Here is a 144,179-nt window from a genome sequence, read left to right as displayed (position 1 = left end):
TTTGGCTGTGCGTGAAGACAGGGCGCCACTGAGCTCGAAATAACTTCGCTTGAGGAACATGGACACCTCCAGAAGAAGAGTTTTTCTAATGTCTGACCGCTCTCCTTGGTGACCGCAGTATCGTGATTCTGTCTGACTCCGTATTGAGCTGTGGGTCAAGAAGATGAAAGTAGCTTTGTATCCATTTGACTGCTGGTAACCTCCACTGCCGCTCCGTCATCCCCTCTCCCCCTCGCTGTGACGCTTTCACTGAGGTTGCTCTCATTAATGTCAGGGAGTGATGGAGGAGAGCTCCATCAATCTCTCTTTAGGACCACCAGGGCTGAAAGCTCAGTGTGAGAGTGTGAAGCCTCTGGAGGAGATAAATGCTCCTGTTGCAGTCCGACTTCTGTTCAGGGTCTCTGTATCTCCAGGGTGCTGGTGGCAGAAGTAGAGCCTGATTTATACGTTTACGCTGAATGGACACAGATCGTAATCTGGAGCCTATGTGAGAGGCCTCCTTTGTTTACAGCCATGATACTTGTGCAATGGTGGGTCTGTATTTCTTGGTAATTACACCGACAAAGCATAAGCTTAAAGTGAGGTTGGTATGTTCCCCTGGGGCTGTATGATAATTGGAAAAAATGATGTTGCAATTTTTTTTATTATACTGCAGAAATAAAAGCTGTCATTTAAATCAGATAATGCAGTGTTTTGATGTAATTATTAAAATTTAGAAATACAACTGTACTCCCTGTCAGTTGTTTTTATGAGTATTTTCTTCAAAATAAAAACTTCACTTCTTTCACATTGTGCAAAGAAAACTTAATGGTTAATCATATAATTATTTTTGGCGCTAAAGCCTGTCTGTGTCTCCTGTGGCCTTTCTTTTGTCGTCTGTGTTATTAAATTGTTCTATCTGTATAAAAATCATGATGCTGGAACAGCGGTGCCTTGACTTATGAGTTTAATTCATTCTGTGACTCAGCTCCTAGCTCAAATGACTCATATGTCAAAAGAATTTTCCCCATTGAAATAAATTGAAATTATGTTAATCCGTTCTGGACTTCAGAAAACACTTCAAATTTCGTCTGTTAAAAGTTTTGAATAAGAAAAATGTACTTATAATAATGGCTATTGTATGAGAAACACAATATAACAGAATGCACTGCAGTAAACTGGTTTTATGAAGTAAAGTGTTCAGCATTTACTTTGAAGATCAGGCAACTTTAAGATGCTGAAGGAGATGGTTTTTGCCCTTTTCACCACACTTCCCTCACTTTCACCTGCCGGTGTTTTTGATTTAAACTTGTCATTACACCTCACCTCTGCCATCACACACTAAGTTGCAACTTTTCTTTCTTTTATACAGAGTCAGAAAGTCCTGCAAATTAGGTGCGAGCACAAATGTGAACACAACACTGATGCTCCCACTGAAAGCTAAGTGCTTAAAGTCAACAAAGCTGAGGCACCAGATGCTGGGTGGCTGTTGCGGCATTCACTGTAGCATTCGCTGTGCCACATGTGGGATAACTCAAGCTTGCTCATAACCCAAAATTTAGCTCTCAACTTGAAGCAAAGCAACTTTAGACTCTAGAATAACTCGTTAGTTGGGACACTTGTAAGTCAAAGTACCACTGCATACAGTAGCTGTAACAGGATTATTTCTTGTTTTTGCTGCTTGTTTTGCTGGATCTCTGACCTTTCTCCTTTGCCAATCAATTAATGTTGGACTAATGCAAGTGTTCAGGGAATATTGCGTTAATAATTATCCCATTTGTTGTATTTTATGTGCTTTACCTGCCATTATTGCATTCTATGTTGTGCTCTTCCCAAAGCTTTGTATACTTACTGTATCTAGGTTGTTGATTGGTATGTGCCTATTTTGATGAAATAAATTAATACAATTTAAAAACTAAAGATGTGGACACTGAGAGTAAAACCTCAGTTAACAAACACTGGGACTGGTGGGAGAACAAATCTGTCTCACAGAGTGTTTACTGAGGTAGCAGCATGAGTTCATGTTTACGTTTCAAAGTCACACACAGACTGAATACACAGCGGTCAGGTTCATTGTATACACAGAAACAAGAAAGCAGTGATTGGATGAAATGATCCAGGTCATACACCTGACATCACACACCCTGTGGTGTGACTATCAGACATGCAAAGATCACAAAAGATGGAGAGCGATGATCAAATGATAGATCGTTTGCCCTACTGAATATCATTTTTACCATTTCCACACAACTAGAGAATGATGGCATATCCAGTGCTGTCAGGCGATTAAATCTAATTAATTACAGGATTTGTAATTAATTAATTAATTGAATTAATCACATTTCAATCTGATATCTGCCTAAGATCCCCAAACAATGAATTTTAATTCTAGGACATTACAAACTGTAGAACATGACAAATCAAACAAATATACAAAGAAGAGACGATTTGTTAATTCACATTTTTTTCATCTGGCCAAAATTAAAATGTCTGTGTTTGCTGCCATTGACGTTTATAGACATCAATTTGATAGCAACGACTTACTGCGTCTATAGAAGTAAATCATGTTTTTCAGCAGGCCGCAGCGAGGTCTGGTGGAGCTTGTCAATGAAATTCATGCTCGTAAACTACTGTGGGTGAGAGTGGTGTGCTGTTTGGATGAGAGCTCAGCATGCATATGAGGAGAAGATGTGAGATGACAGAGGCACAGTGAGATGCTGCAAGTCAGAAAAGTTTAGGCTCACACTCAAACTGAGGATGTGTCGTAGTTTAGAGAGAAAGAGTGGCATGATCATGAGAAAAGACGACAGAGAGTATCAAAGAATGGAGCCCCCGAAACCAACGCAGTACAAAAAAGTTTGTTTTGTCTGTTTTGTTGATCAAAAACAGGTAAAGAGACATAAAAGAAGACAGTCCACTCTTCTTGGGTAGTTTTGGTGTTTACATGGTTGATTTATATAACGCATTAATCTGTGGTGTAACTAATTAATCTTAAGTCTAAAGTTACTTTAAGCTTAAAGCAGAAAGACATCATATCCTCTAGCTCCTGACAACAACTAGCTACCCTTTTATTTGCAATAAAGGCAAAGATGCCCAAAACATAACTTATAGAAAGATAAAAACAGAGTTTGAAGTTGACCACATTGTACCAGTATGCACCGACAACCGATCATTGGAGGTTTTTGTTTCTTGCAGAAAACAATGAGAGTGAATGTAGCAGCTTTCAGTAGCTTCAGTGTGGCTGAAAGAACGGTTTGGTGCAAAGCTTCAATAACAGACAATCCTGATTGCTGCTTCAAGTTCGAGCAATAATTAGGAGCATGTCAGGGTACAGCATTTCTAAAAAGTAATTAAGGCGGCAAGCAAAGACCAACGCAGAGGTATAAAGTTGGATTAAGACTGCAGGAGTGCAGAGGACGGGCTGAAGCTGTAGCAGAGGAGTCAGAGTTTTTTGCATCGATCCAGATATTTTAAAGCACAAAAAGTTCAAGTGATGGTGTGTGATTACCTCTGAAACAAAATGTAATGACAAACAAAAACCTGTGCAGTGTGTTTTACAATCAATTCTTGGCCTGTGCAGAAACCAAACACCCTCACTGAGCCAAGCTGGGCTGCTTTGAAAAGGCAGAACAATGTGCCATCACTCTGTTCTAATCCACAGCTGTTGTGTAACAGACCTGGACAAAGTGTTAAAGAGACCAGGCTCTGACTGCAGGGAAAAGGTTGTGAGCTCAAATTATGTCAAGGTCAAGAACTCAGAGTGTTCACTGCTCTAACTTTGAAGAGTCTTTTCTGTGAAGTAAGCTGATGATTGCACAGGACTGATGTAATGTTAAAGCTAATCCCCCAAAGGAGATTTTTAGCCAATCTGACTGGCACAATGATCAATATGTGCTGAAAGCTCTGACTACAAAGTTGGGCTTAAGAGAGTGGATTTGTTTTTTTTTTGTTTTGGCTCAAAACGACTGTCTAAAGGAGCCTGCAGATTTGGCGCCAGATCAGTCAGGAACTGAAGTTTGCAGGTCGGACTCCTTCCTGTGAACGCTGCAGGCTGGAGCCTGAAAGGAGGTGCTGAAGGTTTAAGTGCCTTGGGGCTCTCTGTCATTTGTAAAGAGGAGGGTTACTGGGAAATCTATTGAGCTGACGGACAGACAGAGGGTTAAAGAAACCAGCTCAACCAGATTATTCACCTAAGCCTGACAGTGAGCTCACACATGGAAACACACACACATACACACACTCTCTGTCTCTCCATGACCCTATTAACATACACCAAATCAAAGGCAAACATTGACTGGAAGGAGGCAGCGCTGTGTGGCAGATGCCCCGAGCAGATAAAGGGTGTTTATACAGACTTTGTAGAAAAACATTCAAATTTGTTGGTGCACACGTTGATGCAGATACAAAGAGCTCGGAGGGTTTGTTTTGTCAAAGGTTAACCAGTCAGCAGGCTGTGTGGTGTAATGTGATCTCTGATAACCAATATTCTGCCAGTCAGCCCTCTGCAAACAAACTAAATCTACCTGTGACTTTCTCCAGCAGCACAGCCTGAAGAAAGTATCAAACACATACTCCTTCAAAAGCTACGCTAAGTTTTTAAAAGATCTCCTCTGCAAATTATTTAATGTCATGATTCAGTTAAGCAGCAGACACACCAGAACAAGTAATGACAAGCAAACTGTTGCGTCACCTCATGTTGCTGTTGTCTAAACCAAGAAGTTGCACGTGAACAAACCAGGAAAACCAACAAAACTAGAAACGTCCTACACGTGTGTGACATGACTTTACTCTACCACAAGACCTTTGAACACTTCATTTGCTTCCTACCGGCTCATAACTGGATGTAGTGTGTCTACAGACTGCACTAAATAAATTATTATAATAGCCACTAGAGGTGGAATGGTACATGTATCCGTGCCAAACCGCTCCATAAGGCCGTTCGGTTCGGTACAGTGCTGTATTCGAACGAGAACTGTAAGTTTACGTTAGCCGCTGCACATAGCTCTTTAATATTCATGTGAGTACTCGTCTATGATTGGCTGAGCCGGGAAGGCGTTTCAATATTCATGAGGAAAGTGGTCTGTGATTCGTGCTTTGCGATCATGTGCATATCATGTGGACGTGAAGTCTCACGGTGAGCCAATCAGAAGATGAATATCAAAGAGCTTCCGTAGTCACAGGAGCTTATGTCTGAATTGTGCATCATGGCTGCTGCTAACGACCAAATGATCAGCTCGTCATCAAGCTCTGCTCGAGCCTGATAACGAGCCATTCATTTGAATCAGGTGTGCTGGAGTGGGGTAACATCTAAAACATGCAGGGCAGGGGTCCTCCAGGACCAGGGTTCAGAAACACTGGCCTAGAGTATGTGCTGCTAGTATCTGCAGCATTCTCGAGTACCAAAACCTTGAAAAAAGGCTGGTATCGGCCGGATACCGATACCTGGTCAGTGTTTCCCCCAGGATTTTAGGAGACTGTGGTGGGAGAGTCTCTGACCCTCGGCGGTTTTAATGTGTACCAGGGCATGTATCGCTCTTATCATACATGCAGTTTGGGATCATGGACATGAACATACGTTGATAAATAAGAACTTACAAAGGCATATCAGAAATATTTTAAATTTGATTCAGAAACAAAACCAAAAACTCACTCACTCACAACATTTTGAACAATTTACTGAACAACATTTCAACAACAGGTTGTTTACACTATTTCCCGTGATCTGTGATCCGTTATCAGGCTACTGAGTGGCGAGCTCTTTGGTGGTGTGATTTATCACAGGGAATAGTGTGCAGCCATGTGTACATAGAGTTTGATAGATCTGTGGCGAGCCGCCACAGTCTCATTAATTAACGGGAAACACTGCTGGTACCTGGTATCTGGCCATCCCTAGTAATCATATCTAAACTTCACAACAAATATAAGCAAAAAGAAACTTATGTGTAAGGGGCTGTGAGGAGTTTGAAAATGATCTTGAAAAATTATTCATTCTAGTTAAATACCGGATTGTAATCCACACTTTAAAATGAGATTATTGGTGCCAATATGGTGGTTGAGGCTTACATGCCACCTACAATGGTAGGCGGTAGGGCTGCACGATTATCGCAATTGCTATCGCAATGTCAGCACATGCAATTCAGATTTTTCTCCGCAAGCACAATCACAATCGCAATATTGTCCACCTAATCGCAAATCGCACCTTTTCCCCAAATCGTGCAGCACTAGTAGGCGGCATGTAAGCCTGATGCTGATCACCACATCTATTGACGCCATAGCAGAGCGACACAGTGTACCTACCTAATAAATCCAACGAAGAAGAAAAATGCGACACAGTAGACAAAAAGCAACGATGTGGAACATTCAGCATTTGGTCTTCTTTGTGACTGACATGTGGCTCTTTGTTACTGTTAACAATGTTTCAACAACAGAGCACAATCAAGCGTTGCTTGAGAGAAGACTGTGTGCCGTAAGGTGAAGTACAGCAGATGCTTTTGCACGGTAAGTGACGATTCTTTTAACCAATCAACGGTCTGCAGTGTTATGCCTGGTTTAGTTTGACACCCCTATGGAAGGGTCCCAAGAAGGGGGACAGCTCATCTTGGTTATTTGGGGATTTGTCCCAGGATTAGTCAGTGGAAATGCTATAAAATGCATGCCAAGAAGAACCGAACTGAACCGCTTGGTGAAAATGCTTTTTAGGTTTAATTACCTTTACAGACAGCAGCTCCTTGAGCTTTGAGTCATTCTGAGGGTGGAGAGTACCCAAAAGCCCTTTTCCCAATTTCTGCCCAAGCATTTGGGACTGAGAGCCTGAAGAATACTGTCCATTACTTCTCTGCATGATTAAAAACATAGATCCTATCCATATTCCAATAGATACATTAAGCATTTATAAAATCCCTTCACCTCTCAGTTTAAATCATTTACTCTCTTATTTGTGAAAACAATTTAAAATCACTTACAGAAGCTTCATTTACATTCCTTGACTCAAAGACCGCTGAATCAGCAGATATGATTCTGCTCTCCATCTTTTCGCCACATGTGTTGAGATGTGAGGATCTATTTGCAGGAGGCAGATTCTATTTGCAGGCTGTCTCCTGCCCTCAGTAATTACTGATCCCTAATCACAGGGTGTGAGATGGTTGGCCTGTCAGGGACAGCTCAGCATCCTGGCAGCCTCTGAAAACAGACGAGCCAAAACCCATCTGCTATCAATGTACTCGAACTTTTACTCTAAGAGCTACAGAAGAAACACCCACGAGTACTTTTGACATCTTGAAACAAGTTAGGAGCCTCTTAAAGTTATTCCCCTGAGGACAGTTTGTTTAAAAAGTGTTTAGAAATGACATAAAGTTTGGTCCAAGGATAAAACCAGGGTGTGAAATCTGAGCTGAAAGTTACATCTGTAATAATCCTGTTTGGAGGACAAACACATGAACACGCTGTGACCCTGATTCCACATTCAAACCGTTCCCATGTCCCTCAGTCGCACTTCCTCAGTCTGCGCTGAATGACCCAATTTCATGGTCCAAGCTACAACTAATCAAACCACAACATGTTCTGTGAACAGAAAAAACGTCTGGGCAGGAAATTACTCTGCACAGATACATCCACAACTTTACATATTCATCAGTCAAAGTCCCCGGGCAAAAGCTCGAAAACAGATCAACACAGTTTAAGACTCAGGCAGAAAAACAGCAGCACATGGAAAATTGAAACTTGTAGTAATTCAGTCCTTTCATGAGCTAACATCGTAGCGCTTTGGGAGGATGGTGCAATGATTTGTCTTGATGATAAAAAAGACAGAATTCTAAGATTGTTTGATAGAAAAGAGAAAGCAGGCTATGTGCTGTTTTCTCTTTCCACTTTCAATCATATAGCATAAAATCATGACATCATCAATCAAACATTAAATCTCTAATAGTATAATCTGTCCAAGCATCAAAACAGGCAGAAACCATATATTATCTTGAGAGGAGGCGTCCTTGCAGCAGAGTCTAAGTGTCTCCTTGTAAGGTGTCCATACCTCAAAAAACAACCATTCATCATGTTGTTCCTCTCCGTGGTACATGTCAGTTCAAATCAGAGGCACCTCAGTCAACATGACGAAAAGACTGAGTCATCCTTAAATTATTTTCTCAAGAAGAACTTAGTAGCCTTGGGCTGCAATCACTTTATTGTCCTGCCTGAATAGTAATGAAGGAATTCACTTTCTGCAGAGACCAAGAGCCAGCAGCCAAGGTCACACAGCAGCGCTTAACCCAGAGGAGCCTCGTGTTGTAACCACAAGGTGCACATTAATATGGGCTGCAGGGTGGAGCATTTCCATCTCATTACTTTCTTTATGTTTTAAAGAGAACCACAAGATCAAATGTAGGATTTCCTTTAACTAAAATCAATGTTTCATCCATGCAGAGAGCTGAAAATCTGCTTTTTGACTCCAAGATCTGCCAAAACACATCCCAGCAACACCAGGCATAAAACTGCGTGTTCATTTTGCAAAAGATGAGACCTCAGCTGATAGTTTCACAACTCAGAAAAGTGGAGATGATCTTAATGTTAAAACAAGCTTAGCAACAAGAAATAATACGGCAGGATCTGAGTTTGAAGCTTGCTTTTACCTCAGCGTATCACAAGGTCTGTTTTAGTTTTTGGGAAATGTTTCTGCTGATTTTGATTCATGCAAAAGCTTTTCAATAAACGCACACAGAAAGGTCAGGGTTCGCACACAAAAGGTCACTTAAGCTTTGTTTCCACCAAGCAGTTCAGTCTGGTTTGTATTGGCCCGGCACAAATTTTCCGGCATTTCCAAAGACGAATCCCAGAACAGATCCGTCCCACCTTTTAGGACCCTTCCATATGTAGGGATGGGTATCTTTCACATTTGAAACTATACGGTCCCGATTCCCCGTTCCTGGGAATTGGTATCGCTACTCAGCGGTACCAATTTTTGGTACTTTTATGTGTTTATATGGAAAAAATATCAATTTGTTTAATAATAAAATGTAAAGTATTTTCAATTTAATATATTCATTCTTTAATATATAACCCTTTAATGCTGTGTTCATGTCCAGAGTGAAAAAATTAACCCATTCTTCCTCTCCCTCACAGTCACAAGGATGCATTTAGGTACCTAAACATGGTACCTTTTGATTTTTCCCTGAATCAGTACCCGATACTTTGACAGAATTCGGTCGGTACCAATGAAAGTACCTTCTTCAGTACCCATCCCTATCCATAGGGGTATCAGACTAAACCGATATGATTCCAGAAGGTGGAGCTACAACACTGCAGTCCGCTGATTGGTCAAAGCAATCATCACTTACCAACAGCAGCTGTGTCCCCCTTGCGGCACACAGCCTGCGCTTTGTAACAAAAAAGCCACATGCCAATCACAACCAAGAAAAATTGCTGGATCACTTCCATCACTGCTCTTTGTTGACTGTGTCATGTTTTTCTTCTTTGTTGGATTTAGTGGGTACACTGGTCACGACACTATGGCATCACATTATTATCAAACTGACGCAACTATTGGCATCTGGCTAAAACGCCCCCTACTACAAGGGGACATGGCTGGTTGTGGAAACGTAAACAGGACCAGGCTTAACCAAGCCCACCTGTACCAAACCGTACTGATCTAAAATGGACTGCTTGGTGGAAACTGAATTGATGATTGATGATTAAAATCATGAAGGAACTTTCTGAAGAGAACCAGCACAATTCTGCATTATTGCTGATCTGTGTGAGGGATTGTCAGCTGAAGACATCATTCATATTTAACAGACCTGCTGGATAGGGATGCACGATATTATCGGCACAATATCGGTATCGGCTGATAAAAGCTTAAAAACACGTTTATCGGTATCGGCAGATATGAAAATTTCTGCCGATATGCACAGCCGATAAGGTGCTATTCAGTTAGGATTATTATTATTTTCCATCTGAAAAATAAGCTCCTTATTAAAATGTAGCACTTCATTTATTTGCACTGCAGAGCTCTGTATCTGTCACCAGGTTGTTACAGTAGCTCTAAAACAATCAAACGCAACTTGGTTATGTTTAAAAATACTTTGTACATTTAAAGTTCATGCGATCTAAAGACATTATTTTTCTGTATTTCAATACTGAATGTCTTGAGTTTGAAAAAATAATACATTTCTTATTTATGGTAAAATCAAATGTTTTTTGTCTTGTTTTATGTGTGTTTCTTAAACTAATAAGACCGTCACAATTAGAGTAACATATAAATTCCAGTACAGGATAGACTTAGCTTTCTTTACAGTGAAAAAAACAAACAAACTTGTGATTATCGGTATCAGTATCAGCCAAAAGGGGTTTCGATATATCGGCATATAGGATATCGGCAAAAATCCAACATCGTGCATCTCTACTGCTGGATGGGAAACTGCTAAAACAGCCAACTTCAGGTCCAACAACAAGTGATAATAACCTTGATCTAAAAGATCATTCACAAAGTTAAGCCACACCGCCTGAACTCTGACGACTTTGGGATATTTGCACAACAGAAACTCTGGAGTCTGCACCCTGAGAACAGACAACAATGAGCTCCCAGCAAGGGAAGTCCTAACTTTGATTTTAAATACTTTAAGCTCCAGAGCACAAAACCTGCCAAAACCTCCTCTCCAGAGTTTATTAACTTCACAAAGAGAGGAATCCACTCCACTAAACTTTTTCCTATCACCCTGCTCAAACTGCCCTGCTTGGTTCAAAATAAATCTGTCCAAATGACTGCAATATCCCACAGTCCAGCCAACGTCTAAGCCCTTCAAACATCGAGGATTTACCGTTCTCCTGGAGCTCTGAGCATGCCAGGTCCATTTCACAGCTCCGTCTGGATGTTTGAGAGTGTGTCTCGTAGGGCAAGTGTTGAAAAAATTAACAGACAAATCAAATCGAACAGGGTAAAGGTGGCTCCAATTTGTTAACAAAACTATTTATGAGATCTAATAAGAGAAACAAGTGGCAGGTTGTAATTAAGGGATTAGTCGGCTGTTTGAGTGACAGCCTGCATCTTTGATCAAGAACTTAACGGTACTTTTCAGTAAGATAACAAAAATTCCTGGTTCATAGGGGTTCCCTATTTGTGAATGTGTTACAGCGTACACACAAACAAGGTTCAGGCTGACTATTAATCACAGGGAAGAGAAATCATTCAGTTATTTGGCAGAGGAGTGCACTCAGCTCCACAGAATAATAATGATTTAATTTGACATCATAATAGATTCTAGACCAGGAGGGAGCAGCTCGTGAAAACAATTACATCTGATCAATAGATGTGTGGTTCAGTCCTCTATTTTTTGGCACCTGGTAAGATAATCAGGCTGAACTGCATCCAGGAGGGAGCTGTATCAACAGCATGAAAAATTCAGCTCACACCGATAATGAACTCTGAATAATGAATGTCTCAAAGTCCTGGAGCCAAACCTGCTTTAAAAACTCAAACTGAGGTTGAACAACATCTCACTGCTGAATTTTAGCTTGTGATTATTCAACCCAAACTACTTTCATGAAACCTTAAAGAAAAACAGGTTGAGCAGGTGTTTAGTGAAAGCAAAAATGCAGCTACTGACTGTTCACTGCTCTGTTTATTTACTTTTTTCATGGGAAGAAAAGGCTGTGTATGTTGTGCTCCAGTGCTGAAAGGCCCAGAGTGCATTAATGGAATCAAAAGCTAATAACTGGCAGCACCACAGGAACGCTTTCAAGCCGTACATAAATCTTTCTCCAACTCTCACACGGTTCAATCAAATGTCCACTGTTTACACAACGAGCTGCAGAGCTCAATAACAATCAATTATCAGTTAATATTAGTAACTGCATCACCTAGCCTGTCTCTAAATGACTCTCACTGTGCCAGAGAGTTATTACTCAATTTATATTTACATCACACTGTCTTCTGAGCACTATTGGCCGAGGAGCTGACTGTTGAAAGTTGTGCTGTTGGAAAGTGAAGCATGTTTACAACATCCTAAGCTCTATTCAGACAGGACTCATCAGTTACCTCAATTCTTTTGTAATTTCATCTGTCAGAGTCTGGTAATGTCTATATTTTTTACATAAAAAAAGTAAAAATCTACCATAAGGTCCTTTAAGTGTCTTGAAATTAAAATCATAACAGTGTTTAAGGCCAGGTCTTTTTTTATCTCTTTATTTGGGAAGTTTTTTTGTGTAAGAAATGTTATCAGCTTTAAATGTTCAACAAAATAATCAAACTCATTCACATAATCTTACTCAAGTTAATAAATATTTCTTTCTAACGTTTGAGAACTAGACCATCATGAGGCGAACAGTGTGAGGGACTTCGCTGTTTTTGATGGTCTCTCACTCCTCTCCAACACATCTGTCCAATACAAACAGATGAAAAGAGATGTGTACAGTGATTTTCTGCAATGATTTAGAGAGACAAATTACTTGGTAAATACATTTTTGGTGTTTTCTTTCTATAGAAGTGAAAAGTTATGCAAAGAAGGAAAAAAGTGTAGAAGGAGAAAAATCTTAAACCGAGAGAAAAAATATCAACCAGCGTCAAGAGCAGACAAAAATGTGTGATGTGGGTCAAATACAAAATACATCTTCAAAATTTGTCAATGGTTATTGTGGGTTACTGTACAACATGCAGTATGCTCCAAAAGGAGGCCTCTGCTGCAGACAGGAGAAGATGATCAAACTCTCAGCTGACATTGAGAGGACCTAATGGGGCAACTGCAGCGCATCTGACTCCAGATCAGAGAGTTGTGAGTTCAACTCACGTCAGGGTCAGAGGTTTATCAAGACCGAAACATCAAATTCTAAGATGGTTTGTCTGGAACTGTCACTAAGCTGAGAACAACAACATTTTTCGGTGATGTAAAAACTTGCTGTTCTGCTTGGGACTGGTTATTAGTGGGGTGATGAAGTCCTTTTGATGTGTTAGGACCTGCATCCACACAGTGTTGTTGATGATGAAGGCTATAAGATCACATGATCTATGCTGCATGATACTAGGGACAAATAAGGATTGGTATCAAAAAAATGAAATAAGTAATTTATTATCAAATATCATCTCAAAGTATAGTAAAAATATTTCATTTCTAAACTTGATAATATGGGTTCTGTTGTACTAAACAAGTCAGTGTGCAGTAGATATCAATGTTTTCTCTCTATTTTTAGGTCATGTGGTTTAAATTCACTTTAGTTTCATCTTTACAGAAAAACATAATGCTGAAATCATATCCACACTAACTTTTTTGAACAATAACAGATTTTTTTTATGAGGAACACTGGTCACACCACTTGACATGTATCAGTTTCACCAGCTGACCACCAACACAACAAAACACGTCAGAAGTCATTTTTCCAAATGTTAACGCAGAGACAAAGGAGGAAGTCGTCCAGTCCTTAAAGTCAACAAAGAGAGCAGCATTTATTAGTGACAGACAGACCCTTGTATTAATGTCCACGCAAGAGCAGACTACTTAACTGTTTTATTCTATGTTTATAAAATATAAATATAGTTCAAGAGTGAGCTTGATAACTACAGAAGGGAAGAAGGAGGCAAACACTTGGTGACCTACTGCAGAAAGTCTTTTAATTCAGCAGAGAAAATGACCAGTTCAGTTTAGTTTACCAGGAGTCAGGTAACATCAGATTTAGGGATGGGTTCCAGTAATCAAGTACTCGCCTTTGACCTCATCTTATTCAAGTAACTTTTTTTTTTAATTCAAGGACATGCAAGTGCTGCTCATGGGGACATAACTTGAACACATATAGCGTTACATGCGTTATGGTAACTGAAGATGTGCTCCCTTTAAGTTTTGTGGAAGCTGAAGTTTTCAGAGAGCTGATGGTGTTTGTCGAGCGAGAGTACAAGCCACTGCCACGGAGAACAACATCTACGAGTGGAAAAGATGTATGTAAAGACTTTAAATATGGTCCAGGAGGTCCGTATCCAATAGACCCTTTTTTGGTGAGGATGAAAACAAAAATAATCTGTGAGTGTTTGTACAATAGAAATTTAGAGTAATCAAATATAGGAATTACTGAAAATTCTCATCCCTTATCAGATTAGGAGCCAAGTTCAATTTTTTTCTCCAAAACTTGCAGATATTGCTCTTTAATTCTGCTTTCAGTGGAAACAGGGAGCACTGAACAAGCTGCGAGGTGGAGAAAGTTGATGAGCTGGTGGAGTAACAGAATAATGTCAAGACAAAAGAGCTTAAACATGAGGAAATGTCAAATATCCATCAGTTGACATTAAATTACTCAAACACAGTGTACTAACTAGAGCTGAAACGATTCCTCGAATTATTCGAGGTACTCGATTAAAAAAAATACTTGAGTAATTATCTCCGCCTCGAGGAATCGTTTAATTTTAAAAAAGATCAAAGAGTGGTATTTCAAATAGAGCTGAGGCCATATTAAGAGAGTTTTCAGACCCCTCAAGCTACCTCTTATACAAAATAGCAACTAGCAACAAATCTAGCTTCTTTTCTGGAGTTTGGAGACTAATGGGTCATTCTACGAAACGGGTGCCATTTGGGGCCGCAACATTTGATGAGATGTACAAGGCACAAAAAATGTGTCAAAGTGTGTTTACAAATTTTGGAGCTACCAAAGCAAGTGCTCTTATTGACATGCTGTATCAGAAAATTCTATTTCTTAAAGAGAAAATTTTCATTTGAAAAATAACTGCTCTTTAACTAAACAAAAATGTATTTCATCCGATTACTTGATTAATTGATGGGATTTTCAGTAGAATACTCGAATTCTAAAATATTCGATAGCTGCAGCCCTCGTACTAACCTGGTGGAATAACACATTTTGAGGGCTAACCCTGTCTTTCAGCTCTTTTAAAGTCTGATTTACACCTACACTGCTTTACTCTTTCATTAAAAGTTACAACAAAAGAATCCAAGGCAGGACAACATCTGGGTGGGCTTGTTGTGAACCTGTTATTGTGAGTGCTTACTGTCATGACTTAATGATACCTTAAAATGAACAGACACATCATTAAAGGTGATTAGTTCCACCTTTGCTCTGCTTGAGCCTGAATATCTGTGATTAAAAAAAGTCTTTAGAATCTTTTGAACAAAACACAGAGGGACTTTTTTAGCTCTGAACTTCTTCCTTGTTAGTTTGCTCTGTGTTTTTGTTTTAATCCATTTTGCTTTTCATATATTTGATGTAACCTTTTTTCAGGGTGTCAGTGATTTGGACAGGTAAAGCCACAGCATTAAGAATAATTTAAGGATTAAAGCAACATCAAATAGATAATTGTGTACCTGTGCTTTAGACCACATATCCCAGCTACAGGACAGGATCTTTGAGGAACACCTGTAGCATCAGTCATCCGTACATGATGAGAAAATAACCTTAAAGGTCCTCCCTCTGAAAGACACTAATTCAAGGGTCTTGTTAGTAATTCCTCAACAAACAAACCTTCCCTGAGCTCCAATAACTGTCTGTTCTGTTGCTGCAATCCTTGCCGCAGATATAGGCTGTTGACAAAACAGTGGATCACACCCAAGAGGGCCTGGCGTGGCCTGCATGTCGAAACACCGCAAACCACATAGTTGGCCTTTGCTACAACTTGCTCACAGTTGGCTCCAGCTGGAGGCGAGAGTTGTCATCTCACGGAGATATGGGAGGAGAAAAACAAGGGAAACAACTCCAAGCACTTGAGGAGCTACTGTACTCCAAACAACACCACCATGCTTTGGTTCAGTCCCATCCAAATGGCTGCATCTACAGATCTTGGAGGAGCAGGAGAGCAAGTATCCTGCTCTGCAAACCAGAGCTGCTGGGCTGTTAATGGAGACTTGACCTGGGTCGGCTTTGTGGTCAACTTTGACTTGAGTCTGTTCCATCAACCAGTGAAATGGCCAGTCAAGCATATCATATGAACCGTTAACCATTGCCCCACAGCTCGGAAACAAGAGTGCTGTGGAGTTTTGGTTTTGCAAATGGGCGAGCGGTTCTGAGGGCAAAAATTATCCCTGTGGTCGAGCTGGATGTTGATGTGTAGAGTCAATTAGATGTTCTTTCTTAAAGGTTTGCAGAAGGAGCAAAAGAGCAAGAAGCTAAAATCAAAAATCCTTCTTCTGCTATCCAATCACGCACACTAACTTTTACCTTCATTACGCAAAACAATCGATCCAGTTGGTACCTTGTCTGTGACCACTGAAGTGTAAGTAAGTTTGATTATTCTGCCTCTGGAGCAGCTCAGCCTCTGAGAAATGGTTGTGTAACCATAACTGGAATCTATAAAACTCAGAGACAAGCTTTTCCTCCTCACGGAGCCTTCTCCTTCATAAAAAGAAGAGCAACAGAATGGAAAATATTACCTGTGTGTGTTTTAAAGCAGGAGACAGGATCCTTCATGGTGAGACGTGTGAGGTGTGGGCAGTGGAAGCTGTCAGAGGAGTCTTTACTGTTAAAACATGTTGGGAGGGTTGGAATGGCTTTTCCATCTCAGCAGCATTAGCAAACATAATATTTTTCCTCTCTGCGTGAAATATGTTTAAGTAAACAGCTTGTCACTGTCTTTAAATGATCTGTTCTACCAGGTCCAAAAACAGGTCATGTGGTCCACACTCGACCCATCGGACACCAGCAGGAGCTGAACAGTGTTCATTTTGCAGAGTATGTTGACAGAACAGAGAGAAACTGATTTATTTTTTCTCCACCATCAACCATCAAACCTGCAGAGACCTGCAGATTGAAAAAAAATGGAAACGATAAAATCTTTGAATGCAGCAGAGAGGATGCCAAACGAAAAATCATTTAAAGCCTGATACATAACATACAGTGATAATAACTGCTTTAATGAGAAGCTTCTCTAAAACCATGATATGAACTGGACCACCCATTAAATGTTAACTAATGTTTGAAAATGTTTTAGACAGCTGTTCTATCTTTTCAGTTAAATATCTGCACATAGTTTGACTACAAGATTTTCCTGACTTCTAATAATTTGCATAAATGTTAAACTTAAAACATTAAAGAAATAATGATTTGTGACTTCACAAACGTGTGACCTCGTGGCGCAATGGTAGCGCGTCTGACTCCAGATCAGAAGGTTGCGTGTTCAAATCACGTCGAGGTCAAATCTTTGGAAGACCATTCCTTACAAAGGAAATTAAAGAGGGCCAAGGGTATGATGGCTATTTGTGGTGTCTATGACACTTGCTATAATACTTGTTGTGTTTGATAAAGTTGCATGAATTGACATGAGCAAGTGTCTGCAACCTGCAGCCCTCTGACTCCTTTGCAGTGGATCCTTGTAGCTTTAAAAAAATATTATTGATGTAAAGAATTTTTATGATTGACATTAAAGACACTGACGCAAAATAAAATCATGCTTCAACATTTTGTTGAACTGAATATGCATCACATTCTGCAATAAAGCCTGCAACCACTATACTTCTCCTCCTACAACATCAACAGCACACCCTCTTTCAATGCACCTGTGGCTAACAACAAGTGATAGACCTCTGAATACATAATTTAAAAAATTTGGAAATGTATTAAAAAATGTATAAAATTTCTCTTTTTTTTTAGTTTTTTTTTTTTTTTTTACTTTTTGAAATGTTTAAAATCTTGACTTTTTTGAAAATTAATTAAACTTATTTTTTAGTTGTTGTTTTTTACCTTTTGAAATGTTTAAAATTTTCCCTTTTTTGCAAATTAAACTTTTTTTTCACAAATTTTTGAAAGTTCAAAATCTTTTGATTATTTTCGATTTTTTGATTTTAAAAACATTTAAACATTTGCAGAAAGTTTCAAATTTCAGTTTTTTAAATCTTTGCACATTTATGAAAAATAATTTAAAAAAAACCCTTAGATATCACGTGTACATTTTATAAATTCAAAAAATCTTCTTGTTCAAGTTTTATTTACTAGATTTTAATGATAAAATGAATTTTTGACACTTTGCCTTTTTTATCAGGATAAAGTAGATTTGGTGGCTCTGGAGGGACTTTAATCCAGGTGAGCTGAGGCAAAAAGGGACGAAGTTCCATTTAATGTTGAAGTAAAAGAGGACCCTGTGGCGCAACGGTAGCGCGTCTGACTCCAGATCAGAAGGTTGCGTGTTCAAATCACGTCAGGGTCGGAGGTTTTAGGCTGCACCGTACTTCAATGGTTACTGCTCCTGCAAGATTGTTTGTGGTTTAATTCCCTGGCCAGTTATGTGCATTTCTGTGTGAAGAATGTAGGTTAATCTCAAGCATGACATGGTTCTCTTTGGGTTTCCATACACAGTCCAAAAATATGATCATCAGGTTGATTGGTCACTCTGAATTTCCTGTGAGTATGCGAATGAATATTTGTCATAATCAGGTGACCTGTTCAGGTGTACCAAGCCTTGGGCCTAATACCAGCTGGGATAGGCTCCAACCCCCCCAACGACTCCTGAAGGAAATAAAGTAAAGGTAATAATTGATGGGTGAATCTGCAGAGCTCCTATTTCCACCAATTCACAGCACAACATTTTCTCATGCTGGCATCTGATGTCTGCAAAAAGTTTCCCAAGGTTACAGGAATGAGTACAGGACAAGGTCAAACACTCAGCTGACATCAGGTAGGAAGAGGACCTTGTGGCGCAACGGTAGCGCGTCTGACTCCAGATCAGAAGGTTGCGTGTTCAAATCACGTCAGGGTCAGAGGTTGTTTTAAGATGGGAAATTCAAAATTGAGAAGTAGCTGAGTTAGGCTAAATAAGAGCGAAAGTCAGTTGTGTTGTGCCAAAGGCTTATGGAGGTGTAGCATGACTGTTTCCAACAAGTAAAAAAAAACGCCTCCTTTTATTCAGCACTCCTTCTATAAGGGAACTTGGGATGACCGAATTAGAGCTACAATTTTAATCTACAAGAAGGTAAAAGCAGCAGGTAGGGCTGTCAAGAAAGACTCTACAACTTTAAGCTAATGTGAAGATACATTTTGAGTTTGGGTATAAAAAAAGCACCACAAAGACAAAGCATGACGGTCACAAACAAATGCAGTTTCCAAACTCAATTGTCTGCAAATCTTTAAACTGTCACTTCTGTTTCCTGGTCAGTTTACAAAAGCCATGAGGACAACAAGAAAGAGGGGATGACAGAAGTAGGAGCTGTAACCTGGTGGGAATCAGACCTTGTGGCGCAACGGTAGCGCGTCTGACTCCAGATCAGAAGGTTGCGTGTTCAAATCACGTCAGGGTCAAACATTTTAAAGACTTCACGTGTAGAAAATGTCAAGGGGAACAAGCCAACACAATTAGCTCTGATAGAGCTACCACATCGTCCACTTCTCAATCAGATGATAGCGTGTTCAAGTCTATCACGATAAAAGATTTTAACCCACATACAAATAAAAATAACAAATCTGCAGTCATGAGTCAGAAAGACATTTATAAACAAGATGCAATCACTACTATAACTGTTCTTGGTTATATCTGCTGCCAGACTTTGACAGCACACACTCATGTGTTAACTTTCCCCACTGAACAATGACATCAGAGCATTTCTGAGGATCTTTCTGCTATCTCTGAGGTCTGACATTCCTGAGGAGAGGCCTTCCAGCACTAAAGCATGTCCAAGTTATGCCAGATCAAGTGTGGTGCATTGCTTCTATTGTCCTGCTCCTAACGGTTCAGGCTAATGATTAGCTGGATTATCTGACCCAGTGAGCTAAGATAACAAAGCAGTTCCAACATCACAGGGTTTCGAAGAGTGGAAGGAAATTTTATTCTGCTCATATTGATCTTTACCAGATTGGCCAAACTGAGCTCAGTCTGGAGGGAGATGCAAACATGCCTACATGGAAAACTAGTCCTTGCATGCAACAGCACACACCCGCATATTCTTCAAGTCCCACCAAAACTTTGAATAATTTTACAACCAAAAGAATTTCTGTTATTTGGCTTCAGGGGCAGGTGATAAATATAGGAAAGCTTAAAAAACAGGTTAAATTTCTAAGACCACATCAGCATTCACCACTGAGAATGACCCAAACTCTGAATGCATGAAGCCAGAAAAGCAGTCACGCAAAGGTTTGGCCTGGTTTTGGCCCCTTCAGGCTTTGGCAGTGACCAACGTGGCATCGAGCCCTCGTACATTTCTGCGTTTAGCTGCTCCTGCCAGAAACTCACCCAGCTCCGTCTTTAACATTCAGAATCTGTGTTTTCATCAGAATCCAGAGCAGCTATGGTCACAAGTCTTTGCATGCATATCTTTCATCAGCACCTGTGTGTTCACCTGGGATGCATGCTCAGAGGAGAAGCCCTGAAGTTGCTTTTGCACAACCCTAATGTTGGACACTGTTTGGGAGAGATAAGAGACTCAGAGTGGTGTCATTGAACTCTGTGCAGTCCATGTGGGCAGGAAAGCTCGCCAGACATTCGTTGGGTCAGTCAGCGGGTCAGACAAGTACTTTCAGAAGCCACACAGACATAGACCAGAGGCTGGCTGGTTCCCTATATAAACACGCCCTTGCATGGAAAAATTGTATGTGTTGGACATTGAGGTAAAACTGCTGACTTTGAGCCTCATCCTGAGTGGATTTGTGCAAGATTAGCATCTTCTTTTCTATCATCCAATGCATCTGAACATCATGAGTGTCTGTTTTTTTCTGCCATCTCTTTGCAGTGCTAGTTCTCACCTTACAGAAATAAGACACTTAGCTTCTGTCAGTCCCTTACTTCAGACCAGCGTCAAGTGGTGCTTGTCTCCCATTGTGGCCGGATCAATTAGATGTGAAATGTGAGATGTGAAATGTGCTGTTAGCAGCCTGTAGCATGTCAATGCTAAATGGTGCAAGGCCAGATGTTTCCCCACAAGGTGAGGAGAAGGAGGTGAGGACGACGTGCTGGTTCTCAGGTGTAGGCTAAGAAGTGACGACATGGAACTGTCCTTCCATCCATCGTTATTGGGAACGTAAGATCTATCTCCAATAAGATAAACGAGCTAGCCGTGCTAACCTAGCAACAGAGGGAATACCAGAAGAGAAAGTAGCATCATGCTATTCACAGAAATGGATAACGGAGCTAACAACAGACACCAAAGCCACATTGGAAGAGCTTCACCTGCTGTGAGCAGACAGGATCCAGGAGACAGAGACTGAACAGACTGCTGAAGACGCTCAGTCCTGGAAGTGGAGGCTGTACTGGAGAATGATGGACAAGCTGTCATCATCTATTTTCTTACGAACATTTTTGCATTTCTATACACTTTTTTACTTTTGTTTTCTTGATTGCTGCTGTTACTCCTCGTGGTTTTATCATTATTTATTATTCTTGATATCCTCTGGCTTCATAGGAAGTCCCAAAAGACTGGCTTTAGCCCCATGGACTATATCAAAAAGGAGGGTTCTTTGACAATGAGGGCTGTGGTTCACTCTCCAGAAGCTCTGCACTGGTCATCTACCGTGAGACTGTGTAGGCTGAGTATATTTTCCTTGACGGACTGAACCAAACCTACACTGACGTAGTTCTGCACACAGTATTTAACTACCAGTCTTCTGCTCCCTTTATTGTCACCATCATACACCACAACAAACATGTTGTTCCCGGGCCTCTATGTAAAATTACAGGCTGCTCCGCACTGTGCAATCTGTTTTCTACTCTGTGTTCATTATTTCTTGCAGATTTTTGACATTGCATGAAACACCTGTTGGGTTTCCTCTAATAAAAAGAACTAAAACAGAAATATTGAGTAAATCTCTGTCTAATGCTTCAGCAGGGGGACAATGGAGTGCAGAGCAGGATAGGGGTGCTGAGCATCTTTTCTGGACGCTTGGGCAAATTTAAACTCGTGACTTTTAGAGCAGCGGGTGTGCGATGTTTTACTCAAAGGCTTGCAGGCAACAATTCCCCTGGAAGGAGTTAGCACGAAAGTGAGGAAGCTGCTCAGTCGGCTGGAAGATGACACCGAGTCAACCAGCTGGAGAGGACAGAAAGAAAAGAAAGAAAGAAAAGAAGAGAGAAGAAAGTTCATAGTGAGATGAAAGAAAAGGAAACTGTAGAAAAGAGGGAAATGTAGGAGGAGAGGTTGTTGAGTTTCTCCTCATGGTGGAGATGAATTCTACAACGTTTCTGCTGCTTGACCACAGTTGAACCTTTGATCTATTCTTAACATCAATCACATCTCATCCCATCATCCTACGGGGCCTCCGCAGCTCGGCCTCCTACAATCCCCTCACATAATAATCCCCCAATTATCTTCCACTACAGTTATATTCCTGCTCACATACAGCAGCTCCTCTCTGTTACATAAGCAGAGACGCTGAGTGTAGTGAGCTAATGAGCACTGACAACCCTTCCACTTCCACTTCCTTCTTTCTCTTTGTGCTGTTTTTCTGAACGTGTTGCCTTCACTGGCTGTTTGCTCCTCACCTGAGGATTGAGAGGACTGTTTGTTCTTGCAGAGGAGGCTGATGGTTCCCAGAGCAGACAGGTGGGGTTAGAAGTTAAACTGTTGACAGGAGTTTGGATGCAAAACAAGCAGCTAAGTCTTTCTAAATAGCAGAGGTGGTAGTTTATTTTTTGAAGACATCGAGAAAGAAACAAATAGCGCTAAGAGGGAGCCTTCTTCAACTTTTCTGACAAAACATCAATTTGGGACTTGAAACATTGCGCACAAACAGATGCTAACTTGCCTGACTTTGCCCTGAAGCAGAACACCTTGAGTCTTCTGTCACCGGCTTTCCCACAGTGTTTTAGTTTCTCATCAGACAGGAGTTACTCAACAGAAAATCTGCTTCAAACTGACAGCTGAGGTGACTTGGAGCTCTGTGATAAGAGTCAGTAAGGAGCAGCAGGACAGGTTTTATACTGAAATAATAAACACATTGCCTTATCTAAGGTGTAAGACATTCTTTGCTACCAACAGCTTTGAGTCACAGCTGATGTTACTGCTCCTCTGACATGAAGGCTGTTGACACAGATTAACCAAAGAAATCTCGAAATGAAAGTAAAACCATCCACAGGTGTTTGTGGGCCACACCAGGGCTGGAGCTTGTAGCAGGGTACACCTTGGAATGGTCACCAGCCCATCACACGGCTTACATTAAGGCCCCATTTACATGACCCTGAAAACGGTCAATTCCGCATACATTTCGTTGCGTTTGGGCCTTCCGTTTAGATGAGACCACGTTGCGTTTTCAGTGAAAACTTCCCAAAGTGGAAAGATTTGAATCCACTCCTCCATCTAGCCTCGTGTAAACATAGAGCAGAGCGTTTCAGGGTGAAACACTGACATCACTGCATGCGCACTCGCAGTTTCAGGTGAAGGCTGCACGCGCAGCCACATTTCCAGTTGAGCCATTCTGGTCCAGTTGGTGGCGGTAATGCGCGTCATGGTTGGATTGCCGACTGTCTCACACAACAAAACGGCAGTAAAAGAAAGAACAACCACAACAATGAAGGCAGATTTCTGGATTACAGCGCCACTTCAGTACAATCCACATTGCCAACTACTGGCCTGGCATGGCCACTACATCGTTGTGACTTGTCCTCCTGGAATTGTATGAATGCGGATTGTTTTCACTCCATCCTCATGTAAAGGCAGGTGGCTTTTGGAAACGCAAAGGAAGAATCTTGGCGGGAGTCTCCGTGTAAACGGGGCCTAAGACGTATGTAGCACATACACAAATAGATGGGCAGTTCAGCTTAATCAACTTGACAAACATTACACTACACCTAGAATTGTGCAAAACCTGAATATTGGAATTAAAAAATAGCAATAGAAACACCAAAATTTTAAAAAAAAAACACTCTCAAACTTTAATAAAAGTTTTTTTCACTCTGGTGAGGTAGTTTTTCAGAAGTTTAGATCTCAAAGTTTATCACAAAAGTGCAACTGAAAAAAAAAATTGTTCCTCTACCAGAAGTTCCCAGACGTGGGTCAATAGCCTTGTTTACATGAGTAGTTTTCCTCAATCTGATTGAAATCGATCAGATAAAGTGAATATGATATGATCTGTATACGTGAAGTTTAAGTAAAGAGATCCACGTTAGATCTGCGTGTACATGGCCCCGGCTGAATCCGATTGTTTTGTTTTTTTTGACCTGCACATTATGTCCCACTGCCACTACCTGTAAATGAGTAAGAGAAGAAGAGGTGCACTTCCTGCTCCCTGTTTACCTCTGGGAAGATGGATCCACGTCCTGTTTTGTTGGGGACGCTTGTGTTAAGTTTTGTGTCAAGTTTTTCTGTTTGTTCCAAATCTTTGTTTTTGTTTGGCTGCCTGTTGCTCTGCGTACATCACTTAAGTGCCTCTTACAATCCTCTCTATCAACCCAATCTGCTCCACTCAGCCGTTTACATGGGGCATGGAGCGGATTTAGACTACCTTTTACAATCTGACCTGAAATACAATAAGATCCAGGGGAATCAGATTGGCTAAGGTGTTTACATGAGACTTTTTAAGTCTGATTGACCTTTCAATCGGATTGTAAATAGGATTTTTGGACCCATGTAAACGGGGCCACTGCCACACAATTGGACTCTGGTGTTCGTATTGTAACAGCTCTGCTGTTAGTTATGTGTTCTGTTCAGATGTTAGTGTTTTTAACAGTTAGTGAAGGCATCAGTAAGGCTGTGGGTGGGTCAGAGTGCAACAGGAGGGAGGGATAGAGGTGTGTGTGTGTGTGTGTGTGTGTGTGTGTGTGTGTGTGTGTGTGTGTGTGTGTGTGTGTGTGTGTGTGTGTGTGTGTGAGTGAGAGAGTAGGTGAGCTAGAGATGATTTGCATTCAATGTGCAGGATAAGATTTTACTCAACTTTTGCACAATTCTAGTCGTCACCAAAACACCAACCAGGTGTAATTTTACTTTATCAATCTTCAGAAATATGGCTTTTATTTCATCAAAAAGTGACAAGGCTTTGTTAGCAGTGTGTGACAGTGTTGATATTATTTGACAGGAATACTAAAATGCAACAAGGTAAATGTTGAATTATTTTCATGCAAGGACAGTGAAGAGGTCCGCACATCCATCTGATCACAGTTTCCATGCATAAAAATGTAAAACTATTATTTTAGCATCACGTTATACTGTGGCTATCACAGCATGAGACGGATGTCCCGTCCCACCTCCTATGAAGTCCCCCTTTGGTAGGTCTAGGAGCTGTTGACACAATGGTGTCAAGGAGAAACGCAAAAGTATTGTTGGGTTTTGACCTAGCATTTACATGGAAATTGAGTTGTAGCCGACCTAAAATGCAAACTTCTGAAAACGGCCAGAGGGGAATATTTCTGAAACACTGCTGCTACCGTTCCCCTGTAAACAGAAGACAGAATTTTCCATGGAAATGCTGACGTCAAGCACCGCTGACAAATATGCATCTGTTACTCCACTTCTGCTCTTAGCATTTAACAATACACCAGATGATCGGCCCAACTCTACTTCGGTGGAGATCTCTTTTGGACAAGACAGTTATAGCACTAATTAAAAGCCTGGCATGCTTACTACAGCGTTTTCAGTCCTTTAGCATATCTGTGGAAACGCAGATTTTTTTCTCTGCATTTTAGCGTTTCTGGCTGAATCGTCGTGTGAACGAGGTGTTACAGGGAGGACCTTATGCCATCAGAAACATCTGAGAACACACAACTCTATGGGGCAGAGCTCCAAGATACAACTTAAACATATTAAAGATGCATGTGTGAAAGAGGCATCACTGATGTGGTCTACCAGAGAAGGACGTTTATAATAGAGCTGAAACGATTCCTCGAATGATTCGAGGTACTCGATTACAAAAAATACTCGAGTGATTTTCTCCGCCTCGAGGAATCGTTTAATTTTAAAAAAGATCAAAGAGTGGTATTTCAAATAGAGCTGAGGACATATTAAGAGAGTTTTCAGACCCCTCAAGCTACCTCTTATACAAAATAGCAACTAGCAACAAATCTAGTTTCTCTTCTGGAGTTTGGAGACTAATGGGTCATTCTACGAAACGGGTGCCATTTGGGTCTGCAACATTTGATGAGATGTACAAGGCACAAAAATGTGTCAAAGTCTGTTTACAAATTTTGGAGCTACCAAAGCAAGTGCTCTTACTGACATGCTGTATCAGAAAACTCTATTTCTTAAAGAGAAAATTTTTCATTTGAAAAATAACTGCTCTTTAACTAAACAAAAATGTATTTTATCCGATTACTCGATTAATTGATGGGATTTTCAGTAGAATACCCGAATACTAAAATATTCGATAGCTGCAGCCCTTATTATAACAAAACTTCGCTTCAATACTTAATTTTACAAGTTTCCGAGAAAAAAGATAACTTAACCTGAACACGCTACAAGTACGTCTCTAATGCTTATTATTCAATGAGCCATGTTTTGTTCATTTTTCCTGAATGCAGAAACGAAAATGTTTCACTCTTGTTTTGAAGGTCTATTGAGCAATAAGTCAGCTGTGGGCATTTTTTTATCATTGTGGTGCACATCTGTAGTTTTTAAGATAGACCATTACATCCTGAGCTTTCAGGCATCCTGGGACCAGGGAGCATGTGCTCATTATAAGCAGCTACCTATCTTTGATGACGTTCTTGTCTACAGATATCGGTTGTTCAACAACCTGGCTTTGCTGTGAGTGTCTCCAAGTTGTTAGCTGTGGAATGTTAAGAGGAAAAGCTTTCATTATGGGCTTTAAACTAAAAACTGCTCTTGGCTAGAGAAGCTTTGGGAACGTAGGAGATGGAGGAATCTGGTGTTGAAACTTTTCACACAGTTCAAGACATCTTGTAGCATTTATATGTCTTTACAGACTGAATTGTAAGATGATGAGTGAACATCCTGGTCACGTCCATGGATCACAAGAGCCACAAAATAACCTCTGCATGATGTGACTAACGTGTGGTGAACACTCAGATATAACTTGAGCGGCTAAGTGCTAAAGAAAACACGCTTGACAGCAGGAAGACAGGATGTGAGGCTTAATCCTTCATGACTGTGAATACTGTGCACCAGATTGACTCTGGAGTTAATGACACTTGAGTGGGTGATTGATGTGTTCTTCTTGGTCCCACAGAGACTGTAACAAACCTCTCAAGAGTCCCCAGAGAAGATCAGGTAGACCAGAGCAGATTGGGACTGACCGTGAAGGGGCTCAGCTGATTCAAAGGAGAGCAGGTCTGATTTTTTACATCACCAACACATCAGGCAGCGAGAGCAAGATACATCACAGAATCGTCAGAGTGATTAATTTGTTACAAACCAACTAAAGATGGTTCATGTATAATTAAGAGGAAGATCAAAAGTGAATCAGACAGAGTGCAGGCGGAGGCGAGCTCAGCTTTAAGTATAGAGGAGGAAGGAGAAGAGGTGGACGTGATTTAGCTGCTAAAGAAGTTTCAGCTCCTGCAGAAAGTGCAGAGAGAGACTCTTACAAACTCAGTCCATCTGTTTATGTATTAAAAACTACTCAAAAAAAGAAGATGTAACTTTTCCACAGATAAAAAGCAGAGGTGTAAGGATGAATTAATCAAAATTTGATGCTGATTTTAACATTTGAATCACACAAGTCTCAAGTTATAAAAACAAGAAGATATCACCTAAGATATGATGCATTTATCCTCCTGTATCAGATGAATTCAATGGTAAAAAACACTCTTTTTATTACATTATCTTGGTCCACTTTTCTCCACTTACAAAAAAGCCACAAAGTCCATCTTCTCACAACACAAAACTAAGAAACAACAACAACAAAAAACTATTTAATACCCAGCCCTCAAAATCGTGAAGAAAGTAAAAGTCTTCAAACTGCTTATGGAGGTCAGACCAGGGAAAGAGTGAAGTAGAAACTGTGATGCTGTGGGAATCAGACCTTGTGGCGCAACGGTAGCGCGTCTGACTCCAGATCAGAAGGTTGCGTGTTCAAATCACGTCAGGGTCAAAGGTTTTCAGGGATAAAATGAACACAAAAAAAAGAGTGTTGCAGTATCCCAAATGGTATACTTCCATTACTACATTTACACAGTGTACTTCCTGTACACATTATTGTCTCAAACCAAACAGACCACCTTCACACTCTCTGGAAATTGTGATCTGTTTTACAGCCATTCACAGGTGTTCTTCTGTTATTTATTAAATGCAACCGTCATCCATAACTGCTCCACCCCCTTTCTCCTTGGCTAAATAGCCAAGCTGGCAACACTTGAGGATGAGAAGTGTCCACCGTTTCACACTCAACTTTTTGATTGTTTTGAGTGTGTCAGCTGAGGAATCACAGTGCACTGTGTTTTTCAAAACCAGTGTTAACATAAACTCAAATTAGGAAGTGCAGGTACAGAAGTACAAATTTGAAGTAGTAAGAGTGTGAAGTTGATATCTCAAAGATCAGATAAAAAAGAAGCATCTTATTTCCTTGAAGACAAAGAAAGTTGGTGGATCTGCTCTCTGTATTCTGATGAGCATACAAGAAGTCATGACAACAAATTCACCTGCCTTCAAAACTCTAAGTTGCTACATTATTTTTTTCAGTCTACCCAGTCCTGACCAAATGCAACAGCCTTTAGGTAACAGGCTCATCACCTGTGAGCGCAGACAGTTGGGGACAAACTGTTGCATAATTCTGTGTATATCCTACTCCCATATAAATCCAGAGTACCACCTCTTTGTTTTGAGGCACGCCTCAGTTGCACAATGTTTCTCTGCATATTTTGGTCCCCTGAACTGTTGCAAACGTATCTCTCAGCTTTATTTTGTTTTTGTTTTTTTTGTTTTGTTTTGTTCTTCATGCTAAAGCATTACTTTATGTGATGTTAAGTGTGTGCATAAAAGTACTTTCCTATGATATATGACATAGATGTTACAGCTCAAGAAACTGTATCTTTCATTTCACAATCTATCATTTCAAACTTTCATTCATTTATTCATTTTCTGAACCACTTCTCCTGTTCAGGGTCGCGGGTGGCTGGAGCCTATCTCAGCTGTCATTGGGCGAGAGGCGGGGTACACCCTGAACAGGTCGCCAGTCAGTCACAGGGCTGACACATAGAGACAGACAAGACAACCTTTTACACACATACAGACAACTTAGGGCAGTGTTACCCAATCCTGGTCCTGGGGACCCCCTGCCCTGCATGTTTTAGATGTTAACCCACTCCAGCACACCTGATTCAAATGAATGGCTCGTTATCAGGCTCGAGCAGAGCTTGATAACGAGCTGATCATTTGAATCAGGTGTGCTGGAGTTGGGAACATAACAGACATGCAGGGCAGGCAGTACCCCAGGACCAGGGTTGGGTAACACTGACTTAGAGTGATCACTTAACCTGATGAGCATGTTTTTGGACTTTGGGAGGTGGGAAAGCTAGGAATTGAACTGGTGACCTTCTTGCTGTGAGGCTGCAGTGCTAACCATTGCACCACCGTGGACCCTTCAGGTTTCATAGAAACTACATATTCCTGTTCTAGGAAAACTGTTGTATCATCTGATCTGGTCACCCAGCCAGAACAGTGGGATCTGCATCTGCTTCAATCACATTATCTGTAATATCTAACACCACTGCAACACTTCATGTGTGGAGCCTGAACAAAGAAGATACCACTATCAACATCAGGGGTGTCCTGATTCATACACTGATTTGTACTGGCGTCCAATGTGGCTATTTTTTGAGGACTGGATAGCATCCAATTTCTTTACGGGATTGATCTAGTTTTCACATTGTCATCACTGTCACGCTTTACGGCTGCTGTGAATCAAACAAAGTTGCCAACAAGTCCGCTGTGTGGGACTACTTCTCTTTGGAAAGCAATGGTGGTACAGCATCTTGCAACATTTGTATTGTACCTCAAGGAGGTACCAACAGGGCTCACTTTACTACAGCAAATATGATTCATCATTTACAAGAGAATTACCATCGGGGTACAGTAGAGCTGAAACGATTCCTCGAATTATTCGAGGTACTCGGTTCCAAAAATTACTCGAGTAATTTTCTCCGCCTCGAGGAATCGTTTAATTTTAAAAAAGATCAAAGAGTGGTATTTCAAATAAAGCTGAGGACATTTTCAGACCCATCAAGCTACCTCTTATACAAAATAGCAACTAGCAACAAATCTAGCTTCTTTTCTGGAGTTTGGAGACTAATGGGTCGTTCTACGAAACGGGTGCCATTTGGGTCCGCAACATTTGATGAGATGTACAAAGCACAAAAAATGTGTCAAAGTGTGTTTACAAATTTTGGAGCTACCAAAGCAAGTGCTCTTACTGACATGCTGTATCAGAAAACTCTATTTCTTAAAGAGAAAATTTTTCATTTGAAAAATAACTGCTCTTTAACTAAACAAAAATGTATTTTATCCGATTACTCGATTAATTGATGGGATTTTCAGTAGAATACTCAAATACTAAAATATTCGATTGCTGCAGCCGTAGAGTACAGGATTTGTTAATCAGATTGGCAAAACGTAAAAAAATTGGATTGGATCAGAATCTGTTTTGGAACATACCTAATCAACACCACAGTAGTCTTTGCATGTTAACTATTACATTTTCTGCATCAACATAGTAAACTATGTACATTTTCTGAAATCCTTGATAAATAATGTAACTTTTCATGATGCCACAATGCTTTTACACATGCCTGTTTTGTGTCTGAGGTAAACTCATGACTGTTGTAACAGAAGTGTCATTAAACTCTGTGACCTGTACGCGCTCACGTCTCCCTGCAGTCCAAAGGTCCCGCCTGCTTCGGTCATACAGTTAGCTTTGATTCAGAGCCAGGTGCTCTCTACAGGGAAAGCCACACTTCTACATTTACAGAGCCACTGCAGGGATCAATGGAGCAGTCGCCTGCGTTCTGCTGAAGAGGTGAAAAGCAGCCAGCGCCGGTAAACAGAGGAGAGAATGAGTGTGGGCATGTGAGTGTGTATCTAAGGAGGAAGTGCTCTTCAGGAATGAGTGTTCATGTTGACCCACTTCGTCACTGTTTACCTGCACAGATAAAAACTACTACTGAGGTGCAGCTGAATATGGTCATCTTTAACAGAAAGCTGAGAGAGTTTCTGAGTCACTGTGGGGCTGAGACTGCAGGTCTCTGAAGGAAACTTTTATTTTGTTGTGTAAAACTTGCATCTGAAACCACAGTGAGCTCACCAGAGCTCAGAGAAACCTGTCTGCAGCTCCCTGTAGGCCCTCTCAGAGAAATATGTCTTTATTGAGGTATTCCAAATTCCTTGAAGAGAAGCAGCAGCTCAAACGTGACTCGGATGGTAAAACCACCCACTGGCACACAGGAGAAAGTTCTTTCTCCTGCCATAGCAACTGCACCAAACTTTAATTCATTCCTTGGCCATTTAATGGGCCTTAAAGCGCAGCCACGAGAAACCCACAAAGGGAAAAGCAATCTGTGTCCTGGTCTGGTCGGGCCTGGCTTACATTTGGCTCGGAGGTTTCACACAGTCATGTGTTCCGTCGGTTCACAGATGGAACTTGGATGAACTTGAAAACTTTTTGGTGAGGGTGTAATTGCATAAGTGCAATGAGTTCAGAGCAGGGTTCCCCCTTCAGAGGAAATAAATAGCTTTTTATGGGCCTCCTTCCACTTTTGCATGTAACCAGTGAAATTTGTTGGGCTTCAGAAACATGCACAACAACTTAACATGCCTAACAGTGAACTTACAGCAGAGCAAACAGCATTTCAAACTCATGAAGAGTGTGTGATATGTACAGTGAAGCCTGTTTAATGTATGTTTTTAGTTTTGTGGCAGAAATGCTTGAACTGTGACTTGTTAACCTGCTGTGTTGGCACTCTCAGTATCACATTTACATACACAAGCAAACAAACACAGTGGCGGTTATTTCGTCCTCTTTATCCCACTACTGCTCCACACACTCATGCACACTTTTCTGTAGACTCATTAACACTTTAAGATTAATTTTCAACAGCTTGTTATCGTGCACAGTCTCTGAGAAAATACTTCCCAACTTCACAAACTCGTGAAAGAAACCCACAACACTCTCTTGAATGGATCATTCAGGACTACTGTGAATAAAAATGAAGAGCCCACTCAACCAGAGGTCCCCCAGGGGTCCCCGCTGGCTGCGGATCTCCTGGCTCTCCTCTGCCCACTCTCTCCCTGTCTCAGCCCGGGAGGAGCGCCATGTTGAGGCGCCAGAGTGGGTGCAGGCAGCGCGCAGCTGCTGCGGAGCGACACGTTACAAAAAGCACGCCGTGGCACAGCTTCTTACCTTTGCAATAGCCTTCCTGTACCTCATGGCCGCTTGTTCGATGAGGTCCTGCACTTTTAAATTCCCATCTCCACACGGAACGACCACCCGGGTCCTCCCGAAGCACACCGTCACTTTCATGTCTCCTACGCCGCGTTAATCCCAGAGAGGAAAAAGCCGCGTGAAAACCACGATAACCATCCCCGGTGTGCGAGGGCCAGAAAATAAATCCACTTTCGTCTCAGAGAAGTCGAAGAAGAGTTGTCTCTGTGTCCTGAGTCCTCAGAGAGAGTCCCAGCCTCAGTTCCAGCGGCGGGGCTGGGTGGCGTCCTCCCTGCTCCGTGTTGACTCACTTACTGAAACTTCCCAACTGAAAGCTCCTCCAGCGCGAGCGCACAACTGGAGTGACAGCGCGAGCGCGCCCACATGTCAGAGCAGGCAGGAGGAATGTTTCACACACCGAGCAACAACACGGAGCAGGTTAGAGCCAGGAGACGACCCATACAGCTCACCATACCTCCCCAAGCTGCCTTATCATTGGAGGTTGTGTAACCTCTGGATTTGCTCTATTGTAGCACCGTTTAGTCACAGGTATGAAGTCATGGAAAACTTCACAAAGACAGAGCTTCTGGATGGATTAATGTTGTTCTAAGGTTTATATGATGCATTATCAGAAATAAACCTTAAATCCTCCTTTTATTTTTAGCTAAACCTCTTTGTTTTCATGTTCCTTACTATCCAGGTTTTGCTCTCACTCAGGGAGACAGAGTGACCTGGCTGCAGGTTTTCTTTATACTGTACACAAAAGAGGGTCAGAAACCTAGACCAAGTGTTTTCATGTTAAACTAACCTGTTTTCCACTGCAGGTGGGATACTCATGTCTCTGAAAATCAGGGTCAGGGTTAATAAAGATTTCATAACACAAATACTTTAAAAACATGAACATATCTCAGAATAAGAGCTTGTAAATGCTGTAATCTGTGACCTCTAGAGTTCTTAAAATGATGTGTTCAGGATCAGAGGATCACAAGAGGGTCCCCGAGCTGAACCAAACTGCAGGCCTGATCAAACCTTTACTCAAGTCTATTCTGTTGAAAGCCCTAAAACCAGCTAGTCTTTTTATACTTGCTTCTACTCATTATTTATTTATTTATGTATTTTTAAGTTATTTTCGGTCTTTTCATGCCTTTAAAGAGAGGAAAGGACAGAGGACAGAGTAGGAGGGGCAAGAGGGGGGAGCAACATGTGAGAAACAGGCCATAGACTGGACCTGAACCCAGGCCACCTGCTAAAGGGCGAACCTCATGGGGCGCAACCTAAACTGTTAGGCCATCTGCACCCCAAGTAAGACACTTTTGTAATGAGCCAAACAGGCTGACTGACAGGAATGGTCAACATGCTGTCAGATTTTTGCTTTGATATGAATATTTGCACCATGACTGTTCAGCTGAATGGAGAAAAGACACAAAACTTTAGTCCAACCAAGCTGTGTTGCTTCACTTTGACTGAAAAAAATTCTGGGATAGAATTAAAAAATTGGTTGTGACTTTTACTCACGTTTCAATATAAGCTATTAATAATTTCATTGTGTCACACAGATAGACGGATCATTATTTTTGATAGTTCAAAACTTTTTTTTCCATTTTAATTTTGGTGAACGAGAGCAAAAAGTTGAAAGTACATGTTTATTTTTCACTCAGGGAGCTGAGGTGAGTGTTATGTTTGTGTGTGGTGTGTGACAGCAAATAATGATGTGTGTCTGCTTGATGATGTCGTGATTTTTTGTGTCTGCCAGCCAATAAGAAAGGCAGAATCAGTTAGGGCTCATTGAAACTGTAGCTGCTGTTAGGTCACACTCTGAGCTGTCCAGGCAGTGATAGGTCTTACTACTGTGGACTGAGAATCATATCTATGGGAACAGTAGCACAGAACTTGAATGATCAATTCTAAACAAAAAAATAAACCAGCTTCATTTATTTTCTATTTTTATTTTTTACTGTTTTCTTGAGCCAGTAGTCAAAAACACAGGCCTCAGGCACTACTCTGGGCTTTCCTTTATTCTTTCATCCATTTAGCTCCTGTGGGATAGTGGCTGTCGCAGGCTCACCACTGATATTTGTCCCCTCATGGGAGATCCAGGTCAAATGATGTAAAAAAAAAAAAAATAATAATAATAATAAAAAGAATTTCTCCTGTTATCTCTAAATCTACCACTTGAGTTGGTACTTTCCACCTTTTGATGCAAAGACATAATGGCTCTACTTCTGACCCTGTTTCCAAGGCTGGACTTAACCACCCTTCAGAGGAAACCCCCCATTCCTTCAGTCAGGGTTGGAATGAATAGATCAACTAATGAATTAAAAGCCGATGGACATATTTAAAATTAACTTCCTTATTTTCTCCCTTTTCTGTGACACTTTGAGTCTGTGTTGATTTTGGCGCCCTCTGTGGTCACAGCTGTGCATCTTCTCTCTTTGTTTATCCTGTGTGGATGAAAGTTTTCTACTAAAAAATCGAACCTTGCTTTACTTCCAAGTGGAGTTTATTGACAATTTGTTTTTTCATTATGTTTGAAGAAAAAAATAAAACTTGTTAGTGCACTAAAGTACATAATCATGCCAGTATTGAAGAAATATAGTACAGGCAGCATACTTAAACATCAGCTAACATACTTTAATACTTGAAATATTCAGTTTTCATGTAGATGCACAATTTTTGATTCTAGTCATTTCGTTTCCTCTAAAAACTCCTCACAGGATCTCATAGGTAACCTGTTTATTTATTAAAACACACATGTAGACACAGACTTATTTTGAGTTGATAGGAATAAATGCACTTTTCACTCTATCTTTCTTAAACATGTTGCAGATATTTCTGCAGGAATTTTCCAGATCATCTGTGAGTTTTATTATAGTGGTAGTTATGGTGATGTCAGACTAACTCCTGATCCGTTGCCAAGTTTGTTCCTGCAGGTGCACAGCAGCCAATATCAGACATGTTAGCACTCCTGTATTGACAGCCTGGAAAATTCAGCTCATGGTTCATGTAAACAGACGAGGAATCCGATCATGAATGCATGAGTCAGACTGAAGGAGATGAACTCAGTGCGAGTTGTAAGAGTCACACACATACACGTAAGAGCTACTGAGAGGAAACTACAGCATGATCTCTGTTTGATCTCTGCACTACACGTTTCAAAGCTCATATTAATGTTATGTGTACAGGACTGAATTATTGAACTGCAGCGTAGAATGAAAACTTTGCCTCCAGCTGGATCTTCACTTTGACCCAATTTTCTAATAAAAGCTGCAACCTTTCTGTGGAGCTCCTCTCCCTGCCTGCAGCTCTTCGTCTTTATGATCGAATGTAGTGCAAATGAGTGAACATGAGTGAAAGATAAGGAGTCAGTGAGAGATCTCAGTCAGGTCCTAGCTAACAGCATTAAGAAATGAGTGTCTTACATGTTGAAGCACGGCCTAGATATTCTCCCCAAACCTTTAGGGGTGTGTTTGTTTTCTGCTATAATTGAACTCCAATTTCACTCAGTGAAAACATGAATTTAAAGGAAAGTTCAGTTTCTTGACGTCATGAATGCTGCCCGTGAGGTGCAGGGTTAGAGCGTCTGACTCCTGATGAGGAGTCTGCATGTTCAGACCACATCAGGGGGATTTAATCTGACTTATACTGAAGTTAGATACATTGCTGTTAAAGCTGCAACACACTTGTACAATTTTACACAACTGATACTCCCCCTAGAGGTGAGAACAAGAAGCTACACTTTCCCAAAAAGCAATCAAAGGACAATTTGTGATGCTTTTTATCTCATTCAGCCTTTAGCTCAATTGTATCACTTATCATCACCTCTAAATATAATTTTTTGGTCAGATTGAACACTAAGACTGCAAAATGAGCTTAGGAGGATTTTTTTTCATTTATTTGCAGTTGGTATGTTCAATATTCTTTATTTTGATATGTGTTTGTATCTGAATGCAGTCTAAACTAGCTTCAGAGCACATTACAGAGATGCTAATCCTTTCACAGAGAAAGCAGGTCACTTATTAAACTCTGTCCCGCTGCAGTAAGATGAGCTCTCAGCATGAATAGTCGTATATGTTTTCAATGCACAGCAGGAATGCAGAGAGGAGGCAAAGAAGGAGGGGGGCACTGAAGGAGATGTGTGTGGGCTGTGTGGTACACTAAAGTTCAAGAAAAGTGCAATTACAGCTTAAGTTAAAAGTGAGTCCATTTTTATCTCCAGCTCTGCTTTGCTCTGATGAACGTAAATTACATCTGCATCCAGAAATAACAGCACCCTGCTGAGGAACAGACGTTCACACCATCAAACATGCAGTAAAGAATATATCAGATCCTTTAGAGTTACTCCACAGAGCAATGAAAATGATGTAATTATACACCTGGAAAATGTCAGGTTTTGATGTTTTTTTGTTTTGATTTTTTTTTTTTTCCCCAAAATGCCCAAAAGCTCCTCAAAAAGTAAATGGTTTGACCCCTTGTATTGAGTAATTTGTTACTTCACTTAAAATAAAAGTCTTTTTTATTTTATTCCTGTTTTTTGACCTTCAGAATACCTGTTGGAATTAGCCTCTTTGATGTGTTTCCCCCCAAAGTCTTCCAAAGTTTCCAGTTCAGACAGTGCTGCATGTAAACAGACCAATGAGTAGATATCTTCTTTGTTCTTATCTAGAAGAGGTTTTCCTTCATCCTCCCACCCCCTCTTACAGGTCTTTAAGGGCTTGCAGGATAAAGACCCAATGGCCAACAAATGTATAAGTCAGGAAAAGTTCCAGCGGTTTGCATTCACACATGGAGCCAACTCTCAAAACTATACAGAGTTGTTTTTTTTGTTTTTTTTTTTTTTGTTCAAGGCATATGAGAGATTCAGGATGAAGGTTACATATATCTTAGTACACTGGTTTAGTAGCAAGACAATATCACCCACTTTGACATCCATTTAGAACTGAAGCATAATGTGAAACAGCACGGAATGAAAAACAAAACTATGAAAACAGACTTTTTTTTTCTTTTTTAAAAAAGCAATCAGATTTCCACCAATTAAGGAGACATATGTAAAAGACATATAAATAAAACAGCTTTTGAACGGACATAAAAGAAAGTTACTGAGGAAAAAAATACTGAAAAACATACTTAAACTAAGACTCTCCTAATCTCTTCATTCTCTCAACCCTCACCTGCATCCTCTCTTAACCTTACCCATCAGCCCATCATTATAATCTCTGCAATACATATTGCACATTTACCTGTTTTAAATGTACCATATTGATCTTTGCAAATAAACACACACACACACACACACACACACACACACACACACACACACACACACACACACACACACACACACACTGACTTATTCTGCCATTTAAAGATCTCAAACTCAGACTTCTTTTCTTCATGACAATAATACATGAATCGTGAACATACAACATTCTGTGTAGAGTAGAAAATCAGGTCAACCATCATTTGTTTACCAAAACAGACAGAAAACAGAAACACAGCGATGAACCATGATACATTTCCTGCACCTCCTCCTTCATGAGCTGCAGGACCTGGCCTTTTGTGGGCAGATATATTAAACCAACAAGTGAAAGAGAGCATGCACTGAAACACAACATGCAGGATGAAATGAATTGGTCTCTGATGTCGTTTTTTTCCCCCTTCCTCATGAATCCTGGGAGCCTTGCACAGTGTGTTCAGAAGGGGTGTGATAGAACAAATGTGTTAAACTGTCAAAATGTCACTTTACCTGCAACTACAGTTAAGCAAGCAAAGAAAGAAGACCTGAAGTCACAAAGAGGGACTGCTGACTTTTGAAACATTTTAGCTTTACTCTAAAGAGAAATAAAAAGTCTGAAGCTGTTTTGTTGGCTTAGTTTGTATCCATGCTGTACTTCTTTAAGAGTTTGGCCCCATGCAGCAACTTTGACATCAGGTCTGTTTATACAGTATTTATGTCTACAACCTGTAGAGTTTGACTGATCATCACTGCTGCTCCCCAGTGTTTCTGACAGCATCAGGGCTCCATCCACAGGCCTCTAGAAGCACTGCAGCTCTCTCCAGGAATGAACAGGATTAAACTCAGAGCCTTTAATTGCTGTGTTTGAAGGGATTGGGCTCAGTGTACACTCTGAAACTGAAAACGGTTTTACTGCAGCTTTGGTGCTCTGATTTCATGGATTTACAAAAACTGAGCTGCTGTCTCACAAAAACTTTCTGTGCTGCAAAGTTTAAGTGTTTGTGAAGTCCTGCTACAGCGTATGTTGTAAGGAACAAAGGATCATGTATTCCTTTCCAAAGAGTAGAAGAAAAAAGATATACACCTCCATTTCTGCCAAACTCTGCAGTAGACATGTGCTGTTTCATCTATTTCTCTCCTCAAAATCCTTGTTAGCATTTTTAAAGATCTGGAAGGAAACTACAACTCTATCATGGATCAAACACAGGAAAAGGCCTCACCTGACACAAGATATGACCTGGAAATAGACAGACCTGTAGATATGGAAATACCAGTCTGGAGAAAAGAAAACATTTTTTTCTGAGGATATTGGACTGATATGTTTCAGCTGACTTCACATCATGACAAGGTTTCAATGCAAGTGTGAAATCACATTAGTGGCTGAATGGGTGCCATTCATTATGGGCGTGGTGTTATTTTGGTAGAAACAAGGTTGCCGGTGGTCTGAAAAGGTTTGACCCCGACGTGATTTGAACACGCAACCTTCTGATCTGGAGTCAGACGCGCTACCGTTGCGCCACGAGGTCCTGCGTACCCACCTGAAAAATCTTAGAATAAGATAATCTCTACAAGAGAGCTTGAGTGTTTATGTGCGCTTGATCTGCACGTGTCACCATCTGTATCGATACATATAAAACAATTTGCAAGAATAAAGGTTTTTCTTCCTGCTTCCGGATCCTTATGAACACGGATCAGGTGTAGGGTGTGACCACCGTGCTACGCTACATCCTACGGTTGCATCGGATTCCGTGTTTATGTCTGAGTCAGCACCATGGACAGCTGTCAGCATCACAGCTGGTTTACTGGCTCGCCTCGCGCTGTTGTGGTTCTACATTCTGCGCACCGAATGCGCATGTGCACAGCAAACGGCTCAGTTTGTCAGCGAGTATGAGACTTTATTGGTGCTCTCGTTGGGGGTTTTATTATTTGTTTTCGGAAGAAAGGGGGACAGTTAAGGTCAAACTGTCTTCACAATGTCTTCAAAGCGTTTCAAAGCACATCTATGTCTATATCTTCTTCACTCGCGAGATTTTCGTTCATGATGACTTTTAAAGTCCCACTGTATTTGCCTTTTCCACAGCTGACTGGGTTCAGTGTACTGGATGTTTTTGGTACTTGAAAACTGGAGAGTTGTCTGCAGCTACCCGCAAGATTTAAATAAAATCAAATGAAAACACTGATGCAGTATAATTGCTGCAATTGTAGGAAACCCTGCTGAGAGCGTTTTGAGACTCAAAATATGTAGATTGACCTTGTGAAACCCATGATAAATACACTAAACACATATGTAAACACTTACACACATGAAAATACATAAATACAAACATACACAAATGCAGTCTTAAGCAAAGACTAGACCTAATACACATACAGATACGTGCACACAGATGAATACATACATACATACATACATACATACATACATACATACATACATACATACATACATACATACAAAGCTCAATCAAAGTTTAGTGTTTCAGTTTCCAAGCTATTTTATTTTATTTTTTTTTAGATTTGATGATGTTCTGGAAGAGGGAGGGTTAACAAGCAACAGCTGTAAAAAGCTAAATTTTAGATGGTAAATAGTAAAGACATAATAGTAAATATATCTTTTATTCCCCTTTTAAAATTGTAGAAAAGATAACAGCCAAAAAAGAAGTTAAGTACAAGCACTGCAAATCCGAGAAGGTAAACTTAATAACCTGGGAGTAAAATTAAACACTGCTCTGGCGTTAATATGGGAATCCCTGAAAAAGTGTTAAATTAACTGTTGAAATCATGTCTATATCTCCCTGCCACCTCCCTGTGGAGCCACATGCGCACACACACACGCGCGCGCGCGCACACACAAACACACACACACACACACACACACACACACACACACACACACACACACACACACACGCACACACACACACACACGCACACACACACACACACACACACCTGGATTTGCTGTGTGGAAGTCCCGCTGTTTTCAGCAAAGGACATTACTTCCAAACTTCCTCCCTCCAGCCATTAGTCTTTATAACTCTCTAACCAATAGGAAATGAGCCAACATAAAAACATGTAGCTCTGCAAACGTTTCACCTTTACTTTATTGCTTTTAGGAGACAAAGTGAAAAGGCGACTAGTGTCTTGTTTCTGATGAACTCATTCACTTTGGTTTTAACTTCCTTACTTTCAGTATTTAACAGAGCAGACTGTGCTGATGTCATGACACAACTGACTCAGACATGAGTTCCAGTAATTTGTTAGTCTCATTGCACACAGTAAATCATAGGCTGTTTTACAAACCGCCTACTACATACAACATGTGAATATAGTTTGTAGTAGGCACTACATACTACCTACTGATTTTGCTTGTAGCATGTAGTATGACTGATCTGTTGGGTCTGTTTTGTAGTATACTACTCTGATTTCCAGTTTCAGAAGCGCAGCTACAGATGATGTTTTTTTGCCTTTATTATAAATGTACAAAACAATCTATGGGCAGATCTCAGCCTAGATATTTATCTATATTCTATATAATCCACTTGTGGTTTAAAAAGTGAATTAGTAGTTTATATGGGCTGATGAATTTGTAGAAGTAAACACCTCTTTTACGACTGGAAGCGACAGGATTTACTGGTGTTTCTTCATTATTTCTCTTCTATCGCACAGACCGTCTAACATTAGTGTTGTGTAGTAGTTATATTGATGACTCATTCCAGTAGATGGCGGTAATTCACCAAAACCTGTCTCACGCATAGACAAACAGCGTTAGAGCCATGCATTGTGGGAAACAGTATGCCAGATAGACTGGCCTGTATCAGTAGGGCCGATCCAAAGATTTTAGTAAACTGCAGGTTTCGTAAGTTTTCACTTACTGACTTCTACATACTGAATTTCAACCAAAATAGTAGGTACTGCTAATGTAGTAGACGGTTTGGAAAACAGCCAGGGTCATTGTGATTCTCTGGTTTCATTATGCTCCCAAGTTTAGTTTCTGTTCCTGGTTTGCATTTCTCAAATCAGTCCCAGTGTTTCTCTTTGGGGTGCTGGAGAGATCAGTTTCTTGAATTTGCTGCATTCATAGATGAATCACTTACTGTGCTTACATCAGAATCGAAACCATCAGTGTTTCCAATAATTATACGCTTCCTTTTTAAAACTCGAGCCTGGTTTTGGTGTTATTTCACTTTGGTTTCAGTTTTCTTGCACCCAGCTGTGACTGACACTTCAGACTTGCTATTCTGTAAGTGTCAGCTCGACTAGTAACAACAATAGCTTTGTGATGAAAGGGAAGAAAATAATAATACAGATTTTAGAATTGTTCAGTTTACTGTTCTGACTTATAGTTGACAGAAATAAGAGAAGTCCAGCCAAATGTTTACATAAAACCTTTCAGTGTTTTTATTTATTTATTTGACAAGCAGCAGGATCATGTTTGTCACCTCATTTTTCTTTACATTTGAAAGTAGATACAATAGTCAGTATACCAGTTTTATTACAATATTTTTCCTAACTTCAGAACATTTAACAAAGAAAGAAAAATAAACACACGACAACTGCAAACGTGAGAAAAGAAAGCATGTTTTTAATGTGTATCCACCAATGTGTCATTGATGTCACCACGGATCTCTCCCCAGGTTTCTTATTTTTTCTTATTTCGTCTCGGCTTCAATGTTTATCGGCTCTTTCCTCTCCAACGGCTATAGGCATTTTCTTTTTGTCGTTTGACGCACAGGTGCGTGGCACTGGTGATGTTGTAAACAGCTCAAAAATCAGAAAGTGGGTGGGGTCGGGGGGAAGGTCTTGTGTGTGGAGGTGTTAGCTGGCCGTCTGACGTGACATTATGACCTTGTTTTGTTTTCAGAGATGGAGGCACCAGTCCTGCTTTGAGTCACCGCAGAAAATCTCAGCAGACAGCTACAGTCCAAAACCAAAATGGATGAATGAGTCTGTTTTGTTATTTCTTTTAAACCTGCTTCTGCCGGTCAGTCTCACAGGCGAGTGTTTGAGTGTGAGCGCTCCCTCGCTCGGCTCTCCTGCCTACGCCACGTAGCTGTACTCGTCCGCAGAGGTCTGACTCCGCTCAATGTACTGCTTGTCGATGAGCACCTCGATGCACTTCTTGATCATGCTGATACTTGGGTTGAACCTGGCTTTGGATTGATTGATGACCTGCAGAGAGGGATGTTTGAGACACAGTGGTTAGAGAGTTAATACAGAGTAACCGACAGTAATGCTTCTGAAACAGTTTGTGCACAATGCTCATCACAATGTTCTTTAGATAGCCTCTTTTTTTCGAGCTCAATAACAGCCTCTTCCAATAGTGATACTGCCATCAACATGCATTCTCTCTGATGGCCAGCAGGGGGCAACTCTTGTGCAAATCAACTGTCCATGTCTAGCTTATCCAATGAATTATCCATCTCCAAAATGAAGGGTGTGCTTCAAGCTTGAGTGTGGCAACATGCTGCCATCACAGCCACCTTCCAACAAAAAAAAAGGTGACACCTGAGTCCCAAAACATCAAGATAATAATGACAAGAACACAAAATGTTTGCAGTCTCAGGCTGGGAACAGAAAGGGTGTCTCCTAATACGACCCTCATGCATGTTACAGCTCATCTAAACGGATATTATGATACAGCAGTTCTTTGATTTTTGGTTAAACTGCAAGATTATCATACAATGATGCACCATTCTGTAAAATGCCCCTAAAATGAAAAAAAAAATTGTTAACATTAACCAAGTTTCTTATCAAATACTTCCTTTATTCATATCAATACTGCCATATTTAACTGATTGATACCACTACAAGGAGCTGGTGGCCATGAGATGAGTTTTTGTTTTTCGTCACAGCAGCCTTTTTACATCATAACAGCATGAGTGAGTCACCTGCAGCTAATCTCTGACTTCACTGATAAGCAAGTCTTTTAAAGTTAGGAATACAAAAAAATCGATGCGTTTTTCTTGTCATACATTATCCAGAGTGGAGCAAACAAACTTAAATCAGGCATTTGACTGATGAATTGCATGTTTTTGTTGGACTTCCACCCACCTCCTGGATGAGGGCGTTGTGTCGCAGCACCTTGCGGGCCTTCATGATTCTCACTATAGCAGCTTGTAAATACATTTTGCGGTCCTCGTCTACTGCGCTCCTCGTCTGCTCCATCTCCTACGGATCAGATTGACATGTGAAAGTGTTAAGATTGTTTAGATGTAAGAACAGAGAGATAAGGGTTTTAATAAGATGACAGCAGTTTTCCTGACCTGTGGTGTGTCTTTCTGCATCGATGTTGTGATCTTGAACTTTGTCCTTTTACTGGTGAAAGTCATATTTAGTGAAAACGTGGACTCCACTTCAATGTCCTCCTGAGAGCAGAGAGAAACACGTCAGACATTTAAATAACTGTGATTGCTTCAAACAAGACGACTGGCAGTGGGTGCAGAGGAGAGGCTACAGTCTCCACAGGAGGATCAAATCCCACATGTTGTGAATGAAACCTCTAAGACCTTTTCTGAGTCGTGGTTGAGCATCTTGACGTCCAGCAGGGACTTGATGGTCTTCTGCAGCTCCTTCTCGTTCATCTGGGTGCCATCCTGCAGCTCTTTGTACGTCACTGTCGTGCTGTTATTGAAGGCCAACAGCACAGCCATTTGGTAGGTGGTCACCATGGCAACGTAGGGCTTGGACAGGTAGTTCATCTTCACCTCACCTGATTTAAGAAAAGCAGATAAAAGTTTAACCCTCACTCCACTTCACCCCATCGTTATGTGTGTATAAATGTGTGTGTTCTACCTGTGCAGAGATAGTGTAGCCAGGTTAACTTCCTCCCACTGAAGTGCTGGTTATAGAACAACTCAAACTGCAGAAGAAGGTGGACAGACACAAATCTTTAGTTTTGTAACATGCTCTTTTAGAATGTGAACTATCTACAAACACGCTCCAGCTGTGGACTCACCATCTGCACACTCTTCTCTAGCTCTTGGGGGATGGCGAATGTGGAGGAGGGGACGTGTGTGAGAGGCCAGGCTCCAGCCTGCAACAGGACATTTTTCACAACATCACAAATATGAACAGGAAACAGAGAAAAAGGTGACAGTACAGTCACACCTGTGACATAAACTCAGGACTGATGTGGTTGGCACCAAGAACGTCCTAAAACTAATGTAGTCACCTCTTTTGAGGGAACTGAATATAACCTGTATAAAACAGTCACAGAGGGTCAACTAATTACCTCCAACAAGGGGGTTGTGTTTTTGGGAGAGTTTGTCTGTTTCTTTCTTTGTCTGTTTATCTGTTTGTCTGTTAACAGCATAACTCAAAAAGTAAAAAAAAAAAGTAAAATGTTCAAGAAAGGTCCAAAATTGAGTAAAAAAGACGTGATTAAATTTTGGATGTGATCTGGATCACTGTCTGGATCCACAATTTTTTAAACAATTTCCTTATCATTGTGAGATAGGGCTGTTTTCACCATATGTGTATATAACTCCATGATAAATGGTCAGATTGCTTTGCAAAACAATACAAGACAAGGTCACCATAACTTCTGACAGATGTAAAAGTCCAATCCAGATCCTAGCACTATTCTGGATACTAAGATCCAGAATATGAAATATGTACTGGGTCATCATAATCTCCAACTCTGTCAGGTAACAAATTATCGTACAAACCTGCAACTAACACCAATTTGTAGCAGACAGTCTGCTGAAAGGGAGTATAACATTAAAGTAGGACTAAAGTGTTGGTAACAATCACGATATGCTTAGTGAAGCTCTGTGCTCTCTGCATGCTTTTCTAGTTCAGATGAGCTACAAAGCAAACATCTCTTCCAGTTGAATAAAACGATCCATGTGTTCACGTCATCTTCACGTGATCACCAGACATGCTTACTGCTTACTTTCATCTAGAAGGAATAAAAAAACCTTTATGATGAACTTCGAGTAGACCTTACACACAGACATGATAATGTGTTCACTACAATCTTCAAACCAGGCCCTAACTTCATGCACAGCAAGCTGGGGCTTCGCCTAGTGTCCATGTTATAACTTGGGGCAGAAATGAAACACAGTTTCCTTATTTCTTTCTATGATGAGGTAAACTAAAATATAAATAAATAAATAATCAAGCAAGTAAAAAAAATCCCCAAAGGAGTTAGTACTCCTAGAAAAAGAGAAAGAAAAAAAACCCTGAAACATCACAGAGAAAAAGGCTTCTTTTGGAGAAGTGAGTGAGCTTGAGGAAATCAATTTCCCAGACTTGCTTAAAAAGTTAACAAGGAAAACAGAGCTTTAAATCAAGAAAGGACAGATGATGACTTGTTCATTTTTTCCAAAGGCAGCGCCAGTTCATCTCAGAGTGGACTTAAAATCCACAGACACAGGCCTTCTCTCCTGCTCATAACGGAAACTATCAGAGGTGCTGAAGGACGCAAACCAAAACATCTCCAACAGGAAATTTTCTGCCTATTTCAGCACACCTCAGTGTGAATTAATGGAGAGTTTTGAGGAAACATCTTCTTTTGATAGCCGTCGTGTTTGGCTGTTTGATTTTGCCCGTTAATAAAAAATCTGTTTTAGGCCAAACACACACTTGATGACTTAGATTTTAACCACACAAATAGTAAAGACAGTTCAGAGTGATTTTCAAATGGCAATCTTTAGATCACACACTAAATGATCCCTTCATTACAACCCTCACACTTGATGTTTGTGGCACTTGGTTGCATGATTCAGTGAATTTGATCAAACACAAACGATGATTAGCATTGTCAGCCATCCATCCTGGTCTCAAGTCTCAAGCGGCCCTTATTTTCAGTTTTCTTCTTGGCTCTGGGTACAGTTAGGTTTACGTTTACTGCCACGCTCTTGAGCTTTAACGTGGGCTTGACGACACTTCCCAGTCTGCTCTTCTCGTCTGACCAGGAATCACAAATATTACATGTTGAAAATTTAACCTCCCAGGCTGGGGAGGCCCAGACACCTGAGGATTATTTGGACAAATAGTAGGTTATAATGAGCCCTAAATCAGGTCATGCCCTCTGATGGCTGAGGCAAATCTGGTCGAAAAATCATCCCCTATGTCCCTGGTAAAATAATGTGACTCTGCTGGAATGTCTTCACAAAGAAAATTCTTGGGTCTTTGATGCTCCCTCATACCTGTAATACATAGATCTGGAAGCTGATGCCCAGGTCCACCACCGTCTCCTGTGTCTTGATGAAATTGTTGAACTTGTTGTTGAGGTCGGCACTCACACTCATGTCTGTGTACATTCTGTGGAGTTTGCTCGTGAACTCATAGCCACAGGCTTGCTGCAGAAACAAGGAGGACAGAGAGTTTAAAAAGAGCCTTATCAGGAAAAAATAAGAGCAGGAAAGAAAAACCTTTCATATTGCACGTTAATGTTTAGTTTGGTTTACCTTTAGTTTGTTGATCATGGCTTCTTCTGAGTCCATCGACAATGATAAACCATGTATTAACCGCTTTGCTAACATTCTGGCATAAAACTGTAGAAAACAAAGAAAATCAGGGATTGAAAACAAGCCGACCCTTCAGACAACTTCTGTTCAAAGCAGAGTATTTTGAGTTTCACAAATGAGGAAACTAAAAATGGATGCACTATGATCCCTCAAACTATTTTAGCCACAGAACCAGGACTGTGCATCAACACATTAAAGGATATTTGTAAAACACAGCCTCTTTGTTATGTAAGGCAGCATCAGGAGAGCTGCTGTCACCTTTTGAAAGATGTCCTTGTCATCTATGTATTTGAACACTGTGATGAAGCTCGTCAGCTTGTCCTCCACCTCGTTCTCCGTCATTCCCTTTGCAGACTTTTTCAGAAGATTGTCACAGTATTTAGCCAGCTGCATGGAGACACCGGGAGGGACATGACCAGGTCAGGGTGCTGTGTGTGTCACACAGTATGTGTGGAAGTGCTTGTGTGTGTGAGTGTGTGTGTGTACTTACAAGTTCAGGGGCTTTACAGATGGACTTTGGCTCCCTGAAGTTCACCACAGACGTCAGAGCCTGAGAAAAAGATACCACAAGAAGAGGTTCAGTCACAAACCCCTTATTTTATCACATGTAAAAATATGGTTATATAGTTTAAGGGAGGTTTAACCGGAAGAAGTAACTTTTAACAACATTTAAGCCACTGACTTTTATCAGCAGATCATAAATTAGTTATGAGAAGCTGAAGTTTATTACCTTATCAAGTGCGCTCATGAAGTGCTGATCTCCGTTTAGAACTGTGTTTATGAGCTGAACAAATTTACTGTGAACCTCCAGAACTGACTCCACAAACAGGGTTGGCATCTGGAGAGAAACATCAACAAATGTGACAACTTTTTAAAAAAATAAGTCTTTCGGGGCTCTACTGCAGCATTTCTTCATGCCTTTACTCGGCTAAATTAACTTCTGTCTTGCTTTTCTTAGCTGCAAACGCTCATACCACACTGGGGTTCAAACACAGCAGACATTTGACTGATCAAAGAAAATCCCCTCTGACACAAAAGCAAATGGTACACTCAGCAAAACATTTTAGAAAACAGACATGTACTGAGTGTGAAAAGGAAATCTACACTTCAATCAACCTTCACTTAAATCATCTTTCTAGTAAAAAAAAAAACCTCAGTCACCAGTTTTGTCATTATGAAAACTTTTCTTCCTTTATTTTGCAGGTTTTATTGACGTGTGTGAAACAACACTGTGGTCAGGTGATGAGATGCTGTGTCAGCTTCATGCAATGTGTTTCTGATGATCAGCCAGGGTTACTGCCCACATCAGAGCAATTCTGTCTGCAGTGAGATATGAGATATGAAACAGCGATAACTACTCCTGTACTAAAAGCAAGTCGAAACACTGTAACCATACCAGGGGGTAAATTGAGCGTGACCTAAAGAAATGGGGTCAAACAGAATGGAAACTGCAACAGATTTCCAGGTTTATGTGACTAGAGAATAAACAGGGTTATGAAAAAAACGTCTCATCCTGTTTAAAAAATTACATACATGAAAAAGTAAACTTAAATGTTGCTGTATGACATGTCCTTTATGATTATGATCTAAGAACAATCAAAAAAGTCATTTTCCTTCTCATTATGACAGACAGAGAGGACTGTGGGAACTTTGTCAATATAATCAAAAAATCAACAAGGAGATTTTTCTTATCATCTTAGTATCCTAATGGGTTTATTGTTTTTTTTCACTGGTACTGCATCCATACTCAAGAAACTGTTTTAACCCAAAGATATTATAAACCAAACAAAAACTGAGCTGGAGTAAACTTGTAACTTAACACAAATAACAAATCAAGCAGCAGTGCAATAACCTGTAATGAAAGCTTAATCCCACAAAGATGTGGTCCCCGAACGTGTTTTCATTGCTCACAGAAAAAAAAAGAAACAAGATTAAATCTGCTCTCTAAAAAAGCAGAGCATCTTGAAAAACCTCTGCTCTGTGTACAGGTTTTTGAATGTGTGTTTGAGGACTCACGTTTTCCTGAGAGAGGTTACTGGTGCCTCGGATGCCCTCATTGTGGATGTGGACCTGAAGTTCCTGGATCATGTGGGGAAGCCCGTTAGACACTGCTCGCAACAAGGTGTACATGTTGGCCATGTCTGCAGAAAAAACAAAGATAGAAACACATCAGGACACTTAGTTTGTTTCCACTGACTGAATGTACAACAGAAAATATCAGGCCTACAGGTTAACGAGTTAAGACTGGGCTGCGATGGACTCACCGTCTCTCTTCTCTTGCCGGATGATGCTCTGACACTCTCCGTGCAGGAACTGAAGGTGATCTGCCACCATCCTCTGCTGGCATTCATGGATGACTTTGGCGTATGAGCTGGGGTGCAGGTACTTCCGACATCTCATCTCTTCATCTTTCAACCTCCCTAAAACCTGAAACGGGCAAAGACAGAGAAAATATAACACAAAAATTAGAAAAAATTGCATGTTTTAAAAAGTAGTCAGATATTTTTTACATTTTGAATTTAGCCTATGAATAATTTACTGTAACACAAGTAACCCAACTGCACCTTTGATAAACACATTTCAATTAGGTGATGTGGTTGAGTAGACAGGATTGTAGGTTGTCTGATTCAAAGAACAATGCAATCTTTTTTATATGTTACAATATGTCTGGTAAAAACTTGAACTGTGGTTTATTAATCAGCCTTTTTATGTTTTTTACATCTGAATTTCAAACAAATGTATGACTTTCATTTTTAAATTTACTTATAGATAGACATTTTTTTGATTGTAGATAAGCTTATTACCTCCGACAAGGAGGTTATTGTCTGTGAGCAACATAACTCAAAAAGTATAAACCGATCTGGATGAAATTTTCAGGAACTGTTCAAACTGAGATAAGGAAGAAGTGATTAAGTTTTGGAGGTGATGTGGATCAGGGTCTGGATCCAGGATATTTTTAAAGGGTTCTTTATCATTGCAAGACAGGACCGTTTTCACCATATGTGTATGTAACTCAATGATAAATGGTCGGATTGATTTGCAAAACAATACAAGACAAGGTCACCATAATTTCTGACAGATGTAAAGGTACGATCCAGATCCTGCCAATACCCTGGATACATGATTTTCAACACTGTCAAGTAACAAATTATCGTTCAAACCTGCAACTAACACCAAATTGTAGCAGACAGTCTGCTGAAAGGGAGTATAACATTAAAGTAGGACTTAAGTGTTGGTGACAATCACAATATGCTTGGTGGAGGTCTGCACTCTCAGTGCTTTTCTAGTTGACGCTGTAATCTAAAGAATAGACCGATGACTAAACTGAAAGCACTGAAACAGAAAATAAAAATAAACAAATTATCATGGACCATTTCCCTCCTAGGGTTAATCAACAGTTGATACTTTCTCACACAAACCAGGTTGTCTCCTACACTTTTCCATTAAACCCTTGGCATGCAGCATGCCTCCCTGCACGTAAACGCAGACAAAAACACACGTTCACACTAAGTGGGTCAGATAAGGTGCAGTGTCGGAGTGAGTGAAGGCAGAAAGGGACTGAACTTTACCACCGGGTGTGCTGTAGTCATATCACATCATGCTCTAATGTCTCAGTAAGGCTTTACCGATGATCCTGTTTGCAGGGTGGGGGGATAAAACTATCGGAGGATCAGATTATTGCCAGCATGGGAGATGTGAGACACAGAGAGAGGTTATACAGGGGTCTGTGGAGTCTGCCTTAGCGGGGTAATAGCAGCACTAATACAGGGATTAAAACTCTTATGTCAGAGGAGAGGACTGACATGACCTGACAGTTCAGATGAACACACACACACACTCTGGGTCAGTGTACAGCATGAGTGTTTCTGTAAACACAGAAACTGTCACCCTCAAACCGAGCGAGAATCACAAAGTTATCCTTCAAAACCTCCAGCACAGCCCTAAGCAGAGCAGCTGGGTTAACTTCTGTGTGTGCATTACAGATGGATTCAGCCCCTCTGCTCACATGGCTGCTCTGACTTACACGGCATGCACATACTTGTGTTATCAGTCCATCTCTCCTACCTTCTCCATATACTGTGAGCAGTTGGATTCTTGCAGTAGATTGGAGGCTTCCTGTTTGTAATACTCTCCTGTTTTCACCAGAAATGGCCCTTCAAAGTTTTCCTGATAAAACTGCAAGACAGAATGAAGACACAGGATGTACGGGGGGAAGTATTTACTGACATAGAAAGATTAAAGCACGCCTGCTGCAGAAATGTTCTTTAAAAAAACTCAAAGTAATTTAGTCTATTATCTAATGTCTCACCTTAAGTGGAAACTTCTTCTTGTACTGTTCAACATGAACAAAGGAGTTGATGACCCCGTGGATTACCTTCTGGTTGGGGTTCTCGCCACAGCGATCACTGTTAGACAGAGACAAGCTTATTTTAATGAACAATGAAATGATTAGTACTGTGGAGAGAATATTAAGTTTGGGTTGAATCCTGCTTCCACAGTAGAAAATATACTAATACAACAATGCCCAAGACAGGAGATTTGCTCTTTAAGTTATGACAATTAGCAATAAATCATCTGACAGCTACGATAACAAGAAAACAACAAAACAAAACAAAACAAAACAAAACACAACCAGTCATGATTTCCTGAACCTGATGATTCAGAAAATGTGTGAAAAATGTACTTTTTGATTTCATTCAGCAACATCCGGATGAGGACAGCCTGAAGGGGCTCGATCATAAGCCTCCTCCACATATCGAGCGCCAACTGCAACAGCAAATAAAAGGCAACATCAATTAGGCGTGACAGTTACTCAAACAGCATCCTTCTTCTCTCATTGTAAAGCATAGTTTGTGGTTTGTTATTGTGCTACCCTACATAAATGTACATCATAATAACTACCACTCAAAATGAGTAAACAGTCCTTGAAATTATTATTATCTTCTTTTCACCAGTGTACTTTATACATTTTAATCACATAATCACTAAACTGTAAACAGACCTTGGTCCCTGAAATTAATTTCTGGTAATCTCTTGATCACCTTCCTTGCACATTTTCATATATATATCTTTAAATCTATACAGACTCCAGTGTATGATGAAGTATCAAGACGGAGGAAACTTTTCTTCATCAATGAGGAGAACTAAATGTGCGAGTACCTCTCCGATCTCCATAAGCGGCTCGTTCATGTCCACTCCCCCGTAGCCGTACTGCAGGTCTGCTTCTGTTAGTTTGTTCTTCTTGATGAACTGAGTGTTGAGATACCTGAAACAAAAAGAGGCAGGTGGTCAAGAAGCTCAACCACAAAGTACGTCAAGAGGAGATGTCATGTGTTAGTGGGACAGAAAGAGAGAGTGTGTGTGTGTGTGTGTGAGTGCGCACAGGTCAAGAGACACTTAGGCCAAAGCACTATAGGGGGTCACCACTTGCAGCCTGGATTCAATCAAGGAGGCTCATTCAGCTTTTGTTAGACTCTCATTCTGAGATTTCACTGTCGTCACTTACACTGTGGCAGTGGAGTCTCAGCTTTAAGCCCAGTGTGTCCATGATTTATGTGATTTTACTTTTACTGATAAGATAAAGGACAGACCTGAGTAACACTTGGCACATTTACAGATGATGTGCTGCTACTTATTTGGAAGTCTCAGTTCACAGAATAGCGGGAGGTGATTTCACCAGACATTCCAGGAAAAAGGGGGTTAATCATTGCACCATCTACAGTTTATGGATGTAGTATTTCTGCGAGTCAGCTTCACGGCTTAAGGGAAATTCACTGGTGAGTCAACAGATGTACGTAAGCTGAGTAACTGAGTTTTGTTAACTTTTCAAACACATCATTAAATCAGTTTAATAAAAATGAAATCAGCTAATTAAAAACAAATCTAAAATCATTATTATTCCTAAAATATCACCTGAACACATGAAATAATAAAATTATTGTTAGGGATGGGTACCGAATAAAGGACTGACCGATTTCCATCGGTAGTACTGAGTACTGATTCACGTAACATCAAATGGTACCATATTTTGGTACCTAAACACACCCTTGTGACTGTGAGCAGGGTATGTGCTAAAATCCTGAGGTTGATTTCAATACCTTTTTAAGACTTTTTAAAAAAACCTTTCAAAAGGTTCAATGACTTTATCGCAAATTTAAGTTGTTGTTGGCTACCACTCTTTCACAGTTATAGTTTGCACTTTTACAGAACTTATGTAAGCTGAGAAGGAATAAAGCTTGAAAGAACAAATGAAACTAAAGGCAGGTTTATCGACACTCCCACAACAAGAAACAGCAGTTATTAAAGGCCAACTTGCTAAAAAAAAAAAGGATAATATTTATCATTTTCAAAATTTAGGACATGTGCCTGAGATTGTGTGAATTGCTTTAATGTTGTATTTAATTTCTCTTTTTAAAACTTGTAGCAACATTGATTTATAGCTGGTGTATATACCTCTCAGAGTCTTTATCGCTGTATCGTATTGTAACTCGCGTCTTTGTGTTTATTTTATTTTATTTTTTCATTTTTTTATTTTTCTACTGACTCTATTAATTTCTGCAGTTAACACAACAATTTCCCAGTTTTGGATCAATAAAGTAATTCTATTCTACTCTATTCTATTCTATTTTATAACTTTATCAGCTGAATGTTTGACGTCCCAATCAGGGGACAAGGGGAAAATAAGTACTCATGGATATTTTTGGAGTCAAAGCTTAAATACCTATAAAATTTAAAACCTCATAAAGCCACAATTAAGACTTTTTAAGGGCCTTAATTTTCACAAAATTGATTTATCAACTTTTAATACTTTTTAAGACCCTGCAGACACCCTGGTGAGGGAGTGGAAGAGTAGGCGGTTTTCAATGCTGGACATGAACACAGCATTGCAAGTATATGTAGAGAGAAATAAAAATGGTAAATTAGAAAACTTTGAGATTTTATTATTAAACAAATTAATATTTATTTACCCATAAACACACACAAAAGTACCAAAAATTGGAACTGTTGAGTACTGGTACCAATTGCCAGGTACTAGACATTGGTATCCCATCATTTCAAATGTGAAAGGTACCCATCCCTATTTAATGTAGCCATCAATTAATGACAAATAGCATTTTTTACTGACAAACACTAGCCAGTTATGAGTACAACTTGTCAAGTTATTCAATCATTAATATGGAGGTTGGTGTAAATTCTGCTTCACTTGTTTACAGTAAACATACAAACAGCACTTAGAAAAGAGAACATGATCCGTTTTCTAATCCAGGCTTCATCGCTTGTGCATTTGTTATAAAATCTTGCTTATTATCATTTATTACAATAAACATGCTGCTGACAAAAGTTTAGCTGAAGACCTCCCTGTGTACGTGTGTAACCTTTTCTTAGTATCATGGCTGTACAGGAACAAGGAGACAGATTGATGAACGACCAGAAAAAAACAATAAAACTACATACAACGAAACAATGATTATTGCAAAAGTATACTTTTTTTAAACAAGTCTGAATATTTATTTACATTCATAGAGAGAAACACAAAAGTTGAGCAAATTGCTGCTCTTTTTGGTCGTTTCCTTCAAGTAAGTCATCAACTGAAGATGTGTTGCTCTTATGCTGAAGTAATCTCATCTATTAAGTAAATCCTGCAAACTTTATGGGGAAACAATGAACCATTTAAAACTCAAAACCTTACTGTGAGTGTACTTAAAGTAAGTGTGTGATAATGGGGAGAATGTGCTCTTTGAGTTAAGAGCTGTTGTCAGTGTTTTAACTGACTAATTTTACAACATGTTTGAATTGTCTTTTTGGTTTGTGGTTTGAGGTGAACTATGTGGCTAAGTTGCATTTTAGTCATCCTAACTCTTACAAGGAGACACGTTGGTTCTGTGTTAATACTAGCAGCTCAGGATTACCTCAGGTGTAAATTAAATACCCTGTCATGTAAAAAGACACAAAGAAGTAAAAGTCACCATGAGCTATAACTCCCACCCTGCGGCTCCAGACTGCACTTTAGCACATTGTTTGGGTTCTACTGCCCACACATTTATTGTAAGGTTGTGTTTCATCGCTCTCATTAACCCATTGTGGGTAGCAGTTTCCGGCAGACGCTCTGATATTATCACTGCACACTACAAGCTCAGTGCTGAGCAGTCAGCAGATAGAGTAATCGTGTTGTCTGATGTTGAAGCTAAAAGGCAGCTTTAAGAGAAGACTGTGTCTGTTTCTCTGGAATACTTATGAGGCATCAGTGACGAATACTCTTAAGTGCTGAATCAAATTGATGAGAGCTGCGCGGATGTTGAAATGTGTGCACTACAGAAGTGTTTCTACACTTATCTGCTGTGTTTCAACATTTTTCAAAGGAGGCAAGGAGGTAGTTCAAAGCAGGACAGAGAACCAGAAAGACTGACGCCATTGTTTTGATGGCTGTAGTGTCTTCTAGCTGATGTGATGTGTAGTTTTTGCAGCTGTGCGTATTTCTCTGTCAGCAGTGTACAAATCACACTCTGCCTGATTCCTTTCTTACAGTCAACTTTGACACACAACGAGCAGAAGAAACATGAGTTAATAGATTAAATGATAGCTCATTTACAGCTGGTGTAAAGTCCAGCACATTAACCATGAAGCCTTTCAAGCAGACTCTAGAGTGAAGGCTTTAACTGCCTGTTTTGATTCAGCCAGTGCTCTAGTCTAACCTCCCCCTACACGAAGATTTATGTTTGACAGGATGCAAACATACAGCATGCATTCCCACAGACATCAGCTGAGGATAACATGCTACACTCTTCTATATTAAGAACTGAACACTGCTATGTCATCACTAAAGCCAACTGTGTCCTTTTCTTTCTCTCCCTCACTTACAGTGACATAGTAAATTACAAAGACATGAATGCAGAGACAGTCTGGTGGGAAGTACACATAAAAATAGATCTGTAGCTTTCCAAGGCAGTATTGATTTAGTATAAATCAGGACACATCAGATGCCCACTGGCACTTTACGCAGCAATTTCTAAGGTAATATTTAAGGCATACAGAAACTGTGCTCTGGCATATTACAGTAATTGATTGAATTAGAGCACCCTGAAATATAATGCTTTCTCGACAGAGCCAACACACTGACTGACAGCTGCTTTGGATTAAATCCTCTGCTTTAAATTGTGCTTGTATATTTTAAGGAACAGCTACAGCATATGCTCAGATAAAAACAAATGAAATGCCATACACTGCTATGGAACAAGAATCTTGTGCCCAAGGGAAAACTAAGAAGAGTAATTCACTGATACTGTATTTATTGTATAAATAAACCAGAGAGGAAATGCATAACAGGCAGCAGTCTTACCGGTACAAGCAATCCATGTAGTCAGCTCCTTTGCTGTACTCGTCCCAGTATCTGTGGTACATCACTAAAACCTTCTCCTCTGATTCCAAGACTTTCTATAACACACACACACAGACAGAAGACACTTTCGTAAGAGGGAGTATTATCAAAAATAATGAATATTGTCTTTGCAGATTCTTTTTAACCAGGTGCTGAAGAGTTTCAATGATCATTTACCTTGTACAACTGTCGGACATGGTTCTCAAGAAACACCTTGGTCTCTGTGTATAATCGTTCACCCAAAGGCTCTGGGTAGGCAACACACAAGGCATAAATGTCCCTGATGTTAGAGTTCAGGAAAAACAGTGAACACATCATTGTGGAGATGATGTAAACACACAGATAACAAATATATAGTGTTTGGCTGTTGCTATACAGAAAGGATTTGCCTGAACTGAGAACTTCTCTTTGACACTGACGCATTAGACATGTTATCTATTCAGTGCATTTCTCGCTCTTTATTTCTAAAGCCTAGAACATAATAAATCTTTATGTTTACACCTTAATGTGCAAACAAAATCAAATAAGGCCCTAAGAAAACCGGCACCTGTTCTCTGTCACGAACAGCTGTGTGATATCTTATCCATAATCCCTGCTCATACAGTTTATCAAGAGTCTTGACTGTAATTACGTTTTCTATATGCAGCTACACCGACAAAGGATACGAGAACCTATCATTCCATGTGGCTCTCTCCACATAGTCGAGCATCACAACGGCCTTGATTGTCGTCAGTAGCTTGTTCCATGTCTCGTCAAAGTCCACCACCCGCGGCTTTAAGGACATTGTACAGTTTCTCTTTCAGCCTGACAAAAAGAAAGAAGCACATGAATACAGAAGTGAGAGTGAGTAAGAGTTGGATAATAAACATAAACTGCTGGCTTCAGTTTCATTTTCACATGTTATTTTGATTCCCTAACCACCCAGCACTTTGGATAGCTCAAGCAAACCTGTATCACCATATACACGCTCTTGCGGAACCATCAATGCTAAAATTTAAAGCAAGAAAACCAAGGGAAAGATACAAAAGTTAAGTGATGTGATACCCCACTGCTGCTCAAGTCAAGTGTCCCGCTGCAGAAGTAATACGAACAAGATAAGCAAATCAGTTGAAGAATACTGCTTTTAAGCAATCAGCAGGTTTAATGGCAGCAAGATTTGGTACTTTTAAGTACAGATGGGTACTTTTCACATTGGATACAATATAGTGCTGATGCCCAGTACAAGGCAATACAGTCAAAGGTTTGGGTACACATGATATTTGATTTATGCTGATACCACTTTTTGAAATAATAATAACATAATAATAATAATAATAATAATAATAATAATAATAATAATAATAATAATAATAAAAACACAAGTACACCAGCCTGCCGAAACCTTCATCATTTTTGACGGTGAAAGGCTGAGTATCAAAAGTGAAGACTTCAATGATGTTTTTGTTGAACTCTTCACCCTTTAGTTAAATTTCCTTGCTGCTGAAAGACTAAGACGGAAGCTGCAGACAGGTTTAAGTTGGTGCTGATGCCTTTTTTGTTCTTACTTTCAGAGTGTCAAGGTCCTTTGTGATGGTATAATTTATAGGTCACCTTATCAGTCATAAATACTCGCATTTTTTTCTTATTTATTGATTAAATTTTAAAATTACTTCAAATTCTGCAAATGCAATTATCAAACTTGTATCTGTCAGTATCAATGTTGTATCAATAAAACTGTGCATCCCAACATGTGATCACTTACTTATAAGCTTTGTAAAACAATTGTAAAAAGCATACACACAAGGTGTTTTATACTGTCTTTTATGTGTGGAAACTGTCATTTACTTCTGTATTTCTTCTTTGTATAAAAGTAGGGCTTTCGAATCTTTCTGTCCGGAACAACAGATGTAAAATGGCCAGATGTGCATGCTCCCTATCAAGACTTATGAGCATAACTGATGAACACCTAGACAATGGGCAAAATCAACATATAGAAACCAAGAGATACAAGTCTATCGGTAAAAAATATTGACTCCAAACAGCTTCTCGAACAACGATGATAGCAACAGATGAGACATTGTGCCCAAGTTCAAGGGGGTAATCCAGACGTTTATGATCGGTGAACTCAGCTGGCTAATCGTTGAGTACCAATACTACTGCAGCGGTGCAATCTTTCATCAAGTCTGCCTCATCAATCTAGATATAAAGTGCTATACCTCAACGAGAAGAATCACAGGTTACCTGTAAGTGAGACAAGCTAGGCCCTGTGTTTCTCGTCATTCATACCAGTTGATTTCACGTCAGAGAAAACATTGCAACATCATCATGCACAGTTTTCTTGCAAGCCGCTTCACATATACCGATGACTGTTCGTTGCAGGAAAGTGTTAACGTAACTTATCAAACAGCTTTCTTACACTCATAATAAATTCAGCTAAGTTAAGGTTACCAGCTAGCGGAATGCCAATCCCAAAATAGGATGGTTAGCTAAAAAGCTAGCCTGTTTGTCGCTAGCATGCTCCTTCTTCCTGATCAGGTCCTATTAATACAGAGGGGTCTGTTAGCAGCTAGCAGCTAGCAGGAAGCTAACGAAAGCTCTGCTAACGTTAGCAAATGGTCATCTTCTTTGCAATTTCCACACAGTTGGACTGACAGCTCGAAAAAACATGGTGCTGCTGTTAAACAAAACAGGTTACTAAAGGTAAGCATGGACTTTCAAGCAGCACTCACCTCTGTTTGGTATTTATTTGTTGTAAAACTCAAGTTTCTCCGCTGTCACAGGCTTGATTTGGCTCACTCACAGGTCTTCCCTACCTCTTGGAATATACCACCCTATTCTTTGGGGGTGCATTACGATCAGCCGCAAATCGGGTTTCCGCTCGTTTACCATCTATGGTTGTTAAGTCTTTTTAAGAAAAATCTAATTTGAAGTAAAGCATCCTTGATTGCTTATTCAAAGATGACGACGACACGGAAGGCACACGGAGATGAGCCAAACGATTACCCGTGTATCAATGGTATCGCCCTGAAGCTACGGAAAGCCCTGAGGGATTTGAGTATGAAAAAATAACCACAGGTAAAAGATAATTTTTGTCCCAAAGGTCCTGAGGGATAAATTTGGACCTAATTTGTTTTATTCGCTATCGCTACATAGAAGTAATCTCTGTCGCATTACACCTGTGTTTTGGACCGTCTTTTACTGCCGTTACGACATAAGTTTTTTTTTTTTTTTTTTTTTGCATATATGAAGATGTGCATTTAATAACAATATATTCAGTGATCTTTTTATTTATTTATTTATTTATTTATTTATTTATTTATTTATTTATTCATTAATTTTTTTTTAACTGATGGCAAGCTTTATCAACCAGATTTTATTGATTTATTGTTGATGTTTTTAATTTCATTTCTCATCAACCTGACTAACCTATTTCTTGCCATGTTTTGTTTGTTTCAATTGATTTATTACCTCAAATTTTTAAAAAGGATTCCCTTTTAGTCAGCACAGGACTAGCTCATCTACAGCAAACCGAATTGTAAAGTTTTTTTTTCTTCTCAACTCTGTTGTTTAAGTTGGTGCTGAAACTCTTTTCTGTTCTTACTTTCAGAGTAGGTCCTTTGTGATGGTAATAATAGGTCACCTTATCAGTCATATAAACTGGCATTTTTTATTATTTATTGATTAAATTTTAAAATTACTTCCAATACAGCAAATTTAATTTTCAAACTTGTATCTGTCAGTATCAATGTTGTATCAATAAAACTGTGCATCTCAACATGTGATCACTTACTTATAAGCTTTGTGAAACAATTGTAAAATGCATACACACAAGGTGTTTTATACTGTCTTTTATGTGTGGAAACTGTCATTTACTTCTGCATTTATTCTCGATATAAAAGTAGGGCTTTCGAATCTTTCCGTCCGGGACAACAGATGTAAAATGGCCAGATGCGCGTGCTTTCTATCAGGACTAGCTCATCTACAGCAAACCAAACCTAACTACTAGAAAAAAAATTTTTTCTTCTCAACTCTGAAGACTTAACACTTTTACTTTACACTCACACTGTTGTTGTTTTCATTTTTATTAATTTAATTCAATGTTATTTTATTATCCATAACTGAATTGAGTGTGATAGGGTGATAATATAAATAGGTGTAGGAAAGAAACGGTTGCTGAGATTTAGTAGGCTGTAATATATATATATATATATATATATATATATATATATATATATATATATATATATATATATATAGATAGATAGATAGATAGATAGATACTGTGTGTGTGTGTGTGTGTGTGTGTGTGTGTGTGTGTGTGTGTGTGTGTGTGTGTGTGTGTGTGTGTTTATGCGAATTGAATTTCACAGCCAAGTGGGAAACCAACCAATCAGGATCGTCCAAAAAATAACAGCTCTAACGTTTTTCAGATAGGGTTTACCACGCAGGTTAGCATCAGCTACAGTTTAACGTTAGCTGAATAGGCGGGGTTTGCTGTTTACTATTCTTTAACAGGTAAAAAAGGTTCTGCACTTGCAGTAAAGCGGAGGCTTATGTGTGTATTACTTGTTTTTTCAAGTGCTCCTAAGTGTTAAGTGTTAAGTCTTAAAAGTTTTCTTTAGTTTTGTTTAGCTAGTGTCTGGTGGACGGCTCAACTGTAAACATCGAATGCGAGCTAGCAAAAAATAGTCAAATTGGTAAACCAAGTAATTGGGCTACTTATATAAAAACTTCACTTGTAAATCCTTCCCTGGCAGTAGGTTTGGAGTAGCCTAAAGTTCAATTTAGATAGATAAATAAATAAACGGATATTCCTATTATAGAGACTAATAACAGCATCAACGAACCGAGTTAATCTATGTATATGGGGCATTCTACCTAAAGTGTCCAAAATGGGGGTGGTAATATCTTAAAATTTTGTGTGTTTTAGTCCCCTAAATTTCCCCTATCTACATTGTACCATATCTAAAGGTCACAGATCTAGTAAAAGAACAGTTATTCTTTATTTTGTATTTTTAGAATGTTTTGCAATGTTTTACCTCTCCCAAAATTTGTCACAACCGAAACATAAATCAAACTATGCAAAAAAATATTATATCAACCTTTAAAGATTTTTTTTAATTATGTTGTCTTGTAGATTTACATTTTTAAAAACTTTTCAGGACAGTTTTCACAACTCAATCAATAAAACGAATATTTAAACAAATTTCAAAGTTTATATATTCCAATTCTTCAAAAATAGAATGCAATATTTCTTTGTAAAATGTCTATTTTTTATCCAGTTGTTTCCAAAGTTAATATTTCACAAGACAGAACATAAAGTTAACAAATTAGTGTGTTATTATATTAGTTTATAACTCAATATACTTTGTTTTGTACAAATCACTCTGTGTTTTGGGTGGGACCACACTGTTTCGGTTGTGACCAGTAACCAGTTCTTAAATGTAGGCTATGCCCATGGTGTGAAAATCATGACCCAGACATTATCAGATGTTTTGGTCATGACTGTCTCGGTTGTGACTTTTTTTTTTTAGCTAATTCTTTGCATAACAACAGTATGCTAGCAAGCACATGGCTAGTAAGCATACTTTGAAGATTTGTTCTCACAAAAAAACACAATATATTGATAAAAATTCCAAGATTTTTACTCAAATTAAAGCAAATGTACGGTTGTGACATGTTTTAATGTAACACACTGATTTTCAGACTTAAGAAGCCATTTATTCAAGAAAATGATAGCAATCAGCAATTTACCATGCAATCATGAGGTGCAGGACTTCAGAGTGCTCCCCCTTCTCAAAGATTTAGGGGTGCGGCTATAATCAAGACTCAACCAATGAATTCAAACTGTTGTGTTTCGGCTGTGACATAAAATCTGGGAACACTATTTTTCAACATATTAAAAGTAATTTAAATTCTATTCCCACAATAGATCTAAATCTTTAAACTTATTTTTAGACTTAATCACAAATATCTGTTTAACCACACTTTTTTAAAAAATCTAAAAAATGTTTTTGGTGTTTACACAAATTAAATTTTAGAGGTCTGGGCTGGGGACAGTTTTTTTCCCAATAGAAAGTAGGCCTATCCTAAAAATAAAAGATGTTGTTTTTAAAGTTTTTGGCTTATCTCTATCTCATTTAATTTTTTTGTTTAAATAGTCTATAAAAAGACCTTTGAAACCATATATGACTGAACACATTTTTGTCTGCTTTTTTTTTTAATGTCAGGGGACAGCAATTTGTACACTTTGACCCATTTGGTAACCCCCACAGAAAATCTTTTTATTTTAAAAAGTTAACTGCAGTTATTGAGGGTAAAAAACTTTTTTTTTTTTTTTTTTGAATCTGATTCAACTGGTTTTCATCATCTTGAATCTCCCTTCAGAGGGCATCGAATGAAACAGGTGATGCCCTTAGTTTGAAGGATCCCTGTGGAGTTGTATTTTTTAAATCTTGATGGCAAAACAGTAGATTTTTTTGAAAAAAAAACAAACAACAACAAAAAAAACAATACAAAATAAAAACAAAACAACAACAACAACAAAAAAAAACAAATCTAGAAAAAGCTAGAACACATTGGAAGGAAAAAAGCCAGGTCTATAAGATCCATAATATTGCCTAGACTGTTTCTTTCTCTTGTTGAGAGGCAGTAACTACAGAGGATAACAGACCACTCATCTTATTTTCTATGTTGAAGAGTAAAAATTCACATGCCTTAAAAGTTTGTACATGAAATAGAGGCGGCACAGAAGCAACTCCTGTTTATTGCCTTGTTGCACCCATCTATGACTTGCATGTACAATGTAAAGATGATTCACTTCACTCTAACCTTTCTTACTGTCCACAGGTGAAATTCGAGTCAGCGCCCAGCTCAGCAGCCTGACCATGATGAATCAAAACATGCCATTCTATCCTACACCTTTTTACCAGCAGAACAGCAACAACCAGTACTGTAAGCTAAATACATTCAGAGCGACAACCTGATATGTCTTTCCTTTCTAAAGCTAAAAGACAGGTCTCTCTATGTCTTAATGAGATTACCTTCTGCAGATAAATCAAGGTTTAAATAAATCAAGCAACAAAGTCAAACACAGCTACCAAAATCCTCTAAACTAGGAGTAGAGGGGATTCACCATCCTATCAGTAACAGAAGACCTGCTGACAGATATATTTCCTGATCGTAGTAGTGGATATATGTTGTGTTGATTTCAATTTTGGGAAACAAAACCAAAACCATTTCTTTTATATTTATGTTGGATAAAATAATTCACCTCAAAGTACTTTGATGTTAAAGATACATTTGTTGAAATTCAAATATTTTGACTTGCAGATCAGTGCATTTTTGTTCTGAGAAATCGATTCAACTATTGGATGTATGAATATGTACTTTTTTTTCTACCCTTCCAGATGGGCCTCTTCAGGGGGCTCCTCTTGACACACAGAACCAGCCATTTGTGGGCATGAACTGCGCACAAGCACCACAGGCTCAATCAAACACTTTTCAACTCTATGGCATGCAACACTTTCCTATGGGCTACCTATCAGGTATCACTTCATAATCAGACTTCATTGTGTTACAGAGGTGCGTTACAAGAGGATTTTAAAATGAATCTTTAAAGAGCTATCGCAAGATGGTGTATCCCTGTTTTGAGCTATTGTATCACACAGAATAATCTCAAAGAATAACGTCACAAGAAAATAATCGCAGTCAAAGTTGCAAAATAATCGTGCAAAGACATGATCCACTGGTATAAACATCATCTGTTTTACCCACACAATTTGTTTTCTCCCAGGAAATCCCATGAATTTATACCAGAACAGGACACGAGACCCCGTGTGGGGGCCAACAATACAAACACAGACAGTTTCACAAGGAGCTCCAGGGGACGCTTCAGAGGCAGCAACTAGCCAATGTAAGATTTGTAAGCCTACAGTACTGTTCAACACTGGGTTCTCCCACTGCTACAACTGAAGTAATCAGGATTAGTGGAAAACAAGTTTATTAAATAAAACAGCATAGAAAGTGAAAACTGGCAATTGAGGTCACAAACTCATCAAGAAATTTTTAAAGTGATGAATCAACTGATAAGTAAAAACAATATCAAGAGGTTCATTATATTCTGACATCTTTTTGCCTGCTGGCCTTGTGAAAGAAAGCAGATGGAAAGGCGTGTCTTTATTGGCTCCAGTTTTGAAACAAATTTTAAGTGTCCAAACCAATACAAAGTTTAACAATGTTTCACTGTCTCCCTTTACACCTGAGAAATTATTTTATTTATTGTTTTCCCAAGAAGCAGAAATCCCCCAGAGTTATGGGAAGTAGAGGCATTACAAATGTCTACTCTTTTTACTACATAAAGTAATAACCCCCAAAAAAGACAGGATGCCATCAGCACAACTTTTTGTTTTGTTTTGCTGGCTAAAACCAGTAGAGGGAGCCAGCTCCTGTAGGTTTGAGGACATAGTGGGTCAGCTGGAGGATGTTTTTTTTTTTTTTTCTTTTGGTGGCAATTTCCCTTTAACTTGGGCAAATAGATCATTTTATTATGGAATTTCAATGAATAAACCTTTAAGGAGGTAAAATGGCCAATATGTCTCTAAAACTGTGGTGATTAAGTACTCTGATGTTGCTTAATAATTACCCCTACAGCAGTGTTTTTGTGCAGCAGAAGCCCAGAGCGCTCGCACCAAACACCCCCTCCCTGCTCCTCTGCCGGTTTCCTCTGCACTCAGATGGGGCCATATTTTACTTGACCAAAAACACAAACAAACGGACTCCCACCGAAAAAATCTGATATCAGTCTGCATTCACACTTTATTTATAGAATTTTCAGCGCGTTACTTTCACACAAAAACACCGCTCAATAAGGCTCTAGTTCTCATCGTGTCTCTTCTCCTGGCAGACTACCTGCGTTTGTTTCTATCTGGCACGCCGCGCGCAGATCGGCGTACACTAATCGGCTAGCGCCTCGTACCCAGCTGTGGCTCTGCAGCGGAGGTAGCGCCGTTTTATGACATGATGAGAACTAGAGCCTTATTTAGGGATGTTTTTGTGTGAAACTAAAGCCCTGAAAATTCTCTAAGTAAAGCGTGAATGCGGACCGATATCAGATTTTTTCGGTGGGAGTCTGTTTATTTGTGTTTTTGGTCAAGTGAAAAATGGCCCCGACTGAGTGCAGAGGAAACCTGCAGAGAAGCAGGGAGGGGGTGTTTGGTGCGTGCGCCCTGGGCTTCTGCTGCACAAAAACACTGCTGTAGGGGTCACTTCTGCTCCAAACCTTGTGATAGAATAGAATAGAATAGAATGGAACAGAACTTTAATGCCATTGTAACAAGTACAACGAAATTGAAGTCACAGCAGCAATCAAGAAAACAAAAGCAAGAAAGTGTATAGAAAGTGCGAAAAGGTCCACAAGAAGATAGATGACGACAGCCCGTCCACCACTCTCCAGCACCAACCAGTCTCCACCTCCACTGGAATGGAATTACCTCCTTTGAATGGAATTAGTCAGAATCACAGAAACCTCTGCTGAGAGTCCATCTTCAGAAAGCTGCATTCTCTGGTGTTGTGCTTCCCTCTAGCTGAAGAAAATTCCTCTCCCAAAGACAAACAGCAGAGCCCCTGACTCACAGCACTGTGTCTGGGGAGAGAGCAAACTGCATTGTTGACATCAGGAGGCCAATGATGTCATGATGATGTCAATGCCTCTAATTGGAAATTGCACACATTGCCTGGCTATGAGTTGTGGTAACATATCAGTCATAGGGAAGACTCAGAAGGGGAGAGTTTCTCTTGGAAAAGCTGGGATATTGTATGGCTGTTACAGGTTGGGAAACAGAAACAGGTACGTTTAATACCCTTTATTTTACTGTCTGATCTTTAGAAAGTGGAGTCTGCTTTTACTTTTCTACCTTTACCTTCATTTAGGAACATCTCAAAAAATTGTAAGTGGTCATGTCAAAAAATAACACAGGGAGTTTACTGGGAGCTAGAACCAGAATTCATCAAATTCTGCCAAAAATGTGTCTAGATATCACAAATGTGTTCATAATTCAGTTATTTTTAAAACATTTATCAGTGAGTTAAGGGTTTTCCCTCAAATAATATTGCAAGCAGACACTTCCTGAATCATGGCAAAGAAATGATAAAAGCGTCATATTTCACTGTGAGCTGTTACAGCTGCCCTACAGTAAGACATCTCTGTACAGTGTGTGTCTCACCCTCCCTCTTTCTTCCTGTATTTCTCTCTCTGTGAAATGCTCCAGCTCTCTGCCCACTCACAACACATAGCAGCAGCTGACATCGCTCCTCTTCCTGGAGCAGACCCCCAGCAGCCACATGTAAATGCAAACCAAGGAATGAGATGTGGGTTGACATCATTTGTTGGCCACACAGTGATGAAATGCTGTCCTTTTGCAATTCCAGCACATCATAGATTCAATCATTAACGTGCTATCATGAAAAGAGGGCAGTGTGCTCTGCTGGCATTTAGCAAAAATTGAACAGAAGTAGATTAGACTGGCATCATATATTTATTGATCTGTGTTCATATATAAGATGTTGATGTGGGCAATAACACCTTTGAGATCTAAAATGGCTCAAACCCTTTTAAGATTCTGATTCTTTCCTTCCTTCCTTTCGGAGCCTCTGAAGATAATAGCCTTTCGGGCAAATCACACAGGTCTTTTTGAGTGCTGATGTTTCCTAAGTGTTACAAACATGTTATTCTGTGTCTTCCCTGGCTCTGCAGTTACCATGCCTGCCTGCAAGCTGCCTAACTACAACTCCAGCCTTCCAAAGTGTGAAACAGGTGTAAGCACCCACAACCCTGGGAATCCTGCAGACGCTGCCTTTCAAAAGAGGGAGATCCGCTTGAAGAAGAACAGGTAGACAGGAACACCAGTCTAGAGTCCCTGAGCCATCTATCACAAGCCATTTTAAGCAGCCAGCGTTTTTTCTCCAGATGTACTAGCAACAGTGATTACCATTGCTAACCTAAAGAGAACAGGAAACAAAAGAGAGTTGTGCAGTGTTTTAAAACAGCTGTTCAACATTTTTAAAAGTACCCTTTCTCACTTTTCCCCTTCAACTTTATTGACAAGACTTTGTGGGGCAAGACCGTCAACTTTTTCAGGTCTGAGCGCATAATATGAAACTGTAGTCAACTACTGATCAACTTTTCTTTGAACAAGGACAGTAAAACAGGAAGAATGCACCCACTGTACCCTCACCTCAGAATTATGGGTCATTTTAGTCTTTTAAAGTCAAGCCCTTATAGCTGCCTTTCCCTTTCTTTTTGTAAGGTACTTTTGGAAAAGATGACAACATAATGTCAATTTCTGAAACCATGTTGGTGGTTTGCTTCAGTGAGTGGCCATAAGATAACAGTTATAAATGAATAACTGAAAGGAAAATTCCTTGGTTAAAGGTGTGCTCTTTAAAGCAGCTTTATTTTGCTGATGGATGGCTCACATTGTGATTTTGAAAGATTGAGAGAATTATGGAAAGATCCTTGACTGTAGGGCTGAACGATTTTGCAAAATAATCTAATTGCATATTTTTTGGACCAATATTGCAAGTATGCATGGTATGACCAACACAACAAAGGATGCTATCAACCTACAAACATTTTTTTGCCTGGAGGCCAGGCCTACATGCTATAATGAAACAAGATGAACTGATGCATGAATTGATATGAATAACATATCTTTAACTATTAAAATTGCAGTAGAATATTGACTGATATAATTCTAAGCCTTGTTGACATGTAATAAAATTATCATTAATTACCTTACATAAAATCAGAGAAAGGAACAAAGCACTGCAGAACAAGAGGCCTGGTACGAACAATACTCTGAAAAATAAATATGAATCCTCTCTTCTATGAATATCACACTAAATAAAGAGCAGAAATGTGAATAAGACCAAATCTGTGGCTCAACCACTGAAATATGTCAACATGGGAATGCACTTCTTTATAAAACGAAAAAGAAACAGTGTGTCAAAAATAAAAAAAAATCTTGATTTCTCATCAGCAACAAACCATAAACTTAAGTAAATGCATTTTAACTTTCTATTTTTTTAAATTGCGGCCTTTGCTATTTGAAAATTGCATTCTATTACATTGCGATAACAGTTTAGATTCGATTAATTGTTCAGCCCTACTTGACTGGGATTGACCCCACTTTGGACCAAAAACAACTGTTAGGCATACAATTTAGATGTCAACAGACTTCATACCTGCAATCCTTGCTCATTTTTTGTGTTATAAAGTGTGACTATAAATTTGTTTTGGATTTCAGTCAGTCATTTAAAACTTTTGAGCTCCTACAAGAACACAAACTAACCGACTGAAGATAACAGCTGTTGACAAATAACTCCCAGGTTCTGCATGGAAAATGACATTTTTCAATCGGTTTGTTGGCTTTAAAGAAACAAATGCCCTTTTCCTTTTCTGTTATATTTTGGGGTTTTAACACTGTTATGTGGAGAGGGTAAGTTAAGACAGTTAACAGAGAAAGAATATTGGGGTAAGATTTCGGGATGGGTACCTTTCATATTTGAAACAATACGGTACTGGTGCCCGGTACCTAGCAATCGGTACTGGTACTATTTTTGGTACTTTTTTGTATTTATGTGGTTAAAAAAAACAATTCTTTCAAATATATATATATATATGTATATTTTTTTACGATTTAACATATATAAACCTTTTAACCTTGCAATACTGTGTTCATGTCCAGCAAAGAAAATTGCCTACTCTTCTACTCCCTCACAGTCACAAGGATGCAGGTACCTAAACATGGTACCTTTTGATTATACGTAAATTGGTACCCGGTACTTTGGACAGAATTCGGTCGGTGCCTACTAAAGTACCTCATTCTGTACCCATCCCCAGTATGAGTAAACAAATGCCTTGCAGTTGAAAGGGCCTCGGCTGAAAGCAAACCCAGTGTGCAGCTTCATAAATATCAAACTCTATAACCGCTCTGGTGGGTTTCTTGACTGAGGCCTTCTCTTTAAAAGTTGTGTTTGAGTTTTGGCCCTTAAGAAAGGATCTGTCTTCCATAGCATTATAGTAGAGACAGTTACGGACAAATACAGACAATTAATCATTTGAAACGAAAAGTTACAAAAACAAAGCCACTTCAGTTTCTTGCAGGGATTATATTGCAAGCCAACAAACCTTTTTTAAACTGTAATATTACGAAGAAATCTGAAATTTTCAAACCTGGGACTTGTTTTTTTAATCAAAACAGTTGCCTAACACACCAACACTTTATAAAAGGCAAATGACAATGGATGAAAATAAATGCCTGCATCTAATAGTAGGTCTCAAAAGCCTGTCATCATACCAGCACAGAGCTCTCCTCTATCCAGTGTTTTTAGTTGTTAATTTGCAGGTTATCTGTCATCACATCACCTGCTCTGTGATGGATGTTAGCTCGCTTTGGTAGTTGTTGGAGCTTATTTCTAAGTGTCAGTTGTATTTAGATAAGTATGGGTTGCAGCTGATCTCTGATTGATTACTCTGTACCTTTAATGTGCTTGTTGTCCGCTGTCTGTGGAAGACTTTGAGCTTCCTGTGTGTTTGCTGTAAACAACCATGTGTCACTACTGGCACTGACTCCTACTGCTGCTGTTTTTGCACGCTGCCTGTCCTCCCACACCATGACTTTACATCATCATTGTCAGTCTTGTTGGACGCTTTTTCTTTGAGTTGTTTGTTTACAACTCTCTCCCCATGTCCCCAAAGTGTATAATTTCACAAACACAATCAGAAAAGTGTCATGTCCCCATCTGACCTCACAAATCTCCTGCGTTTGTAACATGATCCCCCCCTCTCGCCCTGAGTGTACTCTGATTTATGGATTGAATGAGTTCTCTGTTGTGTCTGGGGAAAAAAGCCAAGACGTTTGTTTGAGGCTTCTTCTTTTCATGGTTACTGTTGTTGATGATTCTAGGGAAGCCGCGCGGGTGTGTCGGCAAAAGAAGAAGGAGTATGTCAGTGGCCTTGAATCGCGTGTGGCTGTGCTTGAAAGACAAAACTTGATTCTGATAGAGGAGCTCAAGAACTGCCGACACAAACAGGTGTAAGTCATGTCCTCTAACTGGAAAAGCATGCAGACTGTGTTTGGTGTATACCTGTGGGCTATACTTAGGACTTAGGTTTTTCTTGTAGACACATAAACACACAAACAAAACACTCCTTGTTTATTAAGTGAGTTTACAACGTGATATCAATATTTGTAGCCCTGTACTACCCATACAGATGCACCAGCAACAACAAAAATTTTGTTTTAGGTTGGGAATACTGCCAGCAAGTGTCCTTCTAAAGATGAAAAGTCAAGGAAAGGGCCCGGTAGAGCAAGAAGAGACAAATGGACTACCCTCTGAACAGCAGATTGAGAAGGAGTTGGAAGCCCTGCTGCAGTGCTTAAACAACACTCAGGATAGCCTGGAAGATCACCATGACAAGTTCAACTGAGATTCTATAAAGGGGTCTGATAATTCCAATGTAGCAATGTAAATGCTGTTTTTTTATTATTCAGCCTATAGGTCAATATCAGAGATCTGTACACTTGAAACAACAATTTGATCCTGCCTTGCAGAAAAAAAAAAACAAAAAAACAAAAAACAGAAGTAGTGGACTTTAAAAACACTATTTCTCCTTCATGGTTACACACATTTGTGTATATCTGTTCTATTCTATCACTCTGTTTGGACTCAGCTTTTTGCTTCTTTACAGTAAAGCACAGCTGTAATTGGGAGTCATTTACAGATCTGTTGCTTGAGAAATCAAACATGAGCATCAGTCCGTAGGTGTTTTACTTCGTTGTATGGTTACCTTTACACCTTAGCTAAAAGTCTTTAAGACATGTTTTTAAACTGTACTCCCTCTCTGAGGGGTACAGAAAATAAGAGAGTACCATGTAGGACACTTCTACGATAAGCAGGGGCCTTTCAGAGAAACGCTGTTTAATGATGTTTAGCAGTTCCAGCCTTCCCCCTTATATAGAAGTTCCTTCTTTTATTAAAGCTTTTGTTGTCACAGTCTGAGTGAACCTTGAGTTTCTACTTGGAAGGAAGATGAAATGACTTTGAGGCGATGACCTGATTGCGTTGCTATGATTTGGTCTATCCCAAGGGTGGCCAACCAGTCAGAGACCAAGAGCCACAAAGATTACTGTTGTACTACAAAGAGCCACATCACACACGTCTCACAAACACGCTTCCTCTCACACATAAATCAAAATGACTCAAAATGAAAATCCATAAATTTCCAAATTTTGAAGCAAGATTTATTGTGTTCATATTTTGAGCCAAAGATAAATTTCTGTTTTACTGCAGAAGAGACAAAGTTCTATCTATCTATCTATCTATCTATCTATCTATCTATCTATCTATCTATCTATCTATCTATCTATCTATCTATCTATCTATCTATCTATCTATCTATCTATCTATCTATCTATCTATCTATCTATCTATCTATCTATCCAGAAAGCTATGAGCACATGAGTGATTGAGAGGAGCACATGTAGAGAAGAGAAACTGAAACTATCAATCTCATCACCCAAGTATTGATCAATGCTGATGCCGGTGTTGGCATCAATACATCAATGTTTTAGATTGATCGGCACACCACTACTCATAACAGTATCTACATATATATTTTACTGAATGGATTGAAGAGCTGCACACCAAAAGGCAAAGAGCCAAATGCGGCTCACAAGCCACAGGTTGGTCACCCCTGGTCTGTCCCACCGTCACAGACAGAAGGGATAACATTTTAAACACGCTCTGCGTGAGTTACATCCAGGAGGATGCCAACAAAAAAGGTCCTACTTTTTTTACATGTCTTAAATTTTGGACTGGCTGGATAAACTTAAAATACTTTATTTCTGAAGCCACTGTAGCAGACAACAGAGTCATTTCTCTTTGTATTTACTGACTGGTCCACATAGCCTTATAGGAAGACCAATTGTGGGATCCCTCAAACTAACCCAAATGAAATATCTAAAAGCACTACAAAGCATTTAGCACTGGGATTTGTCTTTAATTGCAAAAAAAAGAATCAAACCAAGAAACCAGCCAATCTCTCAGTATGACTTTTGTTTGGTGAAAGCATTCAAGTGCTTTGCCTTTAACATTTCATAACTTAAATTTTATCTTGGTGTTCAGATTTTTCAAAAGTACGTGTTTTTCTTGCAGATGTTTTTTAGTATTTATGCCACAGTGTCAAAACACTGTGGCATAAATACACATTAAGGCTGTGATGAGGGTTGTATTGTGTGTTTTGATGTAATGCGGGTACAGCACCAGCAGGCGGCACTACAGCACCGTGTCCTTACTTGATCCCATGAACCAAAGTAATCACACTAAAAGCCCATCCTCTGTTCTCATACGTTTTACAGCCTCCTGTGTTATCAGTAATCTGTCTGTGGTATCATCCTGAACGTCTCGCATGTCAAGAAAGCATCTGAAGGGATTAGAATATTCCTCGAGACTTCAGTTTGTTTGCATTAACCTCTGCTAATCCTAATCTGATTCTACAGAGAGATTAGGAATGAACAAAAAGGCCTCTGCACTACTTTGTCATCTATCTACATTAAATACTTGACCTGTATTCATGGAAATGTGGGTGCGGGAGTAACAGACGTCTGTGTTGTTTCTGACACACGCAGTTTAACACATCTGTTAAATTCACAAATCAGCCACAGCAAGGAAAGGAGCTTTATTTGTCTTTATGCTGGTGTTATTCTGTCCGGACTGAAACTGAACTCATCACTGATGTACTTTGGGATAGCCCTTGCGCGAGAGGATATTTTTTAGTTTGAATTTGAACATTACTCGTTTGATAGTGGGTCTATCCCTTGAGGGTTTGTCATAAATGTCCATTTAATACACAGTTGTAACCACCCTCTTGAACCGGAACCTTTTTCGTAACAGTCACAGAGCTGTGGGTTTCTGAGATGCGTTTGCGTGCTGCCATGAATGTTGAAATTCGACACACGATTAATACCGTCTTTACCGTTTGGTTTTGAAAAAAGAAGAAAACGAAAACAAAGAAAGAAAATAAAACACACATTTCTGTGAGCAGATATGAGTACTAACGACATTTTTGACACCACCTTGCATCTTTGGAAAAAAAACGTTTTAGTATGTTTTGATTATCATGTAGAGGCAAAAAAAGACTAATTGTTCAGTTTAATCACCTAACATAATGATACATTGATATTTAATTCACACCGATAATTTTCTATCATAGTTTTTATTTCAGATTGACTCGTGAAAACAACAGTAAGTGATTAAATGCAACGAGCTTCCCTTTCTTGTTAAGTTTCTTATTTCCCGGGGTGTCTCTGAACGCCTCACGGCAGCGGATGTAGCAGCAGCAGCAGCAGTCTACAGTACATCGGCAACAATGTAGCTCTGCAGGCTTGGTTATCTCCTTGACTCGGTAAAGTATCTTGTCCTCAGACTTTGTTCATGTCACCATAAAGTATCAGGTTGTCAGGATGTATTTGTAAAGAAATTAGGACGCTGGGACACAAATTACAAGGCGGAGGAATCGAAACCTACGCCTGTTAAATATCTGCCCTCCTGGACGTTTGGAAGGGACACTTGAGATTTATTAGCCAATATTGCTTCATTAGGTGTTAAAATGTCTACACTTGTCCGGTTACGTGCATTTTAAGGTCGGGTGTAACGCTAGCGGATACCGGGGTTCGGATCTGCACCGGGGCTGCCTGGTTGTCCGCGTTACCGCCCCGTTTTTTCTCCCCGCGGAGTAACGCTAACTGCACGGGTGGACTCCAGATATCGCGCTGGGTGTGGATTATAACTAAGACCAGCTTCCACCATGGGGAATACGACCTCCTGCTGCGTGTCCTCCAGCCCGAAACACCGGAGGAACAACCACTCCAGGCTCGAACCCTACCGGCCGGAGCCGGAGCTGAGCCGGGTGGACACGGGCTGCAACCTCCAGCACATCAGCGACAGAGAAAACCTGGACGGTAAGATGCAGCTACCTTCTGTCTTTTGATTAAGATACACCACATACACACCAAATAGGCACTCAAACGAGCTGGTAATTGATGTGTCTCCCGTTTGCTGGGGGCGGCAGGATATACCTCTGCTGCAGAAGTAACACATATTGAGAGCTTGCAACATCTGTGCAGCGGACCCACCCACCCATTACACCAATAAATAGAGTACTGCTGGATCTTCTGTGTCAATGGACTTCCAGCATTTTGGGAATCAGCCTGATGCGGGTTTGGAAGTATTGTAATATGTTAACATTAGGGAAACAGATAAGCAGCACATCAGGGAATCCATGCGGTATCTCTGACTATATTTTATAACTATTAAACACTCAACTAGGCTATACGACTTTAAAATGATAACACAATAGCACAAAACCACCACGATTAACACATGATAAGACAACTATGTAAAGAAACATCATGTAACCTTAAGGATATGGACGCCTCCTTCACAGATGAAGTAGAGGAGCAATGTCAGCCATGTCACATCATTCTATAAATTGGTTTTGCATGAAGTACTGAAGTGGTGCATAACAATGAAAGTGAAAGCTGTGCCATTCTGAACTAAAATATGCTCATTTGGTGTCTGGGATGTGCCAATTATGATGCACAAATCAACATCTTGCTGTGTTGATGTTTGTGGCACCCCGTCTGCTAACTAATCATTTACCTTAAAAGCTTCAGAATCAAGATCTTAGTTTGCTCTGCTTACTCTAAAGGTATAATGCACACACCAGGGAAAGAGTCATTTTTTAACCTCCTCATTAAGCAGGAAGAAAGCTGTTCTGGGAAATGTATGTATGCATGTTGTAAATGGCCCTACAGTTGTTCAGCATTGTCCTACAGAAAATAAAGGCATCATCAGAATAGAGCTGAAACGATTCCTCGAATGATTTGAGATACTCGATTACAAAAAAATACTCGAGTAATTATCTCCGCCTCGAGGAATCGTTTAATTTTTAAAAAGATCAAAGAGTGATACTTCAAATAGAGCTGAGGGCGTATTAAGAGAGTTTTCAGACCCCTCAAGCTACCTCTTATACAAAATAGCGACTAGCAACAAATCTAGCTTCTTTTCTGGAGTTTGGAGACTAATGGGTCATTCTCCGAAATGGGTGCCATTTGGGTCCGCAACATTTGATGAGATGTACAAGGCACAAAAAATGTGTCAAAGTGTGTTTACAAATTTTGGAGCTACCAAAGCAAGTGCTCTTATTGACATGCTGTATCAGAAAACTCTTTTTCTTAAAGAGAAGAAATTTCATTTGAAAAATAACTGCTCTTTAACTAAACAATGTATTTTATCTGATTACTCGATTAATCAATGGGATTTTCATTAGAATACTCGAATACTAAAATATTCGTTAGCTGCAGCCCTACATAAGAACTCTTTATTCACAAATAAAGAGCAGATAGGCTTCTTTTACTCATTCTAATAACATGCAGGACATTAGTAGATACCTGTTAATTAATCTGCTTAAAGTCCTAAATCAGGCATTTACTATAGTATTTGGGTAACAGTAACAGATATGGTGGTGTTTTACAGTATTTAGACTAAATTTTGGACTGTTAATACAGTTTGGCTTCAGTATGCAGCCTTTGTTGCAACAGGTCAAGGTGGAGCTGGTTTGAACTAAAACTGTGGATATAGCAAATTCATCACAGGCAGCTGGTAAGTCTGTACCCAATAGAGACAATGACGTTTAAATAAGTTAAAAAAATGTTGATGTAAGTGCATTTTTTTTTAAGTTGAAGGGTACTCCTTTAAGATGTAGCATCATGGCTGGCTCTTTCAACGAGATGCATGCAAATTGCACCAAAGCGATGCAGACCTGCAGCGTGCATCACTGTACAGTTTGACGTTCTGCTTCCCTGCGCATAACATTCTTCAACACAAGCCAAGCCACCGGTGCCACATTTGGACAGCTTCAACCTGGTGATGTCACAGTCATCCTCCCAAAGAACTTGTAGATCTGCTGTTTAGCAAATAAACCTCAACAGAACCAGTTTTATTGTAGAGACTCTTAAGCTAAAGAAAACAAACAAAGCAGGGGAGGATGGTGGTGTGACTTTATCAGTAGGCACACCTCCTGATAGACTCAGCAAAGGGAAAAAAAGCAGACTGTTTTGTGCATTGTGCATGTTTTTAGAGTTTTGCATTGAGCAAATCATCTCACCTCAGTTCAACTCAACTTTATTTATACAGCACCTTCAAAGCACGCAGCACGGAGTGCGTCATAAAGGAACAGACAACAAAGGAGCAAACAGACGGGACATAAGAGCAGAAACTGTCGACAGTTAAAGTTGCAAAGACTTAAAATATGGTGATGAAGAAGTGAGTTAAAGAAGAAACAGATCATTTTAAAAAGGATTACCTTGGTTGAACAGTAAAGCACCAAGGATCAATGTGGTAGATGAAAATGAGTATTAACGTGAATAAGGAAAAATAGATCAAGGCCATAAAAATGACTCCAGATGGTTCTGAGGTAGAAAAGTGTGTTGTGGCTGATTCTGTTTCTGCAGATTTTCTGTGCAAGTCCTGCAGTTAGTTAACAACACCAAAGTCCAACACAGGTACCCCTCAATTATACTGAAGGAGATGTATTCAATTCCTTTCTTTCACACATCACATAGCTCTGCAGGGACCAATAAACCTTTTTGCTGAGGAAACTATCAACTCTCTGTACAAATGGATTCTATGGATGGCAAAAAATGAGAAAACACGGCTAAAAAAATATGTTATCTCAAACAAACCTCATCTGAAATCTCCAGCAGGTCAAATGTGTGAATGACAAACTATAATATTTGAATATCTTCTTTCAACAACAAGTCCAGAAGGCAGTTTGACAGAGTCTGCTGCCTTGCGTCATCTCCACCATGTGTCGGTGTGTGAACGGGAGTGTAAGGTCGGGACAGCATGTTGGAGGGCGAGTGTGAATTTGTGCTCCAGTGGGTGGTGATGTGATAATGGTGAACAGTGTGGGATGTCCATTCATTTTCTACAGGGAGCTGACAGGAAATGACCAGTCACGCGTTCAATGCTCATTAACACCCGCACAGGCAGTCATACTCCACTGTACCTCTTAGATCAAATGTCCCCCCAGGGCCTGGTCAGAGGGGTGTTTGAGGAGCGGCTCTGGAAACACGAGGAACAGATTAATGTCACTTTTATTTGGAAATTGAGACACTTACACAGTTTTATAAACAACAGTTCTAAATGTCTTGTAGCACAAATTGTTAGGGCCTGATAAGGTCTGAAGTCTATAAAGCGTCCAATCATGTGTCATTGCTACAAAAGCATGGCCAACCTAGAGATCAGTGAGGAAATAAAAAGACAGGAGAGGAAGGAGAACTAAATCAATTCAGCATGATAGATTGACAATGATTTTTTTTTTATCTAGTCAAAAGCTAGCTTTAAAAAGGTCAGGAGCAGTTAAAGAAATCGCCATATAAAACTCATTTCTGTAAGGCTTTCGAGAAATGAAGGGAGTTAAAGGATAAGTTTGGTTTATACAGCTTTTACATTGTTTATAGAATGAAGTAGAACAATATACTCACCCAGAAGGCTTTCCTGATCCAAGCAGTGCTTCAGGAGATATTTAGATCCAAAATCGTGCAGCGGACGTCCGTATAATGGGATCAATTGGGGCATAGACAGCACCGCTCCTAAAACTGCATTAATCGTCCAAAAACTTGTGTTTTTCACCAATATTCCATCATGGTCCGCTCCGGGTTAGTCCTCTGCTGCAGTCTGTGTCACTCCAGACAGCGCTGTGTGGCTGCACTGACAACTGGGACAAACGTAAACAAAGTCTTCGTGAGTTCAGAGGTCATTACAGTCACACAGCGCTGTCTGGAGTGACACAGACTGCAGCAGAGGACTAACCCGGAGCGGACCATGATGGAATATTGGTGAAAAACACAAGTTTTTGGACGATTAATGCAATTTTAGGAGCGACGCTGTCTATGCCCCGATGGATCCCATCATACGGACGTCCGCTGCACAATTTTGGATCTAAATATCTCCTGAAGCACTGCTTGGATCAGGAAAGCCTCCTGGGTGAGTATTTTGTTCTACTTCATTCTATAAACAATGTAAAAGCTGTATAAACTGAACTTATCCTTTAAAAGAAAAGTGTGTGATTCCTTTGAGTAGAGATCACCTGTTGCAGTAGCTGCTGATTGACTTCCAGCCACAGCCTTTAAATGTGAAGGTCAAAAAAATTTGGAAACTTGAAAAAAAAGAAGTGAAAATTCATGTGATGGCTTGATTACAGTTTAGGTGACTGAGTGAAAGGAGTCAACTTAAAGGATATCTTCAAGCTAAAATGTGTGATGATAATGACTGTGCAGAGTTTGGGCTTAACCTGTTGCTTTGAATTGACAGCAGTAAGCTATGTCAAGCACTTGTTACTATTTGAAGGCTGCACCAAACTAGCCTCGGGCAGCTAATACAGTTAAAACCAGTTTTGATCTGCTTTTTGTTGCCGTATGAAGAGACTGTAACCAGCTCTGACTATACTCACCTGTTTGAGTCGTTGTTGCTTTTCTTTGCGAGCTTGTGTTTGTTTACTTTGACTGGAGTCGGCAGCATGCTCACTCACTGTCACGTGCAGATGTGAGTGAGGGGGAGGTATTTTCTGTCCATTTCTAATCAGCAGAAAAGTGTTTTGTACATTGGTGTCGTCAGTTGTTCTGCCTCCAACTCTCTGTCTACCTTTGATACTTGCTGAGCAGGTGTATCCAATGTTCCTCATTTCCAAGGGAGTAGAGAGATTATCCACTTGTTTATTGGAAGCTGATTGCAATCTTCTAGAGACGAAAAAAGGAAAAGCTCAGATTGTCAGATATGCTTTGGCAGGCCACCAAAATAAGGTCTACGTGTGGGAAACTCTCTTGGTGCATCCTCAAGAGCAAAATCTTCATCCTCTGCCACCATGTTTGTTCGCCGTCCAGTATGCAACACCTGCAAACAATTTAGGAGCTCTGGATATGTGCAGTTATTAGAAAGCGCAAAATGCCAGCAGCAGTCTGACTCACATGGTGACGACTGTACCCGAAAGCTGCAGTTTTCCTTGTCCACAATCTGCGAGCGAACGGCTTCAAAATATTTGCTGCTACTCTCCCCAACAAGACGAGACAAAAATGTCGCATTTTGACTAAGATTCAGATGAAGCTGGGATAAGGCAGGGTTTACATCGTCTTTCCCTGTGCAGTATGTTTGTTTTCAGACACAGTGTTGCAGAGATGGTAAAGGCTTTTATCTGATTGGTTTAAAGGCATCACAATCAAAATCTCTAAAACCAGTGAAAAGAAACTTTGCTCAGAAAGTGTTTACAAAGTCTAACAGCTGTAAAGGGTAGTATGAGGCCAAACCAAAATCAGGTCAAAGTGCCTCCTGGAATCACATCACTCTGCACACATGGCAGGTTTCCTCCCAGAGCATTACTGTTGAGTGTAAACAGCTTGTTGTAGAAAAGCTGCCGGGACGGGGCTGCTCGATGTGAGTATGAATGAATATTTCCCTTGTCAGCTGGTTTGTGACTGACGAGGCAGATGTCAGTAGGATTTTGGAAGCCCAATATGCATATCTAATTATAATTACTGAAACGATAACTGATGTACTTTTTATGATCATTGATCCCTTTGAGGTTAATGTGAAACAGAAATTCTGGTTTCAGCTTCCAAATAATAAATACTTGCTGCATTTATTTTGCAGTGTCAGCAACTAGAACTAGAATACTTTCTCCAGAAATCATTGTTTGAGAAATTGTAAGAAGGTTTTGACTGTTTAAGAGATTGAAGTTGGTCATTTGAAACATCTGTCTGAAAAATAACTAAAAGCATAAATAACTAAACTTGTTCTTGCAGTTGAATTAGTATTGATCACAGTATTTATTTTATTTGTCCTAAGTGACAGTGTGTTTCTTCTTCTTTAGAACACTTAACCGACAAACCATAGACTGTATAAAACATGGACGTAGCCTCCACGATGTCACCCGTTAGTTACTGAAACGGTGAAATGAAGCCAATTCCCGGACGCAGCCACATTTATTATGACGCCAGTTGTGACTTTCCTTTCGAACAACTACAGGGTGCCTGTGAGTCACATGACCTGAGCTGTGTCTCTGATTGGACAATCAAACGATCCTAATAACTTCTAAACTGCCAAGTTAGAAAAAAATCACTCACTGCAAAGTGTGTGTCAACAGTGAATTCAGCGTTTTTGACCCAAGCCATTTTTTGAACTAGGCTGTAAATGTGTTTTTTTAATGCCGTTAAAGTAGAGGAGTCCGATATTGGTATCGGGCATCGGTCCGATATCAGCAAAAAAAACAAGTATCTGTATCTTAATCGGAGTGCATCTAAAATCTCCGATATAAGCAGTTTCTGTTACCCATTGTGTAATAATAAATGGGTCAGTTTTTCCTCATACCTACTGTTGCTGACTACTGTTCTTTGTTTGAATAATATCACTGAATCAAGCCTTTTCTAACATGACAGACATACTACAAAATAAGTCATAAAAGTATGCATGTTTAATACTGATATCGTATCGGATTAATATCGGTATTGGTCAATACTCAATGCTGCAGTATCGGTATTGTATCGGAAGTGAAAATGTAATATAGGGACATCCCTACGTAAAAGTCTGTTTTTGTGGCTGGGTGTGTACGTGACTTTCGGTCTGTCTGCAGCCAGCCTCAAGCGGATTCTCGATGAACACCTACCTTTTCCACTTCGTCATAGGCTTCATTTTTCGAAACTGGATGTTGCACCCTGAGACAAACTGATGGATCAATCAACAGATAAAACAATCAGAAAGATTAAATTCACATTAATCCAAAAGTGTTTGCTGAGAGTTCTCTGCTCAGACGTCAGTGAGTGTAAACACATGAAACATCTGTGCTATGTGAATGTGTTTCTAAATCAGAGGGTCATGCTCAGGTAGGGTTCTCAGGTTAAAAACAGTCATTTGGCAGAAGGTCAGCATGAGGACACAATCCTAACACAAAGGTTTTTGTTTTTCTTCTAAAGAATGTATGTGTTCAGGAAAAAGTGGCACAGTGCAGGAACTGGTTTGTAGCTGCTTTTTACTGTTTGTCCTCCTAATCTGTTTGCACAAGTCTTAAGGTAAATGACCTTTGACCCCTGTCACTGGACCCTTAACAGCATTCCACAGTCAGAAGATCTCTGCACCTTATCCACAGAGAGCCACTGCTGGGTGAGATGTTGAAGGAAATCTCTCAGCTGGTTAATAAACTCATGACAGCTCCTTCATTATTCCTGTCACATGTGACTGAAGCCTGACTACAGCTGTGTGACTCTGCTCCTGCTTCACAGATAACTGTCAGTCTATAACTGCTGCTCTACAATACATGAGCTGTGGCTCCAGATCTGTTTCACAGCATCCTGGATAACATTGATCACATTACCATTCCATTTTTTCAACTCTTATACTTCGTCAAACACTACATTTCATTCCATTGTTTGTTATCAGGGTAACACAGACGGGCATGAACGCACTTGTCTCATGATAAAAGTCCAAAGAGTTGATCGACTAACAGTCGACAGATTTGAGGATGTTGGTCAGGTAGATGTTTGACAAAGGTAAACAAACACTCTGTGTATAGTGCATGAAAATTTAACAGTAAAACAGACTGGCAAGTCAGAATTGTCATCTGAAGGCTAAACAGACTGTACATGTCTTTGTTCCCTTGAGTGAACACCAAATGTCTAAAGATGTGCACTTCTAGTCAACAAAACATACAAACATTGTCCCCCTTGCTAAGTCAGCACTAACATATCAAGTTGTTAAGATAGATGATTTAACCTGGGCTGTAGCTTTCAGCACAGATGGCAATTGTCATTTAGCTTGCGATTTTTATTTTTATTTATTTATTTATTTATTTATATTTATTTATTTATTTTATTTTATTTTATTTTATTTATTTTATTTATTTTATTTATTTATTTTTATTTTTTATTTTTTGGGGGGGATGTTAAAGCAGTAAATCATTTTATCTTATGACCAACATGACAAAGGATAATGTCAACATTTAAACAATTGTTTCCTGCATTTCTTAATTGAAAAAGAAAAAGGAACACTGAAATTTTTCTGACCCCCAGTTGTCAGTATGAGTAACAAACCATACAGAATAAAATAAACAAGGGGTACGGCTCTACCAGCCACCATTATTCTACTAAATAGATCTCTGTAGCTCACAGGGTTATTTTGCCAGAAAAGCCAGCATATTGACTTTTGCTGATATCAAGGAAGACCAATTACAAGAGTTTTTTCCCTCCAGGTCTGTGTACATGTTTTTTTTTTCTTAAATTGCAGCCGTAGTGATTTGAAAAATGCATTTTTTTTTAACATTGTGGTGTGGATTTTAATTTGATTAATTGCTCAGCCCTAACAGATATCTGGTATCATGACATGGTTTGTCAGTGTGTTGATCTAGTAAATGAGGATAAAGTTGTTTGTAGGCTGAGCCTTTCAAACTGTCATAGAACCACTCAACCAGAGCTGTGAGGAACCAGCAGATATGAGGGTGTTAACCTGAAAGGAGGAATGGAGACTGCTGCTGTTGTTCCCTGCTGACTCTGTGATCCTGTTTGTTGCCAAGTTTTGTAAACTGTGCTAATTTTTTTTTTTTCTGACCTTCACACTAGTCAGAAAGCTGGTCTGTCAAAATTTGAATATCAGCTCGAAGGACTAGGTAATTGGCTGCTCTGGTGCGTTCTTAATCATCGAAGACGGCAAAAAGTGCAAGATTCTTACACTGCTGTCTTCTGCTGCTGTTGCCTCACTTTACTAATCTGTGTGATAAGTTAGTTGAATTTTACAGTGTGGAAAAGTTTCCTCACTGTGGCATTCCCCTCTGGTGTATTTCCGACACCTTAACGCCAGCTTAAAGTCATCATGATGATGCAGGGTATCTGTATAACCTTTGAGAAATGGTGAACAACGAACAATGAGAAGACCATGTGATGTCTTAAAGAGAAGAAATAGTGACTTAAGGGATTATTTTGCTTCTTGGGATGTTGCAATTTATTTTCCATCAATGTTGCAACTGCAGCATCAACAGGCTTAAGTATTGGTCCATACCAAGCACCTCTCCAGGACTAGCAAGATAAAACGATGTACAACTTATTGTTGCAGGGTTTTCAGCAGCTGATATTGGGCCAGTCAACCACACTGGACTTAAACAGGACTTAAAAATGTGGAGCTTAAAGCTGCTGTACAGCTGGGAGGCATGTGCACAGAAGACAAACAGCAGGTCTGAGATCAGATTTCTCTCTTGTTAATGTGAACTGACTGATAATAAACCTGATACTGTCGTATTTGTGCCAGCGTCAGAGTAAATCTTACATCCATCATCACTCCTGAAGGAGGCTAACGTGCTCTTTTGTTTTATTGGACTTGGATTTGTTTCCTCAGTATTCGTGTTTGCCAGCCTGCCTGCCTCTGTTTGTGTTGTGTGTTTATGTTTGTGTGACGCAAGCTTCGCCGAGCATGTGATCACGAAACGAACCAGCCAAGACAACAGCTGACAGTGATGACACACAGCTCTGTGTGCGCAGGCCAAACACACTCATCTTATTGAACAGCCTCCTTTCAAGTATCAGAGGGGTTTTCAACGGGACCTTTCCTCAAATCAGCAGCAGAATCTGATTCGTCTCAGCATTAGCTCACTCTCAACAGCACCCTGAGTGTTTTCCTCATGACTCCTTCAGCCATCAGAGATAAAGAGGCTGAAGATTCATGCTCCTCCTGACTGCTTGTTTCTGTCTATTTGTGTTCACTCTGTCATGCTCTATAGGCTGCAGCTCAAAGCTCCATTTATCTGCTTGCCAATACACTCGCTTGGTCTCTCAGGGTCAAACACATCAGTCGTCCGTGGCTGCGATAAAGACATGTTGACTGCCGTGGATACACACGTCAAAACAGCAGTAAAGTTTTATGGCTGCTATCAGTACAGATGTTGAGTATTTGATTTGCAGGAGGAGGAACTTAGCAGTGAGGTACTCTGTCTCTCAGGCTGGTGCCTCATTTGGTCACAAGGAGAACCTGGTGACGGGATGCCTCCGGTCTTAACGTTTTTAACATGAAAAAAGCAGAGTTAGACACATAAAGAGGTATTTACTGTAGACTTTAAAGGCAGCTTTGTGCAGATTAATGTCATTGCCTGGTGGTAGAAGCTTCAATGTCATTAAATATGTTGTTACACCTTTTACCAAAAGCTTATAAGCCATCAAAAATCCAGCATCAAAGAAGAACACTTTCACTGAACTTTTCTCAAATATGATTTAAAAAAAAACATTTTTATATTCTAACCGCTGTACTTTTCACATGGACATTTATCTTTATTTTTCCTCATTTTATTGACATTTCTTAAAACATGTACAAACATATTTAACAGTAACGAAAAGGAAGAAAATATATCTGAAGTTAGAGGCTTTGGGATGTCTAGAATGAGATATTTTTTTCTGTGAGAGAGGAAAAAAAGAAGACTCAAGGAACAAAAAGAGTATTCAGAGTGAAATGATGTTGAGTCCATGTAGGTGAAGTTTCCAGTGTAACTAGTGATGTTTGAAATGACTAATTTCTGAGTGGTTTGAATGGACAAGTGGTTTAGTCTAACAAGCTGACTAATCTAAAGGTCAGGACATTGGAAATATCATATTGGTTCACAGAGTGTGGCTAACACTAGCAGAGCTAGCTCCTGCAGCCTTCAGTTACAGGTTAACGTCCTCATGTCTGCTGGTTCCTCATCACTCTGGTCCAGTGGTTGTATGTCAGTTTACAGATATCTGTGTCTGTTTGCATCCAGGTGGTAGAGCATTGTTGCATTATGCTGGTAGTGTCAGGAGTACCCAGGGAAAAACAAGGAGGAAGACCCAAATGCAGATGCAACAAAAACTTTTATTTTAGATAAACTCAAAACTCAAAACTACAACAAAAATAAAAATATCAAGAAACCAAAGGGCACAGGAAACACTAGCAATGAAGCACAACATGTGGAGACAGCACCAATGACAGCAGACAGTGAACCTACAGAGAATAAAGGAAACACAGAGACTTTATACACAGGGGAGTGATCGAACGCAGGTGTGAAACAAGACACAGGTGAAACACATGAGCAATCAACAAGAAGGAAAACACAAGGAAAACTAAGGCCCTCCTCACACGAGGACGGCCCCGCATCGTCTTGGCGTCTGCATCAAAACATGTATCACTGTTTACACATTGTATTGTGCATAGGCTCGTGCATTTACATGGCAACTCAAAACTGTTGTTGGGTTGCCCGTCTGGTTCCGCTTCGAGGCAGATCCCACGTCAACAAGTGCTCATGCACGCGTAACATGCTGCGTCTCTGCATGAGCACTTGTTGCTGTTGTTGCCGTAGCTGGTGTTGTTCATGCTCTCTGAGAAAATGTTGATAAAAGAAAGGTTAGGGCTAGGTTAGGCATGCTTTGTCATCTGATGCTACAGTTAAAATCAAACAAATTTCACTTTTCATGGAAGTTAAAATTAAAATAAACTTAGTATGATGGAAAGAAAAAAAAAACATGCTGTAAAAACGAAATAAAACCAAAACCGATCTGCTTCCATCCAGCTCTTACATTTTCTTCTGACAGATTTATTTAGAGAATTTGTGTGATTTATGTTGGTGTTTATTTCCAGAAGATTTCCAGCTTTTTTTATGGAGGGACTAATTTTTTAAAGTCAGATCAATGATATTTCTTACAGCTCTAAATCACCCTGCACTTGGATTTTCTGTGTGGTCTTTGGAAGTCTCTGGAAAGCGACTGCAGATCCAGAGGGAAATTCTTTGCAATTTCCAAACCAGCAGCAGAGATATTTTTAGCTTAATCTGATCAGAGGACATGGTAGTGTTGTATTTCTTCTCAGTGAAGGTAAACGTCTCCTTCAGCGGGAGAAAGAGCAGGGAGCCTGAACATTAAACAGATGGACGTTTCTCTCTGTTTGGGTTTTACTTAACATAGACATCTGTAAATGAGAAGTGGCTCCAGGCCCTGCAGCCGTGTCTGTCTCATCACTGTGAAAGTTCGTTATTTCTGGAGAGAGCAAACACACACACACACACACACACACACACACACACACACACACACACACACACACACACACACACACACACACACACACACACACACACACACACACACATATTGATGAGTCTTGCTTGCAGGCTAATTGAAATCTGGACATGGATTATTCATGCCCAGTTGATGAGCCTGGGGAGTCTCCGAACTATGATTTGCAGACGAGCTGACCTAGATGTACAGGATATGATCCCCTTTTTTATTTTTTTTAAAGGTGAAGGATGCTTGAATAGTGGATTTTATATTCACTACTCACCTTAAGATTCCCCTTTTAAGCTGGAAAGTCTCCCCTGCAGCAAGCTGGGACAGATCCCACTGGAGTGTTTTCTTGCTCCTTCTCTTTTCACTGCCGTCATTGTCTCTTTTATAAATAAACGCCCCAAATAAATCAGCTCTTAATGAGAAGAAAGATGCACAAAGTCAGATTTACATGCAGCTCAGTTTTCCCCACCAGACCCAGACAGGCAATTAAGGCACAGCACACATTCTTAAAAACAGCATTATTGCAAATGACAGTGAAAACCATTTTTTATTTTCTGGTAACAAACTTTTGACTGATTGAAAAACACTCTAAATGTATGAACTTAATGAAAAATGACGTCTTGTCAGTGGAGAATGGATTGATTGCCTCCATTTAGTGATTCTAGCTCTCTTTTTTTTTACACTCCACTGAACAAAATTAGAGCAGCAATAAAAGTCTGAGTAATGTTGTAGTTCAATAATCTGCCTGTTATTTTTAATTAATCACTACAACCAGAGTTGCACCATGGTGAATATTGATAATCCTTACTACAGAAATTTTCTGCATTTTATTTTTTTTTAATTTGTCTGTTTTTCTCTGAGCTTTAAAATTTGTTGGATTTAAATTGTCTACAGAAAGAGTTATTCTAAAACTCTACCACTCCCACATGCTGCTGATTTTCCTCATGGATATTAGGTAACTCCTGCACTGCTGACATTTTCTGACACATTTGACCTTAAAAACAATTCGGTTTATCCAGCAGGTGTCTTCCTCTTCTCTAAATCAGTCAGGACTTCAGACTTTTAGCTTGGAATTGATGAAATAGAGAAATCAATTGGACAAGGGCAACAGGGCAACTAATGGCTTAATACAATTATTAAATTGACCCATCAGGGCATCCTTAGATTAAAAAAAGAGTTTGACAAATGTCAGAATGCCAGTGAAAATTAAGTAGACATTTTTATTTTGTGATGTCATCTCAGAATTATTTCCTTTGTCTGATCAACAGCTTAACCCAGACAACAAAAGGTTACTCTCTAGCAAAACAAAATAAACAAATAAATAAATAAATATATTAAAACTGATATGAGAAAACCCAAAACATGAGATCCATTTATGTAAAAACTAATTTGCTCTTCATCTAAAATCCAATCCATCATAACTCAAATGGAAATGTCAAAATAAAAGCATGTTTATTCTAAATATTGTGTATTTAACCCTTTAAGAGCTGACCCTGAAAATGTCCACCAGCACTTTTTTTTAAAAACCATTAAAAGGTGTAAAAAAAGTTCTGTGAGCAAATGCTATGGTCTAGTTTTCTGGAATACTTAGAACTTTCAATATCTGTAGGTATTTACAGTTGGAAAAAAAAAAAAAAAGAAAGAAAGAAAGAAAGAAAGAAAGATAAACTTGACAGCATCACTTGAACCTTCAGCGTCTCCACAGCCTCTCCCTTTCCTCTGCTTCTCCTCATCACCAGCCAAACTGAAAGTAGAGGAGAAAAATATTTGGCTGGTTACACACTATACACACTGTATAGTACACACAAGGCATGAAGCATTGTTCTACAAAGGTTAGCTCAACAATACAGGCCTTAAATTATGCTCATACAGCACAAAGAAGACTTGGTACACAGTTCTTAAAAAGCACAAAAAATACAGGCGCTATATTAAGTGGTGCATGACACACACTCACACATACAGACACATTTCTTTCCTGACTGTCCGTTAAGGAAAACAGTCATTTAAAGTGTGCTCAGCAAATGTGTCGGCAAGGCAAGAGTGTAAAGGGTTAAGATTACAAAGACTCTTCTCTCCATGATGGATGAGTCAGAGAGTTTTTGGCATTAACTGCTGCACCTGATGTTAAGGATTGAAGAATGTTATCTTGTAATCTGAATGTGGAAACATCTTACGGATTTGTCTATTAACAAAGTTGAGCCTCTGTAGTGACTTCCTGCTTTGTGCTGACCCCATGATGGAAAATAATGACAGGCCTGAACTTTTGAACGGCGCGTTTGTCTTTAATCTCCAATATGACCCAGTTGACAAGTCAAACGTAATCTGCACTTTGTGTTAAACAGGATTCAAATATCAGTAAAGTACTTTCAGCTGAGCATACAGGTGCAGACTGATGTCGGGGGCAGTGCATCACGTGGAGCGATATTTAGCTGTGAGAGAATCAGCACAGAGGCTGTCTCCTCCCTTTAAGTCATGGTTTTGTTGTGGTGCTGCAATTATTTGAGTAAAAAATCTTAAAGCATTTTAAAGCACATTTCCTTTCACTCACTTGTTTACCAAATCTTTTTACTGGTAAGAACTGTCTGTGTTACATTATTAACATGGATTGCTTTGCATGCAAAATAATGGGATCATACAAGCTTTAAATAATCAATTGTTTATTAATTTACATATGAATTCTAGAGCGTTGAAGGAAATCTTCTAGAAGAGCTGGTGTTAAAAGCATATAAGTCAGTGATGATCCCAAAAAAAACCCAGCTGCCTTTTTTTGGTGGAAGAAGTCAGGAGATCAGCTCTTCAAAGACTCTGAACGCCTCTGACTGCAGTTTGATGAGCTGTCTGAAACCAGGGCAGCAAATATCACATTAAGTTCAGCCTCAGAGTGAAAAACGGACGGATTCTGAGCAAACTCAGTTTTTTTTTACTGACAGTGAGCTGTCAAATGCTGGAACATAGATTCTGTTACATGCACTGATATGTTTGAAGCAGTTTTCATTCTGTTTCTGAGCTAGAGCTGCTCTATAAATCACAACGACCATCATCACAGTGAAAAGAGACAGATTTTATTGCACTGAAAAGGAAACATATTTTGTGTCAACAAGGAATTATTTTTTATCCATGGAGGCTTGCTCTAAAGGTCAAACTTTCACTCATGCCTTCAGATTAATTAGTGAAAAATAAGGGAGAAAAAAACTTACACATAGTTTGAAATCTGTGAGTTTTTGCTAATAATGCTCAAAAACCAGCATGTTTTTGTCACATCATGCAGGCCTGCTAGAAACTGACAGGTGTATGGAAGCACGTTGACAAACTACATTGTAGAAGCACTAGGTGTTTGTTAGCTCCTGAATCCAGTAGCTGAACTGACTCACAGTCCATGTCTCATAAAAACAATTCGTCCGCTGATAGTCCCTCACAAAAGGCGGCAGTTTGTCCAGAAGGAATAACACATCATTTCAGAGGTAATGGTTTCCATTTGAAAAACAAATTAAGCGACTCACAGAGTGTTAATGGAAAAGCAAGTGCCTGTGACAATCTCATTCTGTTGTCTGGTTTGGCTTGACTCGGTGCACGGGAGGGAAGATGCATCTGCTGTTCATCAATTACCTGCTCACGTGTCTGCTCGCTGTGCAGCTGTCTCCAGAGAAATTCACATTGTACTGCTGCTCGGCCACTTCTGATAGAAAGAGACAGAAGACGGCTGGAGGTTGTTAGAATAATAGAAAATAGTCTCTGTGTGGCAGGTATGCATTCATTCCTCATCTATACTCTTTGTCATATGAAATCCTGTGAGATCACTTCAGACGGGTGCCTCTGTGTAGGGTCCTGTAAGAGTTGTTGATGCTGTGCCTCATCATTTGAGTGCATTGTTACTATTGAACTTCACTGAAGCAGATAAATGCTGCTATTATGTGAAAAACGTAATACTTCCATCTGTTATGAGTGGACTTAGTTAAACATGATGTTTAGCTTGAAATAGAAGAAATACATTTTCATCTTAAATCATGCGAAACAGTTGGTCCCATGTATCACAATTTTCGAAGCACTTCTCATAAATCATTTTGTACAGGGCTCCACAGTCAATTTAACTCAAAATAAATGCTACATCCAGTTAATCTCACATAACAAAAGAGTCAATTTAGCCCATTTAAACAAGCAATTGGGGCCAGTTGGCCTTTTACTGAGGCTACAGTCCTCATTGCAGAGGTCACTGGCATGACTCTGCTGCAGATTAAAAGTTATTATGTGCAACAATCACAAAACATGTTGTTGATGTTAATAGTCACATATTTGTCATCTTTTTAAGTTGTTTTTCAGATTTTTTTTACACCTTTATATTTAAAAGGCAGTGGGAAGTGACATGCAGAAAAAATACCACATGTTGGACTTAAACCTCTAACCTTTCTACATGAGATGCATCTTAACCAGTTAGCCACACAAAAAAATATTATCTTAATCATATGTAGCACAAAGAAAGAGGGTGCAAACATATGATTAAGGCATAAGAACTCAATGGAAAAAACGAGCTTTAACAACGACTCAGCTCAAACGTGAAAAAAGGAAACACAAAGAGAAGCAATGCAGCATTTTAACCAAACAACAAGAACTTAGGCCGAAGAGACTAAGAAGTGAAATGATTGAGCATTTAAAGGTAAAAGCAGCAAAAGAGGCCACAAGCGATACAAAGAACAAAGCTGGTGTTAAATAGATGACATCATTAATATCGCTAAAATATTTAAGGATAAAAGCTCTGGAGGCAAAGCTAAGAGCTTTGTAAGCAGTGACAAGCAGTAACAAAATAAAACAGCTGATGGGAAAGTAAACCAGTTGAAAAAAAATGACAGAATAAAGAGCAAAAGACCCAGTTTGCTCATCTTTGGGGACTTAATGACACGGTGCTCTTAGAACAAACAAACAAAAAACCCTCACTGTCATTTTTTTCATCATTCTGACCCATTGCCCCATAGCACTATCACTACTTCTGCTATTACTCTTTACTCTAATTCAGTCAGGAACACTCTCGTCATACATTAAACAATTTATTGCCAAATGAATACAGTTAAAATTTGCGTTACATCTCTGCTTTTCAGATTACTCCCTGGGTTAGCCGAGCAGCCTGCTTGAGTTTTCCAGGGACTGCATAGCAAAACCCCCTTACACACAGATTAAAAGCCTGTCAGCTGATCACTACTGGGCGTATGACTTCCGTGTCCTGCATGAACTTTTTCTTTCATCTCTCTGACTCCAACACTGTAAACAACATTAACAGTAGTTGGTAAGGCTGGGACGATATATTCTTGCGATTCGATTCTTTTACGATTTTCGGGGTGCCGATTCGATTTAAATTGCAATTCTTTGATATTTGTGATTTTTGCAATTTTTAGTTTGTTTTCTTTAACACACCGTGTGAAAAAGTTAAATGATGATAATAATGTTTACAGACTATACCAAGAGCCATATTTTCCCATAAACTGCACATAACGTGACCCAGAGGGGAACATTTCACCCTCTGCTGGAGAAAAGTGGTAACTTTTTTACAATCCAGTGTACAAACGAAGAGTAAAATTTGAAACAAACAAACAAAAAATTGACAAAGAATATCGATTTTGATATTGTCAAACAAAAAAATCCTGATATATTGTATTTCATTTTTTTATCCCACCCCTAGTAGTGGGTTTCTTTAGATATTTAAAGGCAGAACATAGGTCCTTCTAAGTTCTCACCAAACCCAACAACAATATGACAATTTAAGAAAACGTGATGCCGGCACAAGAGGTTGCAACAAAGCTGTGTGTGTGGATGCCTGAGTGTGTGTGAACCAAGTGGGTGAAACTATTATATACTATTGTGGTTTTGCAAGTCATAACTAGATATGAGATCAAACTGGGACACCACACTGTTGTGGGATCAGTATGAATGGTGGTTATATTTGACAGGCTTCAACTCCACCTCGGTGCCTGTTTCTGGATTAGCTAGAAGTAAACTGAAGTTAGCATGTCTAGTATAGAGACTGCCATCTTCATCACATTTTTTAAACTGCTGCTTTCCTCACACTTGAAGGGATTTTCCTCATGGTGATTGTTAGAGCAGCATCGATGCTTCACCAGAGAGACAAACACACCAACTGGATTATTGTTGGATAATGACCTGACCTCTGTGTGTTTTGGTTTTGTGCTGCCAAACTGTAAGACTTGAGCTTTTTGTCAGCTGTGTAGTGAAGCGTGGGAATGCCAGTTTGCCTTTGTGATCCAAGTCTTCACAGTGTTGTTCGGAGCGTATTCCCCAAAACCAACTTGTCAAGAGCGAGTACGCAGGAAGAGCAAAAATCAGAGAGCCGTGGTTGAGTGTCTGAGTTGATTTCCATCAGTGCTCTTGAGTGATATAATCAAAAATCAGCTTACATAATGCAATCTGTCCATGTGTCGGCTGAAGTGGTGCTTTCAGGCACACACGCACACACACATGCACACACACACACACACACACACACACACACACACACACACACACACACACACACACACACTTGGAAATGGGACTCCGTGGCAATTAGTCCTGGTGTTTGGGAGCTCAAGAGATCATTTGGGCACAGCTGTCAGCAGGCCACTTGCATTACTGGAAAATTTGTTCCACAAAAACGGGGACTGTTTGTTTTTGAGTGGAGAGGACAGAAAGCCAAATCCTAGTCAGATTGAGTTTACAGGGTGAGAGTCTGTGACCATGTTTGACCTCACTGACAAACTGGATCCAAAGTAGGGATTTACATGTGTTACTTCTCACCATTTTCCAAATCAAAGAAGTACACTGGACCAAACCATGCAAGACAGTTAGGAATCGATACACACGGGAGGTCATGCAGATTAGTGAGATGAAATATGAATAAAGATACTGTTTCCAAACAGCTGAGGGGTGTTCTGCCTGTAACTTCAGCTGTTTGACGTCATTACGGATTTGCAGCTAAACCTGGTGAAGATTTCATGATTGAAGGTTTTTCTTAGAGATGCAAGATATTGGATTTTTTGCAGATATCTGATATGCTTATATTTAATAGGAATGCACTGATCCAACCTTTCATGTCTCGATACCCATACTGAAACCTTGGTTTTGGGTATCGACCTATATCGATACTGATTCGATACCAGTGATAAACAATGACCTGCATGCCCTACTGTGGGAAAAGACAAGGAATGTTTTGAGTAAAAGACAGAAAATTAGTGCATATGGAATTACTGAAGTTGATATTCATTTAAATTGTCACTGTATAAATGTTAAATAGCAGTTTAGTTAAAAAAGTGCTTCAGAACTTCCAGAAATGACTATTTAATTGTCAACCTTTATACCCTGTAGACCAGATCATAGTATAGCCTTAGTGTCAAGTTTGGACCGATACTTTCCCACCGATACCAGGGATGCACGATATTGGATTTTTGCCGATATCCAATTTGCCGATATATCAAAACCCCTTTTGGCCGATACCAATACCGATAATCACAAGCTTGTTTGTTTTTTTCACTGTAAAGAAAGCTAAGTCTATCCTGTACTGGAATTTATATGTTACTCTTATTGTGACGGTCTTATTTGTTTAAGAAACACACATAAAACAAGACAAAAAACATTTGATTTTACCATAAATAAGAAATGTATTATTTTTTCAAACTCAAGACATTCAGTATTGAAATACAGAAAAATAATTTCTTTAGATCACATGAGCTTTAAATGTACAATGCATTTTTAAACATAACCAAGTTTCATTTGATTGTTTTAGAGCTACTGTAACAACCTGGTGACAGACACAGAGCTCTGCAGTGCAAATAAATGAAGTGCTACATTTTAATAAGGAGCTTATTTTTCAGATGGAAAATAATAATAATCCTAACTGAATAGCACCTTATCGGCTGTGCATATCGGCAGAAATTTTCATATCTGCCGATACGATAAACATGTTTTTGAAGCTTTTATCAGCCGATACCGATATTGTGCCGATAATATCGTGCATCCCTAACCGATACCCAATCCAGCTTTAAGGGGCTGTATCGAGGCAGATACCCAATACCAGGATTGGATCGGTGCCTCTCTAATTTCTAACAACTCATGCAGCCGATGCCGAAGCCAACACTGATATTTTTGCTGCACACATAAATGCAGAGATCATCAACTTTCGTCTGTATTGGAGGTAGCATATTGTATTATGGTGCATACACTTATCACATATTCATTTCTAGAGCAAAATAGGGAAAAATATATTCTTGAAACTGTATATTTATTCATGACGACTGCTTTCAAAAAAAAAAAAAAAAAAAAAAATCTTACTTGAAACCTGGATAAAGCTCACAGGGAACACATGAGAAGTGCAACTGTACATCAGTTGAACTAAAATTGAATAAAATGGTTTACTTTGGCAAATGGAAAATGCGCCCAAAGCAGTTGGGCAAACAAAACCACAAGAAGTTCAAAAACTATCTGCAGCTTCAGCCCATTATTTTATTGGTTTATTATATTGGCAGAATTTGGAATGTTGGCCGGTATCTGATATTTTATTTTCAAGCCGATATTAGCTGGTACTGATAACATACTGATAACATCGTGCATCCCCAGTTTTTCTCATTAAATCTGAGTGTTTAAAACAGAGAAAACAGGCAGATGTAAAGATGTGAAGGACTTTGATAAGAGCCAGGCTGTGATGGTGAGACGACTTGGTCAGAACATACTGAAACTGTTTGGTCAGGTCAGTATCTACCAAAAATGGTTGAAGGAAGAAAAGAGACAGGGTCACTCAGCACTTGTGGTGCCTTCATTCACTAAACTCTGTAAAACACGGTGAAGTAAACAAAACCTGTGTATCCCCAAAATGTCTTCAGCATAATTTTTGTTTTATGTAAGCTTTGTGTTTTTATTTTGAGAATTCATGAATATTATGATAATGGTCAGAGAAATCCTGGCTCTACCTGTCTCTTTTTCTGGTGTGTTGTGGGCAGCGGTGAGTGAAGCCTCCGTCATTGGCTCCTATCTGGCTGAAGTCTCAGCTTGTTTAGCGAGCTAACTGAGCGTGCAGCCATCAGATGGGACCACTCCAGTTGCTGTTGGTGGGTTTGATGAGCAGGTGTGGAGGTAATTACATGCTGCTGATTGGCTGTTGGGCTCAACCTGGGTCTGCCAGCATCAGGCTTAAACCTGACACTGTGCAGCCAGTGCTGGAGAGCTGGACTGGGAGTGATGGTTTACTTTACATGGTTTCAGCGCAGGGAACGTGCCATCTGTTACATTTCATCAGAAGAGATGAGTGAAAATTGTCTTCTCTGATGCACAGAAGCTTGAGTGTACATCATCGTTTTCTTCCTTGTATTAGCATCCTCAAAGCTGTTTCTCAGATCGAGGCCAAAACAGCATCTTGAGGATTTTTGATGAATCAGACTCTGACTTCTGTGTTTGTGCATCATTAATGAAATCTTTTGTTTTTCTGGTATTTTCCTGTGTTTTATGTGATTCATGCACAGTGGCTGGGGGCATGTTTGTGTGTGCATGCCAACATGTGTGTGTGCATGTGCATGTGTATGTGTTTGTGTGTGTGGATGTGTTGTGGAGAAATGTCAACACAGAAAGGGAGGACAGCGCTTGGCACAGACCGCCTTCCTGTCACCCCCGGCTCCTTGCACAGCTTGATACCGGATGAACCTCACAGAGACACACACACACACGAACACACACAGTAGTTTGGATTTAACAAGAAGCTGTGCAAGGAGCAAAGGGTAATGGTTGGGTAATGCATCACAGCTGAATGAGCCTCTTTAGTCCAGAAAACATGGATTTAGTATCAGAGCTTCTGCTTTAGAATTACTTCAGAGCAGAGGAAGAAAAGCATGTGGTAGCTGTCAAAACACGTGTTGCATGTTAGACTTTTATGCACACTGCCGTGCTACAGAGGCAGCTGTGTGCTCTGATTCAGTTTAAAAACTAACTCAAGGTACAAATGACTTACTGCGCTGAGTCACGGAACCCAAACACTTCATGTGTCCAGTCTGCTGTCCCATTTTCAGACTTTTCCGACACTAGAAGGGGAATTCTAATATAAACACAGGCCTTGTATTTTTTGTAATATTGAGGAATAAACTAAAAAGGTCAAAAGTTCAGACTTGAAGCAACTTGGAGGAAAGATTTAGGCTGTAATAGCTGCAAAGTTGTCTTTGAGGAGAATACTGCATGAGTCCGATCAAAGTGTGTCAGCTTAGAGGCTGCTTTTTTTTTGTTTGTTTTTTTTAACATACTTATAGGGTGACTCGTCATGAGCCTTTTCTAAGCAGGCTGTCAATGCGACCCTTTTTTTTCTTGTAACAGAACAAAACATTTAAAAAGTGGGTTGTATGCTTTCTCATATCTAAAACATGGATTAAAAGTACCGCTGCTGGATGTTCAGACTAAGGACTAAGCAGCTGGAGAGTACAGACAGTGGTCACACTACCCCAATGTGAATTAGACTTAATCAGGTATCACTCACCCATGGCCTGCCTACGCCAATGTGAAGCATCTGTTGCATGATCTCATCAGGGTCAACAAATTGAGACACAGAGTGCACTGCTACAACTTGAGAGATATTACGTTGCTTTGGCAATGATCATACGCCCTTTCCGCGTTCTCGTGCATAAAATGAACTATGCTGAAGCCCACCTCTTTGAAACGTGCCAAAGCAAAGAAGTGAACCATGCTTAAGCACGGCACACTTGCGGTTACACTGGTCAAACAAACTGTTTGTCTACAGTTTGTTATTGTGACAACGTCCTAAACGTGCGCATTTTTTCATCATGTCTCTTCGGCCTGGCAGACTACCTGCGTTTGTTTATATCTGGCACACTGTGCGCGCGGACTGATACACTAAGCGGCGAGCGCCTCATACCCAGCTGTGGCTCTGCAGCGGAGGTAGCCCTGTTTTACGACACAATGAGAACTAGAGCCTTATTTAGCTGTGTTTTTGTGTGAAAGTAATGCGCTGAAAATCTTCTAAATAAAGCGGGAATGCAGACCGATATCAGATTTTTTCGGTGGGAGTCCGTTTATTTGTGTTTTTGGTCAAGTAAAATATGGCCCCGTCTGAATGCAGAGGAAACCGGCAGACGAGCAGGGAGGGGGTGTTTGGGCTTTGCACAAAATCACTGCTGTAGGGATAATTTCTGCCCTTAACCTTGAGATAGGAACCAACGTGTTCCATCCTGGAGTATCACTTTAAAGAGATAGCAGCTGAAACAGGGGCCTCAAAACAAATGTTTCTAAAACACCAGTGTGAGAATTTTTTTTTGTTTCAAGTTGTAAATCATGCAAAGCTACTACAGGGGCATCAGAGGGACAGAATAAAGCTCAAAAAGCACAACGATACAATGATCCTGTTTCTCAACAGTTCGGGGCCACACAAACTGAAGTTGTGACTGAAGTGGCTGACTTCTGCTCGACTTCCATCAGATTTGTCACATTTCACCTCTTGTTGCATCTTTCACTTTAAGTTATCCTGGAAATTCAGTGCAACCGTGCAAATTTAAAAACAATCTTAAGTGACTTCTTACAGATGATTATACAAACTCCTATTTTTAGGTTTTATCACTCCAACGTCATCCCTCTGGTGCTGTTGGCTGTAATTGGCTGTCTCTTTGCGATGTGTCAGCAGGCGTAGGACCAGTATGTCTGTCAACCCAGCTGCCTCTGTACTGTAATTGCTGTCAGCGAGCTGTGTGTGCACACCGATGGATCCCATGGTAGTGCTTCACAGTCACACCCTGGCTCTGCAATCGTTGGCTGAAAACCTTACAGATGCTGTTTCTCAACATGCCCGGACAGTTCTGTCCTACTGTGATCATCAACTCATTGTGATCCCAGAGCAATTCAGCACAGATCAGTCCAACGTGAATTCACTCTTTGGTGAAGCAAACCAGTTTCTGGTTTGCTTCTTTTCTGTCATTGATGTAGAAAATTATGTCATCTTTGTCTCAGTTGATTTCTGTGTCAGATTAAATTATGTTTTTCTGCTTCTTTGTGCAGAATTTTAGAAAATTCATTTACTAACATCTTTTAATCATTTTGTGTTTTGAAAGGATAACTTTCTGAGATCTGCTCTGGATTCTGTATTTGTACTTGAAGTTAAACATTGCTGCATCATCAAGCAGAATCGGACTCAGCAGTAATTTGAACAGCTGGGAGAAAGAGAGACAGAGCAAAGAAGAAAACGACAGAGAGCCCGGCTGTCTGTCTTTGCCTTTGATGGACCTGCCTTTTAAGCTAGCGTTGCCTGGCTACAGGAAGCAGAGGATGCATGAAGGGAGGGGTTGAGAGAGTGAGAGGGAAGGTTGGTTTAACAGCTGAGAGTTGAGTTCATGCACACCATCACTGAAAAAATCCCTACTGCCTCACTTTTCTCTTTCACTTTGAAAGAAATATTGTCATCCATCTATTATCGTCATGCTGATCCTGTGAAGGGATGAGGCAGGTCATCAGTCCAGTGTACGGCTTACAAACACAGACAAACAACCAGTCACAGTTTCACCTCAGTAATTTAAAGGCTGTTTGCACGGAAACACTTTCAGCGGAAGTTACTGAACTGTCTTTGCCCAATGAAAACAAACACTTTTGAAACTCTGTTGCAGAGTAGAATCTTTCACTTCCCCTTCTGTTGAAACTAACAAGCAGAATGTTTTAAACTCAGAGCCTCCTTTTCTTCACAGTCAAATAATTTTACTCACTGCTCTGTCGAAGGACACCTTAATTTGCAGGCAAGTTGTGCTTCAGTGCTTTATTACAGAGTTGTTCTACAAGCTACTGTTTTGGTGTGCTGTGTTTTCCAGAGTGTGATTTGTCAGAGAACCATAGGCTATTATTAATATTTTTTGATCATGAAAAACCAAGCAATCAATAAGCCTAATCATTTTTTTAAAGTTAAAACTAGGCCCTATCACGTTGCCAAGTGTTGAACATTCATCTTTAATGCAAACTAAAAACAAATGAAACATTAAATTTTCTGCAACAGCCACACCTGGGATGTTGGAGGTGAACAAGCAAATCACTCAGACTGTAAAACATAACTGACAAAAACCTAACCAATTAAGATTTCACAACATTTAATGTCGTAATATTTCATCTAGTTAGACAAAATAAGCAGTTCGGCTTTCCTGTTAGCACATCATCTACACATTTCATCTTTCTTTTATTCACATCTCTATTAACAGGTCTGGCACAGTAACAGCTATTGCATTGGGACGTTTCTGAATCCTGAGACTGCTGACAGTTCAGACATTTCTGTGTATCTATGTGCATGCAGATCTTTTTTTTTTTACAAATGTTTTTTTTTTTTTCAAATGCAAAGGAAAAACTTTCAGACATCCATACTCTTGTTAACCAGGTCTCAGGGTCAACATTTATCCTCAGGATTTTCTGAAAAAGAAACCAAGAGAAGCCTGATACCAGACAAGAGAACCTAAACTCACGAAGAGACCTGAGCTCAGACTAAAACAGACAGACCCATTAACTGTGAGTTAATCAGAAAAAAACTGGTTGCTTTCTAAAGTGAGAAAAAGGTGAGCCTATATGTAACTATTTACGGTAAAACTGAGACTCACCAGAAACAGAGTAACTAGCACTCCAGCAGAAGTAATTAACCAAGAAATGTTTTAACAAACGTCCCAAGAACTGAATTTTACTTCATTATTGCTCTGAACACAACAGCTTCGCAATTTCTGACTGACTCTATAAAATAGCATGAACAGAGACACTAACATTAGTAAAAGTTCAGCTGTTGCTCACAGTGATACATTTGTGTATGGATTCTGAGGCTTAGTATTCTACAGCGTTTTGAATGTGTGTATATTTTTGCTTTTTGTGCGTCACTGCAGATGTTTCTGTTTCTGGCATTGAGACGTGTCCTTCAGTACTCTAAACACTTGGGATTAAAGGTGAATCCTGCGAGCTAACTGCTCCTCTAGCAGGTGTTTCTGGACTGCTGCTGTCTTTTGGAGCTCAAAGTGTCACACGTATTCCTCTCTTTTTGTTGTTGTTTTTTTTTTTTTTACGATGAAAAAAACAAGGAAGTCCTACTTCTGCATGTTGTTGCCAGACTTTAGACAGACTTTACAGTTGACAGTGGTTTGCTTGATGATGGATGTCATCTGAGGGTCTGCGAATCGAATAGAAAGAAGAACAGAATCCATGTTTGAGTGAGGCATCTCCAAGCCTCAGCGTAATAAAAGATGATACAGATTTTATAGTCCAATAAACCAATGGAAGGATAATATCTGATGTTGTAATGCCATCACAATAAACCGGACTGTTAGGCTGAGTGCCTGGAAAGAAAAACTTTGAGCTACTGGCCTCTCTAAATGAATGTCAATAACAATTTGGAGTGGAGCCACTCTATCGATGTTGCAACATCTTTTTTCTCTGTCATTGCAGCATCACTCACTGCTGCCTTCTTTGCATAACTTCATACTGTTTTCTAGAGAGTTCTCCTTGTCTTTCCTTCTCCTCTCTGACCTTAGCTGTTGAAATTCAACCTTCTCTAACACACAGGTTCGTTTACATCTCGGGGTACACTGCCAGAAAACATCACAGTGGCGGTATTCAGAGCTGGCTGGGTGCTCTAATTCAGTCTTGACTCATAAAGCTACAAGGATGAGCTTCATTGTGCAGGTACACAGAGGGTGTGAGCCTGACTGGATGTGTTTACATGAATACAGAGCAGTGATGAAGGTGAGGAGGTTTGTTTCGTGGCAAGAGTCATAGACAGTTGTTTTTGAAGTTTAACATGATGACTTGTAGCTATAGGATATGGGATATTTCTGGGTCTCTGGTCAAAATTGAATATTCCACAGATATTTCTGATCTCTACAGAACAAGTTCTTGTAATGTTGAACCACATCGAGTATAAATAAGTGACGCAACTTGAAAAAATCATATTTCCCAGCCGTCGCTGACCAAGTGTGAAAGTGAAGGCAGCTTATTTCAGTCAATCATCTCAGGCTCATCTCTTCTTTTTCCTCAATCTTTTGTAATTTTGTATTCTTGGGATTTTTGAGGCTTTCAGACTGTTTCTAAGAATGATTCATTTTCACAGACATGTTGCAATAGCCTGAAATAAAAAGACTATTTTGTATTCGAGGGATTTATTTCCCACTTTGCATTTCACTCCAGCAGAACAGCTTCTAACATTTATGAATTTTTTACATTCTTCATTCAGTTGCTGTAATATTTTACACGTATGTCTCAGCTTAAGATTTTGAAGAGTGACAGGAACGAAATGTGATGATCCTTGTGTTGTCCCAAAACAAGAAATAAACAAAAATCCATTACATTTCAGTTTTCCTGTGCTCAGATATAAGATGTAGACGTGTAAATTAGTCGAGCTGATATCTAAATATGAATGTATTTCCCGTAGTTCAGGTACAACATCTACTCCTCTCTATCTGTTAACTTTACGAGTAATAAAAGCTCAGCTCTCCCCTCTGACGAGTCCAAATCACCGAGCACTGAGCTCGGCAGATGTTTGCAATCAATGATATGAGCTGGGGGACGTATTAGCTGTGAGGAGCTGCTGTGAAGACGCTGCTGAGGGTTTCTTTTGCTGCAGCAGGAGTGATAATGTTTGTGTGTGCAGAGACAGCTAATGAGAAGCAGAGCCATTAAGCATTAGCCTGTCATTAACCTGGTTTCACATCTATTTAATCTGTTGTATAACCTTTGACACAGCTTTTTTTAGGACATTCAGAGACTTCATTCCTGTCAAGAGAAGTTCAGAGTGACAGCAAATATATATATATATATATATATATATATATATATATATATATATATATATATATATATATATATATATATATATATATATATATAATATATATTAGTGCTGTCAGGCAATTAAAAAAATTAATCTAATTAGTTACAGGATTTGTAATTAATTAATCTAATTAATCGCATTTTAATCTCATATCTGCTTAAGGTCCCAAAATAAAGATTTTGAATTCCAGGACATTAAAATTACATTAAAAGACACTTAAAAAAAAACATTAAAAAATAAGGTGGGAATATATACAACACAGTTTTAGGTACCCTGATGCATAAGGAACACATGAAAAAAGTTTACAAAATCTACGCATTCCTGTGCCTAAGATAAGCTGATTTGATTTTTAGGACGGTTTTTGCTTCTGTTCACATTTTTACTTGATGTGGACTCAATTTTCACTGCAATATGAACTTCTATACTTCTATGAGGAGAACCAGGGCTAAAGGCTAAAAACTTGGATCAAAGAAAAGTGAAGTATTTTCAGTTTTACATGCTCTGAACACACAAACTGTTGCTGATTGGTGCAGAGCAGCCCCAAGCTGAAACATGACACCAGGAAGATGGAAGCAAATTTTCAAAGAATTCTTTAGATTTAAATACAGGATATATATCGATCATTCAGGGCTTGTTTAATGCAGTAAAGAGTGTAGAATTATCTGTTTTTTACAGAATTGAGCTAGAGCAAACTGTGGATTTTCTGCAGATTTTCAAAAAAGGACGTGTGAATAAACGCGATGTGGAAGGCAGTCACAAATCACTCTCGCTTCCCTCCCTCCGGTTTTTTCACGTGTGATACATTCAGGGACCATCGGAAATTTGAAAATCTGACGAGAACACCTCTTTTTTCCAAGTAGGACACACGGTTTGTAAATACCAGACATTTAAAAATAAGTGGGTCTTTGAACGCCCCACAGGTTTGGAATCTGGATTAATCTGCGTTCATTTTTATAACGCGCTAATATGCGGTGTAATTCATTAATCTAATTAACGCGTTAAAATGACAGTCTTAATATATATATATATAAATATTTTTTTTTTAATGACCGTGTTTAAGAGGCTGTTTGTCCAGGTTAAAGAAAAGATTTAGTCAGAAAGATTTTCTAACCTTGTCTTTTCTCTGAGGAAAACATTCACACAGATGCTCTTGTGTGTTCAGTGCCCTTTACAAGCATCAGTTCATTTTTTGTCACCATGCTCACAGTGGCCCAATTAACTAGTAGTTACTGCCTGTTCTTGTGTTCTGTGCATAGTTATTGTAGACTTATGTTGTACTAGTTTGGTCTAACAAAGTCTGCACTTGAACTTTGTTTTGTTGATTACGTTAAAGAAGTTTTTCACAGAGCCTTCTGTCAGCCTACAGTTTCTGCAGCTTTCTTTAGTTCCTAATCTTAGAGAAGATCACTAGTTTCACCTGAACCTGGCATCAGTGTTTTTTCCTTCTTTTGTTTTTAGTTGACAGCTTTTTAAGGAGAGGTGCTGCAGTCACAGTGTGCCAGTCGTACTGCCACGCCTTAGTAGAAACATTTCGTTTTTATAAATTAATGACTCTTCTAATATTTGAAAGTCATGGCTTATCACAAATGTTAATGTCTTCAAAAGTTGTTTAACAACTGAGATTAACAATCTGATCCTGTGGGTGACAAAATCCAAAGATGTCTGATGAGACGCATCAGTCTGGAAAGATGATGTTGAAGTCATCTTCAGAGTTTACATCTGAAGAATTCTGTTTTGGAAATTGCAAAACATCAAGACAAAATGTTACCTTTAAAATATGCTTTTTTGTAAAAATACTGACTACTTTTTTAACACAGTCTTTCTCCTGAGGATTACAATTTGTTCAACAAGTAAATTCAGAAAAATCAGTGACTGGTTTGAATGTGTGCTGAATATTTCTTTAGAAAACGAGAAATGAACTGAGCAGAATTAAAAAGGTTAAGAATAAAAGAAAAACAGGAAAAATGAATTTAATTTGTCTTTAATTGTCTTCCAAATATGACCAAACAAAAACAGAAGCCAGACTTACAAACAAAAAATAATCTCTGTTGAGAAATTTGACTATTATCAGGCTGTGCAGATTTAAAGTTTTCACTCAACATAAAATCTTGTCTGTGCAGATTTCACTCTCCTCCTGCTTCGTCTTATCACCCTGCTGCTCCAATAAAGTAAAACACAATCAGGTGTTAAATGTCATAACACAGATAAACTTCTGCAGAGGCCAGGTTTAGTGCCACAGTAGACCTTATAAAGCTGATTCCTCCTCTTTGGTTAGAGCAGGTGAGAGCCAATTACCTGTCAGGATCCCCCTCAGTCTGCACATTATTCTCTAACAATGCCCACTGAGCTGGCTAACAGCTGTGGATGTCACCTTTTTTTATTTCACACTTTCTCACATTTCATGGCACTCTCAGACACTGTCACTGAAGTGTTATCAGGGCCATATAACACTATCTTTTAGTGCAGAGGTCATAAACTTAGTGCTGTTACAAGTAGCAGATAAACGGGGCTCGACAAGCTGTTTAACAACAGAAAACAGACCAGTGAGGCTCAAAGACAGACCTTAAAGAACCAGAAAGAGGGACCAGGTATGAGAATGAAGGAAGGGCTTCAGTGGTTCAGGTTATTGCTTAAATTAGAGTCTATTTAAATGGAAATGACAGTATTTATAAAGCAGGGACCTATTTTAACAAATTCAGTGACAGGCTCTAAGACTTAAAGGTGCTAAAGTTGTGGATTTCCCAGTTCTTTGCAAGACTGCAACATAATCCATAGAGTGAATGCCTCCAATCAAAGTGCACCAACTCAAAACACATGACTGTTAATGTCTGTAAGGAGGAGCAGGATGCTTTCTGTTTAACTCCTGCAGAGATTAACCAATTTCCTTCTTAACCACGCTGTGAAACATTACAGTTGTTAAACCACAGATGCTCCTGTTCACCCCGTGTTTAGGATCTCACTGCACATTATTTGTGGCACAAACTCCACCGAGTGAAAACAAAGTGGCACCTCTGTGCTCCAGCTTAATGTGTCGTGTTTATCGAGAGACTTGGAGGCTACGCTGCATTAGCTTTACTGTGGCAGAGGAATCAAGCAGCAGGGCTTTGTGTCTACAAAGTCACTCAGAAGTGACCTGGCTGTTCTATGATTTCAACACGAACGTGATGCACATAAATGAGACCCGCAGAATCAGCACAAGAGAACGCATTTGGCTTTTTTACTTATTATAACACCACATGGCATCAATTCCTAAGCTGCAGGTGGTGGTGTTTTACAAATGCATGTCTACCACAGCACTAAACTAGAGGAGAAGAAGTTGTTTACACTGTTAACAACTTTTTTTGCGAATTCCTCTTCTCTTCCAATGCCAGAAATTGTTCATCACAGTTATCATGGTGATCACTTTGTACTTCAGACACTAGGAGCTCTGGTTCACGTGTCGCATTGTGAAAGGGACCACACGAGGTGATGAGGCTTCTGAAATGACATCATTTGTCTGCACAAAGCTGCAGGATTGCAATGCGTCAAGCTTAAGCCAAGCTTAAGGCCTGCTCAGAAAAAGATGGAACACCAAGCTAACAAAAACCACACAAAAACAATCAATTTAACTTATCAAGGCAGTAAGAAACCAGCAACTTTGGTTCTGGAGGGGAAAAATTTGGTTTTAGAATTAGGGGCCGTTTACACGACAACAGTTTTAGGGTAAAATGCAAAAGTTTTGTTGCAATTCAGTCTCCCATTTACACTGAAAAAGCGTTTCGACCGACCTAAAACGCAAACTTTTGAAAACAGCCTCCAGAGTGGAATTTTTCTGAAACGCTTCTGACATCGTTGCCATGTAAACAGTAGGCGGTTTCAGTGGAAACGCTGACGTCACACCGCGCCTTGCGCGCATATTCAACGGGACAACAGTACCATTGTTACGATCATCGTGAACTACCGTGTTGTGCTTGTGCTGCTCAATCTGCTGAGTCTGCTGACTGTCTTTCAACAAAATGTGCATCTTTTGCTCCACTTTAGTTCTTAGTATTCCCCAATACACCAGATGACTGGCTCAACTCTACTTCAGTGGAAATCTCCCAAAAGTGGCTTCTGGACAAGACAGTTATGGCACCATCTACAGGCCTGGCATACTTGCTACAGCGTTTTCAGTCCATCAGCGTTTCTGTGTAAAAGCAGATTTTTTTCACTGCGTTTTCACAGCGTTTTGGCGTTTTCAGATGAAACGTTGTTGTGTAAACGGGGCCTTAGATACTAGGGATGGGCAAGTATTGATATTAAGTCAATACCAGCCTTATTTCAAGATACTTGCACTCATGGAGGCTGCCAATACTCAAGGCAAAAATATATTGAGTCAAGTAAGTCCTCCCTGACAGTAGGGGTTGCTACATTGCTTCAGTTTGACACCACGGCAAATGTGCAACAGGTTCTGTTTGACAACATGAATGAACAAGGAAGATTTAATAGTTTTTATTTTACACCTCAATTTATTTGAAAAAAAACTTAAACTCTGACAATTGTTAGCTTAATTTTGCACTTTTGTTAATTTTTCAAAAACAAATCGCAAACTAGGAGAGTGTTGTTTGTGTTTTTTTTTTTGACTTAATGACAGAGTTACTATGCACTTTGTTTAAAATGATCTGTCAGTGTTAATTTTAATTTTATGTACCAGTGATATCAGTACTCAGTATCAATGAGTTCTCAAGAGGGAGTACTCGTACTGGTATCTGTCTGAAAAACAAGTGGTATCGAACATCCCCGCTTGATATAAACATCTAAAATCAGTCCAGTGATTTAAAATACAAGAATTTCTTTGCAAGTGAATCTCAGCTCTGAAGTCTTCAGTCATCACTGGACCCAGCCAGATTACATCATTCCCAGTAGCAGCCAATCAGTGAGTAATGAAGTTGCAGAAATAGTGCCCAGCATCACTTGAACCGCCACCATGCAACACAGTGTTCCTTCAAACCGATCTATTTTCAAACAGCAGCCACAGTATGTGCTCTCTCCTCAAACACTCCCAATACAAGATGTGCTGTGTGCGTCTTATCTTTACCGTGTGGGCGTCCTGTTTGATAGCATGCTGCTGACAGCCGGGCGGTGCCGGGCTGCACCATCTGGATCCCCTCCGGCTGGCTCCTCAGCAGGGAGGCCAGGAATCAGCAAAGGGCCTTCCTGTCTGAGCTGATGTTTAAACCCTCGAAGCCTCCCTCATGACGGACTCAGAGGGCAGCCAGGCACCACGCCAGCTAACAGCTAACCGCAGTAAGACAGATATTCCTCTCAGAAAAACAGCAGTATGAAATGCACCAGTTTCCTCACGGTGGTTAAGATGTGATCTGTGTTTTTATGGCTCTAAACAAGGAGATCAAAACAGCAGCGACCTTGACTGTGATTAACATTCACCATGAAGGAATAGATTAACATGTCTATTCCAGACAGTCGAAGCCTTAAGGTCTTAAAATTGAGTCGGTGATATCTACAGTTGTTGCTAAATATACACCGTTCTGACAGAGCTTAAAATGTGGATCTCTGAAATGCAAACACTGAATGTAGGCAAGATAAGCTGCTTATTCAGTCTGATCTTCTGTAAAGGCATATTTCAATTAATCTTAATTACTTATACTCTCCTAAAGAGAAGTGATCTGGGATCATTTTCTCTGTATTCGTACAGTCAGGTTAATGACGGGGTGTAACCAGAGTTTAACCTCACATTTACAGACGTAGAATCATCTCATCTTTCTGCGCAAACATTTAAACAAAGAAGAAAAAGAGGAGAAATCTGACCCTCAAAAATAGTCAGGGGTTTTGGCTAAAATTAGTTGCCCACGGTTTTGCTAGAAAAATGTTTAGTGGGAGGGAAGTCACTCCTGCTGCTGCTTTGAGTCTGAAAAAGAGACCCAAGAGAAGTTCAACATCAGGGTAAGATGCCTCCTGGGTGCCAACTTGTGGAGAGTTTCCAACATGTCTTCAGGGTAGAAGATGTTTGGCAGGAACTCAGGAATCACTGTCTCAATCCAAGACTTTGTAAAAAAAGAAAAAAAAAAAAAAAAAAGGATGTCATGACAGACCCAAGAAGTGTGGCCACAAAATTAGAGCGCCTCCTAATGACTAGCTGCATTACAGATCAAAAACTCTGCCTCGTCTGTGTTGGCAGATGGGACATATGAATATCAGATGCAGTGTTATTAAGCATGTTGCTGGTGTTGTTAGATCTCAGCATGCAGATTTATGTCTATGAATTCACTTTTTTGAGTTTTTGATTTTTTAAATGTTATTTATAGTGCTGTCAGGTGATTTAAAAAATGTATCTTATTAATAACAGGATTTTTAACTAATTAATCTGATTAATCACATTTTAATCTCATATCTGATTAAGGTCCCTAGATCAAGAACTTGAATTCTCGGACATCACAAAATTGTAGAGCATGACTAATCAAATGAATACAGGAAGAAGAGAAGATCTATAAATACCTTTTTTTTTCAACTGGTCAGTATCAAATGTCCGTGTTGGCCGCCATTGACGTTGTGCAACTGTTTACTGTGTCTATAGAAGTAAATTGTGTTTTTCAGCCGGGGAGAGGTAGATCTGGAGGAGCTTGTCAATTAAAATCCTGCTCGTAAACTACTGTGGGTGAGAGCGGTGCGCTCTTTGGATGAGAGATCAGCATGGATATGAGGAGAAGATGTGAGAAGACAGAGGTATAGAGAGACGCTGCAAGTCAGAAAAGTTTAGGCAGCTCACACTCCAACTGAAGATGTGTCGCAGTAGTTCAGAAATCATAGAGATGATCAAAGGATGGTGCGCCCGAGACGAGCATGATCTAAAAAAGTACATTTTGTCTGATTTTTTGATCAGAAACAGGAAGAGAGACATAAAAGAAGAGAGTCTACTCTTCTTTGGTAGTTTTGGTGTGTGGTGTGCTGAAAATGGCTGGCAGCCAATGAGACAATCAGGTTAATTAGCGGTGTAATTAATTAATCTAATTTATGTGTGTAAGTGACAGCCCTAGTTATTTGGTACTAAAATTTGGGAACACCATGACAGATGATTATGGCACAGAGTGAAGTAACAGCAAGAGAAAACATAACAGGCAGGCACTATCACAACAGTCATTGGACTTTACATACTTTACATACTAACTAGTTTCTGCTTCTGAGAGATACAAGAATCTGTTCTGTGCTTACTGTTCCCACCTGAGGGACCTTTGATGTTTATCACAAAGTTATTTGTGTTTTTGTTGTGAGTGTAAGGAGCTTAAGGAGCAAATCTTAACACCAATTTTTAAACATAATGCAAAATGTCAGCAACCACTTTGCTTTGTGCACAGTCGGTGATACAGGGTCATTTTTCAGCTCAGGCTGCATATTGTTGCTCGGAAGAAGCATGTCTAGGCAGCCTTGTTTAACATCCCATCATCAGGAGTTTAGAAAAGGTGACATGCTGGGAAATGTATAAGTTTATGCAAACCAATCTAAATACAGCTGAGCCTCTAATAACCAGACTTATGTTTGATTAGTAAGAAAAAATAAGGAAAATCAGCGTCTTTATTCCAGTTTCTGATGGTTTATAGATGTCTGAACATATAGATCATCACACCGCTTGTATGGTAGGATTTTGCTCGACTACATGACCACCTCAGACAGGACAATGCCTCCATGATGGATTTCCTTTGCCTTCAGTTGAACATGTGAATGGGTCCCTAGCTTGCCTCGGGGTCAGAGGTGTGTTCATTCATCAGACGGTAACAAAGGAAAGAAGAGCAGCTTTTTGCTGCTTTAGTGTGCATCTTTTGTTTCCTCCGTCCGTCCTTCTCAAGGTGTCTTTATATGTGTTCAGCTGTGTTTCTGAAGAAGTGTAAATGCTGGAACTTGAATCCACATGCTGACCTTCTCCCTGCACACATTGCTCATTGTTCAGTTGGCCTTCCTAACAATGTGTAACCTCCTCCCCTAACTGCATTTCCTCTCTACTTCCTGAAACACAGGAAGTTGGGTGCTTTTCGACTTCACCAGGTTGGAGAAAGGGAGAGATCTGGGGGAGGGTGGGACTGCACTAAAGGTCACTGAAACCAGCCATCCAGAGGGACACTCCCTGAGTCTGAGGACGTTCAGTTTCCTGTGTTAGAAAAGTGACATCACAGGATACAAACCATAAACCCCTGACCAAGGGCGACTACGCCAGGGTCTGGGACGATACTTTTGCCAGTGCTGATGTCATATTTTAGGAAGCTTTAAATCAATTCCAGCTGTAATGTCATCCTGGATTCCACTCTGACAAATCAACTTTTTTGATGTATCTCATGTCAGAAAGCAACAGATTTGCCCAACAAGAAGTGCTGCTCAGTACAGCGAAATAAAAACACTAAGAAAGGCATACAGAATGAAAAGCCCAATAGACCCCAAACACAAGCACATTAAAGCTCATAGAACATACAATGAAGACAGTAACTAAGGAAAGGACACAAAAAGGTCCTACATGTTCAGCAATACACTTTCAAATTTAAGTCATCAGATTTTATCAGTTAACAAAATAAAAAACAATGTAACCTTTGTCATAGTATTTCCAAAATAAACGTTAAAAACAGATTGTTCTGAAAACAGCTCAGAATTTAAGGAACAAAATAATGTTTAAAAAAACTCTGGATTTTACATGATGAAGTTTAACGTCTACTACTAATGTAATTGGTCAATTAATTTTCAAATACAAACTCATTAAACCCAAAGTATTGCAAGTTGTAAAGTCAAGTTTTGAAGAAAATTCCAGATACTTCTAATCCCTTGTGCTGTGCAAGTGAAATGCTAAGTTAGTCAATGAAATTTAATAATTTAAAAAAAGCATTAAAGTTGAATCTCAAGTCCAGTTAATATGCAGTTTTTCCATTGATCTTGTCTCATCAATTCCGAAAACACACTCCGTACATTCACATGCGTACAGCGGTCCGACTAAGGTAATAGCTCGATTGTGAAGTCACAGGAGGGGATTTAGTCAGATTCCTGGCTGAGAACATCTCACGCCACTTTGATAGGTGGCACTGTGCCATATTGTGTGCATTTAGACCTAGTTTAAACAGATCACCCTTTGGTGTGTTTCTCCCATCCATGAATTTTAGAATGTTCAGTTCTTTGTGCTGCATCAAAAGGTTTTTTCCTCCGCTCTCCACCAGACTTGTTGCTCTCTGTTGCCATGGTGTTTGTTTGTTGTGTCGGAGAGCCGTGACCCTATTTATCGTGGTCATCTACTTCTTCTTCTCAGTGAAGTTTGCTTGCAATGAATTTAGAGGTGTACTGCGACCTGCCAATCTGTTAGCAAGTGCAGTATCTACATGTATGGATCAAGCCATGCTCAGTCTGTTCTTAATTTGACTAAGCTGTTTACATGTGTTGTTATAGTCTGATCTCGTGCTGACTAGGCTCATAGTCGGATTTCTCATGCTGCATGTAAATTCACTGATTGATATTGGTGCCCCCTTTAAAAAAAATGAAAGCTGTTGATTTTTTGTAGACCATCTCCTGTACATGTGCATACTTTCTGACAAAATGTTCTTCAAGATTGTTTTTTAACAGTCAAACTTAACACTCATTGTAAATATTTACTGTAAAAAATGGATGTAAAGTTTGTTTTGCAGCAAGCTGACAACCAGTCTGATACCAAACCCCCTCACAGGGCTCACAGACAGCAAGAAATGCAATAAAGATATGGTCAGTCAACTTCCTGATAGTCTTAAGGTCATAAAAAGGTTTCGATTTAACTGTCACTTTGTCTCATAACCAGCTGAGACCTCCTTAGGAGAGCTCTGAAATGACTTTATGATGAACTTATCATAACGACATGAAATGAAAAATACTTTATTTATCCCAAAGGGAAATTCAGGATTGTAGTAGTTCAGATTTTGTTCAATAATAATAATAACGATAATAACAATAATTAATTCTGTACTTTGTTCATGAGGCTGATGGCTGCTGGCAGGAATGATCTTCTGTACCTCTTAGTCTTATATCGGACCTGAAGAAGCCTCTCACTGAACACACTCTTCTGTCTCATCACCGTGTTGTGGAGAGGGTGTGGAGAGTCCTCCATTATCTTCATCAGCTTGTGCACTATTCTTTTTTGGACGATCAGCTCCAGCATCTCCAGAGTTACTCCAAGCACAGAAGCAGCTTTCTTGATCAGTTTGTTGATTCTCTTCAAGTCTCTGGTTCTGATGCTGCCCCAGCAGACCGCTGCGAAGCTGATTGCACTTTCAACAACAGACTTATAGAAGATGTGCAACATTTTGGTACAGACGTTGAAAGATCTCAGCTTCCTTAAGAAGTAGAGTCTGCGCAGACCTTTCTTGTCGATGTACTTAGAGTTGCATTTCCACTCAAGTCTATTGTCAGTGCTCAGATACAGTGCTCAGATATTTTTTTTCTGCAATACCACGACAACTTCTGAGATTTTACTTTTGCTTGTTGTAAAGTCATTTACCAGAGTGACCTCTCATTCTTTGTATCCCTAAGAGTCAAAGTTGTTTTTTTTAATTCATACTCTGCCTGTTCTACTTTGTAGGTTAGTTTGAACTGGATTATGCAGAAGCAGCCTCCTGCTACATGAACCCTGCTGACGGTGTGTAATGGTGTCACAGACACAGGTATAAGGTGCTTTTGTGAATATTATCAGCATCAACTTTTCACAGAGAGCGAACACTCTAACTTCTTTAGTTTTGATTTTATTTCTGCTGTAACAAAGTTATGTGCTCCAGCTGTCAGGAGGAGGGCTGTCTTCTCAGGGTGAAGGAAAGCAGTGTTATAGGTACCTATATTTCTCACTCACAGTACAATGAAAATTGAGCAGCTTCTTATTACTGAGGTGTGTTTTGCAGATGTATAGGTGAGTGTGTAATGTGTGTATTCTTCACTAACAGTGTGCAGCATCATTAGTCCTCCTCCAGGTCTCCTCTTCCTTTCCTTCTTCCCACACACACATCTTTTATTCAGCGCTGTGTGTCTCTTCCTCCTTCATCATGGCTGTGTGTGTTTGTGTGAGAGGTGTGTGTGTGTGTTTGTGTCCTTTGAGGCTCTTCAAGTGGCTCTCGAACACAATAAGACAGAAGTTCAAAAGGATTTGGACACAATGGCCGCGGCTGTGGTGTAACCTTTATACTATAAAAAAGCAGCAGCAGTAAGCGGCGCATGGAGAGAACATTTAGTGCTGCATTTCGTCTCATTAAACATGAGAAATGTTCCTGGTTTTAAAGAGAAGCTGGCTGCAAAGTGACCTTTTCTTAGATGCATCCTTACCTCTTAGTCCCCCCCCCGTTTCCCGTCAGGCATAAACAGACACCAGAGTAAGGTAAAATATCTGAACTTAAGGCCTCTGACACCTTAGTTTTTCAGCTGAGTGTTTCTGTTTTTAAATCGTTATCCTCAGTTCAACTGCTTCTTGTATCAGGGCAACTCTGTTTGCTTGAGCATCGGGTGAAATCACAAACATTTCCTGCAAAAAAACAGTCTCAGATCTTTTCTGCAGCTTGTTTTTAGAGCCATTTTGCTGCGTCTTAGATACATGATTAAAAATCACTTCACGGTATGAGTATTTGCTTGGTATACCCCATTTCCTACTAACAGAGAATTTCTCTGATCATTTGAAAGTGCTTGTTTTTAGTTTGGTTGCGGCAATTTTGAGGTTCCTGTGGATCCTTTGAGCTGAGGTCATTTCATTTATTTAAATAATCCTTTAAAGTGAATTTTTCCTCTTATGTTGAAAAGTAATTTAGCTCTGAAAGCAATTATTCCAGATTTTATTGCCTTTTACTTTTTATCAAGCGCCGACTCTTTGCTCTCATTTTTTATTGTCCTCTGTCTCCACTTTCTCATTTCTCCTCTGCCGTTCTCCATTTTCTTTTGCCATTTTCTGCCCTTATTGTTCTGTTCCCTGCCGCCTGCTCTCTTTCTGTCAGTCATTTTACAAATCTGTCACTCTCATCTCTTCATTTTCTGCCCTCTTGTCCTTTTCCTCTGCCATTATCAGCCTGTCACTCTTCCTCTTTCTCTGTCTCCTGGCACCTCTCCCGTCTGGGTGTTGGTCCTTTCTGACCCTTCCTGTTTCACTTACATCATCCAAGAAACCAGGAAACTGCTCATTGTTACTTTTTGTTTTATATATGTGTGTGTGTGAGAGAGAGAGAAGTGAGGGGTTATATGGTGTCATTATTTACTTTTCCTTTTAGCAGACGTAAGTGTCACAGCTTTGATCAATGATTAACCTGGATGTGGACAAAGTATTGACCCTCACCTTCTGTCAACAAATGATTCATCTGAGCTTGTTCAGGATATTGAATTAACTCACCTGGTTGCCTTAAAGTTCACGTCAGGCTGAAGGTATTATACTGATCCACTGTTCAAACACTGCAGGTTTTATGTCCCTCATAGACCATAAATATGAGCTCATAGCTCGGCTGCTGCAGGGAACCGTCTAAACCCAGGCTCTGCCTGTAAATTTATTCCTAACCATGTCTCTGCACACTGGACTTTAACAGGGACGAGGCTACATCTAGATTATATTATAATCAGTGTAATGGCCTCAGTCCATCATCTTAAAAACTACTGCAGTTTAAAGCTTTCAGCACTCACCATCCTAAGGGTAAAAAAAATCAGTCTTAGCATCCGTTTTTTCTCTCAGTTAAAATAGTTGGAGCACTGCTTTTCTTGGCAATGCTATTTTTCCATCACTGACCAATCCATCCATCCATTTTTTGGAAAAGGAGACTTACAGCTAAAATACACCAGATGTGTCTGCAGTGCGTCTCCATTCAATTATCGTAAATGAAACAAATAGGTTTCATTCCAGTCAATGTGTCAACCTTAAAGCTGTGACCATAAATTGTTAAAAAAAAAATGGACATAATCTTGCTCAGCCCGCGCAAGTGAGGTCGCCACAGAAACTGCTCCCCCTGGTGGCTCCCTGCAGTATAGGTCAAAAAATCCAGCTCTCCAGTCATTCCAGATGGGCTGTGATCAAACTTTAAAAATTAATACACCTCGTAGAAATGTTTTTCACGTCCCTTGTTTTGGTGATTTGAAGACATCATTTTGCTGCATTGTATTCAGGTCCTCTTTTTTCTGAAAAGTTTTGTTTTCATTAGTTCTAAGATGCTAAAAACGAGGCTTTACGTATTTTTTTCGGACATTATAAAATATGTCTGGAGGTAGAGTCAAGAAGTGATTAAACTCTCAAAAAAAAAGAATATATATAGTCACTCGGCTCCGCTCAGATTCTCCCAGAATCCCTCACAGTCTCTACTGCGCAGACTCTGGCTGCACAACTGTCACCAATGGCTGCGCCTGTTACAGGTGTATTTTGGCCTCAAAACCGTGCAATGGTAAATGGCGGAGCCACACTGTCCACTCTACAGTCTATAGCTGTGACGCAACACCTAGAGACTTTTAAAATAAAACAAACAGTGTCAAAATCAGTTCCTTTTTAGCTTGACTACGATGATGAACGAACATAATGAGCAGAGCCAGACCAGAGGCCTGTACTACAAAGCTGGATTAAGTCATCCAGGATAACTCTGCGGCAACTCGCTGAACTTCACCGGATCTTCGTCATCCAGATCTGCTGTACTACGAAGCTCGTTATCAACTGGATAAGTGAATCCAGCTGGGATCTGTGCGTGCACACATGAAATGGGCGTGGTTAGAGGCCCCGCAGTATTTTCAATGGAGAAGAGAGCAGCCTACTTTAAGGCGGAGGAGCAGCAAATAAAACTGCGAAAATACGAGGAGTACCACAGTATTATCCAGACCAGGAGCAACACGACTGCGGCCGCGAGAAGCCGGAGGGATTGCTGGGAAAAAATCGCTGACTCTGTGAATGTGTAAATTTCAAAAATGCTGATATTAATAGACCCATCTCATCATGTGACGACAAGGGCAGTCAGGTCCTTTTTCATTCATGTTGTCAGTCAGTGTGTGTGTGTGTGTGTGTGTGATCAGCATCATATCCAACCTCATAATTAGAAAGAGTCCACTTTCCTACAAATCCCAAGGAAAACGCTCATTATAGGCAGTTTGTATTGCAGATGCAATAGCAGTGGGGATAAAAGGACGTGGGAGCAAATAAAAATAAATATAAAAACATCCTTCAAAGTGGTCAGTATGAAAGATTCAATTTGCACACATTTCTACTTTTCCCTGACAATGTCTCAGTTATGATGATCAGTAAGATATTGTTTGTTCACAGCCCAAAAGAAAAAATGTTGGTCCAAAAAGACAGGGGGTGGTCCGTGCCGGAGGACTTCACTCCGGCTGAGCAAATTGGTGACTGAGCGGTCTTTCATGCCCGCCTGAGAGAACCGATTGGTCAGCGGGCGGTGTGTCACACCCCATGAGCTCTTATCCTGGTACTTAACCTGCTCCAGACCAGGTTTGGCGTTCAGCATCAGTTAGTGGGGCAACGTGTGGATAAAAAGAGATCCACATTCATAGTATGGAAAACCCGAAACTTGTCCAGGAAGTTTTCTCTCTAAGAACTTATCCAGCGTCGTAGTACAGGCCCCAGGAGTCAACAGGTTTGAGGTTTTACAGCCCAACATGAATAACGGGAGACTTATCAATGAAGAGGGAAGCACAGGAACTCCTCGGTCTGTGACTCCAGCTGTCTGTCAGTCATGCAGCTTGTCAGACTGAACACGCAGCCGGAGTGAGTTGACAAAGATGCAGTGCAATGGAGTCACACTGCAGACCTATCTGGTGTATTTCAGGCGTTAAGACCTTTTGGTTAAACGTCTGAAAATTAGGGTGTTAAGAGTAGCAAGACAAATCATGGAATGATCTTGGGATTTTAGTCATTGTTACCTTAAAATAACTATGTTTCTTTGTCTGATTAAGCCTTTTTATGTTACTTAATCAGTGGAAATACAAGTTGTGGATGAAAATTTAAAACCTTAAAAAGTAAATGCTAACACAAATCCGACTTGATCTGCAGAAAGTTTCATCTCATTTCCCTCTTTTGAACACGCATTGAACAAGTCTCAAGCTGTACTTTCCTGACCTTGCTTTAGAAACTGTAATCAGGGTTTTTTTGTGAAAGGGAACACTTTTTGGCAGCGTCAGTTCAACACCTCATCCAACCCTTAAAGATCTTCCTCTTGTGCTTTATTGCAGTTTCTGTTGCTATTTGTCTCCAGTGCCGGGTATCTGTGTACACACAATGATCTAAAACAAATCTATATCTTTGTGCAGTGTTTGTTCAGCACATCGATTTACAAACAGGCGTTTACACAGCGCTGCTGCAGGACGCTGTCTGCTGGCTGATTGTTTTTCCATGCAGTTCAGTCCAGTACAAGAACGGTGGTTGACCCTAAAGCAAATAACATGCACTTAAAGTTGAAAGTAAAAGATTACAGGCACCAGTGTTTGCAAAGTGTCATGGTTAAGCATCATTACACTGTGTTTGTGTTGCTTAAAGCTGCTGTTGTCTTTGGATTTCCAGATTGTAAAACACTGCAGATCCGCAGGAAATGATTCACATACAAAACTCTGAGATAAACTGTTTTTTTTTAAGGAATATGGCCTAGTTTTTCAAATCAGGGCTCAAACTCTTCAAATACAAACTTTTATTTATGCCTTTGAAGCTTACATGTTTTTTTTCTGTTATGTTTTTCAGATCTGCCGATGGAGTACAACCCCTCAGATCATCCTCGAGCCAGCACCATCTTCCTCAGCAAGTCACAGACTGATGGTGAGCCTCAATGTAGATGCACTAACATGAAGCTCTTATAACTAAACTCCATAACAGCCAAAGCTTTTTGAAGACTAGCCAACCAAAAAATAGAAGACAAAAACCTTTTAAACATGTGCAGGTTTACCAGCTGCTACAGCTTCATATGTTGTAGAAATCCCTGAATCTGTCTGTAAACTGATCAAAACAGTTAATTCTAACAATAACACCAGATCTACACAAGACGTGCTAAAATGATGAGGTCATCACACTAGGATCATGTTGGAAAAGTGGGCCCAATACACCAAGGTCTGCCCACAGCTCTGCCCTGACAGGCCTCCAGAGGGCTGGCCAATCAGAGGGCAGGGGGTTTGTGGAGCAAGGAGCCTTAAAGAGACAGTAGCTCAAACTAAGGCACATTATCCCCTCTTTAAGTCAACTGAACATGGCAGCAGGGACTTTAGTTTCAGATTTTTCTTTCTTGTCAACTGCCTTTCTGTTGTGTTAGATGAAGAGTTACTGAAGGTCAGTGTTTTGTATTTTGTGCTCTGATGCCTTTGAGGTTTGCTTGAGAAAAGTTAAGTTTGCAGAATTTGTTTTGCAAGTTTTAAAGCATTCTGAAATTCTGTGTCCTTCAGTGGGGCTGTGTTTTGGTAAGACTCTTTTACAATGCAAGGGTCACAATGAAAATCAATTTCAAGGCCTTTTTTTGAATCAAAGAAGATAAAAAAGAAAAGAATAATAGGACACCCCCCCCCCCACCCCACCCCCCCACCCCCCCCAAAAAAAAGAGGCATTTGTTTTCTGTCCCATCAAAAATGTGAGAAGTTACTCAAATATAAGTCAGAGTTTCCTGCATTATTCTGAGGCATAATGTCATGATACTCAAATGTGTTAGTTTTTACTCTGTAAGCATCATTTGACAGTTAAAATGGCCTGAAACAATCAACAGCTTGCAGCTACAAACACTCTTAGATTTATGGTGTTTACCTTTTTAGAATTTACTAGTTTTTCTGTCAACAATATCAAATCACTTACAGATCCTCCACACAGTCCTTAGTTTCTTTGTTGGCTCTGAGACAGTCCCTCTGCCTTTAAACTGACAGGTTTAATGTTTGTTTTTTTATCAGTTGCTGTTGATCTTTATAAATGCACCACCTGCTGACGGAGACACTCATTCAGAGAGCAGCGTCTCCATATGTGACAGATTGCACATTAAGCCATAACAGCTGCAGATACCGTCTTAAAAGTCTCTTTCATGCTTCAAACCGGTACAATCGAATGCTGCCGTGCACCGCCTGCTTTGTGGGAGAGCAGGTTGTTTCTGTGCAGAGATCTCAGAGTTCACTTTTCTCTGGTGTTGAGGCTTTCTGTGGAAAATTTCCACACCAGCTGACTTCACGTTTGAGTCACCGTGGGGTGTTTTGATCGTTTCTGTCAGATCCTGCAGCAGGCTGGGCCTTTCAGAGTGACAGTAATACATTTTAATCAACTGATACATGATGAAGTCCTTTTTCTAGGATTAGGTTTTTTTGGTTTTGACATAATCTCTTTACTTTGATGATAAGAGGCTTAATATTGTTCTCTTTGCTCACTGTGGTAGAAAGCTGGTTCAGGCGCAGAGTTTGTAGCCTGAAGGTGGGTGTATTGATCTGATATCTGCTGCTGATGCTCTTTAATTAGTCCTGAAAACAGTTGTGTGAAGGTCTGCTGGCCTGTTTTCTCAACATATCCTTCATAGAGCAAAACTGTTTTGCACCATATGAAGACGCAACATGGAAACGTTCCTCCTCACCCTGCTGCACATTGATCAGGGGTTCAGGTCTTTAAACTGTGAAAGAGACAAAGATACAACCACAATAAAAATTGTGTATCTTTGAAAGCAAAGATGGGATCAAGGATTGGTCTGTCTCCGTTAGCATCCTTTCTGTAGCGTTGTTGAGCACTTTCATTAAAAACAGGAGCCTATCGGTGACAGAAACGAGAACTTTAAGAGGTTGCACTTAGGCCTGGGATGATAGTCAATAAATCAATTTATCGTACGGTAAATAAAATGAACTCGATATTTTGCTGGCTTCAGTATATCGCCATGTGCACACTGCAAAAAACGAAAATCTTATCAAGTGTTTTTGTCTTTTTTATAAGTAAAAATTGTCTTATTATACTTGATATGAGCCACTTTCAACTTATCAATCCAGAAAAATGTCTTGTTTCAAGTTATCAGAGTACAAAAATGAGGTTTGAATCGCTTGTAACCAGTAAAAAAATCTGCCAATGGAACAAAAAAAAATTGCTTGAAAATTTCCTTGAGACTAGAACAATGTCTTAATACAAGTAACTTTTCTCTTGTTCCATTGGCAGATTTTTTTACTGGTTACGAGCAAGACCTCATTTTTTTTCCTTAAATAACTTTCAACGAGACATTTTACTGGGTTGGTCATGTGAATTTGGCTCATATCGAGTCTAAAAAGGAATTTTCTACTGAAAATAAGACAAAAACACTTGATAAGATTTCAGTTTTTGCAGTGCACGTGTTTGATTTCCTCACCTCTGGCCTCCAAACAGGCTGTGTATCAAGAGGGTTTACTCCCTGCATCGTTCTTAGCACCTGGGCCCAACTGTAGCGGAATGACTGGAGTGAACCTTCTCGTCAGTCATCCAAAATCTTTGTCTCTGGGGGCAGGGCTGTTAGCGTAAGGCTAGCGCAAAAACAGGGTGCAGCAAAGTGAACCTCGTGAGCTCGTGAGAGGTGACGTATGTTAATGTAGTGGACATTAGGAGGAAAAAACATGATTGTGAAGTGAAACACCACAGCCCCATTGTAGAAATATTTCAGGTTCAAACCGAGCAAGTTGAGCCCATCAACACAGACAAGCCAGTGTGCAGCAACAAAAAAAGACAACACCAGAAACTTGCATGCCCACCAAAAACACAATCACTCAACCCAGTTTTCCCAGCTGGAGAAGAAACTGCACCTGCAGATGTAGAGCCGTCATCCCGACAGTCGATGCCCACTGAGGCGTTTGATTGACAAAGTAAACACAAACAGAACAGCAGAAAATGTTGTGCGCTAACAGAAACCGGGACAGCTGGACAGTTTAGAGTTATGGATGAGGCTGATGAAGCCTCAATGATGAGAGGAGAAGCATCTTCACAAACTCTGAATAGTCCAGTCATCTTAGCTTGGAGCGTTCAGAATAACTCTGACCTGGATGACTGAGAGTTTACATGGAGACAAAAAGTTTTGTTTGCTACATCGCAAAAAAAAATGCTGCACTTTAACTTTTTTTTTTTTATTCAAGTGCTTTTTTTTCAACCGAGAGACCATTTTGTTTTTATTGTTTTTGTCTGTTTCCATTTTAGGATAATTGAAAGTTATTGATATTCCATTACAATAGTAAAAAATACTCATGACAAATCAAATTTAATTGTGTTTGAAAGGGTTTATTGCTTTATAACGATATATTATTTTTATTCAAGTGTTTAATTTGGTCTCAAAATAATATTGTCAGTAATATTGTTTAACGTCGATAATTGTGGAAAAATATATCGTCGAGCAAAATCCTTTCCCCCCAGTGGTCAAATACCCTCAACCAGTCTGTTTAATAGCTTAACCAGTTTGAGGAGCACCACCAAACCTTAAATTTAGACCCCACTGTTCAGAAAGTGTAGGCAGTTGTGCACCTGTGTCATAAACAATCATAGAGACAACTTGGACTTTGTGTTTTTCAGTTGCTGTGCCCAACAAGAAAGGTAAGCATGTACATGTGTGTGGTCAGCAGGCAGGTATGTTCCCCGTGTGTTCAAGCTCAACTTTCTATGTGGTCTCCAGCTTTGTTGTTCTCTGTCAGCAGGTGATGTGCCTTCTCCGCTGAGCTGATGATGTCTTTTTATGTGTCTGTCTTTTGGCAATGTGCATGTTGATCTACGGGTTGCAGCCGCTTGAGCCGGGCTGTTGGTTTTTTATTTTTGCTTAAATGCAGCAGCACAGAATTCCTTCAGAGGAGGTCTGAGTGAGGAAAATCAAGGGTTAATCAGAGTGTGAGAGTGTGATTTAGCTCCACCATCACAGCACATTGATTAGAAAATTATTCAATTTGTGGACGCTGATGTGTGGGGAAAACATTAGGCTTTAAATCACAGCAGCTAGGACTACCGCGGTTTAGACCCTTCTGCTTTTTTTTTTTTGCTAGAAAGCAGCGCTCTCAGTCACCACAGCTGGGAGGAAAATGATAAAACACATGCATTAGAGTGTTCGTCTGCGTGTGTGTCTGTGTGTGTATATATGTCAGTGAGGTGTGAGATAAACAGTGTCAGGATAAAAGGTGCCAGACAGCATCACTACGTCACTGTGTGTCTGATGCTGCACTCTGCATCTGCTCCAGTCTGTGCTGTCTCCACCTTTGTTTTCTCCAAACTGGAGTAAACACAAACACAGATGCACGCATGGATACACACACAGACATGGTTCTGACTCACAGCTGTGCATAAAGAAGCTTGAACTATTACCATTTTCTTCAAGTGGATTCAGCATTTAAATAACCAGATGTGATGGAATAAAGAGAACACACTTTCTTTTATCATCTCTTGTATGCTTGGTTTCAGTCAGACTCATTATGACCAAAGGGAGGGTTCATTAAGTCCTTGCCCTCTTTTTAGCACATTGAAAACACAATTTCTCATGCATTAGGAGAAAGAAACCCTTCACAGGTTTTATGTTTACTATCGTCTGTGTCAGATAATCACAGTAAAAGCTGCTAATCTCATGTTTGCATCTAATCTATAGACACAGGGAGCTTATAAACCCTGGATAAATGCTGCTCCCTGTCTGTGAGGGTTGAGTACTGCATGCTGACAGCTCTGACACCCATCCTCTTGTTTCTCTTTCAGTGCGAGAAAAGCGGAAGAGCCTTTACATCAACCATGTGAGTATAATCCTGGATATAACAGCACAACATGCAGAACAAATGTGAACTTTCCTGTTTTGCTCATTATGAATTTGCTGTCTTGTACTTTTCTTTTTGCAAGTTTACACATATTTCGGAGAATAAGGTAAAGTCTAAATGAATTAATCCAACAATTTGATGATTTTTCTCACTCATCAAACCTGATGCTCATAGAAAAGTAGAGTTGTGTGCATATGTAACAAACTGGAGAGCATTTAAGTAGTTTTTAGATGGAAAATGTAGCAGCAACACTCTCATCTCATAATGAAATGGATGGAGTTCATCTTTGTGTGGCCCCAAGAAATTTAAATATGCATTTTTTTTATTTTTATCCTGAAGTTTGGTATGAAAATGAAAGTTTATCACTAAAACAAAGTTTTTATTTCTACAAAGATGCCCTCCATCCTGAATGTCATCCCTGCATGCAGCAAAGTCTGACAGAGCACTCAGTGATTTAGTTTGTGGGCGTACAGGTGCCCTACTTTCTACCGCTGTCAGCAGGCCGAGTGCAAATTGACAGAAATAGATATTGACATACATGTGCGTTTGTGTGTGTTTGTGTGTGTTTGTGTGTGAACTTCAGCATCACCCAGGCCCAGTGAGACGGAAGTACAGCTCATGTTCCACTATATTCCTTGACGACAGCACCGTCAGCCAGCCCAACCTCAAATACACCATCAAATGGTAACCACACGGCTCTAACCACACATGATCTGATATCTCCTCCTCTACAGGTCATTTTCCTCCTCTGTTTAACTCTCCATTGATCTTTTATGTCTTTTTGTGTCTTCACAGTGTAGCCCTCGCAATATACTACCACATAAAGAACAGGTATGACACTTTTCCACACATCTTCAGCTGAATTTCACAGCCTTGCATCAGGAATCAGTGTCAGGAGTTTGCAGTCAAGCTTAACATTGCATGAAAAAGAAAGTCACATTTGGCCCCTGAAGGTTTCAGTGGGATGTGGAGCACGGTACTTACTGTGACATTTTGTCTGATAGCTGACTGAACTGGATGCCTGAGTGAGCCGGGTGTCTTTCTGTGGAGGAATGAGTTCTGTAGATGTGCTGAGACGTACTGTGAGGCAGAGTACGAATGATACAGATTCATTTTTAAGTGAAGTGAAGGAGTGTCTGCATTTACTAAATTACTCATACTTCAAAAATCATCTTTTTGGTCCTTACCTGTTGAAAATCAGGTTTACACTGATTGTCAACCAGTGGATGAATATCACATGCCATAAAAACTAATGTAACCTTTTTTAAAAGGGCCACCTTTAACTTTGTTAAAATGAACAGCAGCTCTTAATGACTTGTTTATTGCGCTGTCACTACAAGTCAACATAATCAAAGCTCACCTGTCCCTCAGGTGTTTCTTGATACCAGATGATAGGTTGAAGTGTAGCACTCAGTGTTCCGTGCTGCATAAACATCAGCAAACTCTGCTTCTGACCAAGGAAAATGTTCTCCATTAGGGGGCGATATGCTGAAAACACGTCAGGATGTTTCTATAACAGGATCAGGTTTTGGATTTATTTTTTCACATTTAAAACGCTACAGTACTGATGCCCGGTACCTGGCAATCGGTGCTCAACAGTACCAATTTTTGGTACTTTTTGTGTTAATGAAGTAAAAAAATATCAATTTGTTTGATATAGAGTATATATTTTTTTTAATGTAATTTATTTTTTCTTCAATATATAACATTGCAATGCTGTGTTCATGTCCAGCATGGAAATTCCCTACTCTTCCACTCCCTCACAGTCACAAGGATGCATTTAGTTACCTAAACATGGTACCTTTTGGTTTTACGTGAATCTGTACCCGGTACATTTGACAGAATTTGGTATGGATTTTATCAATTTTTTTTCATATTCAGGCTATTTTGACCTGCTAACAACATTTTTAGCCCCAATTTTTTTTTTAATTTTTATGTGAATAATGTTTGTGCACCGTGTTTTGTCTTTTCTGCACCATTCCATAACTTTAAGCTACTCTTGTGTCCCCTGATGTGTTTTTTGAACGCTCACATTTTCACATCATGATAAATTCATTTAAAGATGTCAGCTGTGAGAGTTGTTGAGTTTCTGCAGGAGAGCTTTAGTTTTATATAAGTAGTCTAAGTACAGTCCAAATGCAAATCTGGGGGAGGTTTTTCAAATGAATGGCTCGTTATCAGGCTCAAGCAGAGCTTGATGACAAGCTGATCATTTGAATCAGGTGTGTTGGAGTCGGGTAACATCTAAAACATTCAGGGCAGGGGGTCCCCAGGACCGGATTTGAGAAACACTGGCATAGCCTATCATTCGCAGAACAAAACAAACAAAAACAAGTTACACCGCATACACAACGTCAACAGCTGATGGTGCTTGGTGGAAACGACACGTGTAAAAAAACAACATCAATAACTTACATTTATACATTGCTGCCAGAGGATGAAATGAGTGCGTTAAGTGTCCACAGCTGCATACTCAAAATCCGGGCCGATTTGAGTACATCATCCTGGTACTTTTGCATACTCATTTCTCGCATACTATGCATACTGTTTTTCATTTTGACGCAGTATACTCAAAATTTTGAGTATTTAAGTATGGAAGTATGCGATTTGGGACGCACTATATGTGTAGGTGTAGAAAAGATTTAAAGTAAGACTGTGTGGCTGTGACCTCTGACATTGACCTCATGGTGAAAATCCTTTGTAATCACACTTTAAAGTGAAACCTCCTCCTCTATAGATTCCTTTACTATCAATCTTCATGAACGTCACACCCTGGAGCCCCTCTCTAATTTTAAAGCACTGACCTCTCTAAGGGATAAAGTCACATTTTGATATAAAATCAGCCTTGTGTGTGTGTATCACGCTCTGATGACCAACCCCTCTGTTTTTCATTCCAGAGATGTCGACGGACGAATGTTGTTAGACATTTTCGACGAGAAGCTGCATCCGCTGTCGGTAAGGCCTTATTTTAAGATTAATTTCCATTATGTGCAAGCTGGAGGGCTGTCCAAACTCATCAGCAAGACAAAGCACACGAGCTGGTGAACAAAATGAATAGCACAGAGGGAGAAGCCTGTCCCATAATCTGGGGAGCCATCTGGATCATTCAGATGTGTTTTTATCCAATCTTTGTCTTAAAGGCTGCAGAACAAAAATGGATCAAGCCACATCCCAAATACAAGCCCTATAAGTGATCTTTCTAAGGTGAAGAATGGTGTTACATGTTTCTCTCAGTGATTTTTATTTTTGGGTTATTCTGTGTTTTAGAAATCAGAAGTCCCCGCTGATTACGAAAAATACGACCCTGAGCAGAAACAGATCTACCGATTCGTTCGGACGCTGTTCAGTGCAGCACAGCTCACAGCTGAGTGTGCGATTGTCACATTGGTAAGTTTCTGTTTGGGTGTGTGTGTGTTTCAGACACCAGGAGGGAGTGTTGCATCCTGGTTCTCCTTTTGTGTCCTGTGCCTTCTTCAGATTATTTTCACTGATATTCAAACCTCATTTCTTTCTTTTATCTATAAATTTCTTGTAGTTTTTTCTTGTGGTGGAAATTGTTTGCCCTGTAAAATCTGCAAAGATCGCTCTGCTCTGCAGTTTGCAGGAATTTTTCTCTTCCTATCTCACATGTGAAATCTTGTCCTGTCTCTCCAACAAAAAGATTTTTTTTGTTGTAGTTAATTTCTTGCGTTCCCCACATGACTTTGTTTTTTGTGTGCTCTCTTTTCATCAAACACAACAAACTGATTTATTATTCTTTATCAAGGCTGTTACTTGCATTCAGCTTTTTAATAATATAAGGGTTGTTGTTTGCTTTGTTCTTATTAAACTAATATGAAAATTAAATCATTATAAATGGAGCTTATGTTGGGTATGCCCTAGAAACCTGAAGCTGCAGCCTTTTGCATGATTATGTAACAGAAATGATTGACGCCTTAAATTTAGTTTTGTGTGAAATGAAAAAAGCTGACTACATGCGAGTCAGAGGAGGTGGTCATCACTTTGTTTGCGAGATAATCATGACCTGACTCACAGGATACAAGAGAAGAAAGTATGTGGTCAAGTATGAGGACGAAATTATTTATTTCTGAAAGAAAACACAAATATCCAAAATATCTTAAGAAGATGAGATAATATGGAAGAAACTACAACCACAGCCAACGCCAGCTAAACAAAAAGATGACGCTGCAGTGAGTTCTTTATTGGTTTAGATGTTTCATAGATCGTGTCAACTATTTAAATAGTAGAACTTGGTTTTGCTCCTTTGAAATTTTTGTGCAGCATTTCAATATTTTTATCAAGTATGATTGTCCTTTCATTTGGTTGACCTTCATATCGATTGCACCTGGGTCTCTAAAACCAAAAATAAAGCTCTTTGAAGTACTCGTATTGTTAGCCTTAGGAAGCGATGTCTGTTCCAGAGCCTTTAAAGTTTTATGTCTTAGCAGAACATATCACTTGTAAAAACTAGGAAAGCACTCAGAGAGCAGACCTCCACCAAGCATATTGTGATTGTCACGCAACACTTTAGTCCTACTTTAATGTTTTACTCCCTTTCAGCAGACTGTCTGCTACAATTTGGTTTTAGTAGCAGGTGTGTACGATAATTTGTTTCCTGACAGTGTTGAAAATTGTGATGACCCAGTACATATTTCATATTCTGGATCTTAGTATCCAAAATATTGCCAGGATCTGGATCATACTTTCACATCTGTCAGAAATTATAGTGACCCTGTCTTGTTTTGTTTTGCAGAGCAATCCACATATGGTGAAGGGGCCCTATCTAACAATGATAAAGAATCCTTTAAAATAATCCTAGATCCAGACGGTGATGCAAATCACCTCCAAAATTTAATCACTTCTTCCTTATCCCATTTTGAACAATTCCTGAAAATTTCGTCAAGATCTGTTTGTTACTTTTTGAGTTATGTTGTTTACAGACAAACAAACTCTCCCAAAAACATAACCTCCTTGGCAGAAGTAATTAAATGCATTGTGTATTATCTTTTAGGGCTGGGACGATATGCTGCTCTCTCGATTCAGTTCAGCTTTCTGAACACCAGACCATGTGAAAAAGTTCAATGATGATGATAATGCCCACAGACTGTATCAGGAGCCATATTTTACCATAAAATGCACATCCTGTGAGTCAGGAAGAAACATTTCACCCCCTGCTGGAGAAAAGTGGTATCTGTTTTGTAATCCAGTTTATAATCAAAGACTGAAATGAAGAATTTGAATTTGCAAAAAAAAAATATTTTTTGATGAAGAATCCTGATTTTTTTTAAAAATCAAAAAAAAAAAAAATTCTACTATATTGTTTTTTTACTTTTATCCCTGTTAGCTTTTTTTCTTGGTATTTCTTATTCAAAATCTAACCTTAAATGATGCCCCTACATTCACTCTGTGCCTCTCCTCTGCCCAGTAACAAGTCTGTCCTCTCCCTCCCTGTGTGTCCTCTGACTCTGGGAGGTTCGGGGTTAATACGTCTGGCCTGTTAGCCCAGTATTGAGTTGCTCTGCTTCCTGACAGACGCACACACGTGTTAGCGGCATGCATGGCTGAGTGGGTGGGCTGCTGTGATCAGGCAGTGATGTGAGAGCAAACACACACAGATGTGATAGATGTGTTTTTATACGTGCACACACACACACACAGCGCTGAAAATGTGTGAGATCCAGCTCACAATCACAGGAGCATAAATGAGACACGTAGGACAGTCTGGCACATGTCGGGCTTCTTCCAGTCCCCCAGAGGGAAGTCTGGCATGCCGTCAGTAATTGAGCAGAGCTGCTGGCTGGTGGTTATAGGGTTAGTTTAGCTGACGCAGCTAACTTTAGACAGGGCTGCTTAGATGGATGCTGGGAGTCTTTCTTCCCTCCCAGGAACTATATCATAAGATAGGATAGAAGGACTGGAGAACTAGGAGGTCAGCAATTTTTAGTTTTTTTTTTTTTGTGAATTTCTGCTCAAAATTTATTTTACAGAACGACAAATTGCTGACTTAAACATTTAGTTAATCTTTAATTCTCTGTGTGAGAGTAAAAGCTAATCTGTTTTTAATTTTTCTGTGATTTGAGTTTTAATACCAAACTGTAGTACCCCTAAACTGTAATCGTTTGACTGCTCACCCAGTGCTGCTGTTTGCTAACCACCCTGCCCCACTCCTCTGTTGTGCCTTGTGTTGTTTTCTCTCTGCTGTTGTATTCCTATTTCCCAGCGTGTGGCTGGGATCTCATTTATGCAGGCTTTCTGCAGTGCTGTTTGCTGTCTGCAGCCAGATGAGTGTGTGTGTGTGTTGTCTGTTGGCAGGCTCATGGCCACTACAGAGACGGGTTAGCATCGCCTGCAGGCACAAAGACCTACCCAGCATGACTTGTCCAATTAGCCACCTGATCCGTGCCAGAGGGCAAGTCCAGCCAGGCTGGATGAAAGAATATTTCATTCATTTTCACCACGTTTATGTTCCCCTTCCTTCTGTGTTTGTCTAATTTGAAAGGCAGCATTACCCATCCGGTAATTAGAAGGTAAAAACCCTTCTCTAATAGATGTGTCGTGATTATTTTCCTGCTGTCTTCGAGGAGTCTTTTCAGGATTTTTAGTCACATGGAGCTGACAGTCCTGCCACAGAGAGGATTCAGACAGAATTAGAATAAGTATATCCCCTCCTGCCATAAAAACAACATCTCTGCAAACTATTTTTTGTCAGACTTGTCATCTGAGATGACAGATTTCAAAGCTTTGAGCCACAGTAGCTGGTCTGAATTCAGTTCAGCTTGCAGCGGTTTTTATTCATAGGATACAGGAAGCGAGCTCCAAGTCAGCTGGGAGGAAAATGCTGTACTAGACCTTATAGGTCACAAAACCTTGCAAATTCCCTCATCAGGAAGTCTGTTGTTTCACCTGAACTGCTGTATTTGATGATGCAACAGCACCAGTTTTAACTGACTTCTAAGAAAAATTCAACATTTTCAGCACGTTAAAGGCCACAACTAAAAATATGTTTTGTTTCACAAGCAAAGACGTGTGCCAAAATATTTCAGATTCTTTCATGTGCAAGAAAATGACTCTATTAGACCAAATTGACAAGCAGCAGAGACATAAAGTTGTCTACAGCAAATCAGTGCAGCTTTCATGTTCGACAGCGGCTATAAAATCTAACAGAATACACTCCCTTTTTTCTCTTTGGAACAAAATGATGATCAATGGATCAGAAGAATGAGCCTCTGTACCAGCTCTTCATCTCGTAAGGAGCAGGTGCCTGCGGGCTCTCTGTGCTTTGTGATCTGCAGACTGTGGGAATTCTGCCTACTGAGGGAAAGAGGGGGATGAAAACTGGGGGAGAGGCAGGTGGAAGGATGGAGTGTATATTTTAATGAGCGCGAGCTGGAGGAGAGCTAGGTTTCATCAGCTTTTGACATCTTGTTATTGTGGTTTTCACCTGGAGGTGGAGCAGGCAGGAGACTACTGATGGAGGAGGCTGCAGTGTGTGTGAGAGACGCAGAGAACAGAGGCTAATTAAACATGGGGAGCACAAAAAGCAGCTGTTTACACAAGTAATGACAATGATCGTGAAATGACAAGGAGCTCTCATTTATCTGTGATGTTTTTTTTTTGTTTTTGAAGGTGAAAGACCAATACTTACTTGTGACATGCGCCTTTGTGACAGGTGTACCTGGAGAGGCTCCTGACCTACGCTGAGATCGACATCTGTCCTGCGAACTGGAAGCGAATCGTGTTAGGAGCCATCCTGCTGGCATCCAAAGTCTGGGACGACCAGGCGGTGTGGAACGTCGACTACTGCCAAATTCTCAAGGATATCACTGTGGAGGACATGTGAGTGGGAAAAAAACACTCACACACTGAAACAATACAAACCTACAACGAGGTCAGCTCTTTGTGCAAATTTACAAACCAACAACATATTTTTACATGTAAAGCTTTGTCATCTCTGCTGCACATTTATTTACTTTTGTGTAAAAAAATATAAAAAATAAAACCTTAACAATATAAATTGAAACTAAAAAACTAAAATAAATGATTTTTCTTTATTCTTTGCTCAAAAACTTCCCCCACCAGACACTAATACAGAACAAAAATTAGAGCCAATGCTTTTATACTCATTTTCTTCTCCATAACAATAAACTCAGGGCATGAAATCTCAATATAATTAAACTTCTGTGTTATGAAGTAGCAACAACTGTGTTTTATTATTTTAAGAAATGAAGATTGAATCTAATTGCTCTTCATAACACAGTCTTTATAGCTCTCTTTTCATTTTCATTACATATTTCAGACAACATCATAAAATAAACTGGCTGCAGTTATAAACACAGCTGAGGGTGTGTTAGTTCATTTTGTGTAACAGAGCAAAGAGCTGGTGGTGAATGCTGCTGAGGATGGCAGCAAATTTTTAAATTAAGTTTCAGTTATTGATATTTTTATTAGAATAGATCTGAAATGTGGGTCATGTTGGGTTGAAGCTGTAGCGCAAGCGGAGCTCTTTTCTGAAGCAACTGGTGTGATGCTCTACTACCTGGATGTAAACAAGCTCAGATGACATCTTGTAACCTGGTGTGGTTTTTCAGTGTGTTGATCTCATGAATGAAGGTGAAGCTGTATGTTATCTGTGACTGGTTAACTCAGCCAGTGTAGAGTCTAACTAGTAAAGACAGTTGATATTAACCAGTAGGAGTTCAGGTCTTTGCGCACTAAGTCTGTTTTGTTTTTTTTTTGTCTTAAATTTACCCATGTTACAAAATAACTTGATCCCGTGTTATGTCAATCATAATTGCACACTCACGTCTGTCATTATTTTTTTCGGAACAGGTTCGATTTTTTGCCTTTATTCCCATCCACCCAGCTTGCTTCTTGGGTACTTTGACTTTTCAGAGGACCTGTAGGCTACTTCCAAAATCACTTTCTCACAGTTTCTGACATATTTTCTCTACACATTTTGGGTGACATTTAGAAGATGAATGAAAACTTGTGTACGTGTGTGTGACGATGTTTCTGTGTGCCTGTGTGTGTGCACGTGTGCATACCTCCAGCATACTGACCGCCTCTGCTCAGGATCAATTACTTGATGATTCCATTTTTCTTGTACTGCGAATTTTCACAATTAATACAAATACAAACGCATCAGATTCATTATGCAAGGTGTTGGTGTGTTTGTTTGATTATAGTTTCCAAAAATGCATCTTCAAAAAAATGGACAGTGTGCAAAGACCTTTAGTCTATTCTCATCACTCCTCAATTCCAGCATAAATCAATCTGTGAGACATGATGAGGTTTGGGGCCTTGATGTCACAAACAGATAATGTTCTTCTGCATTAATAAACTTTAAGCTGGGATAATGTGAGTTTCCTGAAGTGATACCAAGAGGCAAACATGCTCATACAGTTTGCTGCTGATTTGAAGGGCTTGGCCCTGCTTCAATGTGCTGTGTGTGTCAAAACCTAACTGATGCTATGAGGTTCAACTTTATATGATGGATTTCTTTGACCATTAGCTGCATAACAAGCCTTAGTGGCTCAAGCTTCATACTGCAGAGAAAATGTGAAAGCACATCCTCAGAAGGTGCTTGGTTTAGCTACTGAGATTTTTTTGTAAGTGTCTATCAACGTACAGAAAGGATTCCTGCAGAGATAGAGCTTTTCTTAACGGAAGAGATGCTTTTTGAGCAGTAGAAGCTGATAGGTGTCTTATCTGTAAGCTGCCAGACTTTGGCGGCAAATGCAGAAAGTTTAGAGGGAATGGAAAGTTTGAAAGAGACACTGCACACCACAACAAAAAGCTGTCTGGTTAAAACAGCTCTGTAGCAGTAAATCCTGTCTGAGAGGTAACTTTACCGCTTTTGGCAATGAAGTGTGGTGTGTTTGAAAAGAGGGATGTAACAGCTGATGATCCCAGGAGATGTAGCAAAATGTAACACTGGAAAAACATGAAATCTAATCTAGTGATTTTGTCTTATTTTCAGTACAAAGTGTCTTGTTAGACTTAATATGAGCCACATCCAACCGACCAGCCCATAAAAACGTCTTGTTTCATGTTATTAAACGACAAAAAAGAGGTCTAATGTGCTTCTGAAAAGCTAAAATCAAAAATCTGCCAATAAAACAAGAGAAAAGTTACTCGTATTAAGACATTATTCTAGTTTTAAGCAAATATTCCAGCAAATTCTTCTTGTTCCTTTGGCAGATTTGTTTTCACTTGTTACAAGCAATTCAGACCTCGTTTTTGTCTTTGAATATCTTGAAACAAGACATTTTTCCGGACTGACCCGTTGAATGTGGCTCATATCAGGTATAACAAGACAATTTTTTACAAGAAATGAGTTTTTTGCAGTGAATAAGTTCAGCTCTGTGAGAATCTTTTTTAATTTGTGTATCAAAAAATCAAAAATGAATGTTTGTAGTTTGCTCAGCTTCTTAGGACATGTGCAGCAATCTACTGAAGTAACCCTGAATCTTCACGTTGTCACATTAGTCAGAAAGATGTGACAAAATAAGCCCCAGGTTAAAAATACTATAAATGTTTCTTAAATGTGATATCATTTTCATCTAATAGGTTTGTTGATATTATAGTGTCAGAGAACCAAGAAGCATCTGGAGTATCCAAAGCTGTAAACCACATCCGTTTAGAAATCCACCGGCATCTTGGCTGGATTATTCTGAGGGGAAACACGATGCTGCAGACGTGTTGCCACCGCTCTGACCCCTGACCCCTGCTGCATTCCCACCCCTCTGCACCAGTGGCTGTGTATTCTTGTCTTGGGGCTCAGGTTTTACTCAGCAGGGCCTGTGATCCACCTGTTTAGGACTCTTTCCAGTGAGCACAGCCCCGCCTGTGCTTCTGCTGCGCTGCCATATGTCAATTTACCGGACACTGAGTCAGAGCTTGACCAGAGATTTCCACAGAAGATCAGTTTTAGTCTGTTTAAATCCAGGCTCAGGAACCTAGCCCTCCTGAATTCCCCTTCCTACCCCCAGCAGCTCGACTCTGAAATAACTGCAGGGGGATCTGTGTGGAAACTATGAGGAGCAGAGAAACACTAAAAGAAACAGGAGAGGAGCTGAATGGGTGCCATGCTGAGATTTAAAAGAAGCCGCATTATTAGGCAGAGTTTGGCTACAGTGGAGGCTAAATTTAGCTCGTCTGTTGCTGCACGCCTGTAAATCTGTGGGAGGGAAACAAAGGCTGGAAAAAAGGAGAGATGAATTCTTCTCCTGCAGGTTACTGTGCAGAATGAATCGGTCATGAGTGAAGATAAACTGATGAAAGCTGGCTGTCAGGTTGCTGCAAAGAGGATCACCGAGCTGTGCAGCATGAGGCGATGCATGACAATACCTTTTTTTTTTCTTAACACATGATGCTCAGAGACTTTTCTTAGGTATCGCTCCTTTTGAGGAAAAAGAGAGGCTTATGTTAGGCGGGTGTACCAGGGATTTTCTTGGTGTATTGAGGTGTAAGGTGATGGATCTGCCAGGCTGTTCTCAAGAGCGTCTTACATCTCTGTCTTCTCTTCTGTCTCTGTATGGCATATATTTATTACTGGGTTCAAAGGCTACCTCGCAAGATGGTTAAAATCAGTATGCATCAATTTAGGGAGATGAAAAATGTTACTCTGGAAAGCACTGTTTAAGTATGGTCCATTTACCTGTCAGCAAACAGGAAGTAAAATAACCTCAGGCACAAGCATCACAACTTAAAAGTTACACCTTTAAAAAAATGACGAGTAAATCATATCAGTGACTCTCTAAAACCATCTAAACAATCTGACATACTAATTCTGCTTCTGGATGTCAAACTCACCCATCTTCTATTTCTATAACACCAGGAACGAGCTGGAGCGTCAGTTTCTGGAGCTGCTGCAGTTCAACATCAACGTGCCGTCCAGCGTCTACGCCAAGTATTACTTTGACCTGCGCTCGCTGGCTGAGGCTAACAACCTCAGCTTCCCTCTGGAGCCCCTCAGCAGGGACAAGGCTCAGAAACTGGAGGTGAGAAGTGCACATAGAGTTTGCTTCTTGACTCTTAAATCCTAAAATCTATGCCTGACGGTTGTGTTGGCTGTTCTCTGACGCTCAAGGACGGGGTGCAGGGGCGTGCCGCTGTGTAATTAGCTGCACGACTCAACATCTGTCTCCTCCTCCTCCCCCGCCCCTCCAACCTCAGAGCAGTCAGCTTTCTAAACAGATCCATGCAGCCGTAATGATCTCTGTGTTGGCAGAATCATAATTAACTGAAGACGGTTCATGGAGGTCATGGTGACATTGTGAGGCAGTGAAAGCAAAGCTTTAATTCATGGCACAAATAATGACTGGGATTCATTTAGACTGGCAACCAGAGGAGCCTGCTGTGCACAATGTCTCACTGTTACTGCCTGATTGTTTGTATTTTAATGAAGGAGAGCGACCACGTTGCTTTAAACACACGTCCAGCCCATGCAGCTGTTTTCAGCTCACTTTACGTCTGCAGATCAAACTCAGTCCATGCACACCAATGCAGATCTTGTGCATTTGCTTAACAAGCAAAGCTAAACATGATAGATCAGGAGATTACTGTGTTGCGCTGCCCAGCATGTGTAGTAGGCTGCGTTGTGTAAGCACGCACTGTCTTTCAAGTATGATGGAACTTGTTTGATATTGATCCTCACAGTTTTTCAGAACTCTTACCTTCCTCAAACTTGTATTTTAAAATACCAAAATGTAATCAGAGATCTTACTAGTGACATCCAACAAAAGAAAGTTCATTCTGGAGCCTATTCCAGCGGTCTTATGCCGCGGCCACACCAGATGCAAATTTGCAAATTTAAACGCCTGTTACGCCTGTAAAGCGCCATGTGAATGCCAAAGTCTGGATGCTGGACTGTTTTGACAAGCTGAGGGGCTGACGCACTACACTGTGCTAGCGGAGAAGAGAGCCCGCTCATTTAAAGACAAAAGCCCGAAAGAGCATCTGAACAACAATGAGCAGTGATTTCAAAAGCATGACGGGAGAGTGTGTGAAAGCCCTAGAGATCACAATCAAGGTCTGCAGCCTCTCCCTGGTAATCTACCTCCACTGGCCCTGCCTGGCTGTTCCCTGTGACCTCATCCTCGAACCCTCGACCCATGTTCCCAGAGGTCTCCCTGGGGATAATGAAGGGGTCCAGGAAAGAGAGGACCTCAGAGAACTTCCATCTTTACCCTGGCTCTGCCCCTGCCCCGCTCTTTCCTCCTCTCTATCAGGCTCTTACATCTTTTACGACAAAACTCCACTGAGGAAAACACTGTCGGACTTAGTAATAGCCCATGCAGGCAAGTCCAGCTGGGAACAAATATTTACAGATCTTACCTTCAAAACCTGTCTCCTCAATGACTTTTACCCAAGCCTGCTGCTTTTTTTCTGGTCTCTGTAGAGTACACACGTCATATCATACAACTCTGGATAATGACACACCGCACAGATTATTTTCTCCTCCGTCTTCCAGCGGGGTTGGAGTTGGTGCAAGTGGCGGTCATCAAATAAATGACGTCATGAGGGAATGTCATCACTGATTGGCTGCCGCGGCACAGCCTGAGTTTGCGTCGAAAGGTCAATATTTTTAACTCAAGCGTAGAGGCGTCTGACGCCTCAAACAGGCCAATGCTCCAAACACGCAGCCGCCCCAAATGCGCCGCACAAACGCACGGGACGAATCAGCGTCAGAATGCATCTTTGCATTTACTTTGTATGTAATCTCGACGCAAATTTGCGTCTGGTGTGGCAGTACCATTAGGGCGAGAGGCGGGGAACACCCTGGTCTGGTTGCCAGTCAAACACAGGGCTGACAAACTCAGACAATCTTTCACACGCACTCACACCTACCTAGAATCACCATTTAACCTAATGAGCATGTTTTTAAACTGTGGGAGGAAGCAGGAGTACCCAGAGAGACCTCAAGCATGCACAGGGAGAACATGCAAACTCCAAACAGAAAGACTCACATTGCCCGAACTGGGATTTGAACTGGTGACCTTTTTGCTCCAAAGCAAAGACGCTAACTTTTGCAACATTGCACAGCTCCAAGAGCAAGTTATTCTCAATTTTCTTTAATCAGTAGTGTCTCCATCAAATCCATGTCATACATCCATCTATAAAAATGAGCAAAACAAAAAAAAGGATTAGTTGTAAAAAACAGCGATCTAGAGATTTCTCAAAGGTTTAAAGCACAGAAATCACAACATTTTTAGATTAGGGCAAAAATAAAATCTCTTGTTAAAAAAGGAGGACTATTTTTAGACTTAAATCCAATAATCACAATATAATAAAAACAGATAATCCTACAACCTCTCAGCCAGATTCTTGAGATCATAATGTTTAATTTTCTCGCTCCAAAGAAATATTTCCTGTTTTACCACCAAACCGAGGGGCTCACTGTCTCCATCTCACTCCCCTCTGTTCTGACTTCCAGGCCATCTCTCGGTTGTGTGACGACAAATATAAGGACTTGAGGAAACAAGCCAAGAAGCGGTCAGTGAGCGCAGACAACCTGGCGGTGGTGCGGTGGTGTCCGGCCATCATCTCCTAACACTGAGCGCCCGCAGCGCACAGATGCACCTGTCACACAAACTGAACTGTGTTTCTGCCAAGAAGGCAGGTCAAAGCAGGTGGGCTGCAGTCCTGTGGATCAGTCTGGAATACACACACACACATGTACACACACGCACACACATGTACACACATATGTACACTCACATGTACACTCACAATCTGGCACTTTGATAAGTGTGACTGCATCCTCTGTGGTTGTTGTACATAAAAGAAGTCCCACTGGGTGCCTGCACTGAACCAAACAGAGCTGAGCTGAACCAAACTGAAGAGTGTGAGTGAAAGTTGTTAAAATGAAAGCTGCAGAAGAAGAAAAAAAAGAGGCCAAACAGAAGTAAAGCTGGCGATGTGAGAGACTGTGTGAAGGCGATGGAGAAGACGACAGCATCCCATAATCCCCTCTGAGGCTGGACTGGTGTGTGCGGCTGATCGAGGGAACCTGCTTGTACATTCCTTTATTTTTAATCTCCTGTTTCAGCTTCTCAGCTGAGGCGGAGGTTTTCTTTTGACAGCTTACAGGCACATTATGAATTTTAAAATCCTCTTTTTTAGTGTTTTTGTTGGTGTTTTTCTGCTCCTCTGCTTTCTCATCCAGCAGAAACCTCCGCGAGCACACCCGAGCATCCACGAAGAGAAGATATGTACATTTCACTTTTGTTGTGAGTTTACGGCTGATAAACCGGACTACATATCATCACAAAGTCTACAGTATTCATTTTCATTTAAGCCTCATAAACTCAACATTAAAGAAAGGGTCAGTGATTCAACTTGGGAGTCAAACTCTTACAAATCCACATTTTCAATCAATTCCTCAAAGGGCAGTTCTGACCAAAGTGAAGACAGATTTTTCTCTCTGAGATTAAAAATAATAAGCTACATTGAAGTTTGTGCCTGCATGTGGTAATTACTTGACCTCTAGTGTTGACACACAAAGCCAGTTTTGTTGCACTGCAATTTCTGGAGTGCCCACTTGAGCCCAATTAGAGCCCTAACAAAACAAGGCTCATTTAAAACAGAAGTTACCATGATTACAGCCTGGTGTGTTAACAGTTTGGTCTCTTTACCTCGTTTCTTTATTTTTGACAACTGTGCAGAAGGTGATTTGGAAAATAACTTATCCATTTTGATCATATTGAGACAGAAATTTGCATTTTAAAGGTATAATTTTGCATATGGCCTACTTTACTAACAGGTGGGTGCGCTGTATCTGTTTGCAAGGCAGTAAGGTTTTTGCTATTTTCAACATGCCATTGCTTTATCAGCAACCAATCAGTGACCTCGCTGACACCATATTCACATTTCACACACTATATAAGCTCTTGAGGCTACTGAAGCAACAGTTGATCCAAACTCTTACAACAACATCAACAAAAGTTGTCTGCTTTTTGTCTTGCAAACAAACTCGACTCACTACGGATCTTTCCATTTACAAAACTGCATTAAGATGTTATTTCTGCATTATTTCAACCTATTTGTAGTAAATTAATCACATAAGAATCTGATGATTTTCATCTTATACCAAATAAGCCATCTGGCATGTGATCTGTTGCAGACATTCAGATGAGAAGTCTGTGACTAACACTTAAAATTGTTGTCCACGAGAGAAAACCCTGGCACTGATCCAAGTGATCTTACTTAGCGCTGACCACACTCAAGCATCCAGACTAAAAGTTCATGGAAAAGGTGAGAAACCTAGCGTGCACATCTGGATGATGTTAAAGAGGGGTGTTCTGCTTTACAATATTATAAACACAGATTCAAAGTCAAAATACTGGATTTTCACACACGTGTGCAGATTTTCAAACCTCTATTTAGAAATCCCAGAATATGTCTGTATACTCAAAATGGTCCAGTATTCTAAAAAAATAGCACAAGATCTTCACAAGATTTTCCTGAGACTTGCAGAAATGATGAGGTCATCACGTAACCCAAGGGCAAAGGCATTCTTAAATTCGGTTCACTGTAGTAACCGAAGTGAATTAACGGATAATTGTACAGATTTGGAAAGCAGAGCAAGAATCAGCTTCACTTTTGGTCAGAACCTGTTTTTGCAGCAAAGCCATCCAGCTCGCCTCAAACAGCTTTTCACATGAAGCAATATTCATCTGTTGTTGTGATAAACTCTGATGAAGCATGCACACTTTGAGAGGACACTGACTGGAGAGCAGCGGTTGGATGTGAGACATACTGTAGAGTTCATATTGTGTACTTCACTGCCATCGTCCTGACCTGTGGTGCCTGTAATAAGCTCGTTTAACACGTCTCCTCTTTCTACTGGAGGACAAGAACAAATAAACCTGACGTAAATATTGTTTAACATTTTGTACGGTTCTTCCAGCTTACAGACAAACAGCACAAACAGATTATTGACATTTAGGAGCCACTAAAGCATGACTCTTCAGGGTTCATTTTTGTTGTTCTGGACCGAAATGAATGAAAAAGCATTAAACATAACTCTGCTTTCACAAAGAAAGATTGTATAAATTTTGCTAAATTGTTTCTGTAAAGTGTAAATACAGTGCCAGTGTGCAAAGTCTGTAGACTGACGTTGTACTGTAAAAACAGAATGATGTTAGAGTATTTATATGGGCTCAGTTCTGACTGTACATGATGAGAACGGTGAACGTGTTCTTTGTTCTGAGGACAAATCAAGAAGAGAGGAAGGCAAGTGTTTGGATCTGAATGGGAGACACCACTTTAGACTCTTCTCTGTTTTCTTCTTTCAGTGTTTTTCAGAAAATGTCCCGCTTTCCTTGTGTTACAGAAGTCTGTTTTAGATTAAGCAAGAAAATTCAGGCTTTATGATTGGTTTCTTCAGGAGTTTTAATCAAGAATCAGTGTAAAACTATTCATATTTGTTTGTCTGATTCTTATGGAGCCCCAGATGGACAAACCATGGTGTTTTTCATCTTTAACAAGCTAATTTTTTGTTTTAAACCTCTTTATTTTTTATGCATTTTGGCACATAAATAGTTTCTTTTTATAAATTGTTTAACATTTATTTAGTATTTGGTGTTTTATTACCTTGCAGTTTTTGTTTTGTCTCTTCAAACCCCACAATCTTTGAGTAAGGACTCATCCTTTGATAAAAGCTGGGACTGCATTAGATCTGCCATTAAAGCTCTAAACTTCATCATCACTTGCAGCAGTTGTGAAAATTTCCACCAGTAATTATTCTCACTTTAATGTCATCCTACACACACCATCAAGGAGCTTCATTATGTCAGCTGTATGGAAATATTTTATTGTGAAGACTTGGAAACAGGCAGCAGAGTTTGAGCTCAGGTGATTGGAGGAGGAGCTTGTTAACCAGTCATTCAACAAAGTTCAGAAACAAACCAAATAACCATTTTTCTGAGAGCTGTTTGCTCATTTTCGAGGATTTTTCATCAGATTTTTAAAAAATAGATAAATTAAATTAAATAGAAAACTGAATAAATGAATAAACACTACAACTTATAACAATAAGGAATCTGTATTTGAGAATGCTGAATTTAAATACATGAAAATCTTGGTGTCCTGAAGGAGAGTGGGTCACAGTGTGGAACATGAACAAAACTGCACTTTATACTCCACCTGTATCTAGAGGTTGGTGGATATTTGGAAGTGATGCTATTTACAAAAGTAAAAGTAAGATGTTGACAAGTAACAGTGACATCACAGTCATGACTAATGTTGAGTTTCATCTCCTGAATTTGTCCATTTGGGGCTCCATAGTTTCAGAAAATCACACAAAGTGATCTGATAGCACTGGACTGATATTTCTAAAACCAGAGCCAAACAAAATTTTGTTGAAAATAAAGCTAAAATATCAGATTGTGATTTGTTTCATTCATTTAATGAAATGGTGCAATTATCCTTTCATCTTATAAACTTTATAAGGATGTTTTTTGGCCTTATGTTTGACCAGATTTCAAAGTTTCATCTATCAGGTTTATTAGAATTGTCACAACATGATCTGGGAAAAAATATGTAAAACTATCTTTTAAATACCTTTTCCTGCAAAACACAGAGGTTCAAAACTTAAATGTGACTTCAGTGTTTTCTCTCTAAAGCATTTTTGTTGTTTTGGGCACCGACTTCCACATCTGTTGAAGCTGTTTCCGTCGACCTATGAGAGCACCAGTCTGTCAGAGAGATGTCTGACCTGAGCAGGTGTGTACTGGGACAGAACCAAACCAGAGTCCCTGAGACCTGAAGGCGTCTCCTGTTAGAGGAGTTGTTCTGACCCGGTCCTCCTCACCTGGATTCTTAAAAAGCTGGACTTGGAGAGAGCTGTTGTTTTGTGAATGAGTGGAAATATAAAAAGTGTAACAGAGTGACTGAAGTTGCTGTTGTCGGAGGTTTTTTAAGATTGTATATTCTATTTATTGTATGTGTGCGACATGCAGCCCAGTCTGGAACATGTGATCAGATTTGAGGCGGGAAACGGACTCAGACAGCAGAACCTTTGGGCCTTGGCGTCCTGTCAGCTGGTTGCTCAGTGTGTCATAGCCTTGTGCGCTGAACTCTACCTCTGCATAGAGTTTTTCTTTTCTCTGACTTTTCTTTCTCTCTTCAAAGACAATGTCCAGTTTCACGACTTCAGCCTCATTCACAAAGACTCCTGTGCTAACATCAGTCGACTGCTGTACCTGAGACGACTGTTTTTTTTTATTGATGGTATTTTCAGAAAGTCGTGCTGTATTCTGGTGTAACTGTCGGTGTGTTTTTTCTTTTCAATGATTCGCTCATTCTGTTCATGTTCTTCATTTCTCTAACTCAGATCTCTCTGTTTTCTCTTTCTCTCCTTCTCTCTGTATGTTTCTTTGATTTATAGAAGTGCTCCCGTTTCTTCTCTTCTAAAGCAATGTTTAGGAAAACCTGTGCGAGAATTAAACTTTAAGACCTTGTAATAAACAAAGTATCTGTCTTTATTTGAGGAAGTTAAATGTGTCCAAAGCTGAGCTCAGTTTTCACTTATTTTGAGGTGAAACTGAGTCATTGAGTTGATTCAGTCAGCTGGCGATAAAAAAATAGTAGGTAACACCTGCAACATTATTCTTGGTGACTTTGGAATTAGGTACTTTTGTTGGTACCGACCAAATTCTGTCAAAAGTACCGGGTACAAAATTCACTTAAAAACAAAAGACACTATGTCTAGGTACCTCAATGCATCCTTGATACTGTGAGGGAGAGGAAGACATAAACACAGCATTGATAGGTTATAAACTGAAGAATAAATATGTTAAATTAAAAAAAAAAAAAAAGATTTAATTATCAAACAAATTGGTATTTTTTTACCACATAAAAACACTAAAAAGTACTGAAAATTGGTACCGTTGAGTACCGGTACCAATTGCTAGGTATCGGGAATGGGTACCATATCATGTCAAATGTGAAAGCTACCCATCCCTATTGGTGACAAAAATATACTAATCGAAGTCACTTAAAGCAAGTTCTGTTTTTGCCCTGGGTGGCCTCAGGTGTGTTTTTTTTTTTAATTATAACCAAACGGCAACCTATTGTGTTAAAATAAGAAGAAAAAAAAATGTTAGGATTGTGAGCTCGCCCATTAAGAGGCACAGCTCAGCTTACGTGACTGATGGGTGCCCTATAGCTGCACTCTAAGCCCCCGCCAATATGGCTGCAATGGCCAATCTGCTTCAAAAATCAGTTTTAGAAGTAGACAGTTGACATTGGGAAGACAACGGCCATTTATGATACAGTCTTTGACTAAAAAGTTACACAAACGATTCTTCTAGTGTTGAATTCTTTTGTCAAAAAGTGAGATCATATTTTAAAAATTGTGACCCAGCACCTCAAAACCACAAAGCTCCATTGATTAAAATTTAATATGCATCTCAGTAAACTACAATATCATGGATAAGTTCATTTATTTCAGTATTTCAGTTAAAAAGTGAAACATATATATATATATATATATATATATATATATATATATATATATATATATATATATATATATATATATATATATATATATATATATATATATATATATACATACATATATATGTACTCATATATCATGGTCATTGAACCATCCTTTGGTTCTCCTAGCACTGTGATCAGGTGTCAAACCCAGCATCTCCATAAAGCTTGTCAGCAGAATAATGTATAGTTCCTTTTCAAACTCCAAACAGAAAGGCTCCTGTCCAGCTTTGGATTCAAACAAGGAACCTTCTTACTGTGAGTCAACTACACCAACCACTGCACCACCATGCCGCCCTTGTTTCTTAAATGCATATGTAATTTGATAGATCTCTGTGAAAAATCAGAGCACAGAAGTAATAATCTTCCCCAAATGTGTTTGTCCATGAAGTCTGGTGGCTTTAAAGAGATTACAGTAACAGATGTTTGTGGTTTTAAAATAATCATTCAGCATATAAGGTTTTCAAACACTTAGAGAAAGTTAGAGTGATGTTGTATCAGGGATATTCATCCTGTAATATTATACTGTAACCTTCACAGCCTTTGCATCTGCTAGCTGAAGGAACACACAGAGAGCAACATTTACACTGCAAAAATTCAAAACTATGCTATGATTTCCATCTTAGTTGAATCAAAACTGCTGTTAGATTTAATTTAAGCTTGATTAACCCGGCAAGTACAGAAAGACATCAAATTCCAAGATACTGAATACCCAAATGCAATTTTTGAATAGGGAAAAATCATTTGGCCTGGTGAGTCTTTGTTTGAAAACTAAACAAATAACACTTGCTTAGTTTCTTGTTTTGGTTGCGTTGTC

At 39.8% G+C, this 144,179-nt stretch overlaps 3 protein-coding genes and 6 non-coding genes across 13 annotated transcripts in view; 6 read left to right on the top strand and 3 right to left on the bottom strand.

The window, feature by feature from the left end:
• LOC141807267 (partitioning defective 3 homolog) overlaps positions 1–32,464 on the bottom strand; it is a 540,268-nt gene extending 507,804 nt beyond the window's left edge. For both annotated transcript variants that reach the window (XM_074693146.1, XM_074693147.1), the window contains exon 1: positions 32,146–32,464. In XM_074693146.1, coding sequence (XP_074549247.1) covers positions 32,146–32,265 — 120 coding nt within the window. In that variant the 5' untranslated portion in view covers positions 32,266–32,464. The remainder of the gene's footprint in view (positions 1–32,145) is intronic.
• Positions 17,013–17,084, top strand: trnaw-cca (transfer RNA tryptophan (anticodon CCA)). The gene has a single exon. It is a non-coding gene; the product is annotated as a tRNA-Trp (tRNA).
• trnaw-cca (transfer RNA tryptophan (anticodon CCA)) lies at positions 18,020–18,091 on the top strand. The gene has a single exon. It is a non-coding gene; the product is annotated as a tRNA-Trp (tRNA).
• Positions 18,570–18,641, top strand: trnaw-cca (transfer RNA tryptophan (anticodon CCA)). Its single transcript has one exon. It is a non-coding gene; the product is annotated as a tRNA-Trp (tRNA).
• Positions 19,108–19,179, top strand: trnaw-cca (transfer RNA tryptophan (anticodon CCA)). Its single transcript has one exon. It is a non-coding gene; the product is annotated as a tRNA-Trp (tRNA).
• On the top strand, positions 27,775–27,846 carry trnaw-cca (transfer RNA tryptophan (anticodon CCA)). The gene has a single exon. It is a non-coding gene; the product is annotated as a tRNA-Trp (tRNA).
• Positions 32,465–38,853: 6,389 nt separating the features above from the next.
• trnaw-cca (transfer RNA tryptophan (anticodon CCA)) lies at positions 38,854–38,925 on the bottom strand. Its single transcript has one exon. It is a non-coding gene; the product is annotated as a tRNA-Trp (tRNA).
• A 2,870-nt stretch (positions 38,926–41,795) lies between these two features.
• Positions 41,796–59,249, bottom strand: cul2 (cullin 2). Its single transcript, XM_074693942.1, has 21 exons — positions 58,960–59,249; positions 56,917–57,055; positions 56,429–56,531; positions 56,213–56,307; positions 52,036–52,141; positions 51,560–51,642; positions 51,185–51,281; positions 50,941–51,051; positions 49,140–49,302; positions 48,892–49,016; positions 47,606–47,713; positions 47,366–47,425; positions 47,134–47,262; positions 46,816–46,902; positions 46,555–46,707; positions 44,358–44,435; positions 44,195–44,261; positions 43,909–44,111; positions 43,666–43,767; positions 43,454–43,570; positions 41,796–42,571 (listed from the first exon to the last, which is right to left on the bottom strand). Exons 2-21 carry the CDS (start codon positions 57,033–57,035, stop codon positions 42,440–42,442), a joined length of 2,238 nt encoding a protein of 745 aa, XP_074550043.1. The 5' UTR covers positions 57,036–57,055; positions 58,960–59,249; the 3' UTR covers positions 41,796–42,439.
• Positions 59,250–73,597: 14,348 nt separating this feature from the next.
• On the top strand, positions 73,598–142,313 carry ccny (cyclin Y). Of its 4 annotated transcripts, XM_074693183.1 has the most exons (13): positions 73,598–73,697; positions 73,936–74,253; positions 117,855–117,929; positions 121,641–121,661; positions 122,799–122,833; positions 122,937–122,960; positions 123,438–123,538; positions 123,650–123,685; positions 125,752–125,809; positions 126,122–126,241; positions 130,524–130,690; positions 134,694–134,856; positions 137,292–142,313. In XM_074693183.1, exons 2-13 carry the CDS (start codon positions 74,100–74,102, stop codon positions 137,406–137,408), a joined length of 1,071 nt encoding a protein of 356 aa, XP_074549284.1. In that variant the 5' UTR covers positions 73,598–73,697; positions 73,936–74,099; the 3' UTR covers positions 137,409–142,313. The 4 variants fall into 4 exon arrangements, with proteins under 4 accessions (XP_074549284.1, XP_074549285.1, XP_074549286.1 ...); XM_074693184.1 differs by lacking the exon at positions 121,641–121,661 and having other exon boundaries at positions 73,614–74,253; XM_074693185.1 differs by lacking the exon at positions 122,937–122,960 and having other exon boundaries at positions 73,614–74,253.
• The last annotated feature ends 1,866 nt before the right edge of the window (positions 142,314–144,179 follow it).

This window comes from Halichoeres trimaculatus, unplaced genomic scaffold (genome assembly GCF_033239565.1).
Source record: "Halichoeres trimaculatus isolate MK-OKI-2021-1 unplaced genomic scaffold, fHalTri1.1 fHalTri1_scaffold_18, whole genome shotgun sequence".
NCBI lineage: Eukaryota > Metazoa > Chordata > Actinopteri > Labriformes > Labridae > Halichoeres > Halichoeres trimaculatus.
Note: the sequence above shows the minus strand (reverse complement) of the source record. Positions and strands in the feature narration are given on the sequence as shown.

Coding starts and splice junctions, on each gene's coding strand:
- cul2 (XM_074693942.1), bottom strand. CDS start 57,035: ATGTCCTTAAAGCCGCGGGTGGTGGACTTTGACGAGACATGGAACAAG. Junction 52,142..56,212: donor TACATGGATTGCTTGTACCG/GTAAGACTGCTG, acceptor TTTTTGTTTCAG/GTATCTCAACACTCAGTTCA. Junction 46,708..46,815: donor CCATGATCAACAAACTAAAG/GTAAACCAAACT, acceptor TTGTTTCTGCAG/CAAGCCTGTGGCTATGAGTT.
- ccny (XM_074693183.1), top strand. CDS start 74,100: ATGGGGAATACGACCTCCTGCTGCGTGTCCTCCAGCCCGAAACACCGG. Junction 117,930..121,640: donor CAGCAAGTCACAGACTGATG/GTGAGCCTCAAT, acceptor TGTGTTTTTCAG/TTGCTGTGCCCAACAAGAAA. Junction 125,810..126,121: donor AGAAGCTGCATCCGCTGTCG/GTAAGGCCTTAT, acceptor TCTGTGTTTTAG/AAATCAGAAGTCCCCGCTGA.